This window comes from Canis aureus, chromosome 30, assembly GCF_053574225.1.
Source record: "Canis aureus isolate CA01 chromosome 30, VMU_Caureus_v.1.0, whole genome shotgun sequence".
Classification (NCBI taxonomy): Eukaryota; Metazoa; Chordata; class Mammalia; order Carnivora; family Canidae; genus Canis; species Canis aureus.
In genome coordinates, this window is record NC_135640.1 from 35,429,543 (window position 1) to 35,572,156 (window position 142,614).

The 142,614-nt window shown below is 42.1% G+C and overlaps 2 protein-coding genes and 2 long non-coding RNA genes across 10 annotated transcripts; 3 read left to right on the top strand and 1 right to left on the bottom strand.

The window, feature by feature from the left end:
* Positions 1-10,627: 10,627 nt before the first annotated feature.
* On the top strand, positions 10,628-51,015 carry MORC3 (MORC family CW-type zinc finger 3). 3 transcript variants are annotated; one of them, XM_077879150.1, is made up of 17 exons: positions 10,628-10,785; positions 18,990-19,062; positions 21,234-21,366; positions 22,274-22,487; positions 23,267-23,415; positions 25,092-25,239; positions 27,341-27,469; positions 27,685-27,804; positions 31,192-31,289; positions 35,536-35,640; positions 37,273-37,395; positions 37,502-37,576; positions 38,565-38,610; positions 40,176-40,342; positions 43,671-44,559; positions 45,861-46,018; positions 49,510-51,015. In XM_077879150.1, exons 1-17 carry the CDS (start codon positions 10,747-10,749, stop codon positions 49,661-49,663), a joined length of 2,820 nt encoding a protein of 939 aa, XP_077735276.1. In that variant the 5' UTR covers positions 10,628-10,746; the 3' UTR covers positions 49,664-51,015. The 3 variants fall into 3 exon arrangements, with proteins under 3 accessions (XP_077735276.1, XP_077735278.1, XP_077735277.1); XM_077879152.1 differs by lacking the exon at positions 10,628-10,785 and adding an exon at positions 11,395-11,636; XM_077879151.1 differs by lacking the exon at positions 10,628-10,785 and adding an exon at positions 11,395-11,605.
* A 12,228-nt stretch (positions 51,016-63,243) lies between these two features.
* CHAF1B (chromatin assembly factor 1 subunit B) lies at positions 63,244-83,881 on the top strand. Of its 2 annotated transcripts, none has more exons than XM_077879153.1 (14): positions 63,244-63,375; positions 63,893-64,028; positions 65,054-65,186; positions 67,262-67,379; positions 67,883-67,986; positions 70,014-70,110; positions 71,856-71,940; positions 73,523-73,616; positions 76,047-76,116; positions 76,216-76,307; positions 78,310-78,472; positions 79,630-80,013; positions 82,171-82,265; positions 83,138-83,881. In XM_077879153.1, the coding sequence occupies exons 2-14, from the start codon at positions 63,903-63,905 to the stop codon at positions 83,227-83,229; spliced, it is 1,653 nt and encodes a 550-aa protein (XP_077735279.1). In that variant the 5' UTR covers positions 63,244-63,375; positions 63,893-63,902; the 3' UTR covers positions 83,230-83,881. The 2 variants fall into 2 exon arrangements, with proteins under 2 accessions (XP_077735279.1, XP_077735280.1); XM_077879154.1 differs by having other exon boundaries at positions 63,269-63,375; positions 63,848-64,028.
* Positions 78,839-85,029, bottom strand: LOC144301916 (uncharacterized). The gene is made up of 4 exons (XR_013368819.1): positions 83,107-85,029; positions 79,605-79,717; positions 79,433-79,498; positions 78,839-78,962 (listed from the first exon to the last, which is right to left on the bottom strand). It is a non-coding gene; the product is annotated as an uncharacterized LOC144301916 (long non-coding RNA).
* A 459-nt stretch (positions 85,030-85,488) lies between these two features.
* LOC144301915 (uncharacterized) lies at positions 85,489-116,445 on the top strand. 4 transcript variants are annotated; one of them, XR_013368817.1, is made up of 5 exons: positions 85,489-86,085; positions 95,159-95,252; positions 109,729-110,311; positions 110,433-110,553; positions 111,356-116,445. It is a non-coding gene; the product is annotated as an uncharacterized LOC144301915 (long non-coding RNA). The 4 variants fall into 4 exon arrangements; XR_013368815.1 differs by lacking the exon at positions 95,159-95,252 and having other exon boundaries at positions 85,498-86,085; positions 111,356-116,444; XR_013368818.1 differs by lacking the exon at positions 95,159-95,252 and having other exon boundaries at positions 85,516-86,085; positions 109,729-109,897; positions 111,356-114,282.
* Positions 116,446-142,614: the final 26,169 nt, after the last annotated feature.

Here is a 142,614-nt window from a genome sequence, read left to right on the forward strand (position 1 = left end):
CTCAGTCAGTGGAGCATGTGACTTTTGATCCTTGTGGTCATGAATTCGAGCCCCACATCGAGTGTAGGATTAGAAATAAATGCTTTTTAAAAAATAGTGTTAAAATCACAGTGTATCCAGCTTGAGAAGAAATACACAGTTTTCAAAACTCTGACAGCTGTAACCTTAGTTATGTACCACGACGTGCTTTGCCAGCACTTTCCATTTAATATAAATCAATCGATGTTGTCATGGAGCCTTTAATGCCTGAAGTGACTGTCAGGGAAACTGACTCTTTGGACTCTTCCCTCGTACTCTGTCCTTCCTGGGATCTCTTTACCACGTCGGGGACATCATTGTTCATTAAAATAATCCCTTTCTAAGCACGGCCTCCTCTCTTCTGGCAGCAGGTCTCCCCGCTCTCCCGGAGCCTCTCTATTTTATGCCAGCTACCCTATTTAGAGTCTTGGCTTGGCGCCCCTGCTCTGCTGTGGTAGCCTGAACGCTGCCAGAGAGCGTGGCTTGCCTTCCAGACTTGCCTACCTCATGTCCCCTTTTCAGCCTCCGGAGCGTTGCATGGAATCACTCCCCAGGCCAGATGATGTGTACGAGGCCTCACGCACGCTCTCCTGTCCATCTTTTCTGTAAACCAGGGTGTTCTGGAATTCGGCCAGCATTATTGGTGAAGTTTCTCCTAACATCCTACTGCTTACTGGTTTGTGTGCAGTGCGGAAGCACTTTGCGTCATTGGCCCCAAAATAGGATTTGGGGAGCACACAACCACCCGATTCCCTAAGTAAGAGCTAAAAAGAAGAAAAAAGCACTGCTAGAAATATAGGATTCGTACAAATATGTGTTAAAGTGACATGAAAATTGGGGCACCTGGGTGGGTGGCTCACTCGGCTAAGTGTCTTTCCTTGGGCTCAGGTCATGATCCTGGGGTCCTGCCTGGGATCAAGTCTTGCATCAGGCTCCCTGCTCAACGGGGAGTCTGCTGCTCTCTCTCTACCCCTCCCCATCACTCATTTTCTCCCCCCTCTCTCTCTCAAATAAAATCTTTGAAGAAAAATTTTTAAAAATAAGTGGAAATTATGATTTTTTGCACATAAGGGGATATCTTTAAAAACATTTTAAGTTTGGTCACTGAAAAAAAATTTTTTTTAAGACTTCAAGGGATCCCCGGGTGGCTCAGTGGTTGAGCATCTGCCTTCAGCTCAGGCCATGATACTGGGGTCCTGGGATCGAGTCCCACATCAGGCTCCCTGCATGGAGCCTGCTTCCTGCCTGTGTCTCTCCCTCTCTCTCTTTCTGTCTCTCATGAATAAATAAATAAAAATGAATAAATGAAGACTTTATTAATTTATTCATGAGAGACAGAGGCAGAGACACAGGCAGAGGGAGAAGCAGGCTCCCTGCGAGGACCCAGATGTGAGACTCCATCCCAGGACCCTGGGATCATGACCTGAGCTGAAGGCAGATGCTCAACCACTGAGCCACTCAGGTACCTCTGGTCACTGATATTTTAAATATTGAAGTGTAGAATTATAAATCCTGGGTATTTATACTGTGAGTTAGCTTTAATTCAGATTGTGAGGAGATAACCATCGGCTGATTAATGGTTACGATCAGGGTATGTGCATATGTTCATATATCAAAATTTACAACAAAACTAATAACGTCATCAGCTGTCATGCCATGAAAGGCAGCTCTTGTATCACTACTTAGGTTTACAATTTTTCATTGTGCTTTTCCTCCCCAATATCTAAAATAGCTAAATGGCCTCTGAAAATACCATATGTCATTTAATCCTTACTTATTAAATGGAAATCTTAAAAGACCAGGATTCAACAACACATCCCTAGGTTTCTCCTAGAACACTAAAGATGTTTTACAAACATGACATACATCTAAATCTTTAGTTTGCATCTACCACAGCAGTTGAGGATATGAGCTCTGAAGACGACTTGCCCTGGGTGTGACATTTCCTTCCCCACATGATAACTTGGGCAAAACTTTGTGTCTCAGTCTTCTCATCTATAAAATGGGAATATCAAAATGTAACTATATCTTAGGGTTGTAGAAACTAATCCTGTCTGTGCCACCTTTGTGATCCAGAAACAGTTTTGATCACAGATCAGTAAGAAAGCCTGTGTACCCTCACCACCACCCCCAATGTCTGAAAGCATGAGGAAAAACCAAGATTAATAGTTCTGATATTTTCTTCTTCCAAACAGAGGGCCTTCTGCTTCCCACTTTAGAGCCAACCGCTCTGACTCCGTTCCTCCCCAAGGGAGTTGGTGCTCTGTGTCTAGCCTTTATGCACTGAGCCTAGGGCAAGGAGTGTGCAGGGGGAGGTGGAGCTTGCCAAGAGTGGCCACAGCACACGAGAACAGACTGATGCTCCAACAGCAGAGTTTTGAACACCTAGAGCTGCAGGCAGTGTTGGTGGAAGAGTAGTGCCTATGCTTGGGGATGAAATGATCCTTACTACTGGGGTGCTCTCCAGGGGCCGGCAAGTGCCCAGTGCATCACCTGCCTCTTTTTCTTTCTTCCAACCTCTTAAGGAAGTAGGGGCTCACCCCATTCTACAAGTTCAGCAGAGCCAGGAAACAAAACCTAAGTCTGTCTCCCTCTAGAACCCTATGTTCTCAAGAGAAACCGAGAGGAAATCCCTGAGGTGGCTACTGCTCTTTGGTAACGTGTGGAAGGCAGTCTCTGAAACTACCTCGCCCATTTATGACTTCCTGCAAAACCAGCTTGCAGAAGGGGCACGGCCCAGCTCCTTGCTCTGAAGGTGTGGTGAGATGAGTTTTAGAGAACAAGCCTCACTTCCCATTAGTCTACATTATGCCCAGTTGAATTAGGAGAAGTGGCTAGATTCGTGGGAGTAATTGATGACGGCTGTACTTAAACGTTTTGAACAACTCCCTGGGAGACCAGACAAAATTCTGTGTCATTGGAATAAAATGCTTTGGGGTAAGACAGGGCCTGCTAGGAGGGATTACTTGCAGTTCAGTGAGGCATACAAACCAATGAACATGCAAATCCCAACACCTTCAAAGAAGAGAATATGATTAGGAGCATGATGTGGGCCAACTAAGGAGTCTCCCCATTCTACATGAAGGAACAGCTGGGCTTGTGAGCGTGATGTTAGCGTCCTATGTATGTGATCATGTTTCCATATTGTGTTAAGTCATGTAGCGATCATTCCAGACCGTTCAATCCTCTTCAACCAGACTTGGTGCTGTCTCTTAAGCTCAGAGTGAAGGGGATCCCTTCAAGCATTTTTGAGGATGCATAGGAGTGTCCTGAGGTTAGAAATCTGTCAGAATCCAGCAAAGCAACTATGCTCAGCAAGGGTCTCTCCCACTCTTATGGGCATGAGACCCACCTGAAGAGCTTGCTAACTTGCAGAATGCCAGGCATCCTCCCTGGAGTGTCTAAATCAGTAGATGGGATGACATTCAGGAATGTGCATGTGTCCCCGATGTTTCTAGCAGCAATGTCCACAATAGCCAAACTGTGGAAGGAGCCTCGGTGTCCATCGAAAGATGAATGGATAAAGAAGATGTGGTCTATGTATACAATGGAATATTCCTCAGCCATTAGAAACAACAAACACCCACCATTTGCTTCGACGTGGAGGACCTGGAGGGAGGTCTCCAGGGAGCCCAATGTGGGACTTGGAGGGTATTATGCTGAGTGAAATAAGTCAATCGGAAAAGGACAAACATTATATGGTCTCATTCATTTGGGGAATATAAAAATTAGTGAAAGGGAATAAAGCGAAAGAGAAAATTAGTGAAAATATCAGTGAAGGTGACAAAACATGAGAGACACCTAACTCTGGGAAATGAACAAGGGGTAGTGGAAGGGGAGGTAGGCAGGGGGGTTGGGGTGACTGGGTGATGGGCACTGAGGGGGGCACTTGGCGGGATGAGCACTGGGTGTTCTGCTATATGTTGGCAAATTGAACTCCAATTTAAAAAAAAAGGAATGTGCATGTGTAATCAAGATGTTTCAGTCCCAGGTGCTTCCTGGACCATTCTCGGAGAGTTTTCAGAGCAATTTATTCATAAATGTGATGACTTTTATGGAAACCAGCAAGGCTGAGCCTGTTTGACTACTTCTCATACCATATAGGTAGCTCTTTTTATTTTTTTAAGATTTTATTTATTTATTCATGAGAGACACCGAGACAGGCAGAGACATAGGGAGAGGGAGAAGCAGGCTTCTCACAGCGAGCCCAGTGTGGGACTTGATCCCTGGACCCTGGATCCCTCGATCCCTGGATCATGCCCTGAGCCGAAGGTATCACTCAACCACTGAGCGGTTGTCCCTCCCATATAGGTAGCCCTTTCCAAGTGGTTCTTCATCTAAATCAAAGAAGTCTACCTTTAAGCCAAGGGGGAAAGGAAATAAACTTCAAAATTCTGTAGGTCTAGAAAGAGAGTAAGGTAGTTCCCCAAAGAGTTAAAAATAGAATTATCATATGATCCAGCAATTCTGCTAAGAAGAACTGAAAGCAGGGTCTCAGATGCTTGTACACCCACGTTCATGGCAGCATTGCCACAATAGCCAAGAGGTGGAAATGACCCAAGATCCACTGACAGATGAATGCATAACACAATGTGGTCTATACACACAAGGGAATATTATTCAGCCTTAAAAAAGGTAGGAAATTCTCACACCTGCTACAACATGGACAAACCTTGAGGAGGTCATGGTAAGTATACCAGTCACAGAAGGACAAATGTGTAATTCCACTTGCACAAGGGACCTGAAATAGCTGAGGTCGTAGACAAAAAGTAGAATGGTGGGTATGGGGGTTTGGGGCGGTGGGTGGGGAGTTAGTGTTTAATGGGTATTGCATTTCAGTTTGGAATGATGAAAAAGCTCTGGAGCTGGATAGTGGTGATGGGGACACAACAATGTGAGTAAAATTAATGTCACCTGATTGGACATCTGAAAAAGGGTTAAAATGGCAAATTTTATGTTCTGTATATGTTACCCCAATAACATTTTTAACACAAAAACAAAAATCCTGGGAGTTTAAAGTGAGGGCATGGGAGACAGCTGGGGTTCCCCCTTATATGAGAAGCAAACATCTGTCTCATCCTGGGTTCCCCTGCCCAAAGTCAACCAGAGGCAGATGGGAGGTGGAAAATGAAGGAGAAACTTGCCTGTCCATGTTTTGGCTCTGAAAGAAGTCACTTAACATGTTACACCAAGTTGAAATTGAAATAATGACTCTTGGGACCTGGAGGTCTCTCAGCTGTCTCTTCTGTCTCCTCCAACCACTCAGTGTTACTTATCTCATGCATCTCTTCCATATGTCATTCCAACAGCTTGGTACTATTTTCTCCTCTTTTCACCTGGCAAGTACTGCTCGAGTCATTTATTTAACAAATATACGGGAGCCTGTTTTTGAGATCCAAACTCCTCAGTCTTGCTTCTTTCTACAGTTCCCCAGACCCCATGAGGCACTTGGTCACAGGGTGGCCCTATTAAAGCGCATACTAAGGGCATAGCCCATCACTGGCTGCAAGGCAAGTGCCCCTCTTGTGGAAGAGACGGAGCCATCTCTTCCGTTCCTTTGGGATCTGGCATATATAGGCAGCCCAAGATAACTAAATGAAAAAACATAAAGGTTGATTTTTCTGATAAAGATGGTGCCGGAGGAGGAAGCAAGGGGAATAAACCAAGTTTGGATGAAGTGATTTGTAGGACTAGATAGCTGGGGCTCAGGGAACACTGGGTCTTTGGCTCCAAACTTTGACCCTCCATCACTCTACTAACCACCTCCCTGTTGCCTCACTGACCACCCAGTATTGGTTGCATGAGGATGCTTGGCTTGGCTTGCTTTCCTCCACGCTTCCCTGCTGGTCCCTGAACTGCTCAATTCCACAGAGTCAGCCCAACCCACCTGAAAAATATGTGAGGACTGCTCTTTCTGTCTTCACTGAGCTTGTCTCAATTCTTACTGGACCCTTTGACAACAAAGCATGGCTGTGCTCTACGGAGGCTGAACACTTGACCCTGGGCTCTACTGTACTGTGTGGAGCTCTTTGTGTTAAGGTGAAGATACTATCTTAACTAATAAGCACTTGATTGTATCTCCTTTCATGTTTCTGTCCTAATTGTTTTATGTTTGTTTCTGAATCTAAGCCAGGTTAATCTAATTGTTAAGGAATCTAAATCCTTCAGGAAACAGGCAAATTGTTTAACACGATTGAGAGAGGTAGAGCTTGTGGCTAATTGAAATGCATGATTAGCCTAAAGGCAATCAAACTCAATAAAAAGTTAATATATATACGTCAAGGAGTGCCTGGCTGGCTGTCAATAGAGCATGTGACCCACGATTTTGAGGTTGTGGGTTCGAGCCCTTGTTCCTGCTCACTCTCTCTAAAATAAATGAATCTTTCTTTAAAAATCACATCAACTTTGACTTCTTTGTAATAAAGATTTCCATGCAAGCTTGGGTTTGTCTAATACCAGCACCAGAGGGGTGTGGTGGGGCATTTACTTTCTTGTAAAATGTCCTTTATATCAACCTGGTGTAAGCTTAGCCTGTACATGTTTGCCTCACATTTTTTTCGACATGAGTAAGCCTTGAGAATGTAGAATTCCACAGTATGCTCAAGTGTGTGAAAAAAAAGGGAGACAGGGACAAGAATTTGTATGTATAGAAAGGTAAGCACTTGCTTATACGTGAATTTATGGTCTATGTCTTTTGTTGCCCTAACAAATTACCACAAACTTAGTGGCTTAGATGACATATATTTCTTCTCTTCTAGTTCTGGAGGCCAGATGTCTGAAATAAGTTTCACTGGGTTGAAACCAAGGTGTCTGCTGGGCCACGTTCCCTCCTTCTGTTAACTCTGGGGACTCTATAATGGAATCGCCTGGACTTTCCCAGCTTCTAGAACTGCATTCCTTGCACTCTCTGGCTCAAGGCCCCTTCCAAATTTTCAAAACCAGCAAGCAGCATAGCATTTTCAAGTCTCTCTCTGCTGCAGAGGTCAAATAACCTTTCTATGACCCCGTCTCCTTCTGCCTCTTTTATAAAGACATTTGGGATTGTATCTAGGGCCCATCCACATAATCCAGGCTAATCTCATCTCAAAATCAAAGTTTACTAAGCAAGCAGCACATAGCTAATAAGTGAGGAAGTTGGATGTAGGCCTAGATTGACATCGCTCTATACTACCAAATTAAAATTCTATTTTGCTTTTCACAAAGTTCTAGTAGAGACTCATCAAGTTGATTTCAGAACTCACAAATGGGCCACAATTTAACAAACACAGCCTTGAGATCATAAATTCTCTATATCGGTGACCCCTCCATCCTTAGGGCCCTGACGTTGACAAACATGAAGAAAGCTCTCAAAAAGACTTGATGAGGGTGCCTGGGTGGCTCAGTGGGTTAAGCATCTGCCTTTAGCTCAGGTCATTATCCCAGGGTCCTGGGATCAAGTCCTGGCTGGGCTTCTTGCTCAGCAGGAAGCCTGCTTCTCCCTCTCCCTCTGCTCTTCCCCCTGCTCCAGGGTACTCTCTATCTTGCCCTCTCTCTCACAAAGATAAATAAATAAAAATGTTTTTTAAAATAGAAAAATAATTTAAGAAAAATAATTAATGAAAAAGCCTCTTACATAACAATCTTAATGTGGGAGGAAACAGAAATTTTCCAGTGCAGGGCATTACAAGTGCTAGGTGATTCACATCATGTCATCTACCCAATGGTGAGTGGTAAGGGTGACAACAAAAGATTTTTTTTTTTAAGATTTTGTTTATTTACTTGAAAGAGAGCACAGAAGGAGAGGGAGAAGCAGGTCCCCCGCTGAGCAGGGAGCTCGATGCAAGGTTCAATTCCAGGACCCTGAGATCATGACCTGAGCTGAAGGCAGGTGCTTAACCAACTGAGCCATCCAGGTGCCCCTAATCATTTTCTCATTTGTGCAGATTGTCCTCAACTTACGATAAAGTTACCTTCCAATAAACCCATCATAAGCTGAAAATATTGTTAAGTTGAAAATGCATTTAATACCCCCAAACATACTGAATGTCGTAGCTTAGCCTAGTATCACCTTAAATGTGCTCAGAACACTTATGTTAGCCCACAGTTGGACAAAATCATCTAATGCAGAGCCTATTTTATAAGAAGTATTGGATATTTCATGTAATTTATTAAATACCATATTGAAAATGAAAAACGGGTTGTTTGGGTGCAATGGTTGTAAGTGTATAGAGGCTGTTTATTCACCCTGATAGTATGGTTGATAGGGAACTACAGCTCGCTGCTATTCAGCATCAGGAGAGAGGATCATACCAGATATCACTAGCCCAGTGTTAATCTTAAAAATAAAATAAAAACTGCCAGTTATTTTACTAGTAAAAAAGGGCTTACTCAAGAATAAAAGAGAATTGTAACCCAGGACAAACAAGTTGCAGTAAGACCCATAGTCAGTCCAGAGAATAAAGGGGAAGTATCCCTTTTTAAGGAGAAAAGGGGTAAATTGAGAAGGCTTGCTGTAGGGCAGCCCAGGTGGCTCAGTGGTTTAGCGCCGCCTTCAGCCCAGGGCCTGATCCTGGAGGCTTCAGGGATTGAGTCCCGTGTCCGGCTCCCTGCATGGAGCCTGCTTCTCCCTCTGCCTGTGTCTCTCATAAATAAAATTAAAAAAAAAATACAGAAGGCTTGTTATAAACTCAAAAGTCCACTGGAGTAAACTGGGAGTTCAAAATATAGTGGCTTCTTGGCTGAGCTGTTTCAGAGGTGTGGGAGATAAGGGTTTCTTCTTTCCCCCAGAGGATAGTAAAGTAGCACCAAGGAGCAAAGTCAAGTCCGGGTAATGTTAAATTGATCTCTTCCTGTTAGGTCTGTGATTGATAAGGATTGATAAGGATTGGTAGCATAGGAGAGAGGTTCCCCTGTGGAAGCTGGAACCCCACTTTAGTGAAGTTTCCGGTTATTAATTTTCACACAAGCCAAAGAGCAAAATTCAAAATTCCAATTACAGTTTCTTTCTTTTCTTTCTTCTTCTTTCTTTCTTTCTTTTTCTTTCTTTCTTTCTTTCTTTCTTTCTTTCTTTCTTTCTTTTTTTCTTTCTTTCTTTTTCTTTCTTTCTTTCCTTCCTTCCTTTCTTTCTTTCTTCTTTCCTTTTCTTTTCTTTTTAATATTGCATTTATTTATTTGAGAGAGAGTACAGAGAGAGAGAAAAAACACACAAGCAGGGGGAGGGGCAGAGGGAGAGGAAGAAACAGACTCCATGCTGAGCAGGGAGCAGAATGCAGGGCTCAATCCCAGGACTCAGATCAATCCCAGGACTCAGAGATCATGACCTGAGCCAAAAGCAGGCCCTTAACCAAGTGAGCCACCCAAGCACCCCCCAAGTACATTTTCTACAGAATGCATATCATTTCTACACCATGGTAAAAATGACAAATCCTAAGCAGAATTATGGCAAGTGGGGAGACCATCTGAATTGGAAATAATAATTTAGCATATAGGCTAGATTAATGTATAACAAATTGTTTATATGTTCTCGTGAAGAGATTGGGGGTAAATTTCATGTTTTATATTTCCATATTATTTGAATTCTTACCGCTGGCTGGCTCAGGTCATGATCCCAGGGCCCTGGGATCCAGTCCCACCTAAGGCTCCCTGCTCAGCGGGGAGCCTATTTCTCCCTCTTCCTCTCCCACTCCCAGTGCTTGTGCTCTTTCAGTCTCTCAGTCAAATAAATAAATAAAGTCATCAAAAAAGTTTTATCACAGTAAAAAATGCAATAGGTGGAGAGTGGGTGGGAGAAATCTGTTAAGTGGTTTGGCTTTTTTAGTAATAAATAAATAAATAAATAAATAAATAAATAAATAAATAAATAAATGAAACAAAAACCAGTGTTGGAGGCCTAACATGTGCTTAAACTTCCCCCCAAAAAATCAGGACAAATAAAGAGATAAAAGGAAAAAACAAAAAGCAAAAAGCCCAAAATGGGCATTTAAAAAAAACAAACAAAAAGCCTTTCCATCATCCTGTCTTCCCTGCAGTGGGAAACAGCCCTAGACTGGGTTCTGCATCCTACTCGCTTAGCCCAATACCCGGCTGCACGTCGACCCTAAGTGTGCATGAGCGGAAGGCCTCTTCCCCAGGACCGAGGATGGGGACTTCCAGCGCGAACCCAAAATGCACAAAATCTACACTTTTCGTTAACAGGGTTTCTTCTTCTTCTTTTTTTTTTTTTTAAGTTTATTATTATTTTTTAATTTATTTTTTATTGGTGTTCAATTTACTAACATACAGAATAACCCCCAGTGCTATTATTTTTTAAAAATTTCTTGGTTAACAAGGTTTCAAATCACATTGACACAGGTGGGCAAGGGATGGCTCCCCCCCCCTCCCCCACTGAGGACACCTTTCGGGGCTCGGAACTCCGGACCCTCCAGGTGTCAAGTCCAGGTCACGCCGTGACCCCCTCGCGCCCGCCGGCCTCACGCATGCGCCCTTGCCCCGCAGGGCCCAACGCTGCTCCCCAGTTCCTCCCGCAGCCGCGCCGCTCGCTCCCCGCTCCCCCCCCGCCCCCCTGCACCGCCGCCGCCGCCGCCGCCGCCGCCCTGCTAATACAACTGTGCCTGAGGCGGAAGTGGGGGGGCGGGGCCGCCGCGCGCCCCGCCCCGGAAGTGGGCGGGCCCAGCGGGCCCCACAGTCGTCCCGGCCGCCTCCCAGTCGGGTTGCGGCCGAGGCCGGTCCTGGCTTTGTAGCTCGCTCAAGATGGCGGCGCAGCCACCCAGCGGGATCCGCCTCAGCGCGGTGAGCAGCCGCGAGGGGTGGAGCGGGCCGTGTCCCAGGAGGGCGGGCAGGCGGGCAAGCGAGGGGGGGCCGAGTGGGCGGCGGCGGCTCGTCGGCGCGGCGGCTGGGGCCGCGGCGGGGCCGGGGGAAGGGGCGGCCATCGCGCTGCCGTCGGCGGAGCGGCTCGGCGGCGGGCAGGGCCGGGCTGCGCCCCGCGCCCTCCGCGCTCGGTTTCTGTTTTGCCCCCGCGGCTTCGGGGCGGGCCGGGGCCGCGGCCCCTCCTCCCGGCTCCTTCCTGGCTGCCGCGCAGCTGTCGTGGGAGGGCGAGGGCGAGGCCTCGGCGGCCGCGCCGCCCGCCGCCCGCCGCCCGGCCCGCGGGGGCCCCGACCCACCCGGCCTGCGGGCCCGCGGGGCTGCCCGGAGCGGGGAGCGCGAGCGGCGGGGCGCGGCCGGAGGCGCCGGGCGGCCTTGACCTCCGGGCGGCGCGGCGCGGCGCGGCGGCTCTTCCCCGCGCGTCCCCAGCGCCGCGCGCTGCCCTCCGGCGAGGCCCGGGCTCCCCCGTCGGGTCTGCCCCGGGGCGCCCTTGGAGGCCCCCCCGTCCCCCGCCCGCCTTCCTAGTGTGCACGAGTCTTAACGTCGCACTTCGAGGAGTTACAACCCCACCTCGGAAAACGTGGGCGTGGCCTTCGCACCTGATTATCCTTTAAGCAAGTTGCTGGCGGTTCATGCAGAAGTGCTGACCTCGTCTTCCTCCGGGGGTTCGGGGTTAACCCCGGAGCCCCCGCCGGAGAATCGTTAAAAATGGAACCATCCGGTGGGGATACCGTCGCTTTAAAAAATGGTGCATTGCCCTGTGACTTCTTCCACACCTGGTAGTGTTGTTGCACTTTTAGCCGTTTTCCTGTAGGATGAATGTGAAATGTGTCAGGGCGTATTTTTTGCATTTCCTTGGAAGTTATTCACATTTAACTCTTTTTTTTTTTTTTTAATCTATTCGTGTCCTTTGCCCACTTTTTTCTATTTTCTCTTAGATCTTTATTGACCGATAAACCTTCTCTAAGCTGTACTGAATAAAGGTCCTTTGTTACATAACTGGCTTATTGAGTGAGTATTTAGTAGTTTGAATATAGAGGACAACTTTATTCTTTTCTTAACCGTTGGCTTTAAATACTGATGGTTCTCTTCCACGCTTGGGGGAGTCTGGGCAGATGTAATGCTTTCCAGGTAGCCTCAGGTATTGTAAAGTCTGACCTCATCTAAGGCAAAAATCTCTTTTATTCGGTTTAATGCCCAGGCGCCCCCCCCCCCCCCCCCCCCCCCCCCCCCCGTCCGATTGGGCCACACTCTGGACACCAGAGTCCTGGAGTAGGGAAAAGGAGTGAACAAACTGGTTTGGTCCTGTTTCTGCACTTGGATTCTCTGCTCCTTCACCTGGCCCCTCCAATGCTGCTGTCGGGTTCTTCAAGATATAGGTGATAAAGGGAGCAAAGATAAGGGTCCGAGCTGTGTTAAAAGATGGGCATTGTTGTTAGCTTGCTGTCTGGGTGAAGCAGCTGTCTATGTGCTAAATATTTCTTTCCTGGGTAACATGGGCTGTTGGAACCTCATTGATGGAAATCTCCCATCTGCAGCTTCTGTACTGTATCTCCCACCCATCCCTTTGCTTTAAGACAGGACTTGGCAAACCACAGCTCGTGGGCCAAATCTAGCCTGCCACCTGTTTTTGTATGGCCCATAAACTTAAGAATGATTTTTAAAAGGTTGGGGGAAAAAAAAATCAAAAGAACATTTTGTAACATATGAAAATTACACGACATAGACATTCAGTTTCCATAATTTGCAGTTGAATATAGCCATGCTCACTGTTTGGGTGTAGCTCTCACATGTTTTCATTAGGAAAGTCTAGGAATTAATAAGTTTTCTGTATTTGTCAAAAGTCATAGAAGGCAGTAAGACACAAGGAATGAACCATTATAATGTATGCCATTTTTTTTTTTTTTTTTTTTAATTTAGGAGGGCAAGGGTTCCAAGAACAATGTAGAGTGACAAAAACATTTCAATTTTTGCTTTCGTATTTCGAAGTAAAATGCTGGGACCGTTTTGTTGTTTTCCAGTAGTCCTGTTGTGGGTTTAACTGACACATGCCCACTCTTCACCTTCTCCCATCTTTCCAATGCATTTTTATCTCTTCTTCATTGAATTACTGTATGATTTATCATTCTTACCATTATCCACAAATGAGCCAACCAGAACTTGATTGCATTTTCTTTGCTGCATAGCTTTTTGTTTTTCTGAAGTTAATTGCTTAAATTTGCTCTTCTGTCCAAACTTTCACAGAACTGGAAAATCTTTTCCAGATGTTCTCAAGCACACCCAATATTTTGTCAGTTTTGTTGGCTCACTTGTGTTTTGGGGACTTCCTTTATCATCATTCTGGAAATATCCTTCCCCTTTTCGTTGTGTCTCCATCCCACATATTCCTCTTACAGAGTTGACTCCCTTGGCCAGCACAGTAGGTTAGTGCCGGAGAGCTTGGGCTCTGTCACCTGCCTGAGTTCAAATCCTCATTGACAAGGGGATATGTGACCTTGGCAAATTCCTTCCTCTCTGTGCCCGAGTTTCCAGTCTGAAGGATGGGTATGGAGCCTACTTAAAAAATAAAATAAAATACTATATATATAAATAAATAGTAAATATCTCTCACTCTCTCCCCCTCCCCCCCCTTTCCAATATTTGTTATTACTGGGTATGTTGATCAAAGTATTTCTGAAATTTTCTTTTGCTCAGTGTATTGCCTCTACATTCTTTGTTCCTTTTTCTCTGTTTTTGACTCCTAATTTTACATGGGCTCTAATGTGTGGAGATGGTTAACTTGCTTACGTTTCCAAGTGAGACACACAGCTGACTGGAAGGTGTTCATACATAAGTAGAACTCCTTTGGTGGGCTTCAGTGTTGAGTGATAAGATAGGAAGGAATCAGTTATATTTTGTTGGGGGCACCCTATGTCTGTATTTGTAAGAGCTTAAAGAATCGAATTGTTAGAAAATAAAATAGGTTTAAAAATGTAAAAATTTATGATGAACACCACGTGTTGTATGGAAGTGTTGTATCACTATATTGTACAACTGAAACTAATATTACACAGTGTGCTAATTGGAATTTAAAACCTTTAAAAAAAACTTTAAAACATTTAAGTAATTTTTAAAAAGTGAGAACAACAAAAATAAGATGCTGTCCTGAAAGACCTGGCACAAATGTAAAAGAATCAAATGGAACTTTTAGAAATCTTTCAGTTTTCCAGAGAGGAATTCTGCATCTAGTCTCTTGCCCATGGCATGTATAATTCAAACTGCTTGCTCTTCTGAAAGCTCAGTTGGAGACGGATGCCTGGGTGGCTCAGTGATTGAGCGTCTGGCTCAGGTCTTTGGCTCAGGTCATGATCCTGGGAGGGATCCTGGGAATCGAGTCCCGCATAGGGCTCCCCAACAGGGAGCCTGCTTCTCCCTCTGCCTATATTTTTTGCTTCTCTGTATCATGAATAAATAAATAAAATCTTAAAAAAAAAAAAAACTCAGATGGAAGTATTACATTCAATTTGCTGACTTGGTATTTATCTCTTTATTATTGTGGTAAAGTAAAATACACTTAACATAAAATCTACCATCTTGACCATTTTTAAGTATATAAGTCAGTAGTGTTAAATACATTCACATTGTTGTACAGTCTCCAAAACTCCATCTTGGCCAGAATAAAACTGTATACCTATTAAAAAAAAAAAAAAACAGTTCTCCATTCTCCCTTCTGACAGCCCTTAGCAACCACCATTATACTGTGAATTTAGCTACTGTAGATGTATCTTACATAAGTGTAATGATGAATTGTCTTCTTGTGACGGGCTTATTTCACTTAGCATAATGTCCTCAGGATGGTTCATCCAGTTATAGAATACGTCAAGAGATCTTTTCTTTTTGAGGCCGAATACTATTCCCTTGTATGGATATACCACATTTTGTTTATTTGTTCATTGATGGATATTTATGTGGCTTCCACCTTTTGGCTGTTGTGAAACACGGTGTATGAACACAACTGTACAGAAAATCTCTTCAAGATCCTCCTTTCATTTCTTAGTAGAACTGCTGGATCGAATGGCAATTCTGTTTAATTTTATAGTTATCATCCTAGTAAGTATGAGGTGGTATCTCATTGTGTTTTTGATTTGTATTTCCCTAATGATTAGTGATGTTGAGGATCTTTTCTTTTATTAGTGGCCATTTGTATATAATCCTTGGAGAAATATCCGTGTCCTTTGCCTACCAATTAATTAGGTTTTTAGTCTTTGTTGTGATTTGTGTAGGAGTTCTTTATATGTTCTGGATATTAACTTCTCATCAGATACTTGATTTGCAGATGTTTTTTCCCATTTCATAGATTGCTTTTTCATTCGGTTGGTTGTAGCCTTTGTCTTTTTTCTAAAGATTGATTGATTAATTTGAAAGTGAGCACAAGTGGGGGTGGGGATGGGGGAGGAGCAAAGAGAGGGAGAAGCAGAGGCCGACTCCCCACTGAGCAGGGGGGCCTGACTCCTGGCTCCATCCTCTCGGACCCTGGGATCATGACCTGAGCCAAAGGCAGACGGTCAACTGACTGAGCCAGTCAGGCACCCCCAGTTGTATCCTTTAATGTGTTGTAGAAGTTTTAAATTTTGATGCAGTACAATTTATTTTTGTTTGTTTCCTGTGATTTTGGTGTCATATCCAAGAAATCATTGCGGAATCCAGTGTCCTGAAACTTTTCACCTGTACTTAAGAGTTTTATAGTTTTCTTTATGTTAGCTCTTTGATCCATTTTAAGGTGTTCTTTTTTTCTCTATATGGTGTGAGGTAAGGGTACAACTTGAGTCTTTTGCATAAGGTTATCTAGCTTTCCCAGCACTACTTATCGAAAAGACTATCTTTTTCCTATTGAACAGTCTTTACACCCTTGTGGAAAATGATTTGGCCATTTATGTGAGGGTTTCTTTCCTGGCTATTTGCTGACTCGGTTTCAAACCCACCTGTTTTCTTTGTCTCTGAGCCTGCTATCATCACTTCCTCCAGAGAACAGATCTCCAGTTTTCTGTGGGGTTGCCTAGAGTAGTTGTAGGGTGAAAGAAGGAATTGGGGGGGAATCTTCTTTAAAGACTTGAAAGCTATCTTGTTTTCATACAATCTCTAGTACCTTGGACTTCAGAGGCACAGAAGTGTAATTCCTAAGGCTTTCTGGAGTTCTGCCGGGGTTCCTGGTCTGCTGCTTGTTTTGTTTCTCATCTTGTATAGGTTTCAGATTCAGTTCTTTACAGGCTATTAAATCAGTTGTCACTGTCTGTGCTTTCCAATTTCCAAACTACTGAGTGTTTTATCTACTATTATCCTCATTTCTCTGATTGTTTTTGTTCTTCTTGTTTTATTCTACTCGCCCCCTCCCCCTTTTTTGTTTTGTTTTTTTTTTTTTCCTTCATTACAGAGCAGTTTCAGGCAGAAACACTGGTAAACACTCTCTATATGTTTGGGCTTCCAAAAAGTTTTGTATTTAACTGTAAAATTTGTGACTGTTGATTCTAAAAGTTATATTAATTCTTTAAAAAATCTGTGTAATCTTCGGAGCATTTCATTGTGTGTGTTTCCTAATGTTTGGGGATGGGGAGTGATATCTAATACTACTACTGTATCTTGTCTTCTAACATTTTTTTCCTGGTGGATTGATCCCTTAAATGTTACTTTAGGTTTTGTACTCAAATATTCTCCCAAATAAGGACTTAGGGGAATCTTATGCCACCTGGCTGAGGCTGTGTCTTCATAGTGGTTCTGTAGGTGATACAAATTGAAACACTTAACCCAAGTAAAGGCATGTCCCTTTTTGTAGAACTTCCTATTAGACTTTTTTTTTTTTTTTTTAAAGCATCCAGACCAAAACGGACAAGCTTTTGTTAGACAGATTCCTGCTGCCCCCAACTTTTTATTGAGGAGGAAGGGGAGTGAGGAGGGGCAGTTACTTCCAAATCTTCTATTCTTGAATCACCGTTAAAACCAAAACCTTTGTTTTCCAGTTAAGCCCTCATTCATTACATCCTCATTTTCAAATCTTTTTTGTTTTTAATTCCTCCTTTATTCAAAGCCCTTAAAGATTTTCCTTATTTTTTATTTTTATATGAGCTCAGTTGTGCCTTTAAGGAATACTTAAAAAAAAAATACAATGCTTCTTATGTTCTGGTTGGTCTTCTAAGCATTTACAAATATTAACTCATTTAATATTCTTAATATCCTGATAAGCTAATAGGATTATCATCCTCATTTTAATAGATGACAGAACTTGAGGCACAGAGGTTAAGCTTCTTGCTCAGGGTCATACACTAGTTAAACATACTCTGCTTCGCATGCATGTGTTTGTGTGTATTACTTCTTCGTCTGTTCCAGGGTGTTTTTTTTTTTTCCCTCTCCAGCTAATGAATGACATGTTCTGGAGATGAGAAATCAGAAAAGTGAAAAAGCCATTGCTTACCATTCAGTTCTTTCTTACTGATGCTTTCTTTGCTTTGCTCTTCTGGGGCTCTTGCTCAAGGATAATGTGTACCATGTCAATTTGGGATTGATGTAAAGGATGAGGACATTAAGTGAAAATTGACATTCCCACTACCAAATTCTGCCATACATCCAAAATTCAAAATAACCCCTTTTCTAGTTCCAGATTTCACACCTAATGTAAGTGCATAAAATAGAGCAAAGACCGGTAACTCTAAGGGTATCTTCTTTGATAGCCAGAGGTTTCACACTCCAAAGCCATGCCCCACTGTAAAATTTGTAACATGTGAGGAGTATGTCGTTCTTCTATAAATGGTAGTGTGATAATTTTGCAAAGGGAGAGGCCTGGGACATATAGAGCCTCCTGATGGCTGGCTCCTGGCAGAGTCTCAGATTAATTTGAAAAAGGCCTCTTGTGCAAGATGAAGACCTGGAAATTGATTTTTATTAAAAACAAACACACAAATGTAATGTATGCTGTAGAAAGGCTGAACTACCTATACTCTGTATTGCACGAATATGTGCCGTACTCCAGTTTTAAGACTGTTCTTCCACAGAATTCCATTTTTCACACATGTACTTCAGTCTGCTGGTGAATGAATGCTTGGCAATTGTCTAAAATCAAGTGTGGACAGAGGAATAGTAGACCTCTTTCTGACACCTTGTGGCAGCAGCGTAGCACTACAAACACTTGGCTTGATTAATAATCTCCTCACATTTCCAGAGCTCTTCACATTAAATACTTAAAGCGCCTCTTCTGTTATTTTCCCTTAAGTGTAAGATAATCTGTTCAAAACAGACACAAAATCCCCATTAAATAGAAATCCTCTGCAATGGAAATTTTCAAGTGTCAGCCTTTGAAAGCCACTTCTACATTTTTATACATTTAATATCTGTATTACTTAGGAATTTAGAGAGTTTCCTATAGCATGAGGTTGGTTAGCATAGTCTTCCATAGTATATTACTGTGAATAAAATCAGCCTAAAATAATTGGATTTGAATTTTTATATGATATTATGTAAAGGTTTGATAGGTGTATATTACTCCACTGCCAAGGTTTAACTATAATGAGCTTGGAGTAATTTATATAAAAAGTATCAAATAATGATTTTCCAAGAGACCTCTAGAAAAGCCGTTGATTAATAAGCCAAGCTAAGTTTATTAAGCCTGATGCACCAGGAGAAAACACCCCCTTGGCAAAATCTTCGTTGTGTCTCACGGTAATTTTGAGGGTAGGCCTTGCAGGGTGGGTAACTTTCTGATTTAGGATATATCATGGCTTTAGATTGATGGATCCAGAGAGACAAGGGTTTTGAAGCGATCTTGGTTAAGTAAACTATTTCGTTGATGAGTACAGCCTTCCAAGAATTTTATCTTCTAGGTTATATCTTCTAGGTATATCCTGAAGCAGCTATTATCTTATGCTTGGTCTCAGTGTTGTTTGTTTTTATTATTTTTATTATCTTTTAAGATTTTATTTTTAAGTAATGTCCACACCCACCGTGGGGCTTGAGCTCACAACCCCGAGATCAAGAGTCACAGGCTCTACCGACCAAGCCAGCCAGGTGTCCCAGTGTTGTTTAATATAGGGACAGAAAATAATATTGGTTTCTCTTCTCAAAAGTAGGACCTGAATCAATTTACATGAATCATTGGTTTTTTTCAGCTTTGCCCGAAGTTCTTACATACAAATTCTACTAGTCACACTTGGCCGTTCAGTGCAGTTGCTGAATTAATAGGTATGTAAAACTGACATTTCATGTATAATCTATTGCTTGCAATTGAAGTTTTAAAAAACTTTTCATTGAAAAATAATATGCAAATATACTGTTTAAAACAGTTGTATCTTGAATGATACCACTGGTAAAGGTTATCTAGTGTATAACAGCTATTCAAATGGATGTCAAATTAATTGCTGCTCAGCCTTCTCTGTACTATTAAAGTATTTTTCAAAATTCATAAAACTTTTATTTTGATTATAAAAGAATTTGATCTATTGCAAAAATGGAAATTATGTTTTTTAAAATTGGAAAGTACAGGTACGTAACAATGGGTTTGTTTTTCTGATGTTAGCAAGTAGGGGAATTAATGTTAAATTAAATTTGAGATAATACATTTTTGTTTCCTCCAATAGAATTATTAGGTATAGAATTCTATTTTAATAGTGTTTTAGTGAACATGAGAAGAGGAAAGTTGTGATCACATTTGCATTATGGGTTATGATATTTTTCCCTCTGGAAAATTCAAGCATGTGAATTTTGTTTTTTTAATATTTATTTATTTGAAAGAGAGAAGGAGAGCAGGGAGAGGGACAGAGAGAGAGGAAGCAGACTCCCGCTGAACATGGAGCCAGAGTGGGGCTCAGTTCCAGGATTCTGAGATCTTGACCTGAACCAACAGTCAGCCATTTAACTGACTGAGGCTCCCTGGCACCTGAATTTTTTTTAAGCATGTGTTTGAGAAACAGGTAATAAAGGAAAGTATATTCTTCATAATTCTAGTATATGTGCTGCCGAAGCGAGCACTATTCTTCGTAATTCTTAGAAATACTTTAGATTCTTTGTCAAGAAACAGTTCTATCTTAGATGTACAGTAGAAGAAAAGGAACTCTTGAGCACCCTTTTCTTTGGCATAGTTAGATTTTCCAAAGTCTCCCAGCTAACATGTGCTGTTCAGCTAGTTTCTTAAAAACCTGTTAAATGGATAGAACAGTGCAGCCATTCAGAGCCATTGTTTGTTTATGACAGCCCAGAGGAGCCACTCGACCTGGGATTGTTCCTGCGTGTGTGGTGATTGTCCGGCTCTGGATTAGGGCAGCTGGAGACCAAGGTGCTCTTGTTGCTATCAGATTTAAGTGAAACACCATTTTTCCTGAAGCAGTTGATTAAAAAGATGCTTTTAGGGATCCCTGGGTGGCGCTTAGCGCCTGCCTTTGGCCCAGGGCGCGATCCTGGAGATCCGGGATTGAATCCCACGTCGAGCTCCCGGTGCATGGAGCCTGCTTCTTCCTCTGCCTGTGTCTCTGCCTCTCTCTCTCTCTCACTGTGTGCCTATCATAAATAAATTAAAAAATAAAAATAAAAATAAAAAGATGCTTTTAATTCTAGGCAACCTTATGAAAGGATAGTGTGAGAACCATTACTTATGTTTAGTCATAAAGACTTAAAAAAAGTGTTTTTAGTCAGTTAAGGATACTCAGGTGGAACTTAGGTAGTTCACAAGCTGATGTTATTACTGCTTCTGTTGACATTGTTTTCACTTTTCCTTGGTTTTTTGTTTTTATTGTTTTAATGTATTCCTTCCTATTTAACCTATTCTGAGACAAACAAGGAAGCTAACAAGAGTGTTAAATGGGGATCTGTACAGACCTCATAGAAGTGTAAAAGCCACCAGAAACTTTGCTTAGATTGGAAAGGGCCACAATTTGAACTGTGTAGAAGGTAAACCTTCTATGTATCCAGCCTTGCAGGAGACATTCTGCTTTCTCATTTATTCAGTATCCGCATTGTGTTCCCTCTGTGTGCCAGTTATAGTGGCACTTGGAGTGCCAGTTGAAACTCAGCTCTCAGGTTGTCTCTTGATAGCCAGGCTGGGTCTTTGGGCAGAAGAAGACCTACCTCCCTGTCTTGGTCATCTGTTTGGTACAGTGATTGTTCTTGTTTGTACTTTTTCAGTATAGTGGGAACCAGTGTGACAAATGGAGGGCTTTGGAAAGAGCTAATTTTGTAATGATCAGTGAATGATGTATATATCAAGGTACAGTTTAGTTCATGTTTTCAAATCGTAGAGTTCCTAAACATTTCAATTTTTATTTCAATTTTTAAAAAATACGTTGCTTGTTAAGGATTATACTGAACTAATTGCTCTTTAAAATGCGAAATCAAAATTTCTCAAAACTTTTGTTTTGTAGATAATGCTTATGATCCTGATGTGAATGCTAAACAGATATGGATTGACAAAACCGTGATAAATGACCATATATGCTTGACATTCACTGATAATGGGAATGGTATGACTTCAGATAAATTACATAAAATGCTAAGGTATGTAAAAATAAAAACATTGGTTTTACCCCATTTAGGGGTTTCACGTATCATACTTATTGCCTGTACTTTTTATTTTGTAAACATGATTTGCTGTACGCACAGTGTGCTCTCTTCTCTTCCCATCATTTCCTACTGCTGTTTGATTATTAGACAATCCCTGCCATTCTCACCCCACCATGACTGACTTACCTAAATTTCCGCCATTCCTTTAAGAGTTGTAGCACACTGATAACAGTTATTAATACTCTAGTGTTGCATAGTTTTAACCAGTATTTCCAATAAAACACTTTTGGTGGGGAGTAATTTTAAAGGGATTCAGAGGATAAGGAAAGTAGCAGGATAAAATAGGCATAAAGCCTTGGGCTCTACAGTCACAGAGTAGGATGTCAGCATGAAGCCAGATGTGCCTGGAAAGGAAAGTATGGTACCTGATACAGGTACAGGGTAGAGAAAATGTGGCAGCATAGCCCTTTCTACTGTCCCTTATACTTGTTATGCTTCCCAAAACTCCAGTTGATGCCATTAGTAATCTAATCATACCACAGTAGGCTCCTGATTTGAAGGGAGTTGTTCACATTTAGAAGAAATTTCACGAGGTGAAATCTCAGGGGTCCCAGGAGTCCAAATGAGATCTCAGTTGTTTAGGCAGGATGTACCAGGCAACGAGCTCCTGTTTTAGCAATTCTTAAACCTTACGATACAGATTTATTTTTCATTTCAGAGATGGGGAAACACATCAAAATAGATTAAAAGTGATTTGCCTATGATTACAAAACTAGAGAGGATGAGGTTAATATTTATACCCAGTCTTTCTACTTAATATTATAATTTGTGAATTTAAGAAATGAAGACTATGTGTATTTATTTTTTAAATCTTTTTTTTTATTTATTTTTTTATTTTTAGCTTTGGCTTCAGTGACAAAGTCACCATGAACGGTCATGTCCCAGTTGGATTGTATGGGAATGGCTTCAAGTCAGGTTCTATGCGTTTGGGTAAAGATGCAATCGTGTTTACCAAAAATGGAGAAAGCATGAGTGTGGGCTTCTTGTCTCAGACCTACTTGGAAGTCATAAAAGCAGAACATGTTGTTGTCCCAATAGTGGCGTTCAACAAACACCATATCCTTTTGATTTAAAAATAGAAACTGGAGAAACTCTGAAGATACTCTGAATCATTCCCTCCTTTAGCCTCCTCCAGATTCTGTTTTTTTATTTTTTATTTTTTATTTTTTTTATTTATTTTTTTTTTCAATTTTTATTTATTTATGATAGTCACAGAGAAAGAGAGAGAGAGAGAGGCAGAGACACAGGCCGAGGGAGAAGCAGGCTCCATGCACCGGGAGCCCGACGTGGGATTCGATCCCGGGTCTCCAGGATCGCGCCCTGGGCCAAAGGCAGGCGCCAAACCGCTGCGCCACCCAGGGATCCCAAGATTCTGTTTTTTTAATCATAGTTTCCGTGATAGTGCTTGTTCCTACCCATTGCCTCTTATATCTGAGGCTAAGCCTTTCTCCCTTTCTCCCTTCCCTTGGCATTTTGCCATTAAGATGGTTGCTTTCTATGTTAGCTTCCTGTAGCTCTCCCCTTAATTTCAGTTGTATTATGTCTAATGAGATATGTGGTCTGCCTTGAAATTTTCCCTAATGACTATGAGAAAGCAAAGTATCTTTAGAAAGATGTCTTCTATGTTTCTTATAAAAACTTTCAGATATTAGGAACCATTAAATTAATTAGGAATCATAATGAACTTGCTCATAATTCATCTTTCTTGGTGTTCATCTGAAATCAAATTGCAGTTTTAAAACTTAGGAAATAGTTATCTGTTATTTAAGTTTGAGTTTTCATATTGTAACTGTGAAAAATATGTTTTTGGTCTGAGTCTTTAACTTATGATATACGACAGATGATAAATTTAGCAGAATCAAAAGCAAGCCTTGCAGCGATTCTGGAACATTCTCTATTTTCTACGGAACAGAAATTACTGGCAGAACTTGATGCTATTATGGGTAAGAAGGGGACAAGGATCATCATTTGGAACCTTAGAAGGTAAATGTAGAGCTCAGCGAGTAGTTTTGCATTTGGGAAGGAAATTGCTTGTGCAGGAGTGGTTTTCTTACATTTATCCATTGTTACACAGAGTAGAAATATATTGGAAGGTACTCATTTTTTGGCATAGGTAATTTGTCTTTTCCAAGTGTGTTTTATTGAGCTGCTTTGGCTTCCATTAGAGATAATTTCATATTATTAAAACTAAATTTCCTAGCCCTGCCATTCAGTATTCATAGAGCTCAATTCTCTTTTTTTATTTTTATTTATTTATGATAGTCACACACACAGAGAGAGAGAGAGGCAGAGACATAGGCAGAGGGAGAAGCAGGCTCCATGCACCGGGAGCCCGACGTGGGATTCGATCCCGGGCCTCCAGGATCGCGTCCTGGGCCAAAGGCAGGCGCCAAACCGCTGCGCCACCCAGGGATCCCTCAATTCTCTTTTTTATTCTATTCTCAAAAAGAAGGGAGAAGAAAATATCTCAGCCAATAAACTCTAGCTTGTGTAAGTTAGGAAGAGAAATATTTGTCTATTACTTAAAGCTAAGCATAGTTTAATAGGTGGTGAGAAAAGTATTGTAAATGAGACCTCTGTATTGCTCAAGATTGTAGTCCTTTATCATTGTGAGGATAAAATCATTTGCAAATAAGATTTTTTTAAAAAAACTTGGGATGAATGCGTAATGTTGAGGTATCTAGATAAAAGAATGATAGGAATAAAGTATAAATTGAGTGGTGAGCCTAAAATACTTTAAATCTTTTCTGATCTGTATTCCCTTTTTTCTTTTGCTGTCATGCCCCTCCCATCCTCACTCCTCTTTTTTAATTTGCACTTTTTATTTTGAGATACCTATAGATTCATACACACAAATCTCATATACCCTTTATCCAGTTTCCTCCAATGGCAGCATCTTGCAAAACTATAGTATGTAAGTGTTGATAGCAACATTGATAGAGTCAAGAGACAGGACATTTTCATGGAGAGAGGACATCATGATCCCTTGTGTTGGCCTTTTATATCCACACCCACTCCCTTCTTAATCCCTGACAACCTCTACAACGTTCTCCATTTCTGTAACTTTGTCATTTCAAGAATGTTATATGAATAGAATCCTACAGTGTGAAAGTTTTTGGGATTGGCTTTTTTCATTCATCATATTTCCCTGGAGGTTGATCTAGGTTCTTTTGTGTGTCAGTAATTTGCTTCCTTGTCCTTGCAGAGTAGTAGTATATCGCATAGATGGGCCATCATTTGTTTAACCATTTACCAGTTAAAGCACATTTTACCATTTTGAGTTATTACAAATAGAGCTGTAAACATTTGTGTATAGGTTTTGGTGGGAATAGAATCTTCTTTTTTCTAAGATAAATGCCCAAGAGTGTAATTGCTGGGTCATGTGGTAGTTGCCAGTTTCATTTTTTAAGAAACTGCCAGAATGTTTTTCAGAGTGGCTTTACCAGCTGACATCCTGCCAGCAGTGTGTGAATGTATACAGTTTTCCCACATCTTCCTATATTTCTTTTCTTTTGTTTTTCCCTTGCTTTTGTCTCCCCTCTTCCCCCAACCAGGACCCCTACTATGGGTAGGTGTTTTGTTTTGTTAAATAAGTAAGTATATTTGCTTATATTTCTGTGAAGTTAAAATTTAGCTCCTTCAAAAAATTGTTTTTATAGCTACAAAAGTGCAACAGAGTTTGATTTTGATAAGGATAAATATGACATCAGAATTCCTGAAGATTTAGATGAGACAACAGGGAAGAAAGGGTACAAGAAGCAAGAGAGGATGGACCAAATTGCTCCTGAGAGTGACTATTCCCTGAGGGTATGTATTCAGCTCTCTTTCTGGATGTGAGAGAAATAATCAAATAATGGAAATTATTGCTATCCACTAGTGTTATAAATACTGTCAGTAATTGCTAAGTAAAAGTATCTCAGGAACCAATGAGCAGACTGGTTGCTTTATTTGTTCAGAAAACAGTTGTTTATTTATTTATTATTATTTTAGAAAACAGTTTTTTAATTGTAAAGTCACCAAATCTAACAGCACTTACAAGTCTTTCAGTGTGTGGTTAGAGTATTTGAATTCGGAATACCAGAATCAGTATGTCCTCTGTGGTAGCCGTATTGATTAATTCAGGCAAAAACCCCAAATTCAGAGTATTTCTTTTTTTAGTTTAAAATATTCTAGGACACACATCTTAGTTAATATTCTAAACCGATAAATTATGTACAGACTACAGATGATACACATTAATAGTTTTATAATAAATATCTCTGATATTTGACCTTAGGAATATTTTTGAGATGGAAGAAATTAATACTCAGTTTAAAATGTTGATATGATACTAAGAATATCATTTCTTAGTCACTATGATAAGGCATATAACACTAACTTCCCTTTATTTTTGTGCTAAGATGATTTAATAACCACAGGCTGAGGATACATGTGATGTTTATACGTTTACAACTTTTTGAGACCCTAGCAGTTACATACCCCAGTGTGTTATTAAGTATGTCCTAGTTGTTTAGAAAGTCTTGCTCAGTTATGAAACAGGTCCAGAGGCAGGCAGAGCAGGTAGTGTGGATTTAGTATACAAATTTTTAAAAATGTTTTAAAATATCATTAATAAAATAAATAAAATAAATAAAAGTATAAAATGTTTTAAAATATCATTAATAAATTTTATAAATGACAAAATATCACTAATTTTGAAATCAGGAGTTGGGGGAAAAAAGAGAAATGTTCAAATTTTAGTTCTGTATTGAAACTTTGATCTGGCTTTGTGTTATTCAGTTTATTTCCTTAGAGACAAAGCTTGGAGGCAGGCAAAGAATGATATATTTTAACATGTTTTAGGATGCAGATTTCAGTCAAGATTGTAAAGTGTCTAAACCTTCTTTCCTTTTTTTTTTTTTTTTAAAGACTTATTTATTTAAGAGAGAGTGCATATACACGTGGAGGGAGGGGTAGAGGGAAAGAGAGAATCCCAAGCAGACTCCTAAGCTTGCCTCACTCCCAGGACCCTGAGATGATGACTTGAGCCGAAATCAAGAGTTGGCTGCTTAAATGATTGAGCCACCCTGGCACTCCAGTATCTAAACTTTCATACTTTCAGAATTGAAAACACATTTAAGATTAGTACTGATTGTTACAGTTCAATTTTTAAGAAATACTGAACTCGTCTACTTGGCTTAAGTGTTGGTATATTGTTAATATTTACCTTGTCAGACATGTAATAGACCCTTTTGTCTGTATTGGATTTTGCTTGTTATTTTTGCCTAAATAAAATTTATCATTACTTTTAAACTGCAATAGCAATATATGTATTTGACAGAAGAGTCAGAAAATATAGTCCTTTTTTGTATATATGTATATTTTTAAAAAATTAAAATGAGATCATACCACATATGCTGTCTTGTAACTTTTAAAAAAGTTTTATTTATAATTTAACATAACATCTATATAGGTCAATGGGTTGTTTTCTGCAAACCATTTTACTGGCTATAGTATATCAAGTTTATTTTTAAAGAAAAGCAGTCAGGGAACCTGGGTGTGTTTCAGTTGGTTAAGCGTCTGCCTTTGGCTTGGGTCATGATCTCAGGCTGCTGGGATGGAGCCTCAGGTTGGGCTTTCTGCTCAATGGGGGATCTGCTTCCCTTTCAGCCTCTCCCTCTACTCATGCGCACTCACTTGTTCCTAGTATCTCTCTCTCTCGTTCAAATAAATAAAATTCTAAAAAATAAAAAGCAATCAAATATTAACTATTAACAGTTTTATATATAGTCTATATTGTTGAAGAGTTCATGGGTTCTTTATCAAAGCAAAGTAGTTAAGTTTCTTTTTAAATACACATATCAGTAATGCTGAACAAATTTGTAGGTAATTATTTGGGAAGGACAGATACTATTATGTGTCTTGGCAGGCTTACTGCAGTATATTATACCTAAAGCCGAGAATGCAGATCATCTTACGTGGACAGAAAGTGAAGACACAGCTGGTTTCAAAGAGTCTTGCCTACATCGAACGTGATGTTTATCGACCCAAATTTTTAGTATCCTTTATTTTCCTTTTTATGAATCTGTATAAAGATACATTAATAAAGCGATTCCTCTTCCCCTTTCTCCTTTTATCCTGATACGGAGTCTAAATCCTCTCCAACTTGGCCCTTTTTTATACACTTTTGGGTTCATTAAGAAACGACTTGGAAAGATTGGTTTGTGGGGAGTGGTTTGTGGGGAGTGTTCAGAATTTTCCTTAACATTTAAGACTAAAACTGTGAGAATTACTTTCGGATTCAACTGCAGAAATAAAGACCATTATGGGATAATGATGTATCACCGGAATAGACTCATCAAAGCTTATGAAAAAGTTGGATGTCAGTTAAGGGTAAGTTTTATATCTGAAAATGTTTGTATCTTATAAAAGTTAAAATACCATGTTATTGTGTCAAATGTGAAATAATATGCTTTGCTTAATAACTTTTATTTATTTATTTATTTATTTTTTTTTTTAAATTTTTATTTATTTATGATAGTCACACACAGAGAGAGAGAGAGGCAGAGACACAGGCAGAGGGAGAAGCAGGCTCCATGCACCGGAAGCCTGACGTGGGATTCGATCCCGGGTCTCCAGGATCACGCCCTGGGCCAAAGGCAGGCGCTAAACCGCTGCGCCACCCAGGGACCCGCTTAATAACTTTTAAATGTCAGTGTGGGGCACACCCCGGGTGGCTCGGCAGTTTAGCGCCGCCTTCAGCCCAGGGCCTGACCCGGGATCGAGTCCCACGTCAGGCTCCCTGGATGGAGCCTGCTTCTCCCTCTGCCTGTGTCTCTGCCTCTCTCTCTCTCTCTCTCTCTCTCTCTCTATCTCTCATGGATAAATAAATAAAACCTTTAAAAATAAATAAATAAATGTCAGTGTGTTTAATAATGTTGGTAATGGCACTTGAACTTAGAGTGCTTTTATATTTCCCATTTGATCCAAATAATCCTATGAGAGGGACAGAATATTTTGTTTTTGTTTTACAGAGGGTGAAATTGGGGCTAAGAAGTTAACTTGCCCTAGACCTACAATGAGTATGTATCTTAGATCCAGATGCAGATCTTTTGACTGCATTTTTGTTTTGTTTTAAATATTTTATTTATTCATGAGAGACACACAGAGGCAGAGACATAGGCAGAGGGAGAAGCAGGCTCCCTGCCGAGGACCCTATGCAGGACTTGATCTCAGGACCTCGGGATCACGATCTGAGCTGAAGGCAGACACTCAACCACTGAGCCACCCAGGCATTTCTTTTGATTGCATTTGAATATGGATCCCTGATTATTTCTGGGATGAAATTGGCTAGTTTTATTAGTCCTGACTCAGTAGCCAGAAAAACAGGATCATATAGGTAATTTACTTCTCTGGAATTAATTCCAAAATATATTATTAGAGCCTTCCTCCTAAACTACTTGCACTATTGTAGAATTCAAGTCAGCATGATGATCATTGTGCACTATACTAGTCTGTTCATCCTATACATGTTTTCGCAGAACGGCTTTTTAGGGGTGTATGTGTTAAGAATTCAGTGGTAAGTTCTGCAAATCAAGTTTGTTAAAAGTTTTATTGAAGTCTAGGCATATTTTGTTTTCCAGGTTTATGGTTTTCTTTTTTCTTTTCTATTTATCTTTTTTTCATTCTAAATTCGTTATAGAATGATATAAGCTCTACACAGTATAATAGTGTGTGTTTTTCTTGAATGTTACTCAATAGGAGTTGTAACTCTGTTATATATTTTACATGACACGAGCCCAGAATATAGCATTTTTGCAAGAATAAGCGAACTTTGTTGGGCTCCTCCTGGTAACCACTAATTTTAGTCAAAAGCTAAATATAGAATCTGGCAACTATGATATGAGGTGTCAATAACTTATTTAAAATGCTAATTTAATTTATAATTAGACTAGTAATGTGCATCAGAAATATTCTGTAATTAAAGTTATTCAATGTCGGGCAGCCTGGATGGCTCAGCGGTTTAGCACCGCCTTCAGCCCAGGGCGTGATCCTGGAGACCCGGGATCGAGTCCCATATCAGGCTCCCTGCATGGAGCCTGCTTCTCCCTCTGCCTGTGTCTCTGCCTGCCCCCCCCCTTCTCTCTCTCTCTCTCTGTCTCTCATGAATAAATAAATAAAATCTTTAAGTAAAAATAAAAAAGTTACTCAATGTCACTGATAAATGGAATTGCATTTTTGGTGATAAGCTTTGTTTCTCAAGTGCTTAGGGATTCAAAATAACAGTATATCTGCAACAGAATGTAAATTATTTTTTTCCTTTATCATTTATGAATCTGACTTAGGATACACAGCCCATTTTTCCAACCACTTAAATTTGTGGTGTATATAATTTCTGGTTAAGGTTAACTTTGTGAAAGATAGGCTTTTGGAGCCAACTCTTACTGTATTTCTTTACCACGTGATGGACTGGGCATAGTATTTGCATTCTGTGGCTTCAGTAAACAGTTACTAAATAATTAGTGTCAGGTAACTGGTATGATTTGCCATGCTTAATGCTCAGAATAAAAAGATGGTAAGATCCAGAACTCTGTCTGGAGAGGAGTTATATACTACAAGTTGGAAGCATCAGAAAAAACTTCTTGGAGAAAGTGGTGATTGAGACGAGTCCAGGTTGATGTTATTGTGTTGAAAAGTCTGGCAGGGGTTTTCCAGGCAGAGAAAAATCTCTGCAAAGGAAGGGAAAGACTTTGGAGACTGTGACCTAATTAAGGGAGTAGCATGCTCTCCTGGAGTAAATGCTAAGTCAGGAGAGTGATGGGAGACAGCAATATGAGGCCAGAAAGAAGGTGAACAGGAACTACAAATTGAAGGATGTTGTGGTTTATTAATGATAAGAGACAAGGAACCACTGGTAGTTTTTAATAGATCACGGTAATGATTAGATTTGCATTATTTTGTCTATGAAAATGTTCACTTTATTATTATTTTAACATTTTCCTTCTGTAGATTCAGCTACCATTGTGAACAAAATACACTTGTTAATCACATATAAATAATCAGAATATATGACTCATATACTTGGAGTTCAGTATTTTAGCTAGCACCCTTTTAAAAATAACTTGAATCCAACTGACCTAGGTTTTTATCTCATCACCATTAGCAACTGCATGTGTAACTTGATAAATGATTTTAATTTTTATCTAGCAAACTTTTGGAATTTTATTGCTGGAATCTTTGCTGGTCACTGTGGATATAGAAAGAAATTAGTTGGGGTTTCCACTGTTTAAGAAATGCATCCCAATAGAGGGTAGTCTTCGTTCTTTTGTAGAAAATTGGGGTGATAATTTTTTTTTAAAGATTTTATTTATTTATTCATGAGAGAGAGAGAGGCAGAGACACAGGCAGAGGGAGAAGCAAGCTCCATGCAGGGAGCCTGACGTGGGACTCGATCCCAGGTCTCCAAGATCACACCCTGGGCCGAAGGCAGTGCTAAACCGCTGAGCCATCTGGATTGCCCCTGGGGTGATAATATTTATCTAAATGGATATTTGGCAACAGTGGAAGTGGTTTTTAAGGAAGGCTCTAATATATTTAGGAATTAACTTCTAGAAAAGTAAAATTACCTACCAAACACTGTTTTTTAATCTGAATTTCATTAAGAATCATGACATAAAATGTAGGAAAATGTTTCATATAAGTTATAAATCTTTATGGAAGAGCAATTATTTTGAGCATCATGTCTTATGCTTAAAACACCAATACCATTTTCTTTTTTAGGCAAACAACATGGGTGTTGGAGTAGTGGGAATTATAGAGTGTAATTTCCTAAAGCCAACTCATAATAAACAAGATTTTGATTATACTAACGAGTACAGGTATGAGACCTATTTAAGTCACTGACTTTTTACAGTTTATTTTGGAAATAACTTTCATCTCTTTTCCTAAGCTGAAAATTTTTTTCTGTCTTGTGGATGCTTTTTTATTACAGAACTTTTAAGAAAAGTGGTAGGTGAGAGGCTTGCATAGAAAACACACTTAGCCATCTTCTCCCAACCTAGGAATCACCAATAGAAATACATTCTTCCCTATCTTTATTGATGAAGTATCTCTGAAATTTATAGGAAAAATAGGGGATGTTCCTGCTTTCTTGATGTCAGCATTTATTGTATAACAAATATCCTCAAACTTTGTGCTTATTAATGGGAACTTTAAAGTTATTTAGTCCTCTGTACCTTAGAAGTACTCTGATCTTTTAAGAGTGATTAGAAGTCATAGAATGAATATGACCATCAGTTTTACTTGTAAATTTAGGAAGCACACTTTCCCTAATGAGCACATAGGATGGAGTAGAATGCAAAAGACAAAGATAATGCCATAGGCCTTTTTTTTTTTTTTTTTCAAATAAAGAACTACTAAAACAAAGTAGAAGGAAGAAGATAATAAAAAAAGCAAAATCGTTGTATTAGGAAACACATGTAATACAGAAAATCGGTATGTCCTCATAGTTCACTCCTGAGGCAGAGGCTGCTCCTGTTAGTTGAACAGTGATAAATTAATGTAAAGGATTATTAACTGGGAGAGTAGAGAGTGATTACGAGGAGTAAAAGAGGACAGTAGGTGTCCAGAACTAATGATATAAAAGACCAACTTCCCTCAAGATGGAGAAAGAGGACTAGGAACTGGGAGAGGGCCCCCTGCCCCTAAAGTCAGAGATTCAGATCTTGTAGAGGTCATGACAAACATAGAAACAGGCTACCTGCAAGTTTCTTGCCAGAAAAAGAAGGCCTGGCCAGTGCTGATCTGTAGATGTGATCTGCTGTTGCCAGAGGCTGAGTGGACTGGAGCTATTCTGCAGAGGAGACCTGTCTTTGCCCAAGGATGTGGGCACACTGGAACTGATCTCTGCTGCTGGAGGTTGTGGGCTGCTGGAGGGCAGAGCATGGCTAGAGAGCACAGCTGGAGCTTCTCTAGGGGCCATTTGGCTCCAGTCCTATAATTATACATACCAGAACCTGAAGGACACGTGTCTCACTATCACCTAGCAGGTTCATTGCCCTGTTAATCCAGTTCAGCATTCCTCAGGCTGCCAAAGGATAAATGTTTACATAATCAAGCTTCAGAATCATAAAATTGAGCAAAGAAGACTGGATTTGGAGCTGAGGGACAATAAGTTCATAACTGAAAAAAATTAAAAAGCCCAAAGTTTGTTCTCTGATAAGATTAGTAAAGTATATAGGTATCTAGCAATAAAAGGGGAAAAAAGGAGAAAACAAATCATTAATATCAGAAATGAAAAGGAGACAGACACAAAAACATCAAAGGAATAGCATGAACAATTTTTTAACTGTCTTAGGTGATATGGACACGTTCCTTTAAAATTAAATCAATTTTTAGAAAACTTCCCACATACTAAGTGCAAACAATTAAGGAGAAAGTAGCACTGGTCTTACACAATCTTAAAGGTTTTATGAGGGCATGTAACTTTGGTAGTGAACTTTTGAATACATTACAAGAAAGGAAATTTATGTCCCGTTTCTCTCATGATCAAGTTATAAAAATTTTAATTAAAATAAGAGCAGGTACTGTCTAGTGATACATAATAAGGATAATTAGTACGTTAAGCTGATTGGATTATATTCCAAGATAACATGGTGGTTTTAATATTTAAAAATCAATGTAGTTCATCACACCAATGTTAGAAAAGAAAAATCTCATGGTTATTTTCATAGGTACAGAAAAAGCACTTGATAAATCACAGCACCCATTTGTAATTGTAATTCTTCTTTTAATTTGAGAGAAAGGGTATGCATGAGTGAGGGGGTGGCGTGCATAGGGTGGGGCAGATGGGAGAGGGAGAGGGAAAGAGACTCAGGCAGGCTCCACGCTCATTGCAGAGCCTAACAGGCTTGATCCCACAACCTTGAGATCATGACCTGAGCCAAAGACTAAGCCACCCAGGTACTCTGCCCATTTGTAATTTAGGGAAGGAAAGGAACACCTTAAAAAACCCACCATTAATAGAAGGGCATATTAGCAATACAGAGCATTTACAGAAGCACCAAGCGTCATTCCTCATGGTGAATTGTTAATAACTTTCCCCTTAAGGGTGAAAATGAGATAAGGATGTCTGCTCTCCACCATTGTTCTTGAGAAAATAGCCAGTATAATAAGGAAAGAAAAAGTAAAAGTTAAAAGAAATAAGACTTTTCTATATAAGATAGTATTAAGTATATAGAAAGTCCAAAATAATCTGCAAATTTAGAATTAATAAAGGAACAAGTAGTGTGTATTCTGGGGTTGCTGGATGAGAAGTATTCAGAAATCTGTTGTATTTCTGTTTACCAACAATAAAATCCAGAACATGAATTTAAAAAAAATTTTTTTTCAGAACATGAAATTTTTAACAAGTCATGGATAGTGTCCAAAAAATCAAGTGTCAATATATAGTGTCAGTAATATATGCAGCATACACACTGAAAACTATGAAATACTGTGGAGTGAAGTTTAAGTCCCAGATAAGTAGACATGTCAGGTTCAAGAATTGGAGGGCTGAATATTATAATATGTCAGTTTTTCTCTAAAATAATTGAATGCAATTTCAGGTTTTTTAAAAAAATCCCTGCCAGTGTGTGTAGGTGTTGATATTAATAGGCTTATTCTAAACTTTATGTGGAAAGTCAGAAGACCTAAGATCGGTCTTAGAAGTCATTAAAAGAACGACAAAGCAGGAAAACTTACCCTATTAAATACCAAAGCTTGTAAAGCTACAGTAACTAAGTGTGGTATAAATGAAAAGATAAGCAGTCTAGTGAAATAGAAAAGCCCTAAATAATCACCCACTTTTTATACATTGGTGACCTGATTTATGACAAAGATTACATCATAGTATAGTAGGAAAATGATCATCTTTCCAAAAATGCTGGGTCAATTGGCTATTTGTATGGATAATATGACTCCTACCTCAAATGAGGCAAAAAATTGATACCTAATTTAGTCCTAAATGAGAACGACAAAAACAAAATGGGAACAAGATTTTATACCTAAAATGAGAAAGACAAAAACAGAAAAATGGGAACAAGAAAATTTTCAAAACTGTTACTTTAGTTAAACAGATTTTTAAAACAAGATGCAAAAAAATATCATAATGTGCAAAATGGAAAAATTATTTAAAATGAGTAAGAGAACGTTGGCAGGATGTAGGGGATTTAGAGCTCCTGTACATTGCTGGTGGGTATGAAAATTGATCATTTTGAGAACTGAGTAGAACCAAACAGCAATGCCCACTTCTGTGACCCTGCCTTTGGACTCCTTGATATATTCTCAACAGAAATGGGTACATCTCTTGGACCGAGGAATAGCACTGATGAGAGAAAGGAATGAGGAATTGAAAACGTGAGGTACAGGGAAGATACGTCTGGGAGGGAAGATTCATTCTCATTTGGACTCTTAAATGTTCTGTGATTGTGGAGAAAAATTTAGTGGGAGATAATGGGTAGGGATAGGAATGTCTGGTTCGTCTGCCAGTGTAGAACTGAAAGTCTTGATATTTGAAAGCTTTATGTTAAATTCAGAATGTTACAGTGACTGTACCTTGGGTGTGCATAATTCTGGACAGTAGGTGCTTAACTCAAGTGCTTAAGTATGGCCTTGGATCCCACTGATATCCTTTTTATTAATATCTTACTGGGGAAGAAGCAACAGTCTTAATTGTGGGACAGAGGCTATTTTGAAGTATGCTTGCTGATAATGATTTCTGGACTTTATAAACTGAAAGTCTGAGTTCTAATTTGAAAATTGAAGCATACAAGTTTATCTATTGGGGTTGAAATTCAGAGAGCCTGTGGTTCCCCACTAATTGGTCTGCAACATACTTTCTCAACAGAGGTCATGAAATATTACTATTTGTATCTTCAAAGATGATTCTGACTCTGCTCTAAGAACTTATAGGTGTTCTTATAGAAAATTGCCATTAGAGCATTTTTTATTAACTATATCTTGAGTCTGTAGTGTCCACATGATCACTACTAAGTCGTTTGTGCTCCTCAGTGTTTGACGTAGATTTGAGCTTTATCTTTTTTTATTTTTCTTAAGTTGGTTGTGTGATTTTTTTTTTTTTTTTAGACTGACAATAGCAGCACTAGGAGAAAAGCTGAATGATTACTGGAATGAAATGAAAGTGAAGAAAAATTCAGAGTATCCTCTAAATTTGCCAGTTGAAGATATTCAGTAAGTACATTAAAGAAAAGCAACCCACTCTAATATCGAGAAGTGATATTGGAGGGTGTAGTGATGGTACGCAAACTTTGAACTAAGCCAGAGTAAGAAGTAAATTCTGCAAGTCCAGTCAGCACAACATGTGAAATAAGCCAGTGAATGTATACATTTATACATATACACAGAAGATTCTCAAAGCAGTACTTAAGCTATATGCTGCATGCTCATATTTACTTCATTTAAAAAACGTACATCTTAACCCATTAAATTGATTTCATGATCCACTAATGAGTTGTATCTCATAGTTTGAAAAACCCTGGTCTTGTGTAATAGTATCATGAGTCTAAAGTCAGATTCTAGTTCTGGCTTAAAGAATGATGTGACGTTGAACATGTTACTTGGCCTCTTAATAAGCTTCCATTTTTTGACTTGGAAATTGGGAACATTAGTAGCACTCACTTCCTGGAGTTTTAAGACAATAAAATATACCTGACAGGCATTCAGTAACACGGTAGTACACGGTACCAATTCTGTGAATGAATGAATAATAATTGTGTGTACTGATGAAAAGATGACGAAGATACATAATGAAGAACAAAAGAAGATGGAATTCAATGTATTAATTTCCCATTTTATTTTTTTAAAGTGTCCATATATACACATGCATCATTCTGTAAGCATAGAAAACTATGCCAGGGTTTAAAAAAATGAATAGCTCCTGAAATCAGGGGTTTGTATTTTCTTTATAAATTTCTGGGGCATCTGTGTGGCTCAGTCAGTTGACCATCCAACTCGATTTCGGCTCAGGTCACGATCTCAGGGTGGTAAGGTTGAGCTCTGTGTCAGGCTCTGCCCTGAGTGTGGAGCCTGCTTGAGATTCTGTCTTTGCTTCTCCTTCTGCCCCCCCCCCCCCCCGCCCAAAATAAATAAATAAATACATTTCTGGATCGTTTGAGATTTATGTAACTGTAAATGCATTTTTTAGAAATTAGATTTTAAAAAGTACTGGTATTAAGATGTAGTCTTCATTTATTCAGTGAATTGTTAATAAATGTTAAATGAAATGTTAAATGAATACCTAAATTCTTCATAGCATCATTGTAATTATCAAATGATAAAACTATAAAGCATTTTATAAACTAAAAGAATATACAGATTCTAGGTATTCAGAGATATAGTGGTGGCTAATAATATAAGAGTTATTAAAATTGCTTAAGTTATAGCAATAACAGCTTGTCCATTTTCTGTTACTTGAGTGTTTTTTGTGCTAATAAATATAGGAGATTAGACATTGTAAATGCTCTCTTGATGTGAATTTCAGAGCAAGGCTTTTGGAATCTTAAGTTGTTTGAGTTTTTATTTCCAGAGAACAATTTGAATAATATGCTATTAAGCAAGACATTTAAGTCTCTTTGTTTAAATTGGCCTGTTAGCTTTAACCTTTTGAAGGTAACCCAAAATTTTTTTTTCCAAAATTGTTTTTAAAAACGTAACTTGCTGTACAATAATTATGTCAGATGTTTCAGAAACAGAATTAAATAATAAAGGCATTTTGTAGTAGAAATGATGTAGAAGATCTAATGAAGTGTGCTTAGCATCTGTATTTTCATACTAATATGATTTCATACTAATATTTTGTTGTAGGAAACGTCCTGATCAGACATGGGTTCAATGTGATTCTTGTCTAAAGTGGCGGAAATTACCAGATGGAATAGATCAGCTTCCAGAAAAATGGTATTGCTCCAATAACCCTGACCCACAGTTCAGGTACCATATAGTTGGTAGTACCCTTTTTGGAAAGGCAGAAAGTACTATTCAAGATGTATGAATAGGCGCTGGTGACGTGTTATTCCCATGTGATTTTTCTGACTAGAAATTGTGATGTTCCAGAAGAACCTGAAGATGAGGATTTGGTGCATCCTACTTATGAAAAAACCTACAAAAAGAAGTGAGTGTTGTACTAATGTGTGATGGGGAAATAATGCCCAATTTATTAACAGCGGAGGCTGTGCAGCATTAGTTGATGCTTCTCCAAGATCAAGCTAGTACAACCCAGAAAAGATTATGACCCCAAAAAATTATGATGTGGATGTATAATATTGTGTACTTTTTTGGGTTTTGGGGTTTTTTAAGTTTTATACCGTGGATATCTGCTCTTTTTTTTTTACCTACTATGTAATGCTGTCTTATCTGCAAGATAGCTTGCATACAGAATAGTTTGTCTTTTTTTGAGTCACACACAGATGAATTGTAAGTGAGCATTGCCCACCATGAGCTTTTAGTCTTAACAGAGAAAGTGAGATATGTGCATTACTAATGAGAAGCTGACGAGTACTAGAAGGCATAAACCAGTCCTGTTGGGAAGCCTATAAGGAGAGATGACTTCTGGTTGGGGATGGGAAGGGAAATACGGATCAGTAATAGGTCTTGAAGGATGGGTTAGATACGAATGTATAGGAAATGGTGATTGGTTCATCTTTAGAGCAAATATATGAGTGGGCATGATGGAAAATGAAGGAAGAGAGAAGCTGGGCATTGAATGATAGCCCTGGTGAACTGTAGGCTAGTGTGCACACAGAGGCTGAGTTCATGCAGAACTTCTAGGCAGTTTCGATTTAGAGCATGGTTTTTGAAGATCCATTAGCAGGACTGTGAATAAAAAGGCTAATTAGAAACCTGGGTCTGAGAATAATGCTGGTCAGGGTGGAAAGCTTAAGGCACACATTGGGCATTACTGAGATAAGAGGTGGAAAGCATTTCCCTGCCTAAGGGCTTGCCACTGATGATAATGAAATGAAATTGAAGCAAAGTTTAGTATACATATCTAAGTGACTCAGTAGTAAAATGGCAAGTATGTCATTGTGAAACCAAATTGAAAAATAATTAAATTTAAATATATTAACTTTTCTCATCTTTTGTGTTTTTTCTTTCTTCAGAGACAAGGAAAAATTCAGGATCAGACAACCAGAAATGATCCCTCGGGTAATTAATGAAACCTTCCATTTTATATCTGTGTCTTATATTGGGTAGTGGCTAGTTTAACAAATAGTTTTAAAGCTTAGGAGTTATATAACAAATTGAAGTGATTTTGTTTATTCAGTTCACATACTCCTTTTCTTACATCCCTCCTTGTCCTCCTTCCTAGCCCAACAACTTCATTCAAAAACTGTTCAATCTTACCCTATATAGTGACATCTTCTGAGGATAGGCAGGCATTAAGAATCTTACTATTGGGTACCTGGGTGGCTCATTCAATTAGGCATCCGACTCTTTGATTTTTGGCTCAGGTGATCTCAGGGTTGTGAGATGGAACCCCAAGTCGAGCTCTGTGCTGGGCATGGAGCCTGCTTGGGATTCTCACTCCCCTTCTTTTTCCCTCTGCCCCTCCCCTAGAAAAAAAGGAAAAAAAAAAAAAAAGAATCTTACTGTCACATAGGCAGTTAAGGAAAAGATCACAGGAAGCCTTGGGGAGGAAGCCTTGGGGAGCCATGTTCTAGTACTAACCTGGACCAAAGCTACAGTGTTTTTCTCTTTGTTGACCAGTCTCTTCCTTACTGGTGCTTTCTGGTGTTAAAGAGCTTTTTCTGAGTATATGGGTAGGCAGTTGTACTTACGTAAGGAAGTTCTGGTTTACTGCAGATGTGTGTTTGCATTTAGTTATATTGAAATGTTTTCTTATGTAAAGGGTGAAGGTTTTGAGGTGAGAACAGAGTTGATTGAAAAGGGGGCACCTGGATGGCTCAGTCAGTTAAACATCTGCCTTCGGGTCAGGTCATGATCCTGGGGTCCTGGGATTGAGCCCCGGGTGGGGCTCCTTGCTTAGTGGAGAGCCTGCTTCTCCCTCTCCTCCCCACTTGTGCTCTTGTTATCTCTATCTCTCTCTCTCTCAAATAAATAAAATCTTAAGAATGGAGTGAAAAAGAATAATGGGCTTCTTATTCTAAAGGCATTATCTTTGACTTTATTTTCAATTTCTTTCTCTTAGAAAAATGAAATTTTTTTTTGAAAAATGAATTTTTTAAAAGATTTATTTAAATCTTTTTTTTAACTAGGGGAGGGGCAAAGGTGGAAGGAGAAGTAGGCTCCCTGATATAGGGCTTGATCCCAGGACCCTGAGATGATGACCCAGGCCAAAGGCAGATGCTCAATTGACTGAGCCACCCAGGTGCCCCAGAAAAAAGAATTTTTAATTGTATTTTAGTAAGTCCTGTATATATAGTACAGGCAGTAAATCTTGCCGTAAAAGACCAGATAGTAAGTACTTGCTTTGTGAGCCATATACAGTCTCTTGTTGTATATTCTTTGTTTTGTTGTTTTGTTTACACCTTTTAAAAATGCAGAATCATTCTTCCACTCACTTGCAGGTTGGATTTGATTATTGGCCTATTTGTGGCTTCTTGGTGTAGCATAAAGAATTTACATCTTTAGGCTAGTTCTCAATGTTTTCTGGGATATGGGGAAAAGGGAAAATAATATCTCATGTTTAGGGGCATGGCATAGTAGAAAAAAAAAAAGACCTTTAGGATCAATTTTTTTTCTTCCAACAGATTAACGCTGAACTCTTATTTCGGACACCCCCCGTGTCAGGTCAAAGCTTTTCTCCTGTGAAGGAAAGTGTTCCAAGAGGACATCTTTCAGAAGTGGCAAATACTTATGCACCGAGACTTATAAATAATCATCGAGGTTCACCCCAGTCTGAACCTGAGAACAACAAGTCAGTGGCTAAAATATGTTTTTCCATTTAGGGAATAAATATTAAACAGAGCCTTTGGCAGTAATGCACTTCTGAGAAGTTGTAGTGTATATGCATGTAAAAAGTCTTAAGGATAAGTTAATTTGCTTTTATTATCTAAACCTGCTGCTGCCCCACTTACGTCACCTATTTAATCAATTTTTAAAATATCAATTGTATTCATTGTGGAATTTGATCAAATTTTCACCTCTATGAAATTCTGGATAGTATGAAAATTTCTGCTTTTAAAATTGCCAATATCGGGATCCCTGGGTGGCGCAGCGGTTTGGTGCCTGCCTTTGGCCCGGGGCGCGATCCTGGAGACCCGGGATCGAGTCCCACATCGGGCTCCCGGTGCATGGAGCCTGCTTCTCCCTCTGCCTGTGTCTCTGCCTCTCTGTCTCTCTCTGTGTGACTATCATGAATAAATAAATAAAATCTTTAAAAAAAAATAAATAAATAAAATAAAATTGCCAATATCTTATGTAAAGAAAAACAGGAAGCAATTAATGATACAATGCTATAATGTTACCTGTGACCTAGAAGTTCTTAGCTTGTGGCAAGCTCTATATTTTGAATGAGTAGATGGAGAAGGAAGAAAGAAATGTATGAGTGATATGAAAATTGAACAATTAGCTCTCTGGACTGGAATGGTCAGGGAAGGTTTTGTGATGAGATGGTACTTGGTTTGGTTCCCGAGATTGAAAGATTGAAATACTCTTTGCAGGGGGCCCATTCATAGGGAATAGAATGAATACAGGTGAAGGAGAAAACATGATGCCAGCAAACTGAGGAATCTGACTACACTAAGTCTTTTTGTTGAAAGATAAACATTGAAACTAGGTTCCCTGAGATAGTGGAATGGGATTTTCTGAGAGGTTTTGTAACCCTTTCATTAAATTCTCAAAGGGTTGAGGGGGGCGCTTGGGTGGCTCAGTTGGTCATGGGATCAACCTCTGAGTTAGGGCTCCCTGCTCAGTGGGGAGTCTGCTTCTCTCTCTGCTCCTCCCCCTACTTGTGCACTCCGTCTCAAAATCATTAAAAAAAAATCTCAAAGGGATTTTTGGTGTCCAGAAGGATTAGAAATAACTGCTTTTATGCATATATACATCAGAAGGGTATGTTCTAAAATAGTTCACTGTTTGTAACCTTCATATTTGGGGGCTGGATTGCGACTTCACTAAAAATTTGTGTGAGTTTTTTTTTTTTTTTAACTAATCTCCATAATATTCTTGTTTTTCTTCTTAAAGATGGTTCTAAACAATGTAAGAAAAAGTAAAATCTGTAAAGTTTACAGATAATGGAACTTATTCTTTTTTTCTTTAAGGAGGGAGAGGCAGAGTGAGAAGGAGAGCGAGAGAATCTCAAACAGGCTCTACGTCCAGCCTGAGCCCAATGCGGGGCTCGATCTCACAACGCTAAGATCATGACCTGAGCCCAAATCCAGAGTCCTACACTTAACAGACTGAGCCACCCAGCTGCCCCTAGAATTTATTCTTTAAAGTGACTTAGTCCATCCAAGTAGAAGAGAAGAGAGAAATTTTTTATTAATTTTTAAAGCCTGAAGAATTTAAAATTTGAATTTGAGAAAAATAAAAGCTTTTTTTTTTTTTAATTAGATCTTTCAAAATAAAGCCAAAGACTGTGGAAAGGTGGTACCTAAACTAAGTCTTGGAAAAGATAGATAGGAATTAGCTTGGTAAGAAAATAATAGAGTAGCTACCAGTTACATAATTAACTCCATGGAACCCCAGGCATGCTCCAAACTTCAAAGCATTGGGTACTTCTTAAGGTAGAAGATGGGTGAGAATAAAAGGTTCGTTAAGGAAGAATAGTTCTCTAGACCTCTTTACAGCCTGCCAAGTCTGGCCATGTGGCTTTTCCTCCTCTGTCAGAATGTGGAATGTTTTCCTTCTGGAGCACTTTGACTGCTGAAGATGTGGGTGTTTTAAGAGGAGGGCTAAGGGAAAGTGAGTACTAAAGGGTGAGAACTCTGGCCCCGATGGCCCTCATTGGGTCCTCAGGGGAAAAGCACTGGGTGGTGCTGAGTTTGAGCACCCTTTGCATTACGGGGCCAGCTCGCACTGCTTCTAGTTAGTCTCACTCTGAAACCTAAAGATAGGCAGAGATCACCAGATGTACAAACTGAAACAGGGAGCAGAGGAAACCCTGTGGAATTTACTGGGAGGTGGGGAGGGGTTGAACACACATTTCTTGGAAAAGATAAGCAGGTGGAGGGTAGAAAAAGGAAAAGACAAGGTACAAGAGGGTCAACATCTAAATTAGAAAATTTCAGAATGGGAAATTGGAGGAAGCAAAAGGGAAGAAATCATATGACTTCCACTAAATACACAGCAAAAATGTCTGGAAAAAGATCCATTCTAAGAAACATCATTATGAACTTTTAGAACACCAGGGAAAATAATTTTTTCAGGGAGGAAAACCCAGGTTACCTTTGAAAAGATCAGGAATCAGAATGGCAGGAACACCATATGGTACATGACAATGGAATGATGCTTTTAGAGTTTTGAAAAAGTAATTTCCAACCTGGAAGTCTATATAAAAACCAAGCCAGCAATAAAATTGAGAAGTGAATAAAGATACTATCATCATGTAAACTATCACATTTTTTATGTCCTGTGTACCCTTTCTCAAGATTTTATTGGAGATTGTGCCCCTTTGATTTATGAGAGTAAACCCAAGAAAGAGAAGAACCTTTCTTGAGGTGGAGGAACTAGGAGGGCTAAACACATAGGGCCCAGACAATAAACCAGTACAGATAACCCTCTGAGGGGGAGCAAAAAGTATCCACTGGTGTTTAATTCATAGAAAACTAAGCTAAGCCGATGAGGAAAATGAGGCAGTTTTTAATGCCAGGAAAGTAGAAAGGATAGGGCATGCTGGTTTAGTTTGTGGCCCACCTCTGATCACTGAGCGTTGGTAAAAATTAATGAGCAAACAGGAGTGGCATAGCCATTCATTGAGCACTGGAACGCAAAAAGCAGACCTGGGTGGGTAATGGCATTCCCATTTGGCTGTGTATACACTGACATGCCCAGAGGACAGGAAGGGAAGGGATGTTTGGCAGTTTGTAGAGCAGGTACTTTAAAGCAACCTAGTAGTCTTTCCTCAGCTGTACAGGAGAAAATCCTCTCTACTTCCTTAAATTCTTGAACAGTACTGTGTAACCATTGTTTTAAGTGAGCATGGACATTTCTCAGAATTTCAAGATAGATTACTGCAAGGTCATCTATTTTGTTTCTTTCTCTATTTTCTTGTCTTATATTTTATATATTAATTTTTTTTCCAGCCTAAAACGGAGACTTTCTACTCGTTCATCAATTTTGAATACAAAGACTCGGAGATTGAATAATCAAGCATTTGAAAATGCAACTTATAAAGATGATGATGATGAAGACGTCATCATATTAGAAGAAAACAGTACTCCCAAACCTGCAGTAGATCATGACATTGAAGTGAAGTCAGAACAGAGTCACATCGAGCAAAGTGGTCATCAGGTTGAGCCTGTGGCTGATAAAGAACCTTGTGCCCAGACTGGTTCATCAGGCACCTTATCCTCCAGGTGTGATCAGGGAACTACTGCGGCCACCCAGACTGAAGCTCCAAGTATAGTTGTTAAAAAGGAAGAAGCACTTGAAGACGAGATAGATGCACGAAATGATACAGCTGTGCCACCATCCTGTGTGGAAGCTGAAGGAAAGACCCAAGAAACCCAGGAAACCTTTGAAAAATCTGTGGGTGACGCTAGTTGCCAATTGAATGAACTGAGAAATGAGCTGCTTTTAGTTACCCAAGAAAAAGAAAATTATAAAAGACAGTGTAATGTGTTTACTGATCAAATCAAAGTGTTACAGCAGAGGATACTGGAAATGAATGACAAATACGTGAAGAAGGAAACTTGCCATCAATCTACTGAAACTGATGCTGTGTTTTTACTTGAAAGTATTAATGGCAAATCTGAAAGTCCAGACCATATAGCATCTCAGTATCAACAAGCTTTGGAAGAAATAGAAAGGCTGAAGAAACAGTGTGGTGCTTTGCAACATGTAAAGGCCGAATGCAGTCAGTGTGCCAGCAATGAAAGCAAAAGTGAAGTGGACGAAATGGTTGTGCAGCTTGATGATGTGTTTAGACAGCTAGACAAATGCACTGTTGAGAGGGACCAGTATAAAAGTGAGGTGAGTGTACTATTCAGCATAATGAGAGTCCTGGGAATTCCAAGGCGTCTGAATCACAAAGAACTGCCAGTTGCTAGATTGGGATAAATTACTTAAAAATATTTCCATGTATTGACTGTTCCCCCACTGCTTCTCAACTGGGGACTGGTCCTCCCGGGGTCACATGGAAATGTGTGTTGAGGAGATGGATGTTGGTAGAATTTAATGAGCAGTAATTGGGTATGATAATTTCCTGTAGTGTACTGGAAATTGCTGTGTAATGAAGGATTGTCCTCAAAATATGGTTCTCATTCTCATTGAGCCACTCAGTTGCTTAATATAGAAAACATCGCTCCATTATTAATAGGCCCTACAATAACCATATAGATGATGATGTCCTCATTTTATAAATGTACCTTGTATTAGTTGTGATTAGGTTTGTTGGCCGGTGATAGCGCCATAGAACGGCGATAGTTCTACAGGCATCAGGGACAGCAGGCTCCTACATGTTGTTGCTTTGCCCCTCCGTGTGCAGTTATGGTCAGAGGTGGCCTCCAGGTCCAGTTCTCATATATCGATGTTCCAAGCAGCAGGAGAGAGGAGGTGTGCACTTCCTAAAAGTTGCTGATACTCCACTTGTCAGAACTTAGTCATCTGGCTAATGGATGCCTTGGAGTGTAGTCTCTATTCAGGGTTCTTCCACTGAAGAAGGAGGAGAAAAGATGGTAGATGTCAGAAGACAAGTAGTAACCTCTGCATATACCCTCCATTCACATTTGGATAGCTCCTTTTAAAAACATGTATTTTATATGTTAATGCGGTATTTGAAAGAAGGATTTTCTGCTAAAGAATTTGGAAATAGGATGGTGATCTACTGCCCCTTCTTCCTGGAAATAATGCTGACATAACAGCTCATTCAAACATTCATCTTGATCTGTTGGCTCGGAGCTAGATGACAAAATATATAAAAATCAATATGAACTTTTGGTTATAACTTAGAGCTCTGAGTGTGCAAGAAATGAAAGCCACTTTGACATCAACATGATTTAGGCACTTATAATTTGGTTTTCCTGTTTTTAGATACCATATGTTTTCAGTCAAGCGGTAATTAACATTTTGTATTCTTTGAATGTGACAGGATGTCAAGGAGAAACCAAAACAAATGAAATTTTGTTGATAGAAAACCATCGTGGGTGTTCTATTTGCCCTTTTTTGATGGTAATTTTCATCAAGCAGAAGGAAGGGTCTTTACATTTCTTAGCTTAAGTTAGTACTTTGGCATTAGCATTTTTAAGTTTTACAGTTATGAAATTTTTTTTCAGGTTGAATTATTGGAAATGGAAAAATCACAAATCCGTTCACAATGTGAAGAACTGAAAACTGAAATTGAACAATTAAAATCCACAAATCAACAGTTAGGAGCAGATGTTTCAACTTCAAGTAACATAGAAGAATCTGTAAATTATACTGACGGGGAAAGGTAATATCACATGAGGCATGACGCTGGGGCTGCCTTCTGGTTAGCATAATACTTGCTAGCACATCTCAAACAAATAGTGCTCAATCAAAAGAACACTACCCTTCAAAGAATGAGCAGTTTAGGTTTATCTTTTTTTTTTTTATTTTTTTTATTTTTTTATGATAGGCACACAGTGAGAGAGAGAGAGGCAGAGACACAGGCAGAGGGAGAAGCAGGCTCCATGCACCGGGAGCCTGACGTGGGATTCGATCCCGGATCTCCAGGATCGCGCCCTGGGCCAAAGGCAGGCGCTAAACCACTGCGCCGCCACCCAGGGATCCCAGTTTAGGTTTATCTTAAGTGAAATAGGAATTTGGAAAGAATAAAGCACTTGATTGGTTAGAGTGGCTTGGAATGCTGTGTGGGGAAAAGTGGAAAGTGAGATATCAAAGAAGGTGGTAAATTTGGCCATGACTAGAAGACAGGAGACTATTCCATGAAACCTAATTTTCTACCTGGATTTCCTTTTGTACTTGCCATTTCTTTATGGTTTGCTGTCCTCATTTTACTATATGTCATCCCCAGTGTTAACTTTCAGATAATCACAGAATTATTAGAAATTGCCGCAGTACAGATGATTAATAGTTAGAAGTTCTGTGAAAACAGGAACATTGGAAGTGAATGATTACCCTAACTCAGTAAGATATAAAACAGGCTTGGGGTTTTGTTTTAGTTTTGAGTGTGGGGGAGGCAGATGCTCAGATAGGAGAGGATGATGGTGCTGGTGGTATGTCGGTGACCTACCATCAGAAAGTAGCCATTAAGAACTAAAAGGAGGCAGCTCTTCCTGCTCATAGAGTATGACTTCAGACCTAAAAGGCACCATCATTGAGAAATAATCTTCCACCATCCTGACATCAATTATATTACCTTGTTTTTTAAGTTTTGTTTTTTTTTTTTAAGATTTTATTTATTCATGAGAGGCAGAGACCCAGGCAGAGGGAAAAGCAGGCTTCCTGCGGGGATCCTGATGTGGGACTGTGTCCCCGGACACCAGGATCATGATCTGAGCCAAAGGTTCAACCACTGAGCCACCCAGGTGCCCGGTTAAGTTTTTAAAGGATTTCAGTAGGGCAGCCCTGGTGGCTCAGCGGTTTAGTGCTGCCTGCAGCCCAGGGTGTGATCCTGGAGACCCAGGATCGAGTCCCACGTTGGGCTCCCTGCATGGAGTCTGTTTCTCCCTCTGCCTGTGTCTCTGCCTCTCTTTCTCTGTGTGTCTCTCACGAATAAATAAATAAAATCTTAAAAAACAAATAAAAAATAAAGGATTTCAGTAAATCTGCTCATGGAAATGAAGTAGAGCAGTACACGAAAGCCTAGAGGGGTAAGGTCAGAAGAAAATACCAGGTGGTGTTTTTCAAAATGAGAACCACAAGCATCTCTGGTGCTTGTAGAGATGCAGATCCTTGGCCTGCAATGCAGTTTATTAAATTGGGAACTTTTTTTTTTAAAGGTTTTATTTATTTATTTGTGGGAGATAGAGAGGCAGAGACATAGGCAGATGGAGAAGCTCCTGCAGGGAGCCTGATGTGGGATCTAGGATCATGGGATCACAACTTGAGCCAAAGGCAGATGCTCAACCACTGAGCCACCCAGGTGCCCCAAATTGGGAACTTTTAAACAGTTTCAGGTACTTCTCTTGCACACTGACCTTTAAGTAACTGTTGATCATTCATTCATTTATTTTAACTGATCTTTTAAACCTGTGCTTTCCAAAATAGTATACGAATATGTGGCTACTGACACTTGAAATCTGGCTGGTCTGATTTGAGATGTGCTTTAAGTGTAAAATAAAAATATTGAAGCTTTAGTAAGAAAAAGAATGTAAAATACTTCATTAAATAATATATTTTGATTATGTGATGAAATAATATTTTAGTTACATTGGGTAAATGTAAAACTGCCATTAAATTTACAGTTGCATTTACTTTTTTTTTTTTTTTTTTTACCATAACTATGTGAACATTTTAAATTGGTTAGGGAGCTTGCAGTATTTCTCCTGGACAGTGCTGTTCGGTTCACTAGAAATAAGAATCTGTGGCATGTCCAGTAGATAGGAGAAATTAGCCAGGACAATCGAAAGACTTAAAAAAGATGTAAGAGGATCCTTGGGTCATATTAGTCTTTTATGTACTTTTCATAAAGATAAAAGATTGTGGTTACAACAAAGGGGACATTCTTGGTAAGGCTGTAGGATGGTTAATAACTTCTGGAAAGCAAAGCAGAAAAGTGTTTGAACCCTGGACCTCTGATCAAAGATGAGTGGGGAAGCTTGGACAGAACGTGGCTGGAGTGGGAATGATGTAAAATTTTATCCATGGGGCAAAGGAATCTTAGGATCCAAGCTCACAAAACATGTTTAAAATCATATATTACTGTGCATTGTCAACTTAGGGATGAGCATCTTGGCTCTTCAGACATTTCTGCCTTAGATCAGTATCGAAGCTAAATGTGGGCTGCTTATATTTGGGTGAGGAACAGAATAAGAGCAACCAGCATTCAGTTCCTAAGTTTCACTCAGTCTTTGAAGCAAAGGCTGCTGAATAGTCATAGGTCTTTAAAAAGTCTAGGGTGTTGGGGGCACCTGGGTGGCTCAGTTGGTTGTGCATTTTGATGTCAGCTCAAGTCTTGATCTCAGGGTCGTGAGTTTGGGTGCCATGATGGGCTCCATGATGGGCATGTCCATGCTGGGCATGAAGCCTGCTTAAAATAAAAAGTAAAGTCTAGGATGTTGATATTCAGATATATGTATATAAATATGGAAGGAAGGGTAATGATCATCTAATCCAGGGATTCCCAATGTTTTTAGCAAAACACTATTCCCTATAAATGCACAGTAAAATGGATTATCAGTGAACTATAGCATATTGAAAGGTTCAGAGAAATCTTGATTTACAAAACTTGTTTTACATTATTTAGCCAAGAGTTTTGTAAGCTTATCTGATCATAGAACCATTTCTCTTTCCTCTTACACAAGGGTAGATATCTCAAAGAACACATTTTAGAGAACAGTTCAGTTTTATTTTCCTCAGAGGCTGAAATTGAAGGAGAGGCATTCTTATTCTGAGACCAGTGTTCTCACTAGTTTATCACTGCTGTTTTTCAGGTAACAATATTTTATATTTTAAATCACACCTCGTAATTAATTATATGTATTTTACCAGTCCATGTTTTCTCCAATAGCAAGTTAAAGTCGTATTAGTTAGAACCAAACAGAGCCAGCAGTTGATGAAACAGTCTACTTACCAAGAGATAAATACTATTTATCTCTTGGTAAGTATAAATACTATTTATCTCTTGGTAAGTAATTTATCTCTTGGTAAGTAATTATTAAGTTAAATTATGGATTATTAAAGTAAGCGAATTCATGTTTCACTTAAATTTGAGGCCCCAGATGAATATTAAACTGTGTTACAACGCTCACCTAATCGATGTAATATTTGTATCTGCAGCCTCAAACTCCGATCTCTTCGAGTTAACGTAGGACAGCTGTTGGCCATGATTGTACCTGATCTCGATCTTCAGCAAGTGAATTACGACGTTGATGTGGTTGATGAAATTTTAGGACAAGTTGTCGAACAAATGAGTGAAATCAGTAGTACTTAAGGTCTATTTTATGTGAGATAATAAAAAGATTTGCTTGGTCCTGTGGTTGTATAGCTTTCAGAGTTGAAACCATTTTGTTTTATAGATATGACAGGTGACAGGCTGAAGAACCATGATCTTACTGTATTCTATGCATTCAAGTGTGGTCACAGATACTGTGGGCACACGGTCACACCTTTTGAAATGCCTGCAAATCGTTCTTAACTGAGCAGCTGAACAGCTAACTCATGATTCTGTTTTGAAGTGTAAATACTTGTAATTAAGTCTGCACATATTTTTTTATTACCCTAGAGGACTTAAGTGTTTTTCACCAAGAGCTTTTCAGGTTGCCCCTAACCTTTGTGCAATTTTTTCTGGTTCCCAAAGTGTATTTTTCTCTGAAGCGAGGGCTGTGCCATAATACAAATGGGAATGTTACCTTTGATTTTCTTACAGAGAAGTTTAAACAGGATTTTTTAAAAATGGAATTACGCTCCTGATAAGATAAGTTGTAAGTGAATTGAACATTAATGTTTCTTTTCTATAAATTCTTACCTGCTGAAATATTTTATTCATGGAAATAAGGTAAGCAGAAATTCTCAATCCATTTTGCCAGGATTTTCCTTGTGCTAAGATTGCCAATCATGGTTAAACGCAGTGTTTTTATAGAACAAAGAAATGATCTTTAGTATAAAAATATACTGGCATCAAAAATACTAAATGTCCCACCACATTTACTTTGAAGCCCATTTTTGGCTGTGTAGTCAGCATGGAGTGGGCACAATAATCGTTTAATATTTCTTTTTGTGAAATTTCCTGTACAACCTTTTGTAGGATTACTACAGGTTAATGAGAGTTGAGGAAGACAATCTTTCTCAAACAGTACAGCATACCTTTCATTAAATTACAGACCTAAGTGTTTTATGTCCTGGAGGTAAACAGCAAACTGCCCTAGGATTATAGTGTTACATGCCATAAAAATTATGCTTTATTGGTCCCATGTTTGTGCAATTTTAAAGAGATGGCTTTCTATTAATTATAACTATGTATATATAATTAAGAATCGTATTTTCCACAACTGAAATGTGCATTATTTTTTTCAAAGTTTTACCATTGCTATTTATTTTTACTTTTGTTTCTGAACATTCAATACATGTTTCTTTTATATGTATGCTTAATTACATGTCTTTCATATACAATATTAAATTTTTACTGTACATTAACTTCTAGAAAAAGCAAATAAATGAAGGTTGTTTTTATTTGCTTGATAAAGTAATTGAAAGTGTATTTTTGGTATGAAGCTGGTTTTCTGTCCTAATTGTATCTGCCCAAATTTTAAAATATCTTGTAATAAAATAAAAAAATATATATGATGGCTAACTCTTCAGATACTACTTTTAAAGAATTCTATATTCAAATTATATTTTGGAAACTAAAGCTGTCCATTGATCCTCAAGTTGAGCTCATTTTAAAATCTATTAATTACCACTTCTATTTAGGAGACTAAGACTGCTCCATTAAGACTCTAAAAACTGAGCTCATCTTGAGAGAGTGTGTGCGTGCGTGAGTGTGTACGTGTATTTTACACTCAAGAAGAGACTCTGTCAATCATTTAGCCTCAAGAAACCTTGCTTAAACGATAGCGGCAATATAGAGCATGTCTCAGTTTGTGAATATTTATGTAGCAGTTGTTTCTGGAATTTGCTATTTTTCCCTCCTTTGGGTCAGCTATATTCTTGCAAAAATATATATATTTTACATGGCTGTTATCTGGCTTAATGGAAAGTTAGTCACAGGATTAGTAAGTTTGCTTGCTCAGTTGATTCTTCGGAAGTACTTACATTTTTTTCACCCTTTAAGAAAATGATTGCCAAGATACGATTCTTTGAAAATGTAGCTAACAAGATTTAACAGAACAACAACATAGGCTTTCATGTATATATCATATTTAGGTAGAGATATCTTTTATTAAGTTAAATTTGTAAAAGGCTAGTGTGGGAGGACAGCATTTAAACTAATCATTACTTAAAAAAATAGTATGAGGAATTAAACCAGTGTAGTCCACAATCCCTGCGAACAGGACCCACTGAAACTAGCAAAGCATTCGTGCAGCAGGGGTGGTGTGTGGCATATCCATGTGTCTTTTATTTGGGCCTCAAATTCCTAATGTGGGCAGGTACTGCTGGGGACTCAGACTTAATTCTCGTGATCAACAGCCCATTCATTCATTATTTGTCATTGAAGAATGATTAAAGTGATACATCTGGTGGTTTTCACCTCTTGCTGCGTATTAGAATTACCTGGGTCTCTTAGGAATCCTATGCAAGGATGCACACCATACTAATTAAGTCAGAGTCTAGGTTTGGCGCAGGTATCAGATTTGTAAGGCCTCTCAGCGTGCCACTAGAGCTGAGAACCATTGATCTTTACCTTCCTGTGATGAGTGTTTACAAATGTTGAACTCAGTTGGTTCCTGAAACAAACTCAGGATTTACATGGCCTCTTTCTCACGGGGGCGAGCAAGGAGGGGGAAAGGGGAGCATAGTTGGTGCCCAAGTTAGAAATGTAAATGGAACAGAATGGTATAAAGTGAAAAAGACGTACCCACTGCTTGCTTAGCTATTGTTAACCACTGTTGCTTTTTCTGTGTCCTTCCAGAAAATATTAGCTGCATACATATACACATTCATATATATGCATTCAGTTTACATTGTTTTATATCTTTATATTTGGTTATATATTTGTATCTCAAGTTTTCACAAAGGTAGTACACTATATAATTGGTACTTCGACATTTCCATGTTACTTTTTCCAAACAGGTTTGGTAACCTTCTATGATCTGCATATGCTCCTAACACTCATTTATTACTCATGTTTTGTCATTATAAAATATGCTACCGTGAAAATTAATACACACCACACACTTTTACAAGTATACCCAGAGTGTAAATTTGCAGTGAATATTGATAGGTCAGAGTGTGTGTTATGTAACTTTTAATAAATGTTACCATGCAAAAATGAATTTAAACTCCTGTGAAAAAATAAATATGAGTTTTTTCCTCTGTCTCTCCATCAAATTTACTAATCTGATACGTGTAAAAATGACCGCTTGCATTCTTTGTCTCAGGTTGAACATCCTTTCTTTTTTTTTTTTTTGAACATCCTTTCATATGTCTTATTGACCATTGTAATTTCTGTGTACTACATCATCTTGTTTGGCTATTCTTTTCTTTTGGGTTCTTTGTCTTAACTACTTTATGAAGCTAAAAGCCTGTGCTAATGTAGCCATAAACACCACGCAGACAACTAGCTTTCAGAAAATCCACAGTAGGTTAAATTTTTTGTACAATGTTTCAAATACTCATTGGAACAGAGTCAGACCCACTGGATCCATGTTTTTCCATATATTTGTCTTTTTTACTTTGGCCACAACTCAGGAAAAAATGCCATTAATATCCATCTGGTGTGGAAGGACGTGTATAATGTTTAGAATTAAATTTCATGATCACAGGGCAGCCCGGGTGGCTCAGCGGGTTAGCGCCTGCCTTCAGCCCAGGGCGTGATCCTGGAGACTCAGAATCGTGTCCCGCGTCAGGCTCCCTGATGGAGCCTGCTTCTCCCTCTGCCTGTGTCTCTGCCTCTCTCTCACTCAGTCTCTCATGAATAAATAAATAAAAATCTTTAAAATAAATAATAAAAATCTTATAAATAATAAAATAAATTTCATGATCACAGAGTTAATTTCCTATATCCTGGCCTATAGGGAAAGACCAGAGGAGACAGAGTCTTGGTAAATCAATTCATTCAGACACAATTGAAGTTATTGAATACAGTCACAGAAGATAAATTAGCTCTTCTAAAACTGGAGTGTGAATCACAACTTCAGTAAGTTAGTTTCATACACATTCTAATGAATTGTGAGTAAATGCAACTTGCTATTTCACACAAGTACAAGTTAAACCCCAGGCTTCCTTGTTAATTTCTTGCAAAGCAGTCAGGACTCCATATCATGGTAACAATATATAGAACAAGTTTAAATTTGAAAATATTAACTTTTACCGCAACCTAATACTTAGGTTATATGAGTGTCTTCACTCTGCAACTATCTATAATTTGGCTATAAGCTTCATAGCAAAATGTTAACAGTGTTATATTCACAAAGTGAGTCAACAGACTGCCTAATCTCCCATGGGTTTCCTGATAAATGCTGTTGACAGTTGTGGCCAGTGGTTTTTGTTTTTGTTTTTGTTTTTTCAGGATCTTACTCCTTATTTGAGAGAGAGTGAGTGAGCAAAAGGGAGAGAGAGAGAGCGAGCACAAGTTGGAGAGGAAGAAGCAGACTCCCCACTGAGCGGGGAAGCCTGACATGGGACTTGATCCCAGGACCCTGGGATCTTGACCCGAGCCAAAGGCAGATACTTAACCGACTGAACCACTCAGGTGTCCATACGGCTAGTGTTTTGAAAGTCAGTACTGTGATCTCAACCAAGGCTGACTTAAAGTAGTTTATTTATAATGTGCTAATGGAGGGAGCTGAGCTGCTACTGTAGAGCATTGTTGCCAATTTGCTGTGTGACCTTTAGTAGGTCTGTTCTTGCTGTGCGATCCTGAGTTTCAGCGGTATGAGTTGTCTAACCAGCCAACAGCAAGAGAAGTGACACAGTCTGACATTACTATCAGTAGATAGTTACCACTTTTCCCAGTAGAGAAGTACAGGGGTCTAGCACCATAACTTATTATATATCATTAAGGAGTAATTATAATACTTATGTAATTGTGTTACATAAAATATGTAATACTAGTATTAGATATTATTCACTGTAATGACAACCAATAGTTTCTCACTTCCCACTAATTTACTGTGTTTTTAAATTGATTTTTTTCAGTATCAGATACTTTTTAAAATATTTATTTATTCATTCATTCATTCATTCATTCATTCAGAGAGAGAGGCAGAGACACCAGCAATGGGAGAAGCAGGCTCCATGCAGGAAGCCTGACGTGGGACTTGATCCCGGGTCTCCAGGATCACACCCCACGCTGCAGGTGGCACTAAACCGCTGCACCACCAGGGCTGCCCAGTATCAGATACTTTAAACTGTTACAGGAATTTTCAAATGTATACAAAAAAGAGAAACTATGCTAATGAGCCCCCCCGTACCATCACCCTGTTCCAACATTCTCAACTCATGGTTAATCTTGTTTTATCTATACCCCTTCCATGATATTTTTAATGTGTGTGTTACAAATATTAACTCATTAAGTTTTTTATTGAAGAAAAATATAAAATTTTGCTATTTAGCCATTTTTAAGTATATGAGTTGCAATAAGTATATTCACATTGTTGTGCAACTATCACCACTATCCATTTCCAGAACTTTTCATCCCAAACAAACTGTATCCACGAAACAGTAACTCCATTCTTCCCTGCCCTTGGTAACCTCTGTTTTCTGCCTATGAATTTGCTTATTCTACATATTTCATATCAGTGGAATCATAAAATACTTTTTGTGTCTGGCTTATGTCACTTTCCATAACATTTTTAAGGTTCATCCATACTGTTGCATGTATCAATTTCATTCCTTTTTAAGGGTGCATACTCCATTGTATGTGTGTACTACATTTTTATATTCATTTATCTGTCCAGGGACATTTGGGGTGGTTTCACTTTTTTACTATTAAGAATAATGCTGCCATGAATGTTATTGAATAAGTATCTATTTGAGTCTTTGCTTTTATTTTTTATTTTTTTAAATTTATTATTATTTTTTAAATTTTTATTTATTTATGATAGTCACACACAGAGAGAGAGAGAGAGAGAGGCAGAGACACAGGCAGAGGGAGAAGCAGGCTCCATGCACCGGGAGCCCGATGTGGGATTCGATCCCGGGTCTCCAGGATCGCGCCCTGGGCCAAAGGCAGGCACTAAACCGCTGCACCACCCAGGGATCCCAGAGTCTTTGCTTTTAATTCTTTGGGATAACATACCTGGGAGTGGAATCACTGAATTATGTGGTAATTCTGTATGTAAGCATTTGAGGAATTGCCAAACTGTTTTCCACAAAGATACATCACTTTACATACCACAAGCAATGCAGAAGTGTTCCAATTTTTTCACATCCTCTCCAATATGAGTTTTCAGGGTTTTTTTGTTTCTGTTTTTAATTAGCCATGCAATGAGTGTGAAGAGTTACCTTTATGGTTTTGATTTGTATTTCTCTAGTGGCTAGTGATGTTAAGCTTATTTTCCTGCGTTTACTGGCCATTTGTATGTTTGGAGAAATGTCCATTGGAGTCCTTTGCCCATTTTTAGCTTTCTTATTTTCTGCTGTTAATCTGCAGGATATGATTTTGTAAAAAAAAAAATATATATATATATATACATATATATATATATATATATATATATAAATCTTATGGATATATATATATATATCCTGGGTATTAGTCCCTTATCAATCAGGTATATGATTTGCAAATATTTTCTTCCATTCTGTGGCTTGTCTTTTCGCTCTTGAGTTTTTATGAATTTGAACTTACTTATTTTGTTGCCTGTGCTTTTGCTATCTGGAGAAATCATTGACTAATCCAACATGAAGATTTTTTTTCTGTTTTCTTCTGAGAGTGTTATAGTTCTAGTTTTTATAATATCTAGGTCTCTAATCCATTTTGAATGAATTTTTGCATATGGTATAAGATTTCAACTATGTTTTCATGCATGTGGATATCCAGCTTTCCCAGCAACATCTTTTGAAAGAGACTGTCTTTTCTCCATTGAAAAATTATCTCTCATCTTTTTAAAAAATCGATTGACCATATAAATGAGGGTTTATTTCTGGGCTCTCTTCCAGTGGTCTGTATGTCTGTCCTTATGCCAGTACCACACCATTTTGGTCACTGTAACTTTCTTGAAAGTTTCAGAATCAGGAAGTGTGAGTTCTCCAACTTTGTCCTTAACATTGTTTTGGACATTCATGGTCCCTTGAGATACCATGTGAATTTTAGGGCAGGTTTTTCTATTTCTATAAAACATGCCATGTAGATCTTTGGTAGAATTCACTGGTGAACCCATCTGTCCAGGGCTTTTCTTTGTTGGGGGTTTTGGATTATTGATTCAATTTTCTTACTAGTTTCAAGTATTCAGATTTTCTACTTCTTCATGATTAAGTTTTGGTAAACTGTGTTTCTAGGAATTTGACCAGTCATATAAGTTATCCAGTTTGCTGGAAGATACTTGTTCCTAGTATTCTCTTTTTATTCCACAAAATAATCCCTTTTATTTTCATAACATCAGTAATAATGTCCCTTTCTTTTCTGATTTTAGTCATTTGTGTATTCTTTATCTTCTTGTCAATCTACTTAAAGGTTTGTCACTTTTGTTGGATTTTTTAAAGATTCATTTGTTTATTTGAGAGGGAAAGTGCACGTGTTTGTGAGCATGGGGAGGGACAGAGGGAGAGAGAGATTCTTAAGCAGACTCCCCACTGAGCATGGAGCCCAACGCGGGTCTTCATCTCATGACCCTGAGATCATGAGCTGTGCCAAAATCAATAGTTGGATGCTTAACCCACTGAGCCACCCCTAGTGTCCCAGTTTTGTTGATCTTTTTTAAAGGACCAGCTTTTAGTTTTGATTTTCTCTATTGTTTTTCTGTTCTTTATCGCCCCTTCAAAATTTAAAGCAAACTCTAGACATATCATCTGTAAATAATTTAGTATTGGGATCCCTGGGTGGCGCAGCGGTTGGGCGCCTGCCTTTGGCCCAGGGCGCGATCCTGGAGACCCGGGATCGAATCCCACGTCGGGCTCCCGGTGCATGGAGCCTGCTTCTCCCTCTGCCTGTGTCTCTGCCTCTCTCTCTTTCTCTCTCTGTGACTATCATAAATAAATAAAAAAATTTAAAAAAAAAATAATAATTTAGTATTATCTCTAAAATATGAAATTAAAGTTTTTCATCTTAGATTTTAAATATAAGAATTTTAAACCTACAAAGTAATGCTATTATTATGCCTTAGATTTTGATACTTTAATACCAAATCTAATGAGCATTCAGATGTCTTTGATCGTTTCACAATTATTTTTCCAAGTTGGAATCCAAACAAAATCTACAAGTTGCATTTGGTTGGTGTCTCTGAGGTTTCTTTATAGATTCTTCTTCCTCTCTTTTCTTACTTTTTGGTTGTTGAAGAAACCAGAACAGTTTTCTAGAGTTTCCCTCATTTTTGGTGTCATTTAATTTTTAGGAAAATCTTTCTCTTGTATTCCTGTAAGGTGGTATATCTACAGAGTTAGTCAAATTCAAGTTCTCTGGCTTTATTTTGCTTTGTTTGGAAGAATCCTTCTTAAGTGGTACTATGTTCTTTGGGTTGCATCACAACAAGAGGTACTCAATACATATTCATCCCTTTTTGTTATATTAAGATTCATTATTTGCATTCAGGTGTTGTCATCTTAAACCATCCTTTATAAAGTCCCCTATTAGGCTTCACCTTATGATTTTAGCATACATTAATAATTGCACCTACATTCATTATTTTATTAGGAGTTGTGAAGTGGTGATACTTCTATTTTATCATTTCTACTGAATTGTGGGACATCTAAAAAAAAAAAAAACCTGTTTAGTTACCTGAGGCATATAGTTCATATAGAACAGGCAGGATAAATGTTTGGCTCATACCTTATTTCCTAATGTAACCAATGAGGTTTCTTGTTGTTAATATTATGTAAGTAAATTTTCAATCATTTTACATTTTACTTCATGTTTCAATATACTGTGGCAATTTTCCCATGTTAAATTGTCTCACTTTGACTAGAGGTCCTTACTAGGATTACATAATCCTAGTAGTCTTTGATGATTTTCTTGCCTTCTGGTGTAATAAAGCATTTCAGGCTTGTCTAATACATTTCCTCATCTAGACCTGGAAACAGCCATTCCTCCAGGGAGCTGTGGTTCTTTTCAAGGGAAATGTTATTTAGAGACCATAATTGAGGCACAGACATACTCATTGCTTCTGGTTTGGGTATTAATTCTAAGCCTTTTTAGTGGACTGACCTAGGAAATGCCTTTTTTTTTTTTTTTAAGATAAAATATATACCGTATATAAACCAATGCTGCCCAATTTGGAGAATTTATTTTAGATTTTATATACCTAGATTTCTCATCTTCTTTTGCTGGAAATCTTGGTTTCTAACCACATAATATAATTATTTGCTTTTCCCAATAAACATTTATATATGCATATATATGTGCATATATATATACACATATGTATCAATACCACCATCATTTCTAGCCATGGATAACTGGAGGAAAAGTTTAAACTTTCTTTGGGATATTTTCATATTTTTGTGTATCACTGGTAATAGTTCCTTCTTATGCTCATCATAATGCTTCTTCATCCTTGCTGTTGCAGTATTTCCTTTTGATCTCTTATATAGAATTCCGCTGTATGAATATGGCACAGTTTGGTTACGTTTTTTCAATTGATAGACATTTGGTCTTTCCACTTTGGGCTATTATGTACAAAGCTGCTATAAACATTCTTGTGTAAGTTTGCTTTCATTTTTTTCTTACATATACACCAAGAGTGGAAAATTCTTAATTATAGGGAACAGAGGGTTGCTGGAGGGGAGGAGGGTGAAGGGATGGGGTAGATGGGTGATGGGCATTGAGGAGGGCCCTTGTAATGAGCACTGGGTGTTATATGCAAGTGATAAATCATCCAACTCTACCCTTGAAACTAATACTATATTATATGTTAACTAACGAATTTAAAATCTTGAAAGAAAAAAGTGGAATTTCTGGGCCAGAGGGTAGACATATCTTTGACTTAAACTACTGAACAGTTTCCTAAAGTATTTGTATTCAGGCTGATATAACAAAGATACCATAGACTGGGTGGCTTAAATAACACACATTTATTTCTCACAATTCTGGAGGTGAGGAAGTCCAAAAATCAAGGCACCAGCAGATCTGGTGTTTCGTGGGGGCACTCTACTCAGTCTGAAGGTGGCTGTGTCCTCCCTCAGGTGGTGGAGACCTGGGAAAGGGTCGGGGATGGAGAGGAGAGGGAGAGAGAATTTTTTACTCTTCATCCCCTTGTAAGGGTACCAATCCCATGATGGGCTCCATCCCCATGAACTCATCCATACCTAATTACTTCCTTAAACCCCACCCATAGATACCGTCTGGTCAGGGATTAAGGCTGAATGCAATGTACGAATTTGGGGTGAGGGGGAGACACAAACATTTAGTCCACAACAATCTATCATTTTTCATTTGTGCCAGCAGTGTGCTCCACTAAGTCCTGTGCATTCAATTTCTAATTTTCCTTTTCTCCTATTTTTCCTCTTTTTATTCTGATAAAATTTGCTCAATATCTTTTCCTAACCCTGTATTGAACTTTCAATTCCTGTCGTTAAATCTTTAGGACACTCTTCCTTCCTATCCTTTTTTTTTTTTTAAATTTTTATTTATTTATGATAGTCACAGAGAGAGAAAGAGAGAGAGGCAGAGACACAGGCAGAGGGAGAGGCAGGCTCCATGCACCGGGAGCCCAATGTGGGATTCGATCCCGGGTCTCCAGGATCGCACCCTGGGCCAAAGGCAGGCGCCAAACCGCTGCGCCACCCAGGGATCCCACCTTCCTATCCTTTAATAATGTTTTATTAGAACATATTCTGACTTCAGATTATTCCAGAGTATTCACACTTAGAAAAGGAAACTAATAGTAAAGTGCATTCAGAGAAATCTTTGTTTTCGCAGTCAGATTAAGATTTAGCCCCTTTATATTAATTTTCACTATAAAAATGTTCTCAGGAAACCAAATACCCGTGGTCCCTTTAGAGTGATGCAGTTGTGCTAAAATCAGTGCTTGAGGCCCAAAGTAAAGTTCATTGATTGTTGAAACATCTAGCTGGAATCACTTGCAGTAGAACTTGGTGCAAATCTCTGAGGTCTCCTCCAGCAAACATTTTCCTTCCGTACTTCTTTTTTGAAAACTTGACAACTTTTTTTTTTTTTTAATTTTTGATCCTCACTTTGGGCCACCATGTGGCTCCCCAGGCAGGCACTGACGTCAAGCCCCCCAGATTTTCACCAAGAAAGCCAACTCCTTCATGTATATTTAGTATCTAAACCTGTGTCTTTTTTTTTTATTATTTTTTTTTAATCTATAGTTTAGAATCCTGGCACTCAAAGGAGATGGTCAGAGGAGTCATCTGAGAATCAACAGCGTTTGTCAGAAATGTGGAGACACCTGGTGGTTATCAGAGACATTGAACCCTTGGTTCCAGACCAGACTGATTATCACTCACCTGGGATCTTGAGAAAATGCAGCCTCCCTACCAGGAGCGCCTCCTGCTGGATACTCTGAATCAGTGGGCCTATGTAGGGCCAGGAATCTGTACTTTTAAAACAGCCAGATTATCTACATTAGTCATTCCCAGTCCAAAGTCTTAGCCATGATTTAAGAGAGAAGATCTAAAAGCTACGTATCTGGATCACATTATCTTAGCTTCCTTGTAGAAGTCAGGCTTAAGGAGACTCCAGTCATTCCCTTCAATATGAGACATCCATTTATAGACAACTTCTATACCTTTCATAAAATTGGCTAAGAGCATCAACCAGCATTTATATAAGAATCCATGTCATTCTTTTTCCTAAAAAAAAAAAAAAAAAAAAAAAAAAAAAGAAGAGCTGGTTCCTCAGATGAGCCTAAATGTTCCTTTTATCAAGTAAAAGCTATGCATCCCAAGGTATTTGTTTCCTGGCCTTCCGAGAAGCTCACAGATAAATTGTCCCATTTGGAAAATTATCCCACTTCTAAAATCCTGTTGCATCTAGTTCTGCCTTCTGATTTACAACCTTACTTGAAAATGTTAAATTGTGTTTCTAACAAGTGTTTATGACCCTATCTGCTCATTGCAGTATAATGTAAGCAATCCAGGTATAGAATGACCCCATAGCATGAACTTTCCAAAACGTTCTAAAAGCCAGTATATATAAGAAACAAAATTCTCAATTTTTGTTTGCAAAAGGAAGAATAAACCTGGTTAAATTCAAGGTCAGTGATGCCCAGGGAGGGGGGCGGAAGGGGAGGGAGGGAGGGAGAAGAGGGGAGAGGTGGGAAGTGGGAGAGCCACCAGGGAGGCTGGCAGGCTCTCTTCTTCAAGGTTGCACAGAGCAGCACTTGTTTTACAAAGTCCCTTGGTCTTGAAGCCCCAGAAACCTGCTGTTAGCACAAGAAGAGAGTCCATCTGTCATTTTGTCTTAACCAAGCTCTCAGATTAACATATACTGGATTCCAGTTAATTTAGAATGAGAAAATTGCCTTTGAGACACATATATCCATTGGACCTGCTCATTCACATCTGAATGCTTCTGGGCTTTTGCCCCCATCCACCCTTTCCCATCACGGATCCCACTGCTCCCCCTTTGTGCCTCTGTTGTCAATTGTGAGTTTCTTTAGCTTAAATTCCCATTTCCCAGAGCTGCTCATCCAAAACTCTATTACCCGAAGCCCCTTAAAAAAAAAAAAAAGATTTTATTTATTCATGAGAAACACAGAGAGGCAGAGACATAAGCAGAGGGAGAAGCAGGCTTCTTGTGGGAAATCTGATGCGGGACTTGATTCCAGGACCCTGGGATCACGACCTGAGCCGAAGGCAGACACTCAACCACTGAGCCACCCAGATACCCCCCAAGCCCATTTTAAATGCCCTCTTCTCTTCAAACTTGCCTTGAGCCTTCAAATCCAAAATAAGCGCGCCCTCGGAACTGTAGAGAGCACGTTGTTCCTTCCACACTCCCTTTTTCCCTCCACACTTTTTTTTTTAAAGTTACATTTAAAAAATGTACCTGACTACAGGAGGCCCGTAAACACTCTCTGTGTTTTACTGATGCTTGGAACTCCAGAGAGGGCGACGGGGCCTGATGCAGGTCACAGACACTCGCTGTGAAAGAGCACCTGTGACAGAAGGGATGGTCATGGGCGGGTCTCAGAGTTCCAGCCTCCCCACCTGGGTGATAGGACCACTCTTCCTTCTACTGGACTGTGAACTCCCGGAGGGTAAGTCTCACTGCATATCCAGCACCGGAGGGCAGCCCGGGTGGCTCAGCGGTTTAGCACCTGCCTTTGGCCCAGGGCGTGATCCTGGGGACCCAGGATCGAGTCCCACATCAGGCATCCTTGCAGGGAGACTGCTTCTCCTTCTCCCTCTGCCTGTGTCCTCTGTGTGTGTGTGTGTGTGTGTGTGTGTGTGTGTGTGTGTCTCATCCTGAATGAATAAAAAAAAAAAAATCTTTAAAAAAAAACCCTATTAAAAAAAAATAATAATAAATTAAAAAAAACCCTATTATCCAGCACCGGAATAGGGTCCAGCATCCTGCAGATGCCCAGTAAATGTCTGCTGAAAGAACTCATGGAGAAGGGAAGAAATGATTGAATGAATGGGTCGATGAACTCATCCACTCCTCCCCGCGAGGCCTCGGTCGTACACGTAATTATATCGGCGGGAGTCGGCGGGGATTCCGAGCACCCGCGGGCCGGGGCAGGGGGCGGAGCGCCGAGTGACCCCGCCCACAAGGGGGCGGGGCGGGAGGATAGCCCCTCCCACGAAGGGGCGGGCCCCGCGGAAGTCCCGCCCACGCGGAGGCGGGGCCTGTGGCGCGCGGGAAGAAGCGCAAGCGGCGGCGGGAGCTGGAGGCGCAGCCGAGCGACCGCGGCCCTGCAGGTACTGCTCCCGGGCGCTGGCTCCCGCGGCCCCCCGGCCTCCCGTTGGGGCCGCACGGGCGGCGAGAGGGTCTCGCTGAGGGCGGGCGGCCGGGGGCCGGGCGGAGCTGCGGGGCGGCGCGCGTTCGGGCGGCGCCGTGCGGCCTCCTCCCGGCCGGGCCCGGTCTCGGCTTCCCGAGCGCTCCGGGAGCCCCTCCCCGCGGCGGCCGCAGCCCCAGCCCCTGCCCGGGCGGCGCCTGGCTCCCCGGGAGCGCCCCGGGCCCACGGAGCGGGGCGGCCGCGCAGCAGGGCGGGGCCCGGGATTCCCTCGGCCCGGCTCCCCGGCTCCCCGGCTCAGGTGCCCTTGCGGAGGGGTTCGGGGAGAGGGCGACGCTGCCACCCGTCCCCGTCCCGGTCCCCGGCGCCCTGACTGCCGAGCGGGCCCCCCGCGCCTGCCCCCCGCTAACACTCCCTTCATCCCCGACGGCTTTCAGCGTTTCCTCCGCCTTCGGGGGCGGATTTGTTTCGGCCCCTTCCAGACCCGGCAGCATGAAAGTCATCACTTGCGAAATAGCCTGGCACAACAAGGAGCCGGTGTACAGCCTGGACTTCCAGCACGGCGCGGCGGGCAGGATCCACAGGCTGGCGTCGGCGGGCGTGGACACCGCCGTCAGGGTGAGCGGCCGGGGCGGGCCGGGCCGGGGCGGGGCGGGCCGGGGAGGCCCCGCTGAAGCGCCCTAGGGCCTCCCTTCCTGTGCTCAAAACCTGTGTCTGCAGACTCAGGCCGCCCTGCCCCCGAGCCCAGGCTGCAGACCGGTTCTCAGGCCCGCGACTGAACCGTGAGGGCACAAGAAAGCTTTATTCCTTGGCCAGTGCTTCCTAGATGGATACACTGCATGCTCCTTATTTGATTATTATTATTATTTTTTAAGATTTTATTTAATTATTCATGAGAGAGGGAGAGAGGGAGAGGGAGGCTCCATGCAAGGAGCCCGACGTGGGACTCGATCCTGGGACTCCAGGGTCAGGCCCTGGGCTCAAGGCAGCGCTAAACCGCTGAGCCACCCGGGCTGCCCTATTTTTATTTTTATTTTTATTTTTTAAAGATTTTATGTATTTATTCATGAGAGACGCAGAGAGAGAGGGAGAAGCAGGCTGGGATCACAACCTGAGCCAAAGGCAGGTGCTCAACCAACTGAGCCACCCAGGTGCCTCCGATGCAGATCGTTTTAGAATCCAGAGCCAGGGATCCCCCGGGTGGCGCAGCGGTTTAGCGCCTGCCTTTGGCCCAGGGCGCGATCCTGGAGACCCGGGATCGAATCCCACATCGGGCTCCCGGTGCATGGAGCCTGCTTCTCCCTCTGCCTATGTGTCTGCCTCTCTCTCTCTCTCTCTGTGACTATAATTAATTAATTAATTAATAAATAAATAAATAAATTTTATATATATATATATATAAAAAAATCCTGAGCCAGTTCCTAGTGGGAACACTTGGCCCCAGAAAGAGGTAGGAGGGAGGGTAGCAAGTCGTGGGACTGTCGACATATCAGATGGAAATTCCATTTTACGTGTATCCAAAGAAAAGCTATTTCCTTCCCAAAAACTAGCCTGGTATTGTTTTGGTAAGTGTTTATAGTGTTTAACAGTGCGGTAGGTATTCACTCTGTGTGTCTCGGAATGAACGTTTTGGTTATCGACAGATCTGGAAGGTGGAAAAAGGACCCGATGGAAAGGCCATTGTTGAATTTTTGTCCAACCTTGCTCGCCATACCAAAGCTGTCAATGTCGTGCGTTTTTCTCCAAATGGGGAAATTTTAGCATCAGGAGGAGATGGTGAGTATTAGTATTATCCTTCACAATTCCTTAGAAACCAGATACCGTTCTGTCTCGTGTTAAATAGTGAGATCTGAGCTAGGTACGCTTTTTGATTTTTGAGGTCACTTGACCTCTCGATCCGTCATTTATTTATTTATTTATTTATTTATTTTTAAATTTTTGAGAGAGAGAGAGGGAGTTGATGAGCAGGGGGGAGGGGTAGAAGAAGAAGCAAGCTTCCGGATGATGTCGGACTGGATCCCAGGACTCTGGGGTCATGACCTGAGCTGAAAGCAGACACTTAACAGACTAAGCTATCCAGGCACCCTCAATCCGTCATTTAGATAGTTCAGTAAAATAGCGTTCTGAGGAGCTTGAGGGGATGGAGGACCAAAAGCTTAACCTGAGCAGAGCTATTTATAAATGGCCGCTCCTCCACCCCACTCGTAGGGACCAGTAGGAAGGTGCTTACCACTTTGTCAAAGTCCCAATGCAGCCCTCCTGGCCTTGTTTGATTGCTGGCTTAGTATCCAAGTGATCATAGTCTTTCCCATGTCTTTGTGTGATTAATTTCTTTACAGATTTTACTTATTTATTCATGAGAGACACAGAGACAGAGAGAGAAAGAGAGAGGCAGGGACACAGGCAGAGGGAGAAGCAGGCTCCATGCAGGGAGCCTGATGTGGGACTCGATCCCGGGACCCCAGGATCACGGCCTGGCCTGAAGGCAGGGGCTAAACTGCTGAGCCACCCAGGGATCCCCTCTGTGTAATTAATTAATTCACCTGAGGGAGTATTATCTGAATGGCCCTCTAATTTATGTTTGCTTGGTGGAAGTAGAATGATTCATATTTTCTGCTTGTGTTTAAATGGCATTAAACTACTACAAAAAAAAGTAAATCTTTTTTACTGTGTTTTGACACCGAAACAGTCTAGAAGTTAGTACAAAATAAAACACATCACAGGTTTTTGTTTGCTGAAGGAAGAAAGAGATCTGGTTAAGTCCAGTGCCACAATGTCCAGAGTGTGTGGCACAGAGAGATGGAAGGTGGGGAGCGTCACTGGGGGAGGCTGGCAGGCTATCTTCTGCGAGGTTGCACAGGGGAGCTCTCGTTTTGCCAAGTCCTTTGGCCCTAGAGGGTCAGAAACCTGCTGTTAGCAGTGGAGAGTGTCCACCTGTCAATGTCGAGGCTGATCTCTTCACCCAGCTCCCAGGATTACAGCTTAGCGTGAGCACACTTGTGCCCATACAGCCAGCTCAGTCACTGTCCTGCTGGCACTCAGAGCGAAGCTGCACGGGGCTCCGACTTGTGTGGTGAGTTGGGGTCCCAGCACAGGGAGTTAGAGCCCCCAGACAATTGATGACAACAGGCTGAGGTATCTGATGTGTCCGTGGGCTCACTGTGTGCTAGGCATCATGTTGTGCTTCATACATATTAACTTATCGAATACTCTAGACAGAGTAGACAATACTCTAGACTAGATAGTCCGTGAGGTAGGTATGCATTTTACAGATGGGGTAGCTGAGGAGTCTAGATGCTAAGGCCTGCGGACATAGCTGGGAACGATTTGCCAATCCTTGCTTGGTGGCTCTTTGTTTCCGCCTATTCAGCTGCTCCTGGGTTATGCCTTAGGATGTGTTAACATAGTCAGCTGCTCTGCAGCGGTATTTTGCTGGCCTGGGGACCCTTCTGTTTAATAGGCCTTTGTATAGCTCTGATCGGGTATCAGTTTGATTTTGGAGTTTTAGATTAGAAGGCAGATTGTCCAGATTCTTACAAGTCACTCATTGTGACCACAGTATCTGTTGGACAATGTAACTAGGGTTTGGTTTTTTTTTTTAAGATTTTATTTATTCATTCATGAGAGAGAGAGAGAGGCAGAGACACAGGGAGAGGGAAAAGTAGGTTCCCTGCAAGGAACCCGACATGGGACTCGATCCCGGGTCTCCAGGATCACGCCCTGGACTGAAGGCGGTGCTAAACTGCTGAGCCACCCGGGCTGCCCGTAACTAGGGTTTTAACACCGTAGCAGCCCAGAAAGGAGGGAGCCTGCAAAAACCATGGCTCATCTGTAACCAAATTGCTCCGCAGATGCTGTCATTCTGCTGTGGAAGGTGAATGACAACAAGGAGCCAGAACAGGTTGCTTTCCAGGATGAGGATGAGGCTCAGCTGAATAAGGAGAATTGGACTGTTGTGAAAACCCTGAGGTAACTTGGGGAGGGGCTAGACGAGTGCTTTATCTGACATCTCTAAATGGATTCAACTACATGCATTGGGTCTTGAACTCACAAGAGTTCTTTTTTCTTTTCTTTACTTATCTTTCTTTTTTTAGAGAGGGAGTGGGTGGTAAAAGAGAAGGAGAATCTCAAGCAGGCTGCACACCCAGCTTGGAGCCCAGCGCAGGGCTCGATCTCACGACCCTGAGATCCTGACCTGAGCCCAAACCCCAGAGTCTGACACTTAACCCACTGAGCCACCCAAGTGCCCCAAAATGGGTTTTATTTCTGCTGTAAAATTTTCCTTAGATTGAATTCATTATAAAGATACGACTACCCCCTGAAGGTGTAGCAGATCGTAGCTGCGGGTAATGTAGTTCCAGTGGAAATTTCTGAAATCCTAATCCATGGTCTCTGAGGTTGCCTGTAGACTTTTTATGCCTTTTTCTCTCATTAAGACGAGATTTGCTTTTCCCCTCCTCTTCGGATTCCAGGGGCCACTTAGAAGATGTGTATGACATTTGCTGGGCAGCTGACGGGAATTTAATGGCTTCTGCCTCTGTGGATAACACGGCCATCATATGGGACGTCAGTAAAGGTAGCTGACACGTTTCTCTTATTGTCAGGGGGAAGGAATATTCCACGTGGCTAAAAAGTCTAACATGCTTTATCTTTAAAGACATAGGAAGAGTTTCCTAGTGAATTGGAATAAGGGGTCTGGCTCAGCACTTGAGGATGCCCATGTGTTGTGGATCCAACTCTATTTTAGGGTCCCAGTCAGAGTGGAAGCGGCTTAGCCCTGGTGCCCAAGCAAGGTCCATCCCGTCTGCGTGGGGGTGCAGACATGCTGGGGGCAGGGCTCATGCCTGCCTTCGTGGAACTCAGGATCTTGCACATTTAGCACGTTGTCGTAATCGATGGGCCCTTGAATGCTCCACATTGGGATAGGTAGGATCAGGTGCCTGTCTGAGATCAAGGATGGCCAAGGTGCCTCCCTCATTCACAGAACTTATTCTCTGATTAGGAAGATAGTAGACATGTGGAAAGTTCTAAAAATGGCAGCAAAAGGCCAAAAGCAAGTTAGTGGCTAATGCCAGCCTGTTTTTGCCCCTCTATAGACCATTACTCGACCTTGATGTTTCCTCCCAGGCAAGAGGCTTGCCCTGCTCCTGTGTGGTGTGCAGGCTGCTGATCCTCCCCAGCTCGAGAGCCCTGGGAGGGAGTCGGGGTGGAGTAGGCCTCCCCCTGTGCTGGCTGCACCTCTGGTTATCCACTCTGTGACCCAGACCAGTGTGGCGTCAGTAGGATAGCGCTGGGAGGCATCTCCAAGCTCAAGGAGCACGACTCAGGGAAGCAAGGCATGGGGGTTACTCTGGGGAAGAGGCTCAGGCCAGTGGGAGCAGCAGGTGCAAGGGCCCTGCACATAGCCGCTAGAGTCCCCGGGCAGGTCGATTACGAAGTCCTTCAGAGACCCCCACACACTCACGCACCGGCTGGGTGACTGCAGTTGTGGGTTAAAAGCCTCTCTGGTAAATCTCAGAGGATGTTTGGAGAGATGTCATCACCCACCTTAATATCCCAGACTCCCCAAAAAGACTTGCAGGAAGGCTGGGGGTGGGGGGAAGTTAGCCCAAAGCACACCTACTGCACATCATGGACATCGGGTGGGTCACAGGGTCAGGGGCAACTCTTGGAGGGGAGCAGAAGCCAGACTGCAGAGGGCTGAGAGGAGGAGGAGAAATAGGGGGAGGTGAGTGAGTGAGTGTAGATCCCTTTTCAGAGGAGAGGGTTTAGGGGGCTTTTTTTGTTTTTGTTTTTTTGAATGGCCAGGGCTTCATGCCTCCCTCCTCTTTTTATCCAGGTAATCTTTGTGCATTACTGGTTTATTTTATTTTACTTAAAGATTTTAATTATTTATTCACAAGAGACACAGAGAGAGGCAAAGACACAGGCAGAGGAAGAAGCAGGCACCCTGCAGGGAGCCTGATGTGGGACTCGATCCCAGGGACCCTGGGATCACGCCCTGAACCGAAGGCAGATGCACAACCACTGAGCCACCCAGGTGCCCTGAACCTCAGTTTCATCTTCATCATGCCAGTTCCTTTCCATCTGGGTGTCTGTCTCGGCCACACCATGAATTCCTAGAACCTTTTCCTTGTACACAAGGCTCGCGGTCATATACCTCCTGTCCTCCATGTCTTGCCATTTTGGCCTTGTTTGTAACCCTCTAGAAGTCTCCCTGACACATTGCTCCACGTGCCTAAGCTGCCGGTCCCCCAGATCTGCTTACAGTACCTGCTGCTTCATGATCCCCTGCATCCTGCCCGCCCGGATAGCTCAACTCGGCTGGTCCCCTTCTTGACCCTCACCACTGCCTCACCAGCCGCCCGTCTGTATACTGTGCTGCCTGCTGATGGGTGTGTGTCTCCCCCGAAGCTGCGGGCTCCTTGAGGGTAGGGACTGTGTGGGGTCCTCTCTCTCTTCCCAGAGCCTGACACAGACTGCAGAGCAGAGGCTCCGTCACCGGCTGCAACACAGTGCAGTGGTATAAAGGGCACAATGCTTCGTTTACTCCACTTGTGCTTGAGTAGGTTCTGGCAATGCTGTTGTGTGCTTTGTTCACAGGACAAAAGCTCTCCATCTTTAATGAACATAAAAGTTATGTCCAAGGAGTAACCTGGGACCCCTTGGGTCAGTATGTTGCTACCCTGAGCTGTGACAGGTGCGTCTGTCGTCTTCTCTGTTGGCTTGAAATTTTCTGCAAAGCTGTTTTCATCACCATTTAACTAATAATAAGGCAAAGTCTAGGTTTGATTCATCTATCCATCCATCTATCTGTGTTCTTGGTTTCATATAAAGCATTTGGTTTTTACTATTATTCTTAGGCCATAACAAGAAATTGGAAACTAACTAGGGTAGGCGCCTTATATTCAGTGCTTAGTAAATCTTTATTGAATGGGTGAATGAATGCATAGAGAGCTTTGAATTACATTTGAATTTCGTGGGCAGTTTTTAAAGAAAAGGTGTTTTGTAAATATGACTTATGCAAGAAGGGGTACTTAGCAGTAGGGTTCGATATTTTTTTCTTCTTTCTTTCTTTTTTTTTTTTTTCTTCTTTCTTTTTTAAGAATTATTATTATTATTTTTTTAAAGACTTCTTTTTTTTTTTTATTTTTATTTATTTATGATAGTCACACACAGAGAGAGAGAGAGAGAGAGAGAGGCAGAGACACAGGCAGAGGGAGAAGCAGGCTCCATGCACCGGGAGCCCGACATGGGATTCGATCCCGGGTCTCCAGGATCGCGCCCTGGGCCAAAGGCAGGCGCCAAACCGCTGCGCCACCCAGGGATCCCAAGAATTATTTTTAAGTAATGTCTACACCCTGCGCTAGGTTGAAACTCACAAACCCTGAGATCGAGTCGTATGCTCCACTGGATGAGCCAGCCAGCGAAACACTCCCGTTTCGTTTTCTGATTATAATTCACTACTGCAGTGATTTTAATGACTCTACTTATATTAATGTAGACATAGAATATTTTCTTTTAAAAAAAATACATATATATTTTTTAAAATTTCTTTACTTGAGAGAGAGAGAGCGAGAGCAGGAGCATGAGCAGAGGGAAGGGCAGAGGGAGAAGCAGACTCCCCACTGAACAGGGAGCCCGATGTGGGGCTCAATCCCAACCTTGAGATCATGACCTGAGCTGAAGAGACACCTAATGGACTAAACCACCCAGGCGCCCCTGTTTTGCCTTTTTTGAAAGGAGGTTTTACTGCTGTGTTTACTGGTGTCATGTATTTCATTGTGTTCTTGGAACAAAGAACTAAAAATCAGAGGTGCTAGATATTTTATTCATCAGTTGAAGCAGCCCTTTTGAGTATTTATCCGACTACTTTTAATCACCTCTGATTTCAGATGGCCCAGCAATGTGGAAGAGTTAGGAGATGCTATGGAAAATAAACACTGCTAAATTGTATGTGCACTTATTTTCTGATCTGTGTGTTTTATTCAGGCAATCAGGAGTTGAAACGATCTGATTAGCTAAGTGGGAATAATATGAATTAGCAACAACCAAATTTATCTGCTGCTGTTTACCTTACTCTTGCAAATCCCTGGAGGCGAGACCATTTGACACAAAATAAAAGTCACTGCGGTCCTACAAATTGTCCCTGGGCCCAGTGTCCGAGGCCTGAAAAGGCCAGGCCTAAAGTACATCTTCCTTGACAAATTGGAATATTCACTAAAAAAATGAAGTTATGACCTCTTTCCTCACTTTCACTAGTGACCTCCCTTGGGTGGTTTGCTTCTGTCATAATTAGTTAACGTGTGACAGTGTGACAGTCACTGTAAGTGGTCTTACAGGCTGACACTGTTTAGTGGGTCTTCGGTTTTGATGCTAGATTGCTTCTGTGTGGAACACTTCATTCACCAGAAGAGGTCACTCAGATTCTTCTTCTTCCTTTAGGATCCTGAGGGTATACAGCACCCAGAAGAAACGTGTGGCTTTTAACGTCTCAAAAATGCTGTCTGGAGTAGGGGCTGAAGGAGAGGTATCAAATATTTGAGCTACTTTAAGCTGTGCTTCAGTTGAGACTTAGAAAGTCACGAGCACCTCTGCATCTTACGGCTGAACCACTGGTCTCAGGCCCATGACCCTTGAGCTACCAAGTGCTTCCTCAGATCCAGTCGAGGCTCAGTTAGGCCGTTGGGCTGATCTGTGTGGAACTGGGGACATCTGGGGGCCAGGGGAGAGCCACTGATGGTGGATGGAGGTGTTTGTTCAACCCTGGCTCACTGTGGAGTCACCCGGAAGCATGAAGACACATAGGTCCCCGTCCCCCTAGATGTGATTCACTTGACTTGAAGTGGGCAGGGTGTCTGGGATTCTGAGGTGTAGTGAGGGTCGAGAACTTCTGACCTCGGGGGACCCCAGCACTGTGCCACAGGAAGGCAGGTGGGTCAAGCATCGGGTTGCCTGGTGGGAGGCAGTATGCCATCTTGGCCGGTATGGGGAGAATGTTGCTAGCAGACAGCAGAGACCCGGCCAGTGGTCGTAGAGGAATCAAGATGACAGACGCAGGCACTTAGGCAGAAGGGAACAAAGAAGGGATACGGTGCAAACCCAGTCCTCAGGCAGCCGGCCAAGGCCAGGTGGGCCGTGAGCTGGCCACACGGGAGAGCTCACCCACAGTAAGGAGGGTGATGCTGGGTCTTTGGGTCCTGGAGACCTAAATGCTTAACGTTTATCATGTCTAAGCGAGTGGGAGCAAGAACTGTCCCACACAGGTGTTCAAGACATGTTTGAGAAGAGGATTATCAGTTCAGTAGCGGACTGTTTTCTCTAGACGAAGTGTTCATTAGCTTGGAGGTTCTAAATGGACACAGATAGCAAAGGGCGCCCAGTCATCGTCTGGCTTTCCCCCCCAGTCTCATTCTCTAGACAAACCGCTGTTGACAGTGTGCTGTGTTGTCACAGAGGCTTTTTACAAAGATAACTGTAGAGCCCTCCACACACACGTAGACTCGTAAGCACACACAGCTTTCTTTAACACAATGGCAGTTGGTCTTTATGAGGGATTACTCTTGCAGGCCTTTTTTTTTTTTTTTAAAGATTTATTTATGGGATGCCTGGGTGGTTCAGTTGTTGAGCATCTGCCTTCGGCTCATGATCAGCTCATGATCCCAGGGTATGGGGATTGAGTCCCACATCGGGCTCCCTGCAGGGAGCCTGCTTCTCCCTCTGCCTATGTCTCTGCCTCTCTGTCTCTCATGAATAATTTTTTTTTAAGGATTTTTTTATTTTACAGAGTTGGGGAGGGTGGGGAGGGGCAGAGAGAGAGAGAATCTCCAGCAGACTCCCCACTGCACACAGAGCCAGATATGGGGCTCGATCTCCCCACCCTGAGATCATGACCGGAGCCAACATCAAGAGTCAAACCCTTATGAACCCTTATCTGACTGAGCCGCCCAGGCAGCCCTGCTCTTGTAGTCTTAAGTGGTTGTTCGATTTGTGATCTATTTAATCTATTATTATGTGAGTAGTAAATGATACTATGTAAGATAAAAAGGAATTGGTAAGCTTTTCTTGTGAGTGTAAAGATTTGGACTAATGTTTAAACTTGTGTGGTACAGGCAAGAAGTTACCGGATGTTTCATGACGACAGCATGAAGTCATTCTTTCGTAGACTTAGTTTCACCCCTGATGGATCTTTGCTTCTCACACCAGGTGGGTGCCTTTTTTTTTTTTTTTAAGATTTTTATTTTTAAAAATTATTTTAATTTTTTTATTATTTTTTTAAGAATTTGTTCATTTATTTGTGAGAGACACAGAGAGAGAGAGAGGCAGAGACACAGGCAGAGGGAGAAGCAGGCTCCATGCAGGGAGCCTGATGCGGGACTGGATCCCAAGTCTCCAGGATCATGCCCTGGGCCAACGGTGGCACTAAACTGCTGAGCCACCCCGCTGCCCTTTTTTTTTTTTTAAGATTTTATTTATCCGTTTAGAGATTCAGAGTGCTAGAGACAGCGTGAGCTGGGGGAGAGGCAGAAGGAGAGAATCTTCAGGCAGACTCCTCGCTGAGCACAGAGCCCCATGTGGGGCTCAATCTCACGACCCTGAGATCACGACCTGAGCCAACATCAAGAGTCGGACACTTAAGCGACTGAACCACCCAGGCACTCCAAGAATAGTTTTGAAAGTCTGAAAAATAATAATACTTGAGCAGCCATCTGCCTGACCAAATGTCAGCAGATCCTGTGGCGCTACTATTAGCAAATCAATATGGTTATTAGTACAGGAATAAACAAATGGGTGGGCCAGAACAGAAAATTCAGAATCAGTCCTGAGATCAAAGGGAATTTACTGTCTGACTTGGGTGGTATTTCGGTGGGAAGAATGAATTATTGAGTGAATGGTGCTGGAATGTCCGGCTACCTGGAAGAAAATGATATTGGATCCTTCACTTACATATAAAGATCAATTCCATGTTATTCAATACTTAAATATAAAAGGTGAAAACATAGGAGGACGTCCTAGGACAGGGAAGACCAGCTTAAGACTGGAAACCCGGAAGCTCTTAAATGATAGGCCTTTTTGAGTGCGTTTGACTAGGGAATCTTCGTATAGTGAAGACCCAGGAAGCACAACCTGCCGAAAAATAACTGGAAAATACTGTTTACTGTATAGGCAAGAGAGAGCTTATGTATATATACATACAGGGGCTCTTCCAAATTGATGAGAAAAAAAAAAAAGAAAAATCCAGAAGAAAAAATATGTATATACAAAAAGGCAGTTTGTGGAAGAGCAGATCTGCGTGTTCACACACAGGAAAAGGTTCGGAGACTCAATGATAGAGAAACAGAAAGTAAAGTGACCTACGATTAGGTACCTCTCTGTTCTTTTCAGACTAGAAAAATGAAAATATCTACTGCTGATGGGCAAGCAGAGTGTGGGTACTGCTGGTGGGAATGTGAATTGTTCACAGCCTTTTCAGGAAACAGTCTGGTCACCATTAAAGGCACATTCCCGTCAGCCCATCTGCCCCTCATCCTAGACTCGGTCTTTATGAAAATGTAATAGAAAAAGTACATTGTCAACCATGCTTACTGCAAGTGTTGTTTGTGGTTGTGGAAAGACAGTACTGATGGACAAGACGGGTGAATGGATTATGGTATTTTCATGTGACTGTCAGGCAGCCAGGAAGAGGATGCATCACCCAGGTTAGCTTTCGTGAGTAGGCACCTGGGCCGAGCAACATCAGGAGAGGCGTAAACAAGACCCCGTCTCAGGGAGACAGTCTGTCTACTCGGGGAGACTCTACTGTATGAATCGATGTGCAGTTGAGTTGTAACTGGTTGCAATGGTTGTGTGAGTGTGGAAGAATGGGGGAGAGGATCCCTGGTTTGTTCAAATGGGTCACGTGGGGATGGGAGGGTGGGCTGGGTGGGGAGAGAGTAGAAAGAGTGCTGATGGGGTCTCTGCCCCGTGCCCCCATCTGGTGGAGATGAGGAGGTCACTTGTGAGGCTACATGTGTGTGTGGATCAAGAAAGAGGTGTCCAAGGGCAGCTGTGGTTGACGGTCCTTCTCTGGCTGGGTCTGGCCTGGTTTTAAGGACGAACCCAGGGTGCGTGTAGAAGAGCTCGAATGTTGGTTCTCTCTAGAGGAAGGTGAGCCGCTGCAGGGGGCTGGGGCTGTGGCAGAGGCCTGGGTCCCCCCCTGCAGCCTCCTGGCTCCACCAGGCAGGTGGGAAAAACGAGTCACAGGCTCTGGCTGGCAGCCACACTCAAATCCAAGGGACAGAGCCTGGGGATCTAATGAGAGCGTTTCTCCAGCAGGAAGTGGCCGGCCTCCCGAGCAGAGGGCAGAGGTCTCCCATAGCAAGGCCCCCCTGCTCCCGTTCTTCCTCCCCAGGCCTGGAGCCATGCCGAGTGGTGGGGTCACCTGGGGGTGGGGCGGGGAGGTGACAGGTGGGTAGAGCTGGAGTAAGAGCTGAGCCCAGACTGGGACCATTTGTATTTGTCCTCAGTCACAAAAACATTGTCCAGGGCATACAGCGAGCGGGGAAAAGATTTTACAAGCCAGGGTTGCATGCTCGTGAGTTTATCTTCTTCAGTCTAATAAAATCTTGCCTTTTCTCCCTGTCCCTGCTTCCCCAGCTGGGTGTGTGGAATCTGGCGAAAACGTAACAAATACGACTTATGTTTTCTCCAGGAAAAATCTTAAAAGGTACGCAATTGAAGAAAGAGTTGAGATGTTTGCCCTTTCTTTTTTGCTTTGTGGTGAGTAACAGTGCCCTTTCTAAGAAGGTCATGACCAATCTTGCAGGCCTATTGCTCACCTTCCATGCCCTGGCAAGGCGACGCTCGCTGTTCGCTGCTGTCCCGTCTACTTTGAGTTGAGGCCAGTGGTGGAAACAGGTACGTCAGAACCACAGTAGTCGTGTTCTGTTTTCTCTGAGGTAGGTCACCGGGGTGTGGGGTCGTGATTGGGGTTTTATCTTGTGGGGAAAGGTATGTGGGTTTGGTTCAGTTTAGTTAACTTGGAAAAGCTGGAGCAAAGACAGTGTTATCAAAAACGTGTCCATTTTTTTTTGCCTTGTCCAGAATACCCTTTTTTCACTTAAACTTTAAAGGAATAAAAGTACTTTTATTCTTCTACCGAAGCAGGTCGAATGCCATTCATTTTTCCTATGCTGTAAAATTATATATGAATTGGATTTTCATTTTTTAGGGTTTCTTTTTCCCCCTCCATCTAAATAGATCTTGTCCATGGCTTTAAGCAGTCGGATTATGATGCGTCTTGGTGTGGTTTCCTCTGATTTCTTGTGCACGGAGTTTGTTGAACTCTTAGACCTATAGGTTTACAGTTATCACATTTGGGGAATTTTTACCATTATAGCTTCAAATATTTTTTTTCTTCACCAAGGATGCCACCTACACTTGCATTAGGCCATTTGACGTTACTCCCTGGCTTGCTGGTGATCTGTCTGCTTGCTTTTTCCCCTCTTGGTACCTCAGTTTTCTGCATTACATATTCCGCGTCTCTATTAAACATGCTCCATCTTTCCTCTTGTTTCTTGAGTAGATAGAATACAGTTTAAGATTTTATTTGAGAGAGACGGGGCACGAGCAGTGGGAGTGCAGAGGCAGAGGGAGAAGCAGAGTCCCCACTGAGCAGGGAACCGATGCAGGACTCGATCCCAGGGCCCCAGGATTATGACCTGAGCTGAAGGCAGTTGCTCAACCAACTGAGCCCCCCAGGCACCCTGGAATACAGTTTTTGTAATGACTCTTAATGTCTTTGTGTACAAAGGATTGGCTCTGATTTTTCTTCCCCTCTCGTATGGGTCACATTTTCTTCTTTGCTTGCCTGGTAATTTTCTGTTAGATGCCAGACATCGTGACGGTGCCTTTCGTGGATGCTGGATATATTTCTACAGATGTTCTTGAGCTTATTGTGAGATGCAGTGAAGTGCCTTGGAGGCACCATGCTGCTGCCTTTCATTCGGCCGGACCAGCAGCATTTGGTCTACAGCTCATTTCCCCACTACTGAAGCAAAGCAGCCTGAAGTACTCTAATCTGTGCCCCAGGAGAGCTAGGTTTCCTGCTCTCCTGGGGCACAGCTTCAGGCTGTGCGAGCTTCACACGCTGGAGCGAGCTTCAGGAATGGCTTTCCCTTTCCTGTAGTTCTTGCTCTGCCCTGGTGGTTTCCGCACATGCTCGCACCCATCAGTGCTCCGCTGGAGACCTGCCTGTGAACCCCAGCCACCTGGGCCCTCCGGCTCCCAGCTCCATCCTGTCAGCTCAGTCTGGCTGCTGCGGGCTGCCGGGCTTCCTCTACCTTTCCCAGGCCTAGAAGCTCAGGCAGTAAGCTGAGGCAGATGGAGGACTTCCTCTTTACTTCCCCTCCCTCGGGGATCACTGTCCTCAGAGCCTGATGGCTGAGGCCTTGAAAACCATCATTTGGCATATTCTGTTTGGTGTTTCCTTTGCTTCAGGTGGGAGGGTAAATCCAGTCCCTGTGACTCCATGGCTGGAAGCAGCAGTTTTTAACCTCTTCATCCTTTATGTGAATGTATATAGTTAAGTGAAGGACCATTAAAATGTCATTTGACATTTTTCTCGGTGACCCTTGTTTTTCCTTATCAGAAAGCAGCTCCTTAGCCTGACCTGTGTCACACGTCCTGTCTTGTGGGACCTTCTGGTTCCCACGATTCTCGGATCAAGACCCAATACCCTTGTTGATTCATGTGTGGTTCTCCTTAGAACTGGACTCTAGTGAAGCATGCACCAAAGTGGCCTTCAGTAACGTGATGTCATTTATGTCTCCCAAGAGAGGACTTTTGGGGGGAATTTGTTTCCATTGGGACCTTTGCATTTGCTTCTTGTTTTCTGACCTTTGTTTCCGCCTCCGGGCAGACAGACCGTCACAGGAGCCGGGTGTGGAGCTGGTGCACCTGCCCTACCGCTTAGTGTTTGCTGTGGCTTCCGAAGACTCGGTGCTCTTGTACGACACCCAGCAGCCGTTCCCTTTTGGCTACGTGTCTAACATACATTACCACACGCTGAGTGACGTTTCTTGGTGAGTGGCCGGTGTTGAGGGTGCAGGAGGCACAGTGTGTGGTGTCCTGGAGTAGACCCTTGAGTCAGGGAGCATTTCAGTGCTATGGATGGCTTTTGTGGCCCGTGTTTACCAATTTCTTTCTTTCTTTTCTTTTCTTTTTTTTTTTTTTTTTTTTTTAAGATTTATTTGAGGGGCACCTGGTTGGCTCAGTTGGTTCAGCATCTGCCTTCAGCTCAGGTCATGATCTCAGGGTCCTGGGATCAAGCCCTGTGTTGGGCTCCCTGCTCAGTGGGAAGAAGCAGGCTCCCCCTGCTCCCCCTGCCCCTCCCCCCCGGGCTTGTGTGCTCTATGTCAAATTAAAAAAATTTTTTTAAAAATATTTATTTGAGAGAATGTGTGCGAGCACAGGTGGGGGGAGTGGCAGAGAGAGAGGGAGAATCTCAAGCAGATTCCCTGCTGAGCACGGAGCCTGGTGCAGGCCTTGATCCGAGGACCCTAAGATTGTGACCTGCGCAGAAAGCAAGGGTCACTTAACCGACTGAGCTACCCCCCCAGGGCCCCTACCAATTTCTTCTGAAAGGAATTAATGTGAGAGGGAAAGGCATTTCTAGTTTGCTAGGATACCACTTCCTATTGTAACAGTAATAGCTAAAGGGTGCCATTCAGAGGCCCTCGGGTTTCCTCTGGTTCTCAAGCTGGGAGGTGCCCGCTGGGTTCCCTGGTTGCTGGGGGCTTGCCAGGCGCTCTGGCAGGAAGCCCCCATCCGCAAGCTCCTGCCGTCCAGACCCGTGCCCTTCTGCCGGCGGTCCTCTTTGCCCCTGGGTATTCCCTGGTCGCCACCTGCTCGCGCCCAGCTCTGGCCGGGGCCTGCCCACCCCCAGCCTGGGCCTGCCCACCCATCCCCTCTTTCTTGTTCTTTGTAACTTTTTATCTTCCTTTAACTTTCTTCTTATGTTAGTGGAAAAAGGGGCCTCGCACCTTCAATTTGGTGACTTTGAGGACAGTCCCGAGACGTGCCAGTGCCTGAGAAAGTCGAGCTGGGGGCTGGGAAGGAAAGGGTGGGAGTGAGCAGCACACAAAGCGTGAACTTCCACATTCCAACTAATAAAGAGCCAGAAGATGGGCCCCTGGACTTAGCACCGTTTCTAACCTTTCCTCCTGTTTGGGGAACAAAGGTCCAGCGACGGCGCCTTCCTGGCCATTTCTTCCACCGATGGCTACTGTTCTTTTGTGACATTTGAGAAGGATGAACTTGGAATACCTCTGAAAGAGAAGCCGGTTTTAAGCATGAGAACTCCCGACACGGCAAAGAAAACCAAGAGTCAGCCGCACCAGGGGTCCTCCCCAGGACCCAGGCTGGCAGAGGGGACCCCCACCAGCAAAGTCCAAGACCCCAGCAGTCCCTGCACACCCCCGCCTCAGGCAAGACCGCCTCCAGCCCCAGCGGCACCTTCCGAGGAGAAGGCGGCCCTGCAGCCCAGCACTCAGAACCCCAAAGCACCCCCATCCCGGAGGGTCACCCTGAACACACTGCAGGCCTGGAGCAAGACCACACCCCGGTAAGAACTTTGGGCGGAAGAAGAAATCGTCGTTGCAATTAAAAAACAAAATAGAAGTGGGAAGCCCCCAACCTGTAACGGGACAGGTACCCCGTCTTGCTGCCAGAGAGATTCGGAAACATGGGACCTGAGCGCCAGCTCCCTGCTTATAAGCCCTCTGGTGGGTCCCATTTCCACCTCTTGGGCAGGGTCCAGAGCCCTGTGCACCACACACTTGATTCTACCCCCCTCACCCCCCCACCCAGGGCCTTTCCCACAGGCCCTGCCTTGCCCTGGGAGCCCTGATCCCTAGCCCAGCCCTGGAGGTCAGGGCCCTTGGCACCCCTGTGCTGTTCCCTTCCGCTGTAAAGCCTTAGCCATCTGTGTTCTTGGTGACACTGGGGTCCTCCTTGGACGTCCCTTTAGCCCTTCTTCTGTCCTAAGATGTCACATTCAGTTGCAGGAGTTTGGTTTGGTTTTGTGTTAGATTTAGAGACCCCTTAAGGCAGGAAGCACATCCCCCACCCCCCCAACCCACATTCTCCTGCCCAGAATCGTCTCAAGCACTGAGCAATAAGTAAGAAACCAGAGTAGCCTCTTGGTTTTTATGACATCCATTGACTGGCTCATGGGAAGTCTGGCCTGATACTGGGCTCCAGGTGACATGGAGACCTCACCTCACGGTGGCCCCTGCTGCCAGCACAGCCCTTGTTGGCTGCTGCCACCAGCGCTCTTCCCTGAGCTGGGGGGTGTTGGGGGACCTCACCCCACAGACTCTGCTCAGCCCTGTCCCCAGGCCCCCTCCCTCCTAACCCCTGCCCAGCCCTGTCCCCAGGCCCCCTCCCTTCTAACCCCTGCCCAGCCCTGTCCCCAGGCCCCCTCCCTCCTAAGCCCTGCTCAGCCCTGTCCCCAGTCCTCCTTCCTCCTAACCCTTCTGCTGGACCACCCGAGGAGGTGGCCTGGGGAGGGAGCAGAAGCTGACAGTGCTGGTCATGGTAGGCTCTTCTGGAATCTGAGTGCTGCAGATTAGCAACCTTTTTCTTTTGTTGTTGTTTTGGTGGGTGAAGGGAGTGGGAAGGTGTTCTTTGAAATACTTACGGTATGAAGGTCTTTCCCTCTTAATTCTTTTTTTTTTTTTTAAGATTTTATTTATTTATTCATGAGAGAGAGAGAGACAGGCAGAGACACAGGCAGAGGGAGAAGCAGGCTCCATGCAGGGAGCCCGACATGGGACTCGATCCCAGGTCTCCAGGATCATGCCCTGGGCCGAAGGCAGGTGCTAAACCACTGGGCCACCTGGGCTGCCCCTCCTCTTAATTTCTTGCAGTCGTCTTGCATCTGTAACTTTAAAATCGAATCTTAATTTTTTAAAAAATTTTTTATTTATGATAGTCACAGAGAGAGAGAGAGGCAGAGACATAGGCAGAGAGAGAAGCAGGCTCCATGCACCGGGAGCCCGATGTGGGATTCGATCCCGGGTCTCCAGGATCGCGCCCTGGGCCAAAGGCAGGCGCCAAACCACTGCGCCACCCAGGAATCCCCGAATCTTAATTTTTTGTGTTTGTGCCCCACGAATCTTAATTTTCAATAACTATTTGTTTTGGAGCTTTCCATAGTAGGAACCACATCTGCTCGCTGTATAGATGGAGCATCCATGGCTTTTCAGCATACCACTGGAGATTAACACAGGTCTTGAAACTTTTATTTATTTATTTATTTATTTATTTATTTATTTATTTATTTATTTATAAAGATTTTATTTATTTATTCATGAGAGACACAGAAAGAGAGAGAGAGAGAGAGAGGCAGAGACACAGGCAGAGAGAGAAGCAGGCTCCATGCAGGGAGCCCGACGTGGGACTCGATCCCAGGTCTCCAGGATCATGCCCTGGACTGAAGGTGGTGCTAAACCGCTGCACCACCGGGGCTGCCCCGGTCTTGAATCTTTTGGATGGCTAGTTAAGGTTTGACTATTGTAAATGTGATGATTGAACCTAGTACGTGAACATCGTCTTGGGCTGCCAGGTAAGTGGGCACATCAGTACCTTGCGTGGTCTGATCAGCTGGAAATTTGAAATGTTTCCTTTGGGTAGTTGTGAAACTTAGTATCCTCATAAATGATTCCTGTGACACTAATGAGCCCTGTACCCCTTTACTTTTTTTTTTTTTTTAATCAAGGAGGATAAACTTAATACCCTTAAAGACAGATACTCCACCGAATTCTATACCAACCAGTGTAGTTTCCACCCCTTCGGCAGAAGAAACTCAGTCAGGTGAGTGATACTGTTACTAGTTTAATATACTGTTACTAGTTTAATATATTGTTACTAGTATCTTTTTTGTGTTTTTTGGAAATTAACTATCTACTTTTAAGTCTGTTCTGAGAAAGCAGGGATGCATATTACTAGACCCTCATTCAGCCCCTCTGGCTGCCTATGTGCACTCAGGAGGAGGCCACCTTCCCATGCACCTACGGTAAAGGGGTATGGGGGTTCAGGAGGTGCTGTAGGTCAGGGCTCAGCCCCCTGGGCACTGCTGACAACCTGGGCTGCAGAGTTCTTTGTTGTGGGGCTGTCCTGGGATTGTAGGATGGCGGCACCCACTGTCCCCCACCCACCAACTTGGGACATTCTCAAAGGTCACCAGACAGTTCCCACTGTTCCCTGTGAGAGGTGAGATCGCCAGGCTGTTCACTTCTTGTCCAGTTCATTCTGTCAACATCAGTTCTTTTTTAAAAAAAAAAAAATTATTTTTTGAGGGATGCCTGGGTATCTCAGTGGTTGATCGTCTGCCTCTGGCTCAGTGTGATCCTGGGGTCCTGGGATCGAGTCTCGCATCAGGGTCCCCGCAGGGAGCCTGCTTTTCCCTCTTCCTGTGTCTCTGCCTCTCTCATGAATAAATATATAAAATCTTTAAAAAATATTTATTTGAGTGTGTGTGCAGTTGGAGGGGCAGAGTGAGTCTTAAGCAGACTCCCTCGCTGAACACAGGGTTTGATCTCACAACCCTGAACTCACAGCCTGAGCCGAAACCAAAAGTCAGACGCTTACCCGGGTGCACCGTCCAGGCGCCCTGTAAACATCAGCTCTTAATTTTAAAGAAGTGTTCGCTTACTTGCCAGCCTGTGTGTGTGTTCACATTCCAGAGATGCCCAGAGACCCTCGCGGCAGCCCTCCGGAGCTCAAGCGGCCTCGACTCCACGAACACGAAGGCAGTGCCCAAGGGCTGGACCCCTGAGGAGACCCATCTAGGGGCCCCGTGTGCACAGAGAGGGGGGCTGGGCCGGACACACTGGAGACCAGGGGCGTTAGGTGGAGCCCGACAGACACTCGTGAATTGATCTCTGTAACTAAAGATACGCATGGACCAGGTTTTCTCCAGAACTGTGTTTGCTCTTGCATTCAACATACATTTTTACCTCGGAGATGTGAACATTTTCATGGACTAAATCCTCTTTTTTGATGAGTTTCTGAAACGAGCAGTTCAACCTTATTTTGCATGAAGCAGTGACTTCTCCCTTGAAAATACACGGAAGTACAGACAGGTTGCAAGTGGACGCTTCTAAGGCAGGAATAGAAAGAGGAGAACAGTGTCAGAGAAGGTCTATTTCCCCGTAGTCGATTTTTAGGAGTTCTTTTGCTTTCTGATTTTAAAGGTAATAATGCTTGTTCTGGAAAGTTTAGTGAGAATAAGGCAGGAAAACCGGGTCAGGGTGAGCCTCCGCCCTCCTGTTACCATCAGGAGGAGCCTGGTTGCTGTTGGGCATATTTATTTCCTTGACCTTTTTTTTTTTTTCCTCTTAGGGAGAGAGAGTTGAGATACAGTTTGGTATCCAAATAGATTTATTTTTCAGATTGATTTTTCAGAGTAAAAGAACTTTCCATAGCAATTTCTGTCTGTGCCTTTTCTGTCTCCCTTCCTGCGGGGAGTAAAGCAGCGTCATGGGCCGGGGCGCACACAGGGCAGCTGGCTGCAGGAGGCCCCCACGGGGTCGCGTGCAGCGCCGCGGCTGCTGCTCACGGAGAGGGGGTGCCACCGAGGAATGTCGTGATGCTCGATGCCAGTCACTTTGGGATAATGAACACCGTGAGTCCTGCAAGTGAGACCCTCCCAAGCCTAGATTTCTCTCCAGTCTCGGAGAGATCACAGCTTTCAGGAGCCCTGGTCAGATCCGACGGGAAGTGACTGAGGAGTGAATGAATGTGCCCCCTTTGAACTCTGGGCAGCAACAAAGGAAGAAATTGGAAAAAGGATCAATGTGTCACTCGGTCCATAACCTGGTTAACCAGGAAGAGAGTTTGCCTCCCTTTTAGATGCGAAGGTGTCACACGGGGGTTAATTTACAGTGTAGAGAACTAGAAGGTGAACGGATGCGCAGCCGTGAGGATACGGGGGTGGGTCACGTTCAGTGTGAAGATACTTGAAAATGTCAGACGGTATCTGTTTTGACCAGTGATTCTCAGCCTTCGCTGTCTGCTGAGTCTTGGTGCCTGGGTACCCTCCACCCCCGCCCCCGGAGGGACGGCCTAAAGGGACTGGGGCATGGTCTCCACGTAATTACAGCTCCACGTAATTCAGATGCCCAGCCAAGCCTGGGAAATCGTGCGAAGAGCTTTCCCTGCATATGATGTTTTCTGGTTAAATCACTTCCACGGAAAGCTTTTTCTTGCTTGTTCTCATCATCATCGTGGATTGGCAGCCTGATAAGGAAGCTCTGCTCTCGGGATCCCTGGGTGGCTCAACGGTTGAGCGTCTGCCTTTGGCCCAGGGTGTGATCCTGTGGGGAGCACCTTCAGCCTGGAGTATGCGGTATAGACATCACTAGTTGTCGGTCAGCTGTCACTGAATATAAATCACAGAATCATCCATAAAAGCCCATGTGATGGGGATGCCCAGGTGGCGCAGCCTGCCGGCAGCCCGGGGTATAATCCTGGAGTCCCGGGATCGAGTCCTGCATTGGGCTCCCTGCGGAGAGCCTGCTTCTCCCTCTGCCTGTGTCTCTGTCTCCTGAATAAATAAGTCGTTGGGGAAAAAAAAAAAAAACCCAGGTGATGTTACCTCCGGGTCCTGATCTTTTTAAAAAGGTCTGCTTCCATCCGGGTAGTTTAGTAGGGAAGCCTGTGCAAAAGGAGCCTGGCCTGAGGGCCAGGCGGTATCCCCTCATGACATGTCCCTGTCAAACCGGCCTCCTCGCCGGGGCCCTGCAGCTGCCTGTTCCTCAGTGCCACCGACTGTCTGGTGGCCCCCTGAGCCCACGCCGTTGTGGGGGAGCTGCCTCCCGCAGGGCGCCCACCAGGGCAAGGGCGCTGCAGCAGGGAGACGAAGCGTGTGCCCCCAGGGGCAGGTGCAGCTGTCACATCGGGTCCCCTCCCTCATTTTTGTCCTGCGGCCACATCTGTGGTCCTTGCCAGAAGCACTCACACCCGCACATTCACGGTTCCGTGGACGCTTCTTAGCAACACAGTTGTGTCTATTTTAACAAGTGGGTCCCGAGTCCTTGGTTCTGGAACCTTCCAAGTGGGGAGAGGGGAGGGCAGAGGATGACCAACCCGGCCCTCCCCCACCTGCAGTCTCAAGAGCCTGCAAGGTCCCTTTGTGACCTCACCAGAGTTCAGAGCACTGCCTCCCCCTGCTGCGCGGACACCTCTAAGGGGGGACGGACCTGGGACAAATGACCCCACCTAAGGCAGGGTCCTTACAGCTCCACAAACTTTCACTCTGCCCCCCTGGGGAGGGGAGAAGGTGAGGAGGGGAGGCAGGAGGGTACGCGGGGTCAGCCCCTCTCCCCCCCAGGTTGAAGTTAACAGGTACCTGGGCTCCCATTTGGGGCCCCTGGAGGCGCTGTCCCCGCCGATGTGCCCCGGCTCCCGGGCTCCACCTGCCTCGGGTGGGCCAGGTCCCGGCCGGGCTCGGCGCCGACTTGGCCGGAGCGCCCTGGACGCAGGCCTCAGCCCCTGACAGCTGGTCCTGGGGGGCACGGCTCAGCAGATCGGGGCGGGAGACGGTGAAGAAGGTGACACGTGGGGGTCCATCTGTCCGGCCATCCCTCATCCGTCCGTGCGTTCATTCAAGAAACGTCTCCCCAACACCCAGGTAGGTAGCAGAGCAAACGTGAGGGACAAAAGACACAAAGCCCCTCCTGGAGCTCGCCATCCGGTCGGGGCAGACCCACGTCAACCAGAAAGTCCATGTGAGAGGAGAGGACTATGGGAAAGAGCAGAGCTGGGTGGAGCGGCTGCGCATGAAACAGGACGGGGGTGGGGGGTGGGGGGGCGACAGGGTGGGGACCGCTCGGCAGGGGAAGGAGCGGGCGAGTCGGGCCTTCCAGCTCCTCCAGCAGCCGGGTCACCTCGGCGCCGGGACCCGTGTGCCGCGCGGACAAGCTGGGGGTCTCGGGCTCCTCCTGGAGCCCTGGGGATGGGGTTCGGGTGGCCCGGCCCAGAGGGGGACAGGACCCCGGCCCGCTTGTCACAGGGGAGGTGCCAGCTGTGTTCCAGGGGGTCTCTGACTCCAGCTCCAGGCCAGAGCCACATGTCACGCAGCCTCGTCTTCCACTTCCTGCTTTTCAGCCCATCCTGGGCCCTTGGGACAAAAAGTTGTCAGAGCTGGTGGCCCGGGAAGGTGCTTCCTTCGGCTCGGCCGCTGCCCCCCAAGTCCTGCCTTCCTCAGAGCAAACAAGGGCAGCTCGGGGAGCGGAATACTCTGCCCCTACCTGTGTCCTGGTTTATTCCCTTAGAGTTTTTTTTTTTTTTTTAAGATTTTATCTATTTATTCATGAGAGACACACACAGAGAGAGGCAGAGACATAGGCAGAGGGAGGAGCAGGCTCCATGCAGGGATCCCGACCTGGACTCGATCCCGGGTCCCCAGGATCCCACCCTGGGCCGAAGGTGGCGCTAAACCGCTGGGCCCCCGGGCTGCCCTCCCTTAGAGTAGCTCAGAGACCCTGGGAAGCCAGAGGTCTTGCCCCTTTGAAAACCGTGGTAGCAGGTGCTTAGTAGCGGTTGTGTGGGGGGCGAACCCCTGGCCTCGTGTCTTAATACCCCACAGGACCTGATGTCCCCTCCTGTCATTGCACGGGGGCTGGGAAGGGCATTTCTAGTGTCAGATCATGACTTTGAAGCACATCGGGTTGCCCTGCCCTGGGTCAGGTCCCTGGAGGAAGGCATGCTTGGCAGCATGTTGGTGTCGGCAGCAGCCCCCCCCAGACCTTCTTTCCCCTACAAGGTCCCTCTTCTGGCCCCATCCCCGCCAAGGTCAAGGACCCGCCACCACCAGTGCTTCCCGGCCCTGCACCGAGGCACCGGTGGGGCTTTACAAAACCAAACCAAACTGACTCAAACCGAGGCTTTGTCCAGACCCCAGAATTGGCTTCCACAGGTTGGGGAGACACCCAGCCAGGCACTTGCATTTTTAAAAACTGTCCGGGGAGATGCAACGGGCGGTGAGAGCTACGGCGGGGAGGCCTGTGACCTCTGAGACGCCCAGGGAAGGGCAGTGGAGACTCTTTGAACTCGAGAATTTTTATAAAGAAACTATGGGTTCAGCTATTCAACTGGAGGCCAAAGCTTAAAGAAGACTTTGCCACCCGACTCCAGCGTCACCTGCTTCTACCAGAGGTCACAGGAATGCGCTGATGCCATTGAAGCCACCTCCAAGCTAGCGGGCCACATGGCTGCCCGGCTCATTTTGAACAGGGGTCCATGAATTTGGGTTCCTAATGACTGAGTACTTGAACATGCCACGGGGGGGCGATATTGCTAGTGCTTCTCTCCACTGTCAAATTTAGACACTAATGCGTTTTTATTTTTAGATTTTTAAAAATTTATCTATTCATCAGAGACACAGAGGAAGGCAGAGACACAGGCAGAGGGAGAAGCAGGCTCCCTGCAGGGATCCCTGATGTGGGGACTCGATACCAGGACCCTGGGATCATGACCTGAGCCGAAGGCAGATGCTCAACCCCTGAGCCACCCAGGTGCCCCGGAACTAATGTATTTTTAATGAAAAGATTTTTAATCCCATTGTTATAGAATATTATCTATTGCAATTCATTTTTCATGCTTATTACTTTTATTTAATTACATGCTATTTTGTTATTGCAAAGAGTTCTATAAACCCACATCATATACTGAATCGGAGCGCCCCCACCCCACTGTGAGAACTTCATATACAAATAGCTAGATTTAAAAGGTGTTTATGTTAAATGCAGCCACAAGTATAATAAGCTTGAAGAAGCTAAGCTTAAAAGGTTCCTTTTTAAAAATTTTTAAGCCAAAAAAAAAAATACTGTCTTGGTGACATTTTTCTACATTAGCAACAAACCTAATATCCACTGTGCCTTACAACTATACAAAGATGCATGCACATGGAGTTTTTGCAGGATTTTGAGATGGAAAACAATACTGGAAATCATCTAAGCATCTACCAACAGGGGACCCATTAAACTGCAGCGCAACTGTACAGTGGCATGTTCGCTGGAGCTGTGTGTTCTAGTGTGGAAAAGGCTCAAGTACAAAACCCAGGAGAAGCGCAGCAGGGGAAGCCTGGTGTATATACCCTCCTCTTCCCTGTGAGCCTGCCTCAGGGATGTGCAGGGGCGTGCGGTGATAGGAGGGTGGTCTGGCTCCAGGATGTAATCTCAGGAGCAGAGTGGGGGGTACTTATAGTTAGGCCATTCAAGGCTCTTCCAGGTTTTGTGTTTTTTTAAAGATTTATCTATCATCTATCTATTTATCATCTATCTATCTATCTATCATCTATCATCATCTATCTATTAATGAGAGATGCACAGAGAGAGGCAGAGGCACAGGCAGAGGGAGAAGCAGGCTCCCTGCAGGGAGCCCAATGCAGGACTCGAACCCAGGACCCTGGGATCACACCTTGAGCCACCCAGGTGTCTCCAAGGCCCTTCCAGTTTTAGGTCACAGACCAGCACATAATATTAATGCTAGGCCTTATGTCACATGCTGGTGCTTGGAAAACCAGGGAGGATGTTGTCCTTGATGGTGGCAAGGGAACTTAGGCCAGGAAGCCAATGATCGTGTAGGGTTCTCTCTACAGATGTGTGGGATGGTGTGAAGCAGGGGTGTAGCAGCAGGAGAGTCGCCAAGGAGGTAGGAAGGACATGGACTTTGGAGCCAGAAAAAGTGGGGTTTCGATTCTGCTAAGCTGCTAAATTGCTGTATGACTCGGCACATTCTGCACCTCTTCCTGACCTCAGTCTCATCTGTAAAATAGGGGTCTGCCCCATTTAGTGGTTGAAAGGACTAAGTGGGGACACCTGGGTGGCTCAGTGGTTGAGCATCTGCCTTCGGCCCAGGGCGTGATCCTGGAGTCCTGGGATCGAGTTACATCAGCCTCCCTGCATGGAGCCTGCTTCTCCCTCTGCCTGTGTCTCTGCCTCTCTCATGAATAAATAAATAAAATCTAAAAAAAAAAAAGACAGGACTGAGTGAGTGAGATATAGAACTTCCTCTTTAGCTGAGAGCTCCACCTTCTCACAGGAAATTTTGGGGAGCCAAGAGTTTGGAGAGCCAGGAAAGCTGTTGCTACAGCTCCATTCCAAAGGCACTCAGGTGGAGATCCAGGGGAGCTGATGGTACTTTGCTGCAGAATTCCCGTGTGCTTGGGGAGACTGGTCTTTTTGTGCTGTTCAGGCCGTCAACTGATTGAACGAGGCCCACCCACCTTATGGAGGGCAATCTGTTCACTGAAAGTTTATTGATTTGTTCATCTCAACCAAAACCACCCTACAAATTGACACATAAAATTAACCATCACAACCACCACTCAAGCCAAATTTGGGAACTGGGAACACATGTGGCCTGGCCAACTGACCAACTACAGCAGTCTGAATGGCGGTGAGTCTGGATCCCTTATCAATGGCTAATTTGATCTCCTAGACATTTAGAGGGATGCTCCCCTCCATCAGAACATCATAATCCACAAATGAGAATACACGGTACTCTGAGGACCTCTAAAAGAGCGATTCAGGAATTGCTGAAGCAGCATTGAAGTGCTTTCCTGTGAGCAGGAACAACCACAGTCACTTGTGAGTTAACTTGTTGCAACTAAACCCAGCAGAATGTAGGTTCTCAGTAATTGTAGAGTTTTTTTTTTAATTCATGATAGACACAGAGAGAGAGGCAGAGATACAGGCAGAGGGAGAAGCAGGCTCCATGCAGGGAGCCTGACGCGGGACTCGATCCCAGGACTCCAGGATCGCGCCCTCGGTCAAAGGCAGGTGATAAACCCCTGAGCCACCTGGGGATCCCCAGTAATCGTACAGTTTGAAGGTCCCAGGCCCTGGGGTCAGGCAGCCTGGGCTTGAATCCTGGCTATGCCACTTGCTCTGTGGCCAAGGGTTGGTTGCTTGATCTCTCTCAGCCTTGTTTTTCTCACCTGTAAAATGAGATGCCAGCCCCCTGCCTGATGGACCTGCAGCACGAGTTAAATGAGAAGCCATGGGTGGAATGCATGCAGGGTAACCCTCCCCATGGTGAGCCTCAAAACACATCAGCCACTATCGCTTCTTTCCAAATCTCCATCCCTCTTGCCACTAAATAAGACCTCTTGTCTGTGGGTGAGTATGCTATGGGGGTTTGGGTCCAAAACCAAAGCTCTGAGGCCCCAACTTGCATTGCTCATCCTAGTTGACCTTTGATGCTGGAATCTATAAAATTAACATCTCGAATAGCTTTCTTGACAATTGGATACTTTGCCATAAGAAGCAGGTGTCATAGAACTCGCATTAAACTGGGGAGGGAGTTCCCTTTCTGGGGTGGAAGAATTCAAACTGAATTCCAAGAAAGGAGCACCTGCCATGTAGGATGGGCTGGAAATGAGCTGATCCTTGAGCTATAGTCCTTGCTCCCCAGGAGATGGGCTTAGGGATACCTCCTAGGGAAGGCCAGGCCAACGTGACGTGGCTGATGTCCAGAGGAGCCAACCTCGGATAGGGCATACGAGCTGTGAGTGAGCCTGTGACAGCTGCAGAAACTTCAAATGAGAAAGTCATTCACTTCTTCCAGACTGACAAGACTCCTACGTGTGACACTGCATCTAGAGCTATGACGAGATGCTGAGTGAGGTGTGCATGCATGCCCTGGTGCTTTCTCTCACACACACACGATTACCAACAAGCATTTAAGACAGCCAGTACTTTCTTGCTAGACACATCTCCAAAAGCAAGAGAAACAAAGGCAAAAATAAACTATTGGGGCTTCATCAAGATAAAAAGGAAGGAAACAGTTAATAAAACTAAAAGGCAACCTATGGAGTGGGAGAAGACATTTGCAAATGACATATCAAATAAAGGGCCAGTATCCAAAATCTAGAAATAACTTATCAAACTCAACACCCCAAACCCAAAAAAATCCAGTCAAAAAATGGGTAGAAGACGTGAACAGACATTTCTCCAAAGAAGATGTACCACAGACACATGAAAAAATGCTCATCACTTGGTATAAATACACATCAAAACCACAATGAGATACCACCTCACACCAGTCAGAACGGCTAAAACGAACAACTCAGGAAACCACAGATGTTGGTGAGGATTTGGAGAAAGGGGAAGCCTCTTACACTGTTGGTGGGAATGCAAACTGGGGCAATCCCTCTGGAAAACAGTATGGAGGAGGTTCCTCAAAAGTTAAAAATAGAGCTACCCTCCAACTCAGCAATTACACTATTGGGTATTTATCCAGAGGATATAAACATAGTGATTCAAAAGGACACCTGCACCCAAATGTTTATAGCAGCATTGCCCACAATAGCCAGACCGTGGAAAGGGCCCGGATGTCCATCGACTGATGAATGGATAAAGAAGGTGCGGTATATATATAATACAATGGAATATTACTCAGCCATCAAAACGAATGAAATCTTGCCATTTGCAATGACATGGCTGGAACTAGAGGGTATTATGCTAAACAAAATAGGTCAATCAGGGAAAGACAAATTACCATGTGATCTCACTTACATGTAGAATTTAAGAACCAAAACCGATGAACATAGGGGAAGGGAAGGAAGACTAAAATAAGATGAAAATAGAGAGGGGAGCAAACCATAAGCGATGCTAAACTCTAGGAAACAAACTGAGGGTTGCTGGAGGGGGGGGTGGGTGGAGGGGTTTGGGGTAATTGGGTGATATAAAGAGTCCTGAGTGTTATATACAACTGACGAACCACTAAATTCTACCCCTGGAACTAATAATACAGTATATGTTAACTAAATTACATTTAAATCAAGATTTTTAAAAGGTACAACACCTGAGTGGTGCAGTCAGTTGAGTGTCTGACTCTTGATTGCAGTTCAGGTCATGATCTCAGGGTCATGAGATTGAGCCCCGTATTGGGCCCCATGCTCAGCAGGGATTCTGCTTAAGATTCTCTCCCTTTGCCCCACCTGCTTGTGCTCTCTCTCTCTCAAATAAATAAATGAACCTAAAAAAAAAAGGACAGCCAGTACTTAGAAGTTAATGTTGACAGCAATAACAAAAGAGTAATATTCTTTTTTAAAAAAAGATTTTATTCATTTATTCACAAGAGACACAGAGATATAGACAGAGGGAGAAGCAGGCACCCCACAGGATGCCTGATCCCAGGACTCCGGGATCACAACCTGAACCAAAGGCAGACACTCAACTGCTGAGCCATCCAGGGGTCCCAGAAGAGTAATATTCTATCCACAAAGCTGAGGCATGAAACAAAATACTGGAAGCTCGGTTGTATTGGTCCACTAGGGCTGACATCACAAATTCTAAAGGTGGCTTAAGACAACTGAAATGTATACTATCGCAGTTGTGAAGGCCAGAAATCCAGAATCAAGAAGTTGGTTCCCTCAAAGGCTCTGGAACAGGATCCTTCCTGTGTCGTCCAGCTTCTCATGGCTTCAGGCATTTCTTGGCTTGGGACCACACCAGTCCAGCCCCTGCCTCCATCTTCACGTGGTCCCTGTGAAGGTCACGCCTTCATCCAGAATGGTCCCACCTGGAGATTTCCAAATAAAGTCACATTCTGAGGTCCCAGCTGGGCACGGAATGTGGAGGGACATAGTTCAACTCACTGTACTACTCCATGAGATGGCGCTGGGAGGAAGCTTGGCTGGGAAATGGAAACCAGTTTCACAGTGGACGGTGATTAAACCCAAACCAGGAAGAAGCTACCTTAAATTGTTGGAATATGTCAAGTCCTGTGAGCTGTCCACAGCTGCCTAGTGGGGCCCCCTCCCAGATTTCCTCATGTTTTGGGACGTGTGAACTTGTGGAGTGCTGGCCATGTGGCGATGGCCTGTGGGCACCCGAAGGGACTGGGTGGTAGGTCACTGGACCCTCACACTAGGTCTAGGAGGTATGAGGAAACAGGCACAGAGAGCAGGAAACATTTGCTCAGGGCTTGAAGGTACATCTAGGAACTGGCGAGGAGCCATCTGGCTCTGAAGTCTGTGCTCAAACTCCCTGACTACAGTGTCAGGATCCTATCTTTACCTAGAGAATGTGACCACACAACTATCACCACAACCTGGGTTATCTGGGCAAAGAAGAAACTCCAGGAGGTCAAGTGGAGTTCATCTATCATCAACACTGGCTTCCCTTTCACTAGTAAAGAAAAGGAAGACTCTCCACCTGGCAACCCAGTCAGCATGGCAGGCTTGGATCATAGCTTTGCTTTTCTGAGCCTCACCTGTGTAAGGAGAGTTGGTCAGGGTCATGTCTAACCCACAGGGATGATGGAGACAGCCCATGAGAGGGGTCTAAAGTAGACAGGAGGGTGAGGGGATGTGTGGCCAAGGTCTAAAGTGAAAGAAAGATTTCTTGGCTTGATCTTGGTTCCTGCCCCATGGAGGTGGTCTAAGGAGCAGCAGTGGAGAAAAACAGGGTCAGAGTAAAGGGAAGGAAGACATATTTTTCAAAGCATGTTCACACTGACTGACATGAGGGATGATATTGAAGCCAAGAGTTGAAATATGAGGAGCAGTGGGATGCACATTTCAGGTGAAGGAAACTGCTGGAGAAGCCCTGAGGTGGGAAGGCCCAGGCAGATTGAGGAGTGGGCGGACAGATAGACACTCCTGTGGCTAGAGCTTTGTGGACCCACAGTGAGGAGATGGTATGTGATGGGGAGCGTGGAAAGGAGTCTGAATGCATTCATAATGCAAAGGGGGTGCTTTACAGTGACCTGATTCCCTGCATTCTAGGAAGAGCCCTCTATGTGCCATGTGGAGGATGGATTGTGGAGGGAACTGCCATCAGGATACTACTGCAATAGTCCAGGCAGGGGTGGGGGCCCTGGACCAGAACACTGACACAGGGGAAGCAGAGGGGCAGGCCCACTTGAACGTGTTGGAGATAAAGCAAGTAGGTTGAAAGGAAAATACTCCTACTTGTTAAATAAGCCCTGGGGATGCACTAATGTACAGCATGGTGACTACAGTTAACAACACTGTATTGTTTATTTCAAAGTTGCTAAGAGAACAGATCTTAAAAGTTATCATAAGAAAAAAATTCCAACTATGTGTGATGATAGATGCTAACAAAACTCACTGAGGTAATAAATTCCATGATACATTCATCTACCAGATCCTTATGTTGTGCACCTAAAAGTAATACAATGTCATAGGTCAGTTATATCTCAATAAAATGGAGGGGGGACTGTAGTGACTCTGTCTCTAGTAACTATAGTTACTGATGATGGAAATTCTAGAACTCCATTGTTGGTGGAGCCTCAGGGATTTGAGTTTCAGAGCTGGAGGCACACAGACTGGTAGGATTGGTCCTCTCTCTCCGATTTCCCTTTACCTTTCCTACAGAAGGAAGAGGGTCTGAAGCCTGAGAAGGGTAGATATCTATACAGATGGTAGATACCAAATCTACTTCCAGGGAAACAGAGCCCCAGGTGCAAGCTCTTTTACCACCACCCCCAGTTCTGCTTATCTAAGCCACTCTCTTCCTAATGCAGGGATACCACCCATTGCTGCTTCACCTCACCCAGTCTCAGCTTGAACTCTTCCAGCAATGGAGAGCTCATCTATGTGGGGGAGCCAGATCGCTCATCTATGGCCTCAACCCCAGCTCTGGTTATGTTCTATGAGCCACAGAGTAGCCCATTCCCTCTTCCCAGAATTTCAGAATTTCCACCTCCCCATTTGGGGTCTTCTTTTCTAGGCTAAACATACTTCATGAACAGTGGGACCTCCCAAGCTATAAGTTGCCAAACCACCCTGCTGTCCTGGTGGTAGAAGTTGCTTCAACAGAGAAGGTAAAGACAGCTTCAGCTTCATAGAAAAGCCTGGCTCGAGTGACAAAACCGGGTCTGTCTGGTATCAGCTCCAACTGTGAGTCACTGGCCTTATTTCAAGGCCAGCACTCTCACCTACTCAGGAGCTCCTGTTTCCTCAATGATGAAGCAGATGGAAGAAACATGAGCTGCCGTCCAGAGGCCTGTGCAAAATGCAAGACCAAGCTGAGTGTCAGAGAGGAAGCTGGCTGAGAGCTTCACAGGGCGGGCCTGGAAGCCACTTCTGTGTGCTCATGTACCAGGCTCATGCCTGGTCAACACATGGCATTTGCCTTTGTCCTTCTGGTTGCTTTCTTGTGCTTATCTGATCAGTAGGGTGGGGAACCGTGCAACCAGTTTTATTTTCTGATGTGGTGTGGGGTTGTCATATTGTACTTAACTAAATGGGATCATTGAAAACAGAGCCTTGGTTGAGACACTCCTAAACAGAGCCTTGGTCGAGACACTCCTAAACACTCCTAAACAAATGTCTCTGGGCATTCCGTCTTCAGGGTTCAGCTCCGTGATGCTAGAGGAATTAGGATTGGCCTTCAGAACTTAGAGCTGGTGGACTGTTCATTGAAGGGCCTGGGGTAGCTCCGTGGAGCCGAGAATGTCCCATGGAGGGCCTTGAACATTGTGGATGTCAAGGGGGAGATTGAGCTCACCATCGCGCTGCCTGGTTTGGCCAAAGACCTCCACCCTCGCTGCTGTGATGGATCTTCTGGGTTTCCATTGTTGAAAAGAGGGCACCCATGGGCCAGAGAGCTGGACTGGAGTCCTGGCCCTGCCACTGAACAACTGTGGACTTGGACAAATGATGTGGCCTCTCTGTGCCTTAGTTTCTCTCTTGGGAAAGGTGAGAGGACTGATAACTCTTATCTCCTCAGCCCTGTGAGGATGAAATGAGAATTGCAGAGCTTTCTATATAGTAGCCACTCAGTGGATCTCAGTGTTTTGTTTTTAAATTTGGAAACCACTGATAGGAAATCTAAGATTAGGAAATCTAAGATTTGGGGAGTGTCCAAGATGGTGACAGAGGAAGACCCTGAACTCAGCTCATCCTATGGACACACTGAATCTACAACTACATTTAGAGCAATTCCTCCTGAAGGAAACCTGAGAGCTGATTCTACAGCTTCTCTGCACAACAGAGGATAGAAGGACCTCACAGAAAGGCAGGAGAGGCAGGAAACACTAACAATAACACCAGCCCTGTCGCTGAAAACTACAGTGGGGAGGGAGAGACCTGAGGGACCTGCATGCAGATTTTCCTGCCCTGGGACAGGGGTAAAAAGTAGCTTAAAGGGAAATGAGACTAGAAATGAAGGAAAAGAATTCACTAACTCTAGGGTATCCACCAAGTGGGAGACCTGTTGGAACTCTCTCTGGGTCAGAGGTACTTGCAAGTCCAAATGTTTACATTCTACCTCTACGTCCACAGGATGTGGGCACTTTAGCCAGTCTGTTGCTTCAGTGAAGCCCAGGCCCCTAGCCCACACCAGCTCCAGTTGGCCCCCAAGGGTCCTCTCCATCTGTGTCTGTGCAATCTCCAGCGATCCCACCAATGTGGCCCCAGCATGGAATACTCTAGGACACCTTCCACTAGTGCCTGCTTCCGCTCCAGCCATCCTGCCAGGGTGCCTGCTATACAGAGCATCTGGGGACTTGGCCTGCACCTGCTTCAGCTTCAGCCATATCACCACAGTGGCCCCAGGGCAGAGTGCCTCAGGACTCCCAGCCCATGTCTGCTACAGCTCCAGCCAGCCAGGCAGAGTCAGCTGACACATGCAATCTACACAGGTGATGTTCCTACATAAGGCCAACTCCTTCAAGAGAAAGAGGTAGTTCTTTTACCTCATTCATAGAAACACAAAGTCAAACAAAATGAGGACACAGAATAATATGCTCCAAAATAAGACCAAACTCCAGAAAATGAATTCAATGAAATAGAGGTAAGTAGGGATGCCTGAGTGACTCAGTCAGGTAAGCATCTGTCTTCAGCTCAGGTCATGATCTTGGTGTCCTGGGATCGAGCCCCCATTTGGGCTCCCTGCTCAGTGGGGAGTCTGCTTCTCCCTCTCATTCTACCCCTGTTTATGCACTCTCTCTCCTTCAAATAAATAAGTAAAATCTTTTCTAAAAAATAGAGGTAAGCAATGTACCTTATAAAGAGTTCAAAATCATGGTTATAAAGATGCTCACCAGACTGGAGAGAAGAGTGGAAGAACTCAATGAGAACTTCAAAAAAGAGATGGAAATATGAAAGAGAACCACCAGAGTTGAAGAACGCAATAACTGAAATGAAAAAATATGCATAAGGAATCAGCAGTAGATTAGAGGATGCAGAAGTTAGTTAAGGAATCCACAAAATAAGTAAAATAGGATGTTGTATACATAAAACATGGAAGGGGAAGAAGGAAGAAAAATATAGTGCTTTTAGAATGTATTTGAACTTCAGTGACCGCTGACTTAATAACTGTTATACACCTAGGACTTTATATATGAACCTCATGGTAACAACAAACTAAAATCTATAACACATACACACAAAAAAAGAAGAATCTAAGCATTATGGTAAAGTCTTCAATCACAAGGAAAGAGAGCAAGAGAAGAAAGAGAAAAAACATACAAAGACAACCAGAAAACAACAAAATGACAGTAAGTACATACTTCCAATAATTACTTTAAATGTAAGTGATCTAAATGCTCCAATTCAAAGACATAAGGTGACAGAATGGATTAAAAAAACAAGACCCACCTGTGGAGTTCTGGTCCAAGATGGTGATGTAGGAAGATCTTGAACTCACTCTTCCATGGGCACACCAAAATTATACTGATTTATATGGCAATTCCTCTGAAAAAGAACTGAGGGCTGACTGAATAGTTTCTGCACAACAAAAGATAGAAAGACCATAGAGAACAGCAAAAAAGACAGAGACACAGCAATGGAGGGCAAGCCCACCCCAACCTGTGAATTGCAGAGGGTAGGGATTGCGAATCCGAGAAACCACCGAGAAGCCGATAGTAGAGTGACCTTGAGCAGTGACCTTCATCTGCACTCAGGCTCAGAAAAAAAAAAGTCATGGCTTAAAAGGTCAGCTAGAATAAAGAGGAACCAGCTCTAGAACTCTGCCAAACAGCAGGGGAGCTGCTGGAACTCTCTCTGGATCAGAGGGACTGGCGAGCATAATGGTTTGTTTCCCCTTCAACTTAATAGCATGGATGGGAGCAGAGTCTGGGTGCACTAGCCTGCCTACCACTTCAGTGAGCCCTGAGGCCCCAGCCCACATCAGCCCTAGCCATCCCACCAATGTGGTCCCAGTGTGGGACACCCAAGGTCAGCACTCACTACAGCTCTAGCCATTGTGCCAAAATGACATAGGTGCCAAGTGCCCCAGAACACTCTAGGCGCACACAGCTTTGACTCCAGACAGTTTACTAGGGCACTCCCGGCACAGAGTGCCAATACCTCCTAACTCATGCCTTCTTTGGATCCAGCTACCACAGCAGGATGTGCCCTGCACTGAGAGTCCTAGGACCCACTGACCTATGCCTCACCATAGCTTTGGCTACCGCACCAGTGCACCTTCTATGAAGAGAGCCCTGCAACCCCTTGGCTTGCACTTTAGCTGCTCTTCGAGGGTGCTCTCTGCACAGAGAGCCCCAGGGCCACCGTGCCCCAAGCCCACTTCAGCTGGGCCATCCCACCAGGGAAGCCCCAGCATGGAATGCCCCAGGTCCAAGCCCATACAAGCCACAGCTCTAACCAGGCAGCCAAAGTCACCAGGCACATGTAGTCTACACAGGGAAGGACCACACAGAAGACCATTCCTTAAGTTAGGATAAGTAGCTGTTCTACCCAATTCACAGGCGTGAATACAGTCAAACGAAATGAGAGGAATATACTAAAAATAAAAGAACAAGACAAAAACTTCAAAAAAAAACCTAAATTAAATGGAGAAAAACAATATTCTTGATAATGAGTTCAAAGTAATGATAATAAAGATGCTCACCAATGATAATAAAGACAAAGACTGGAGAGAAGAGTGGAAGAACTCAGGATTTCAACAAAGAGATAATAAATAAGAAAAATAACCAGCGTTGATGAATATGATAATTAAAACAAAAAATTCCTTGTAGCATATTAACAGTAAATTAGGGGATATGGAAGAATGAATCAACATCTGGAAGAACTCACCCAAGCTGAACAGAAATAATAAAACCACATTAAAAATTGAGCATAGTAATTAAGATGTCACAATGCACAACAAAATTTGAAGATAGAGAATTTTAAAAGCAGCAAGAGAAAAAAAAAATAAAAGCAGCAAGAGAGAAGCAAAAAGTTATGTATAAGTGAAAACCTAGAAGGCTATCAACTGATTTTTCCGCAGAAACTTTGGATAGATCATTGCACTTCCTTCTGACCTGAAAGTACTAAAAGGCAAAAAACCCAACAGCTAAGAATACTCTACTTAGCAAGGCTACAATTCAGGATTAAAGGAGAGATAAGATTTCTCAATCAACCAAGAAATCAAAGAAATGAAAAGGTACATGGGGAAAAAATGAAAATGAAGACACACGGTCCAAAATCTTTGGGATGTAGCAAAAGTGGTTCTAAGAGAGAAGTTTATGGCAACACAGGCCTACCTCAAAAAGCAAGAAAAAAATCTCAAACCACCTATCTTACACTTAAAGGAGGTAGAAAAAGAACAAACAAAACCCAAACCTCACAAAAGGAAGTATATAATAAAGATTAGAGCACAAATAAATGATACAGAAACAGAAACACAATAGAACAGATTAATGAAACCAGGAGATAGTTCTTTGAAAAGATTAACAATATTGAGCCAGACTCATCAAAGGAGGGAAAGGGGAAGAGAAGGAGGAGGAGGGGGAAGAGAAGAAGGAAGAAGATCCAATGGGATCTCTGGGTGGCGCAGCGGTTTGGCGCCTGCCTTTGGCCCAGGGCATGATCCTGGAGACCCGGGATCGAATCCCACGTCGGGCTCCCTGCATGGAGCCTGCTTCTCCCTCTGTCTGTGTCTCTGCCTCTCCGTCTCTCTCTGTGTGACTATCATGAATAAATAAATAAAGTCTTAAAAAAAAAAAGTTTTAAGATCCAAGTAAAATCACTAATGAAAGAGGAGAAATAACCACCAACACCACAGAAATACAAACAATTGTAAAAGAATATTATGAAAACCTAAATGCCAATAAATTCAACAACTTAGAAGAAATAGATAAATTCCTAGAAGCATATAACCTTCTAGAACGAAAGCAGGAGAAAATAGAAAATTTGAACAGGCCAATTACCAGCAATAAAATTGAGTCAGTCATCAAAAATTTACCAACAAACAGGGGCACCTGACTGGCTCAGTTGGTAGAGCATGCAACCCTTGATCTCAGGGCCATGAGTTTGAGCCCCACATTGGGTGTAGAGACTGCTTAAAAAAAAAAAAAAAAAACTCCCAACAAACAAAAGCTCAGGAGCAGATAGCTTCTCAGGGGATGTCTACCAAACATTTAAAGAAGAGTTAATACTCACTCTTCTTGAACTATTCCAAAAAATGGAAGAGGAAGGAAATTTTCCAAATTCATTCTATGAGGCCAGTATCATCCTGATACCAAAAACTAAGTCACCACAAAGAGAGAGGGAGAGAGAGAGAGAGAGGGAGACAGAGAACTACAGGCCAATATCCCTGATGAACATAGATGCAAAATCCTCAGCAAAACATTAGCAAACCAAATCCAATGATACATTTAAAAAATCATGCACCATAAACAAGTGGGATTTTTTCCCCAGGATGTAAGCATGGTTCAATATTCACAAAACAATCAACATGATATGCCACATCAATAAGAGAAAGGATAAAATCTGTATGATCATTTCAAAAGGTGCAGGAAAAGCATTTGACAAAATACAACATCCATTCATGATAAAACCCTCTACAAAGTAGGTTTAAAGGGAACATACCTCAACATGATAAAGGCCTTATGTGAAAAACCCACAGGCAACATCATACTCCATGGTGAAAAATTGAGAACTTTTCCCCTAAGGCCTGAAACAGAGAGATGTTCACTTTCACCGCTGTTATTCCACATGATACTGGATGCTCTAGCCATAGCAATTAGACAACAAAAAGAAATTAAAGGCATCCATATTGGAAAGGAAGAAGAAAAATTCTGACTATTTGTGGATGACATACTATATATAGAAAACCCAAAGACTCTACCAAAAAACTACTAGAAAACCCAAAGACTCTACCAAAAAACTACTAGAACTGATAAATGAACTCAGTAAGATTGCTGGATACAAAATCAATGTATAGAAATCTTGCATTCCTATACACTAATAATGAAGCAGCAGAAAGTGAATTTTTTTATATTTTAAAGATTTTATTTATTCATGAGAGACACACAGAGAGAGGCAGAGACGCAGGCAGAAGGAGAAGCAGGCTCCCTGTGGGGAGCCCAGTGTAGGACTCGGTCCCAGGACCCCAGGATCACAACCTGAGCCAAAGGTAGGCACTCAACCACTGAGCCACCCAGGCATACCAGCAGAAAGTGAAACGAAGAAAAAATCTCATTTACAATTGCACTAAAACAATAGCATATCTAGAAATAAACTTAACCAAAGAAGTGAAAGACCTTTACTCCAAAAACTGTAAGACACTGATGAAAGAAATTCAAGATAACTTGAAGAAATGGAAAGACAGTCCATGCTTATAGGTTAGCAGAACAAATATTGTTAAAATATCTATACTACCCTAAGCAATCTACAAATTTAATGTAATCCCTATCAAATACCAATAGCATTTTTCACAAAATTAGAACAAATAGTACTTAAATTTGTATGGAACCACAGAAGACCCTGGTCAGCCAAAGTGATCCTGAGAAAGAACAAACCTAAGATGTCATAATCTCAGATTTCACTACAAAGCTGTAGTAACCAAAACAGTATGGTACAGGCACAAGAATAGAGATCAGTAAAACAGAATGGAGAGCCAAGAAATAAACCCACACCTATATAATCAATTAATCTATAACAAAGGAGACATGAATATTCAATGGGGAGATACAATCTCTTCAATAAATGGTTCTGGGGAAACTGGACAATTACAAGTAAAAGAATGAAATTGCACCACTTCTATACAAAAACTCAGAATGGATTAAAGACCTAAATGTGAGATGTGAAACCATAAAAATCCTTGAAGAAAGAAACAGGTAGTTTCCCTGACATCAGCCATAACATCTTTCTAGGTATGTCTCTTAAGACAAGGGAAACAAAGGCAAAAATAAACTGTTGAGACTACATCAGAATAAAAAGCTTCTGCACAGCAAAGGAAACAACCAAACTAAAAGACAACCTACTGAATGGGAGATGTTTGCAAATGACACACCCAAAAAAGGGTTAGTATCAAAAGTATTTGAAGAACTTATACAACTCAATACCCAAACAACAAATAATCAATTACAAAATAGGCAGAAGACATGAACAGATATTTTTCTCCAGAGAAGACATCCATGATCAACAGACACATGAAAAGATGCTCAGCACCATTCATCATCAGGGAAATGCAAATCAAAACCACAATGAGATTATCTCACACAAGAATGGCTAAAATAAAAATTTTAATATAGTATATAGTATATAGTAGATAGTATAGTATAGAGTGTAGTATTTGGTATAGTAGTATAGGTATTTTAACAAACAACAATTGTTGGTGAGGATGTGGAGAAAAAGGAACCCTCAATGCACAGTTGGTGGGAATGCAAACTGGTACAGCCCCTGTGGAAGACAGTATGGAGATTCCTCAAAAAATTAAAAATAGATCTACCATATGATCCAGTAATTGCACTACTGGGTGTTCCCCCTGCCAGATATAAAAACACTAATTTAAATGGATATATGCACTCCTATGTTTATTGCAGCATTGTTTACAATAGTCAAACTATAGAAGCAGCCCAAGTGTCCATTGATAGATGAATGGATAAAGAAGAGATAGTATATATTATACTACTCAGCCATAAAAAGAATAGGATCTTGCTATTTGCAACAACATGGAAAGACCTAGAAGGTATTATGTTAAGTGAAATAAGTCAGAGAAAGAAATACCATATCATTTCACTCATAATGTGGAATTTATGAAACAAATGAGCAAAGGAAAAGTGAGGTGCCAAGAAACAGACTCTTAACTATAGAGACAAACTGATGGTTACCAGAGGGGAGGTGGGTGGGAGAAGGTTTAAATAGGTGAAAAAAATAATTGATTCAATGACTCCTGAAGCTATTGCATCTTTGGAGTTTAATAAAAACAAACAAAACAAAAAGAACTGCATTTGAGTTCAGCAACCTTAATGACCCTTAAAGAACTACCCAAGAGAATCATCTAAAACAAAAAGAACTTCCCAAACAAAAATTTAAAAAGTGGATCACCACTAAACCAGCATTACAAGAAATGTTAAAGGGACTTCCTTAAGTGGTAAAAAGGGCCATAATTAGAAGAAAATTATGGATAAAATATATAAAATATGACAGCATACATACATATATATGGAAGGGGGAGTAAAAAAATAGTTTTAGAATATGTTTGAACTTACGTGACTGTCAACTTAATGTAACCTGCTATGTAATAAGGATGTTACATATGCACCTCGTGGTCACCAGAAACCAAAACCTATAGCAGATAACAAAGAGAAGAAAGCCAAGCATAATACTATAGAAAGTCTTCAATCACAAGAAAAGAGAACAAGAGAAGAAAGGAACAAGAAGAACTACAAAACCACCAGACAAAAATGAACAAAATGGCAATAAGTACATAAATATCAATAATTATATGTAACTGGTCTAAACGCTCCAAAAAATATATAGATTGGAAAAATTGGTTTAAAAAAATAAACTTTCGGGCAGCCTGGGTGGCTCAGCGGTTTAGCACCTGCCTTTGGCCCAGGGCGTGATCCTGGAGACCGGGGATCGAGTCCCATGTCGGGCTCCCTGCATGGAGCCTGCTTCTCCCTCTGCCTGTGTCTCTGCCACTCTTTCTCTCAGCTCTCTGTGTTTCTCATGAATAAAGAAATGAAATCTTAAAAAAAAAAAAAAAAGCTTTCTATATGTTGCCTACAAGATGCCCTTAGGATCTACAGACACATACAGACTGAAAGTGAATGGATAGAAAAAGACATTGCATGCAAGTGGAAGTGGAAAAAACACCTGGGGTAGCAATATTTATATTAGACAAATTAGACTTTAAAGCAAAAATTGTAATAAGAGACAAAGAACATTATGTAATGATAAAGGAATTAATCCAACAAGAGGATACATTAATTGTAAATATGCATCCAATACTGGAGCACCTAAAGCAAACATCAACAGATAAAGAAGGAGAAATTGATGGTGATGCATTAATAGTAGGGAATTTTAACACCCCACTTACACCGATAGGTAGATCATCTTCTTCAGATAAACAAGTAGTGTCCTTGAATAAAACATCAGACCAGAATGACTTAATAGATAGACATAGAACACTCCATCCCAAACCAACAGAATACACATTATTTTCAGGTGGATATGGAATAGTCTCCAGGATACATCACATTAGGTCACAAGACAAATCTCAATAAACTGAAGAAGATTGAGGGGCACCTGAGTAGCTCAGTTATGCGTCTGCCTTGGGCTCAGGTCATGGTTCCAGGGTCCTGGGACTGGACACCTGCATCGGGCTCTCTGCTTGGCAGGGAGCCTGCTTCTCCATCTCCCTCTGCCTGCTACTCCCCTGCTTACGCACTCTATCAAATATATAAACAAAATCTTTAAGAAATACATTTAAAAAATAAAGGAAGCAAGAAAAGCTTCCACACATATTCTACAAGGACAGAATTACCCAGTATCAAAACCAGACAAAGACACTACCAACAAAACAAAACAAAACAAAACAAAACAAAATTCCCCTTCCCATGCTGCAAAATCACAGACAATATCCCTGATGAAGACAGATGCAAAAATCCTCAAGAAAATATTAGCAAAATGCATTCAACAATACATTAAAAGGATTATTCACATCATGATCAAGTGGAATCTATTTCCAGCACACAAGCATGGTTCAGTATTCACCAATCATGAGTGTCCTACACTACATTAATAAAACAAAGGACGAAATCATATGATCATCTCCATAGATGCAGAAAAAGCATTTGATAAAATTGAGTATCTGTTCATGATAAAAAAACTTTAAACAAAGTGGGATTAGAGGGAACATACCTTAACATAATAAAGACCATATACAACAAACTCACAGCTAACATTATACTCAATGGTTAAAAAAAACCTGAGAGCTTTTCCTTTAAGATCGGGAATTAGACAAAGATGTTGATTGTCATCATATTTATTCAACATAGTATCGGAAGTCCTAGCCACAGCAATTAGATAAGAAAAAAAAAAAAAAGAAAAAAAAAAGCAAGAAAAAAAGCCAATCAAATTGTTAAGGAAGAAGTCACTCACTTTTTAAAAAGATTTTATTTATTTATGCATGAGAGACACACACAGAGAGAGGTGGAGTCATAGGCAAAGGGAGAAACAAGCTCCCTACAGGAAGCCTGATGTGGAACTCGATCCCAGGACCCCAGGATCACAACCTGAGCCAAAGGCAGACTCTCAACCCCTGAGCCATCCAGGCATCCCCCTTTTTTTTCTTTAAAGACTTTATTTATTTATTCATGAGAGACACACAGAGGCAGAGACACAGGCAGAGGAAGAAGCAGACCCTCTGTGGGGAACGCAATGCAGGACTCAATCCCAGGACCCCAGGATCATGCCCTGAATCAAAGGCAGAAGCTCAACCACTGAACCACCCAGGTGTCCCTGGAGATGCTTTTTTTGCACGTGACCTGATATTATATATTTAAAAAACTCTAAGAACTCCACCAAAAAATGATTAGAATAAAAGAATTCAGTTAAGTTGGATACAAAATTATTACCCAGAAATTAGTAGCATTTCTATACACTAGTAACAAAGTAGCTGAAAGAGAAACTAAGGAAATAATTTCACTTACAAACGCACCAAAAAGAATAAAGTATCTAGGAATAAACTTAACCAAGGAGGTGAAAGGCTTGTACTTTGACCACCAGAAACGTTGCTAAAAGAAAATGAAGGTGACATAAACAAATTGAAAGTTATTCCATGATCATGGGATAGAAGAAATCTTATTGTTACAATGTCTTACTCAAAGCAATCTACAGGTACAATGCAATCCCTATCAAAACATCAACAGCATTTTTTCACAGAACTAGGATGAATACTGCTAATTTATATGGAATCACCAAAGATGCCGAGTTGTCAAAGCAATCTTGAGAAAACTGAACGAATCTGGAGGTAACACAATCCCAGATCTCAAATGCACCATAAAGCTGTAGTAATCAAAGCAGTATAGTACTGGCACAAAAATAGACACATAGATCAATAGAACAGAACCCCAATCTTAAATGGACAATCTATGACAAAGGAGACATGAATATAATGGAGGAAAGACAGTCTCTTTGATAAACAGTACTGGGCATACTGGACAGATACAAGAATGAAATTAGATCATTTTCTAACATATACACAAACATGGGATGGATTAAAAACCTAAATGTGAGTCCGGAAACCATAAAAATCCTAAAAGAAGACACAAGTAGTAATTTCTTTAATGTCAACAATTTTCTAGTTAGGTCCCCCAAGGCAAGGGAAACAAAGGCAAAAATAATAGACTATGCAAAAATGAGAACTTTTGCACAGCAAAGGCAATAGCTACACAAAGAGGCAACCTATTGAATGGGAGAAGATATATTTTTTAAAAGATTTATTTATTTATTTATTTATTTATTTATTTATTTATTTATTTATTTATGAGAGACAGAGAGAGAGGTGGGGGCAGAGACACAGGCAGAGGGAGAAACAGGCTCCATGCAGGGAGCCCGACATGGGACTCGATCCCAGGTCTCCAGGATCAGGCCCTGGGCTGAAGGTGGCGCCAAGCTGCTGAGCCACCGGGCTGCCCCAGGAGAAGATATTTGTAAATAATATCTCTGATAGTAGGTTAACATCCAAAATATATAAGGAATTTATACAACTCAATACCAAAGAACAAATTATTCAATTAAAAAATGGGCAGAGAACCTGTAGAAACATTTTCCCAAGAAGACATACTGATAACCAACAGACACAAGATGCTCAGCATCATTAATCATCAAGGAAATGCAAATTAAAACCAAATGAGATATCACCTTATACCAGTTAGAATGGCTAAAATCAAAATAAGAAATAAAAAGTATTGGAGAAGATGTGGAGAAAAAGGAACAGTGCATTGTTGGTGGAAATGTAAAATGGCGCAGCCAACTATGGAAAACAGTATGGAGGTTTCTTTAAAAATTAAAAATTGAAAAAAAATAAAAAATTGAAATACACTATCATCTAATAATTCCACTGCTGGGTTGTGACCCAAAGAAAACAAAACCACTAACTTTTTTAAAAAATGTTTTTAAATTTATTTATTTATGATAATCACACACAGAGAGAGAGAGAGAGGCAGAGACACAGGCAGAGGGAGAAGCAGGCTCCATGCACCGGGAGCCCGACGTGGGATTCGATCCCGGGTCTCCAGGATCGCGTCCTGGGCCAAAGGCAGGCGCCAAACCACTGCGCCACCCAGGGATCCCCAAAACCACTAACTTGAAAAGATTTATTGTATTGTTATTTGTAACAGCCAGTATATGGAAACAACCTGTGTCCATCAATAGACAAATGGATAAGGAAGATGTGGTATAATATATATGATGGAATATTACACAGCCATAAAAGGATGAGATCATGCCATTTGAGACAACATGGGTGGATCTCGTGGGTATTATGCTAAGTGAAATAAGTCAGACAGAGAAAGACAAATACCATATGATTCCATTCATAAGTCAAATTTTTAAAAAAGAATAAAACAAAAAGCAGAATCAGACCTATGACAGAGAACAAGCTAAACTGATGGTTGCCAGAGGGGAAGGGAATGGGGTGTTAGGCAAAATGTGTGAAGGAGAGAGGGAGATAGAACCTTCCAGTTATGGAATGAATCAGTCTCAAGAATAAAAGGCACAGCATAAGGAATACAATCAATCTTATTGTAATAGTGATGTGACAGGATAGATGGTAGCTACGCTTGTGAACATAGCACACTGTATAGAGTTATCTAATCACTATGTTGTATATCTGAAGCTAATGCAATGCTGTGTATCAGCTGAACTAAAAAAAAAAGAAAGAGAGGAAAATGAGAAAAATAAGTTGCAGGGGTGAGAGGTTCAGTAGAAAGAATACAGTCAATAATATTGTTTTTTTTCTTTTTTCTTTTTTTTCTTTTATTTTTTTTATAGTCAATAATATTGTAATAACTATGGTGACAGGTGGTATCCTCACTTGCTGTGGTAAGCGTTGTGTAATGTACAGAGTTGCCAAGTCACTAGGTTATACACCTGAAACTAGTATAATATTATACGTCAACTATACTTTGATTAAAGGAAAAAAAAGAATCATCTTGCTTTCTCTAAGAGCTGGGTCTTTCCCCCCTGCCAGGCCTGGGACTCCCACCCATCACCACCAGCAGTCTCCAGGCTTAATTGAGAGCCTGCTTCTTCCATCCCTCTTCTGGGGTGGAGGCTGCCACCAGGCTCACTACCAAGGGGCATTTCTACCAAGCTCTGCTCTAAATTTGCCTATTCCGGGTATTTCATATAACTGGAACCCTACAATAACTATCTTTTTGTGGCTGGCTTGTTTCACTGACCATAATGGTTTTGAAGTTTTTCCACATTGGAGTGGATTATTGCTCCATTCTAATAATGACCCATGTCTGGATATACCACATTTATCTATTCATTTATTTATTTTTATTTCTTTAATTTGTAGAGATGATCATTTATGTTTGGTCCTATTGCTGTAAGATCCAGAAGAGAATCCATGATCCCTCTAGCCTCATTCCAAAAGTATCTATTCATTTATTGATAACAATAGGGTTGCTTCCACTTTTTGTATATTGTGATTAATGCTACTATGAATGTTGGTGTACAGCATCTCTTTGAGTCCTTGTTTTCAATTCTTTGAGGATAGATCCCTGGAAGTGCAATTGCTGGGTCTTGTGGTAAAATGGGTTGAATTGTGCCCCCTGGAAAAGATAATGTTCAAGACTTAACCCCTAGTATCTCAAAATGGAATCTTACTTGGAAATAGGGTTTTTTACAGAAATAAGTTTAAATGAGATCATTAGGATGGGTCTTAATCTAACATGACTATGTCCTTATTAAAAAAAAAAAAATTAGGGCAGCCCATGTGGCTCAGCGGTTTAACACCGCCTTCAGCCCGGGGCATGATCCTGGAGACTTGGGATCGAGTAAAAAATAAAAAAAAAAATTAAAACAGGGTAATTTGGTCATGCACAGAAAGAAGATATGAGGATGCAAGGACAATGCCATCCATAAGCCAAGGAATGCCAGAGGTCTCCAGAAGCCAGAAGGCATGGAACAGATTCTTCCTCACAGCTCTCAGGAAAACCAACCCTGCCGACACCTCGGTCTTGGACTTTCAGCCTCTAGAACCAAGAGACAATAAGTATTTGTTGTCTAAGCCCCACCATTCTGCGGTACTTTGTATGGCAGACCTAAGAAATGAATACAGATAGTGATTCTGTGTTTAGCTTTTGAGAAGCTTACCAAGCTCTTTTTCTTCAGAGCCTGTACTATCTTACCTTCTTACCCACAACGTGTGTGTGGTTCCAATTTCTCCATGTCTTTACCAACACTTGTTTCCCTTTTTAAACATATTTTAGCCATCCCACTAGGTGTGGGGTGTTATCTCACTGTGATCTTGATTTGCATTTCCCAATGATTAATGGTGCTGAGCATCTTTTCATGCGCTTATGGGCCATCTGTATACCTTGCATTTTTAAATCCTCTGACTGGCTCTCTGAAGCTACAGCCTGAAGGCAGCAGTCTTTCCTCCTCAGGTGGTCTCCACCAACCTCAGGTAGTCTCCGCCAACCTCTTTCTCTGTCATTCTCCCTCACTACTCCATGTTTATTTTCTTCATAGCATTGATCAGTTTATGATTATAAATTCATTCGTATGCTTTTGTCTGCTTTCCCTAGACTGTAAGCATTTCCCTTTTATTTGGAGGAAGAAGAAAAAAAGGACCAACATGTTGCACGATGCCTGGCAAAAGCTAGATACCAAGCATGCAACTGTTGAATGAGTGAATTATCCATTAAGGTAAGACAGGCGCTGTTGTGTGACTGTACAAATGGCAGCCGGGAAAGGGTAAAACTTGGCTGAAGATCCACATTCTGTGAAGAGTGAGCTCTGCAAGCTGGAAAACATCAAACCCACAAGGAGCACTTGCCTCTCACTCTATTTTAGAGCCAGAGAGTTTGTTGGAATCATTGTAAATCATTGTTAAACACTGGTCATTTCTCCCTAAAAGCAATTGTTGAAAATAGCTTCTTTATAGTAGCCTCTCACTCATCCACCCGCCACCATCAACCTACCCACATCCCATCCCACATCCATCCATCTGTGCACCATCTACCTGCCCTATAACCACCGTGCATTCACCTATTCATCTACCTCTCCTCTTCCACTCACCACCAACCCATCTGCCCACCCTTCAGCCACCATGCACCCCTCCATCCCCCTTACACACCCATCCCTGGTGCTTGGGCATGGTCTTATGGCCCCTACTGGTTCCCACTATCACCCGTGCAGTTTGCTTAGTGTGGTTCCCATTTGAAGAATTCTTTTTTTTTTCCACTTGAAGAATTCTAAGGTGAAGATTATGTGTATCTCAAACAGGTTTCTGAGGCTTCCTTCCAGATCTCACTGATTCGGGGATGCTGGAAGGCCCAGGTCTCGGTGCAGATTTGGTTATTCCAAAGATCTGCCTGAGGCTCTGTCTGGATCCAGTGATTCTGTGCTTGAAAATCTTTCATCCATGGAGAGAGATGCAGGGTATCTTAAAGGGCCCCTGGAGCTGCTTCCTGCACCACATCCCCTTCTGCTTTTTTTCTCTTTGCAGCCCCCCTGGCCCCCACCCCTTGCACCGGGATGGAAGGTTGAGACCCGGCTGGGACTTCAGAGCTGCTGTCGTCGGACTCTCATTATGGAGGAGGAAACTGAAGCCCTAGCATCTTAATGTTCATCTGATCCAGGGGCTACTGTTCCCAGAGTCCAGCCTGAGACTCGGAACCCTGCCAGGCAGACAGGACATGACTCTGCTGCCTGTGGGCTTTCCGCTTCTCTTCTACCACACTCAAACTAGAGAGAGTACCATGCATCCATGTCCTGCAGTTGGGAGCAAACAGGGCTATTGTCTTTGTGTCTTAAACAAGGACAGAGACATCTGTTGAACAAATCACACCAATGTCATCTACGGTTTTAACTTGAGCTGGCTTATGCTATCCATGGGTAGCCCCTTTTGGAAGTGTCCACATCAAGTGGAAACCAAAGCTCTGGTTCAGGGGAGAAAGATTTCTAAGAATTAGCCAGGTGGTTTAAGGGCCTGACAAGTCCCAGTAAGAGAGAGTGAAATATAACCGTGGGCTCTCCCCGCCTGCAGCTCTCAGCGTATCACTAACACCTTCTAGGCTGTCCTGCTGAGACTGTGTCTGCATCAAAGCATCCTGCACAATGTTATTCCTCTTGCCAGACAAACTTGAGCTGTTTTCCAAACTCAAAATCACACCTCAGAAGAGATTGCTTTATCAATTCCCTGGCAAGTACATTTCCCGCTCTGCCGCCAACATGTCCCCTATATCCTGCTATGGATTTAGCCCTTTGCAGACTTTTTTAGTCTATTTAGAAAAAAAAATATACCTTGGAGATAAAAAGTAGGTTAAAGAGAGGAAATGACCATGGAAATGCAAAAAACCAAAAGGCAGTGACCGGCATGTTAAAAGTCAATAAAATGCCATTTGAAAGGTTCTTTTTCATACTCACTTGTAACAAGTCCAAGGGATTAACTGAGACCCCCACCTCCCCCGGCAGTGTTAATGCTCAGTGGAAAGAGTGTTTTTACAAGTGGGCTCCATTTGTAATGACATTCTGAAACATGAAACCCTGCAGCTAATTTCACTGTTACCTGGACGTGCATATTTATGAGCTCCAGAACCAGGTTTCTCCCGCATGTGTCTGTTATTGCCTCCCCATTTTCCAGCTTGGGGATCAGAGGTGGTGTCAACTGTTGGACAGTCGGGACAGCTCTTAGATTTATGAATTTTCTTTTTTCCTTAAAAAAAAAATCACTGCAGCAGACCAGCATTCAAGAAGGTGAAGGAAACAGGAGAGGATCCCATGGTTTGTGGAGCTTTGGGGACATCGATAAGTCTGTTTGCAGCTAATTTCCAACTTAGGAGGAGCCAGAAGCCAGACTTGGAATGCAGTAATATGATGACAGCTAATATCAGTCTTTTGGACAAACGATAATTGGTCAAGTGAACTTCAAAGTGTGGGTTTAAAAAAGACACCCCACTATATATAACAAAGTGAATAGCAGACAGTTGGAAGATTGAAACATAAAAATCAGCTACGTTATATATGCTGCCTCATGGTGACAAGGTGGCTGCACACCTTCAGCATCACATCTGTATTTCAGGCACTGATAAAAAGCTGCTAAAATGACTTCCTAGAAGCCTTCGAAACTGCTGCTTATATTTGATTGGTCCAAATCTGGGTGTGAGGGATGCTAGGAAATAGAAATGTCTTTATCTGAGTACTACTCCCAAACAAAACTGGAGTTCTCTGTTAGTAAGAACAAATGGTAGAAAGGATAACAGGTCCACAACTAGTAGCATCTTCCCAGTGTCTTACTAATTGTTTAAGAAGATAGAAACAAGAATGACATGTAAGTTCTAGGACTGAGAGACTAAGAGGATAAAGACATCATTCCCCCCACCCCAAGCCCAGCACTTCTGGGGGGTAAATCCCTTCTCTTTCTACCATGTTGTTTGAGACACCTAGGAGACTTCTGCATAGAGAAATTGAGGAGGCAGTGGATTGTGCATACCTGGAACTCCAGGGAGATTCAGATTTGAGAGAGGGCGGCATATGAACGAAATTTTGAAATCATGGACTGGATGAAATCACCTGGCAAGGAAGAGAAGAAAGTCAAGGAAAGATTTGGGTCTGGGAGGGAAGAAGAGCAAGGAGGCTGCACTAGGGCAAGCTGTGCGTGGGGAGGGACAAGGTGACCTGGTGTCTGCAGGCCTAGGAAAGAGGGCTCCGGGAGGGAGTGATCCACCATGGGACACGACTGCTGGGACAGTTAGAGGAAGACAGAAAACTGACCAATGGTTTTGGCAAAGTGGAAGCCATGTGGGACCCTGAGAAAAACTTTTAATGGCTGCCTGGTGGATTTAGCGTGCTTTACTTACCCATTCCCCTAACCACATATGCTTGGGTCATCCTTTTTCTTCCTTTTTCTGTTTTGCTGATGACAACAATGCTACAATGGGTATCTTGTGCTATGTTCTGCTCACATGTGATAGTATTTTTTTTTTTGATAAGGCCTAGAAATTACGGAGCCAAAAGGCACGCATGAGTTAAATTATAGTCCATATTGTCAAAGGTCTACTAAATGGTCCTGAGTCAAACTCCTGCCAACCATGTATGTGCCAGTTTAACACAAAGGTAAATCTTTCGTAAGCTGATGAAACATACTTGCTTTCATTTGAATTTCATAGATTACTTCTTTTATTGATCATGTGTATTCATATCTTCCCCCTCATTTTTCTTTTAACCTCTTTGTTCTTGTTGACTTATCAGAGCTCCTTTACATATGTAATTTTTTCCAGTTTATGGTTTTCCTTGATTTTTGAAGTGTTTTTTTTCCTTATCTAATAAATGCAGAATTCAAAGTTGACTACATTTTTTGCTTTTCTTCTTAGAAAGGCCTTGGTTGCCTCAAGATTATAAAAAGACTCCTTTCCCTCTAGGTTTTATAGTTGCCTTTTTTTTTTTTTTTAAGGAGGGAATCTTTCATCTATATAAGACTTATTTTGGTAATTAGAAGTGAGGGTGAAAGCCAAGCTTATTTTCCAAATGGTTGCCCAGCTGCTTTAGTATCATTGCTTAAGTAATTTATCTTTCCCCAATTAATGTGAAACCAGTTGTATTAACACATTTCCATATATTGTTCTTTTTCTATATTCTCTCTTGTTCCATGAACCATCTGTGAATTTGTCTACTGCTGGGCCAGTACCATACTGTTTTAATTGATATGGCGTTCTACATTAAGATGTGTTTCTGTGGCCAGTGATGGAAAAATCCATCTTAAACTGGTTTGCATGACTGGGAAATATGTCGATTCAAGGAACTGAAAAAGACAAAGGAGTGCTAGCAGTCTCCAAGATGCTTTTTTCCCCCCTCATCAGTGGACTTTGTTCTCAGTTTGGCCAGTCACACCAGGCTCATGTCTTCTCACGTCCAAGTTCACCACACCCCTCTCTGGCTGCAGCATAAGCCCCCTTGCCTCCTGTTGGCATTGACTTGGTCATGTTCCTATCTCTGAGAAAGTATGAGTCCATGCAAGGGTGGAATCAACTTCACTCAAAAGACTTGGGCTGAGATAAGGGAACCTGGTTGCATAAAAATAAAGTGGTCAGTGTCACCAGAAGAGAAGGATAAGAGTGAGTGGATGCTGGATGGCAAGAACAAGAGATGTCTCCTATAGGTTAAAATAGTTTTAATTCCTTGTACATTATGAACTTCCTTGTTTCTCTTCAGAAATTATGTGGCTGTTCTCATGTATTAATTCTTACAGGTGAATTTAAAAACATGTTTTTTCGAGTTCTAAAAAAAATAAAGCTTTTATTAGATTGAATTAAATTTATAGATGATCTCAGGAAAAAAGACATCCTTACCATATTGAGTCATTCCACCCCAAAACATGAGGTAATTCTCTATTTACTCAGATTTTCATTAATTTTTCTCAGGAGAGTTAAACAATTTTTTCGTATGGATTCTGTAGATTTCTCAAGTTTACTCCCTGAGATTTTGTGTTTTTTTAATTAATAATCTTTATTTTTTCCCCAAAAATTTTAGATTAGCAGAAAAATTGTGCAGAAAGTACAGAGTTCTGGTATACACCCTCAGCCCCCGCTCTCCTCTGCCCTCTGTCTAGATTCCCCTACTATTAACATCTTCCCTTGTGAGCTCCATTTGTTACAACTGATGAACAATATTGATACATCATTAACTAAAGTCTATAGTTTACATTAGGATTCACTCTGTGTGGTACATCCTCTGTATCCACCACTACAGAGTGGTGTCACTGCTCTTAAAAGTCCCCTGTGCTCCATCAATTCATCCCTCCTCCCCTCCACACCAGTCCCTGGCAACCACTGATGGCTTTCCAGTTTCTATGGTTTTGCCTTTTCCAGAATGCCATATGCTTAGAATCATACAGTATGTAGACTTTTCAGACTGGCTTCTTTGACTTAGCGGTATGCATTTAAGATTTCTCCATGTCTTTTTATGGCTTGATAGCTCATTTCTTTTTATGATTGAATAATATCCCATTGTATGCATGAACCACAGTTTATCCATTCCTTGGGATTTTAAAAAAATGTATTTTTATGATGGTTTCAGAAGTGTAAATTTTCAGTAATCACTTCTAAGTTTCTGTGCCAGTTACTCAGCGTTGTCTCTTTGCTCCAAAAGTTGCATCTAGAGCTTTGTGGTGATGGGGCTGGGATTCTGGAAACATTTTTTGGATATGTTTATATATTATGGTTGCCATTGGAGTGATAATTAGCACCTCTATCACATTACATAAGTATTCTTTCTTTTTAGTTAAGTAATTACATTCTAGTCCCTTAGGAACTTGGATAATTGCACTACAATACTGTTGTCTATATTCACTGTACTGTGCATTATATCTCTAGGGCTTATTTACTACTTGTAACGTTGTACCTTTAAATGATATCTGTCCCGTCCCTCCCTATGTCCACCACTGGTAACCACCATTCTATCCTGTTTTTATAAGTGTGGTTTTTAGAAATTCCACATATAAGTGATATCACACAGTATTTATCTTTTTATGTCTGCTTTAGTTCACTTAGCATAATGTGTTCAAGGTCCATCCATGTCGTTGCAAATGGTAGGATGTCCTCTTCTCTCATGGTTGAATAATATTCCATTGTGTACATGTACCACATTACAGACCAATATCCCTGATGAACATGGATGCAAAAATTCTCAACAAGATACTGGCCAATAGGATCCAACAGTACATTAAGAAAATTATTCACCATGACCAAGTAGGATTTATCCCTGGGACACAAGGCTGGTTCAACACTCATAAAACAATGTGATTCATCATATCAGCAAGAGAAAAACCAAGAACCATATGATCCTCTCATTAGATGCAGAGAAAGCATTTGACAAAATACAGCATCCATTCCTGATCAAAACTCTTCAGAGTATAGGGATAGAGGGAACATTCCTCGACATCTTAAAAGCCATCTATGAAAAGCCCACAGCAAATATCATTCTCAATGGGGAAGCACTGGGAGCCTTTCCCCTAAGATCAGGAACAAGACAGGGATGTCCACTCTCACCACTGCTATTCAACATAGTACTGGAAGTCCTAGCCTCAGCAATCAGACAACAAAAAGACATTAAAGGCATTCAAATTGGCAAAGAAGAAGTCAAACTCTCCCTCTTCGCCGATGACATGATACTCTACATAGAAAACCCAAAAGTCTCCACCCCAAGATTGCTAGAACTCATACAGCAATTCGGTAGCGTGGCAGGATACAAAATCAATGCCCAGAAGTCAGTGGCATTTCTATACACTAACAATGAGACTGAAGAAAGAGAAATTAAGGAGTCCATCCCATTTACAATGGCACCCAAAAGCATAAGATACCTAGGAATAAACCTAACCAAAGATGTAAAGGATCTATACCCTCAAAACTATAGAACACTTCTGAAAGAAATTGAGGAAGACACAAAGAGATGGAAAAATATTCCATGCTCATGGATTGGCAGAATTAATATTGTGAAAATGTCAATGTTACCCAGGGCAATATACACGTTTAATGCAATCCCTATCAAAATACCATGGACTTTCTTCAGAGAGTTAGAACAAATTATTTTAAGATTTGTGTGGAATCAGAAAAGACCCCGAATAGCCAGGGGAATTTTAAAAAAGAAAACCATATCTGGGGGCATCACAATGCCAGATTTCAGGGTGTACTACAAAGCTGTGGTCATCAAGACAGTGTGGTACTGGCACAAAAACAGACACATAGATCAGTGGAACAGAATAGAGAATCCAGAAGTGGACCCTGAACTTTATGGTCAAGTAATATTTGATAAAGGAGGAAAGACTATCCATTGGAAGAAAGACAGTCTCTTCAATAAATGGTGCTGGGAAAATTGGGCATCCACATGCAGAAGAATGAAACTAGACCACTCTCTTTCACCATACACAAAGATAAACTCAAAATGGATGAAAGATCTAAATGTGAGACAAGATTCCATCAAAATCCTAGAGAAGAACACAGGCAACACCCTTTTTGAACTCGGCCATAGTAACTTCTTGCAAGATACATCCATGAAGGCAAAAGAAACAAAAGCAAAAATGAACTATTGGGACTTCATCAAGATAAGAAGCTTTTGCACAGCAAAGGATACAGTCAACAAAACTAAAAGACAACCTACAGAATGGGAGAAGATATTTGCAAATGACATATCAGATAAAGGGCTAGTTTCCAAGATCTATAAAGAACTTATTAAACTCAACACCAAAGAAACAAACAATCCAATCATGAAATGGGCAAAAGACATGAAGAGAAATCTCACAGAGGAAGACATAGACGTGGCCAACATGCATATGAGAAAATGCTCTGCATCACTTGCCATCAGGGAAATACAAATAAAAACCACAATGAGATACCACCTCACACCAGCGAGAATGGGGCAAATTAACAAGGCAGGAAACAACAAATGTTGGAGAGGATGCGGAGAAAAGGGAACCCTCTTACACTGTTGGTGGGAATGTGAACTGGTGCGGCCACTCTGGAAAACTGTGTGGAGGTTCCTCAAACAGTTAAAAATAGACCTGCCCTACGACCCAGCAATTGCACTGTTGGGGATTTACCCCAAAGATACAAATGCAATGAAACTCCGGGACACCTGCACCCCGATGTTTATAGCAGCAATGTCCACAATAGCCAAACTGTGGAAGGAGCCTCGGTGTCCAACGAAAGATGAATGGATAAAGAAGATGTGGTCTATGTATACAATGGACTATTACTCAGCTATTAGAAATGACAAATACCCACCATTTGCTTCAACGTGGATGGAACTGGAGTGTATTATGCTGAGTGAAGTAAGTCAGTCGGAGAAGGACAAACATTATATGTTCTCATTCCTTTGGGGAATATAAATAATAGTGAAAGGGAATATAAGGGAAGGGAGAAGAAATGTGTGGGAAATATCAGAAAGGGAGACAGAACGTAAAGACTGCTAACTCTGGGAAACGAACTAGGGGTGGTAGAAGGGGAGAAGGGCGGGGGGTGGGAGTGAATGGGTGACGGGCACTGGGGGTTATTCTGTATGTTAGTAAATTGAACACCAATAAAAAAATAAATTAAAAAAATAAAAAATAAAAAAAAACCATTTGTCCATTGATAATCACATAGATTGTTTCCATACCTTGGCTCTTGTAAATGATGCTGCAATAAACATGCTGGTGCATAGGTTCATTTTCTTTGAACACCCATAAGTAGAACTACTGGATCATGTTATAGTTCTATGTTTAATTTTTTGAGGACTTTCCGTATTGTTTTCCACAGTGGTTGCACTAATTTACATTTCTAGCAATAGAGCACAAGTGTTCTCTTTTCTTTACATCCTTACCTGCACTTGCTATTTCTTGTCTTTTTGATGGGAGGTAATATCTCACGATGGTTTTGATTTGTGTTTCCATAATTAATGATGCAGAGCATCTTCTCATGTACCTGTTGCCTATTTGGGTGTCTTTTTGGAAAGAAAATGGCTATTTAATTCTTTTACCTACTTTTTTTTTTAAAAAAAGATTTATTTATTTATTAATGACAAAGAGAGAGAGAGAGAGAGAGAGGCAGAGACACAGGCAGAGGGAGAAGCAGGCTCCATGCAGGGAGCCTGATGTGGGACTCGATCCCCGGTTTCCAGGATCATACCCCAGGTCAAAGGCGGCGCCAAACCGCTGGAGCTGCCTTTGCCCACTTTTATTTTTTATTTTTTTTTAATTTTTAATTTTTTTATTTATTTATGATAGTCACAGAGAGAGAGAGAGAGAGAGAGAGGCAGAGACACAGGCAGAGGGAGAAGCAGGCTCCATGCACCGGGAGCCCGATGTGGGATTCGATCCTGGGTATCCCGGATCGCGCCCTGGGCCAAAGGCAGGCGCCAAACCGCTGCGCCACCCAGGGATCCCCCTTTGCCCACTTTTAAAGTGGATTGTTATTGAGTTGTATGCGTTCTTCCTAGATTTTGGATATCAACCAAATCTATGGTTTGTAAAAATTCTCCCATTCTGTAGGTTGCCTTTTAATTTTGTTGTTTCTTCTGCTGTGCAGAAGTGTTTAAGTTTGATGTGTCCCATTTGTTGATTTTTGCTTTTCTTTATGCTAAATATCTGGCAAAAAAAAAATTATTGCCAAGACCAATGCCAAGGAGCTCCTCCCCTCCATTTTCTTTTAGGGGTTTTATAGTACCAAGTCCTATGTTTAAGTCTTTGATGCACTTCAAGTTAATTTTTGTGAGTGGTGCAAGATAATAGGTTCAATTTTATCACTCTCTGTGTGTTCATCCACTTTTCCCAACACCAGTTATTGAAGAGACTATCCTCTCACCACTGGGTGCTCTTGGCTTCTTTGTCAAATATTAACTGACTGTATAAGTAGGGGTTTAATGGGCTTTCTGGAGTCTATTCTATTATATTGATTTATGTGTCTATTTTTGTGCCAGCACCACAATTTCTTTACTGTAGCTTTGTAGTATAGTTTGAAATCAGAAAGTAGGAAACCTCTGGCTTCATTGTTTTTCCTAAAGATGGCTTTGTGATTCCATACAAATTTTAGGATTGTTTTTCCTATTTGTGAAGTATCGGTATTTGGTATTTTGGTATTTTTTATGGGAATTCTATTGAATCTATACAGGGCTATGGGTAATATAAACATTTTAACAATATGAATTCTTAAGATCTGTGAGGAGAGGTCCTTCCATTTGCTTGTGTTTATTTCTTTTGGCAAAGTCCTGTAGTTTTTGTTGTATGGATTTTTCACTTCTTGTTTAAATTTATTATTTTGTTTTTGATTCTATTGTGATTTGGATAGTTTTTATTTTTTTTTAGGCTATTCACCCTAAGTGTATAGAAATGTAATTGATTTCTGTATGTTCGTTTTGTATCCTGCAAATTTACTGAAATCACCGATCAGTTCCAACAATTTTTTGGTTGAGTCTTTGAGATTTTCTATATACAGAATCATATAATCTGCAAATATAGTGAGTTTTACTCTTTTCTTCTCAATGTGGATGCCTTTTATTTCTTTGCCTCACCAAATCATTCTAGTTAGGACTTCTAGTGCTATATTGAATAGCAGTGGTAAGAGACCAAATCAGTAATCAAAAGTCTCAACGCAGAAAACTCCAGGAACCCCAGGACTCAGTGGCTTCACTGGCAAATTTTACCAAACATTCAAAGAAGAATTAAGGCCAATCCTTCTCAAACTCCTCCAAAAAAATTAAGGAAGAAATACTTCCAAACTCATTCTAAGAAGCTAGCATTATCAAAGCCAGATAAGAAAACTCTAGACCAATATTCCTAATGAATATAGGTGTAAAAATGCTCAAAAAAACACTAGCAAACTGAATTCAAGAACACATAAGAAGGATTATACACATTGACCAAATAGGATTCATCTCTAGGCCATAAGGATGGTTCAACAAATGGAAATCAATAAATGTAACACATCACATTAATAAAATGCAAGATAAAAATCACATGATCATCTGAATAGATGCAGGAAAAGCATTTGACAAAATACAACATTTTATGATAAAAACCCTCAGTAGATTGGCTAAAAGGAGCATAACTTAACATCATAAAGACTGTATATGACAAACCCACAATTAATACATTCAATGGAAAAAGGTGGAAATCTTTTCCCCAAGATCAGAAGACAAGGATGCTCACTATTACATTAATGCTTTGAAAACTTAGTTTCTGCTAGCAGTGGCACAGAGGAAGACTGTGAGCCTGAAAGAGGGCAGACTTGTACCTTCCTTGGCTTGCTCTCCTGGTGGCATTGGCTTACAGGCCCTCACCCTTGCAGGTGCATTGCCTGAGTCAGCCCCACAGGCTTCTGGAGGTGCTAGAGTACTGGCTCCCACTGCAGAGGTCTGAGCCCAGCTCGGCAGATCTGTTCTCTAAGCTTCCAGACCTAACAGGGAACAGCGGTTTCATGCAATTACTTTCTCCCCGTTAACCTAGTGTCCCTGTATCAACATCCTGTGGCTGCTGTAACAAATTATCACAAACATAGTGGCTTAAAACAACACAAGGATGTTATCTTACAGTTCTGGAGGTTAGAAGTTCAATATCGGTTTCCCTGGGCTAAAATTAAGGTGTTGGTAGAGTGGGTTCCTTCTGGAGGCTCTGGGGGAGAATCCATGTTCTTACCCATTCCAGCTTCAAGGGACCACCTGCATTCCTCAGCTCATGCCCCTTGCTCCTCTTCAAAGCAGCAGCAACACCGAGCCAAGCCCCTCTCAAGCTGTTCTCTGGTTCTCCCCTCCTGCCTCCTCCTCCACTTATAAAGATGCTTGTGATTACATTGAGCCCACCGGGGTACTCCAAGATCCTATCCCTATCTTATGGTCCCCTAAATCCGCAACTTCCATTCCCCCATGCCAGGGACCCCGATGTGTGTACAAGTTCTGGGTAATTATGGGCGCCTTCCTTTACCTACCACCATCCACTTTTCTAGTGTCCTGTTGTCCAATATCCGTTTAGCCCCTTATATTAACACTCTCTCCTATAATAATGGTGTAGTTTCTGTGTTGCTAACTGGATCCTGACTGATCTTAATACTTAATGGTTATTACTTGTTGCATGAAAGCTTTTTATCCATCCATCCGTTTATCATCTACCTCTCTCTCTACCTACCTAGGTATCTATTACTTACCTAATCTTTAAATTGTCATCTTTTAAAAAAAGATTTTATTTATTTGAGAGAGAGGGAGAAGCAGACTCCCTGCTCAACAGGGAGCCCAACACAGGGCTCAATCCCAGGACCCTGAGATCATGACCTGAGCTGAAGGTAGATGCTTAACTCACTGAGCCACCCGGGGACCCCAGCCATTTTTTTTTTTTTAATTTAAGGACAGTTGACTCACAATGTTAGCTTAGCTTCAGGTGTATGTACACTATGGGGACTCAACACCTGACCATGCTGTGCTCACAAGTGTAGCCACCATCTGTTCCCATACACTATTATAATACCATTGACCACCTTCCCTATGCCGTGCAGCAGCAATAAAAAATATTTAAAAAGTTTTAATGCTATTTTTCAAAAATTTAAAACATTTTAAAAACATTTAAAATACTATTTTTTCAGATTTTTAAAACTTAAAAAGTACTATTATTCAAATTTTTAAAATACTTGATTTTTCAACGAATTTATTACACTTTGAAATATTTAATGCATTTCCACTGTTCAAAATTCAAAGGGCACAAAAGGCTATAGTAAGAAAGTATAATAAGTCATCTTCCCACCCTTGTCTCCTTCCACAGAAGCAGTTAAAGTTCTCAATTCCTTGAGTGTCTTTCCAGAGATATTTCACGCAAATATAAACAAAAGAACTTTTTTTCTGACTTTGTTTCCTTCTGCTTCTCAAATGTTAAGGGCTCTTTTTGTGATGGTCATATTTTCTTTCTTGACATACTGAGACCTCTGAGATCTATTTTGAATGAACTCAATGTATTTTTTTCTTCTTTGATCTATTCTGAATGAACTCATGTCATTCATAATGGATATTAATGTGATCTATTTGCTAGTATTTTATTATTCATTTATATCAATATTAATAACAGATACTGAGATAGGTCTACTGTTTGGTATGTGTGTGTGTGATATTTTTAAATGGCTTTGTTATCAGGGTTTGTATTAGTCAGGTCCAGCCAGCAAAAGAGAAGCCATGCTGTGTGTGTTGGAGGGATTTAGTGCAGGGCACGACTTGGTTGCCACCAACCCCGCTGAACAGGTGCGGTGAGGCTACCACAGGGTGTACCAAGAGAACCCGGATGTCAGAACCAGCTACAGCTACTGAGACTCATCTGTCTCAGCACCTCTGGTCGGAATCTGAATGGCCAACAGGTCCTAGTCCTGGTGCCCAGAGGACCCCAGAAGGGTAGTTTAGACCAGAAAGACTGTAGGTAAATAATAGGCACCTGAACGAATCAGGAGGCTTTCCTTCCTTCTCCATGCCCTTGAATAGTTTAAATAGGCTTGGAAGCATGTATGCTTTCAAAGTTTGAAAAAAATTGCCATCAAATCATCTGAGTATGAGTCCTTCATGGGGGAATAATTCACTGACAATTTTTTATAATTTTTACCCGAATTGCTGAGTTAACTTTTTCACCTGTTCCTCAGTTCAGTATTATTGAGATATATTTCCCCAGAAGACAATTAACTGGCATAGAGTTAGCTAACATATTGCTTGTAATTACTTCCCTATTTAATTTTGATTTTATGTACGTCTGCTCTCCCATCCCTGTGATGTGTTTAAGGATATGATTATTACTTTGCCTTCAGCTTTGACCTTTTCCTTTGGGGTTTGATACATAATATCCTCATTATTGTAATTTCCTAGATATGCTGCAGTTCTAGTTTGATTTCCTCTTTGAAACAAGGAAAAACAGACTTTAAAAAAAACATTTCTGATAGGCTGGATATTAATATTTTTTTATTCAACGTTATTATTTTTAGCTTTATTGGCTTGAGAATGTGGTTTCCGTTTCACTTCTTGGAATTTGTTGAGGTTTCTTTGTAATTTAATATATTGTAAAATTGTGTAAGTCTCTTGTTGTTTTTTTGTTAAAGATTTTATTTATTTGAGAGAGAGAGAGTGTGTGTGCAAGTGGGAGGAGGGAGAGGGACAAGCATATTCCATACTCAGTGAGTAGTCTGTCTGACCCAGGAATTGATCTCATGACCCTGAGATCATGACCTGAGCCAAAATGAAGAATCAGGCACTCAACCAACTGAGCTGCCCAGGTGCCCCTCCCTGTCTTCTGTTTTTTTTGTTTTTTGTTTGTTTGTTTTTAAAGACTGCTTTGTATTTTCGTTTTTTTTTTTTTTTCAGGACAAAGAAGTAGGTATGTATGGACAAGATCAACCTTGTTCATCCTATTATTCAGGAAATCTATATCTGTTTGTTTGTTTGTTTTACTTGATAGGGACTGAAGGAAGTGAATTAAAATATCTTGCTACTCATGTATTTCTGTCATTTTTTCCCCACTTCATGAGCAATATCTTTTCATTGTGGATTATAAAATCCATCATGATGAAGTGACCTTTATGGATTACTTAAGCAGTTTTCCTTGAATTCAAATTTCTCTGATATTAATGTATATATACATACATATATAATGGAATATTTAAGTATACACACATATATATGTACACATACATATAGATCCCCCACACCTTCTTTATCCATTCATCTGTTGATGGACATCTGTGCTCTTTCCATATATTGGCAATTGTGGACATTGCTGCTATAAATACTGGAGTGCATGTACTCCTTCAAATCATTATCTTTTTATCCTAGTAGTGTGATTGCTGTGTACTCACCCTTCCTCATCTGATGATACAAAATGATAAAATGCCTCCTTGTTGAGACAAAATGAAATGCGTGACATAGGCATGTGACCTAGCCTGTTAATCTGATGATATGTCAGAAGGAGGATCATCTGCTTCTAGACCCTGGTTGACTGCAGGTAACTGAAATCAGGGGGAGTGAAATCCTAGATAAAGAGGACCTAGTGTATTCTTGGATTCTCTCACCCAATTTTATTTGCTTGTTTTGGAATTTTTGTACTTTATATCATTATCAATTAAAAATAATTAGTCTCTGCATTTCCAGGAATTACAACAATTATATTCTTGTTTTTAGAATTTCTGCATCATTTGGATATACTTTATACTTATTAGATTCAATGATTAATGCTTTTTTTATCCTATGACTTCCCTACTTCTGAGTTATTTATTTTTCTTTCTAAAATAGATTATATCTTTAAGTATTTTTAAAATTTTGCTGAGATATTATTGGAGTACACTAAATTGACAAATATAAAGTATAAAATGTTATCACTTTATGCACACACATATCTGTGAAACCATCACTGCAACCAAAATAAACATTTGTAAAAAAGAAAAACCCCACATATGGAAAAGAAGATAACACATATTTCTATTTGAGGAAAAACAATGCCAATGTGGAGGACAGACAACCCAAATATCCAATATATAGTTAATTTTGTAGACCTAAAAAATAGAACTAATTGAACAGGAAAACAATTAGAAGATATAATAAAAACCAGAATTTTCTAAAATGAAGAAAGAAATAAATTTGTACATCAAGAGTCCTTTATTTTTTGGGACAAAAATAATAAAGAACTATAAACTCTGAATAAAATTGTTGAAATATAAGGTTGAAGTGATTGTGACAAAAATAAAGTTGTTTACTAAAGAAAAATTAGTCTAACTTCAAATTTCTCCTCAGCAGTTTAAAATGAAAGGATAAAATAGAACAATGTCCATTGAAGGTTTTGTTTGAGAAATTGTTTGACCCAATTTTCCATAACCAGCCTAATTATCATTTGTCTGACAAAGCAACCGAAAGATGTTATCAAATGGTCAGGATTATAGGAAATATATCATTTTCATGGACTTCTCTAAAATACACTTGGCTAAAACTAACATCAGACCAAATGGTGAAAGACTGAGTTGTTTCCCCCAAGACTGGGAATGAGGCAAGGATTTGTATTTTGAACACTTCTATTCAATATTGTTTTGAAGGTTACAGACATCGCAATAAGGCAAGATAAATAAATAAAAGGCATGAAGATAAGACATGACACAGTGTAATTATCCCTGTTTGCATTTTTAAGAATTTTATATAAATGGAACCTCATAGTAGTTACCTGGGTATGGGGATGCTAAGGGCATGGCTAAACTTTTGGAGATGATGGAAATGCTTGTTGTCTTGATTGCTCAAAAACGATATGGGTACGATTTTCCTTTCCTATGTTTCTTAGCACTATTTCAATCCTTCCCTTAGCGTTTATTCTGAAAGGTGGGGGGTTAATAATTTATGTTCTCTGTTTAGATCTTCACTTGCTTGAGAGTTTGGGAGGAGGACCAAGGTTGTGAGCAGATGCATTCTGGAAGCTCTTGCCCTGAATTTGTTGAATCCATGGGAAACTGGGTTGATGTTTTACCTTGTTCTGTGCATGTGGGATTGCCCTTGGATTTCAGTTTGTTCCTCTGCACTGGTGTGAGAAGTTGAGTAGGAGTGATGCCTCCTTGCAGCCTGGCTTGTGCGCTTTATGTAGTAGCACTTATTTTTATCCAACAGTTGCCACTTGTCTGCAGTTTCTAGATCTTCCCATTAGGAAAGGAAGACCTCTCTGAGGAGCTGACATTTGAAAGGAAGCAGAATTAAAGGGAGAAATAAGCCATTTGAAGATTTAGGAGGTGGGCATTCCAGGAAAAAGGAACAGTACATGAAGCTCAGAACTGGGAGAAAACATAATGCTCCTTAGTTGAGAGCCTTTTTGTTAAGTTTTACGTGCCTGCTGATCTCCAGTAGGAGCTGTTCCAATGGAGGGTTTTTCTTTCCTTCACTAGTCCACCCATGCTTTTAGCTCTTTCATGCTAAAATGTGAATTGGGATGTTTTGGGGAGGGGGAGATTCTTTCAGAAATGCCTTCGTTTCCTCTGAAAGCACTCACTGTGCTTGTAAGATGGGTATTCTTCGTTCCTATGTATCCTCTGTGTATGTCGTTTCTCATACACATCTGGCCAATGGTCTTTGATGATGAGAAGTGGTTGGGGTCCTTCATAATTTCAGCCTAAATGGAGTTTTCTTTCTCATGGAGCCCAGAGATCAATGGTCCTGTGTTCTTTTACTCCTGAATCCACATGTATCATGTGTGTTCCCTGCTGTACCAGCCAAGGCAAAAAATTTCTTCAATTTCCCTCCAAATATTCCCAGTTGCCCAAAAGCATTCATGATTTTGCAGATTTTACTGACGGCTTACTAGGGGAGACAGGGGAGGGAGTTATATCTTGTATTTCATTGCATACACTGAGAAATCATTGTTAGATGTTTTGTTCTTTAGGTCTCTCTTGAGTGAGTGCCAACACATGGAGGTTTGTATCTATGGGTGGTCAGAGTAGAGCAGCAGGGCTGTGGCTGTCCCTTCCACCCTACTGGGCTGCAGCCTCAGGCTGTGAGATCCCCCTTTCCTTCCTGGTAACAGCCATGGAGAACCATGTACTATAACATTTTTGTAACAATTGAGGTGAAATTTACATAACATAAAGTTAGCCATTTAAAAAAATCACAGTAGGGGATCCCTGGGTGGCTCAGCAGTTTGGCGCCTGCTTTCGGCCCAGGGTATGATCCTGGCATCCCGGGATGGAGTCCCACGTCGGGCTCCCTGCATGGAGCCTGCTTCTCCCTCTGCCTGTGTCTCTGCCTCTCTCTCTCTCTCTCTCTCTCTCTCTCTCTCTCTGCCTCTCATGAATAAATAAATAAAATCTTTAAAAATAAATAAAATAAAAATCACAGTAAAATAAAATTAACCATTTAAAAAATATTTTATTTATTTATTCATGAAGACACAGAGAGAGAGACAGAGACATAGGCAGGGGGAGAAGCAGGCTCCCCATGGGAAGCCTAATGCGTAACTCAATCCCAGGACTTCAGGATCATACTCTGAGCTAAAGGCAGGTGCTCAACCACTGAGTCACCCAGGTGTCCCCAAATTAACCATTTTAAAATATATAATTCACCGTCATTTAATACATTCACAGTGCTGTGCAACTACTGCATCTATGTCATCCCAAAACATTTTAATCACCCCCAAAGAAAATCTCATACCCAATAAGCAATCACTCCCTGCTCTTCTCTCTCACTCTAGTCCCTGGGAACCACTAATCTGACTGGGCTGGTCCAGCAGGGAACACACACAGTACTTGCTGTCTATCCATACAAGGGAATACAATTCAGCCACAGAGGAATGAAGTTCTGGACATGCCACAACAAGGATAGATCCTGAAGATGTTATATAATTTTATATAAATGCAGTCCTACAATATGTGATCTTTTGCATCTGTTTTCTTCACTTAGCATGCTTTCTTTGATGTTCATTCATGTTAAAGCATGTATTCAGTACCTTATTCCTCTTCATGGCTGAGTGATAGTCCATTGTATGGATAGACCACATTTGATTTATCCATTCATCTGTTGATGGACTTTTGGACTGTTTCCACCTTTTGACTATTGTGAATTATGCTGCTATAAACATTCATGTACAAGCATTCATCTACGTATCTGTTTTCAATCACTTTGGATATGTACTTAGAAGCAGAGTTCCTGGGCCACCACCACATTTTAATTGGGATTCTCTTCAAGATGTGCTGGTGAAGTCATTTCCTGGGACTTTCTCTAGGACCCCCATCTATCCTTTCACACTCTCTCAATTCTTCAGCCTCACCTCTTGGAAATGCTCCCACAGAACTAGTCATGGATTCTGAGGTGCGTGTTATTAGGGTTTCTTAATTCTGTAAGACCGGGGCTCTCACACACAGCTCTCGATTTGTAGTTTGGTATTTCAGGAGTGGAAAGAGGAGGTGCTGAAATGGAATACGTGCATAAACGAGGAGGGTTGCTCTGCCAGCGTGGCCTGGCCAACGTGGAAGGGCAAGAGCAACTGAAGGAAGCTGTATATATTTTTCCATCTCTTTGTGTCTTCCCCTGGAGTCTCAGCTGCCACAGAGTGAGAGTTACTTCTGGGAGATCAGTGACCCAGAACAGCACCTGAGGAAGGGAGGATCAGTAGTAACACCTCTGGCCCCGGAGCTCAAGCAGAGGGGTCTCCCCAGCGTGTCCACTCCTCACAGAGGGTCTCCCTGCCTGAGCAGCAGGATGAAGTCTAGATGCACAGGACAGGATAGGACACTGCTGCTCCCAGGGCTCCCAGAGTTTCCTCCTCATATTGCTGCCCTCACCTCTGGGGTCCAACCTCCCCTACTCCAGACTCTGCTCCAGCAAACCAGGCTAACTAAGGAGTGAATTTAACCCAAACTGCAAAGACAGCTTCTGAGCTGAGGCTTCTCCAAAGAATGTTCTGTAGTAGTGTAGGCTGCCAGGTGGCACGGGACCCAAGTCAATCTTGGTGCTCCGGTCTTCCTTTTTTTGTGTATTTTCCCCTCCATCCTTGGGCACTTGGACTTGCTGAGGTGTCCGTCACACTGTTGTGTAAATCAAAGCGCTTTGCTAGCATTCCAAGGAGGAACTCGCGCTTCTTGCCTTCCCTGCTTCAAAGGGAACTCCAATTAAATCACATACATATTTTTAACCCAGGGCTATGCCAGGTCTTTCACATATGACAGTGAATGATATGGACCAAATCTCTGCACTGAAGGACCTGGAGTCTAATGGAGGAGTCAGAAAAGAAATATAGGTACCACACGATAATCACTCATTCTGAGAAGGGTTGGAAGGAGTGGACAGTGTGCGGAGATAGGGTCTAACAGGGATGTGGGAGCTGCTGTGGATGAGAAGGAACCAGCTATTCTTTCTATATGATCTGGGTTTTTTTTTTTGTTTTTTTTTTTTTGTTTTGTTTTGTTTTTTTTTGTTTTTGCTCTCTGGGAGTTTTTTAAACATCTTTTTTTTTTTTGGATGTTCTGAAATTTCATGAGGCTGTATCTTATTTATTTGTGTGAATCTCTAGTATTGCATTTAATATCTTTTAAGTCCCTTCAATTTGGAAATTCATGTCTTCCTTCAGGTCTGGGATTTTTTTTCTCATTTTTAAACATAATTTCTACTTGTCTATATTATTATTATTATTAGTAGTAGTAGTAGTAGTATTTAGGAACTCCTGTTTGTCAGATGTTTGACCTCCTGCAGGGATGCTCTGTGTCTTTCATCTTCTGGTCTGTGGTTCCCTATTATTTGTATGTTTTTTTTTAAGTAATCTCTGTATCCAACGTGAGGCTCAAACCCACAACCTCAAGATCAAGAGTCACACGCTCCACCAACTGAGCCAGCCATGTGCCCTTATTATTTGTATTTTAATCTTTGTTATGCTTTGGAATATTTTTTCTACTTTATGTTTCAACTCAGGTATTTAATTTTTAAGTGTATTTGTTTGTTTTATATAAAACTTTTAAATATTCTATTAAAAATTTTAACTTAAAAATCTTTTCCATTTTCTGATTTTTTCATAGCATTCTCTTCTTATGGAAGAAATAAGACCTTGAATTTCTGTAAGAGTACAGAATAGAGATTTCAAAACATTCTCTTCTCTTCCCTGAACTACTCTAGTGTCAGTCTCTCTCTCTCTCTTTCTCTCTCTCTTTCATGCTGCAGGCTTTCTTCAAGTGTCTTACTTCTTGGAAGCAGGAGGCAATGCAGAAGCTGGCCGAGAGTGTGATTTATGCAAGAAAGACTTGTCAAAAGGAAGGCTTCCCTTGGGCCAGAGGGAGCAGGAAGCTGGACTTCTTGAGGACTTCTGAAATGCCAGAAGTAGAGGGGTTCACAGTAACGTGCAGACACCTGTGCTACTTGCCCCATAACTCCCTAGAACCTAGAATGTTTATCCTAGATCCTCTGTGTGTGCCTGTGGGGATGGGGAGAAGCAGTAAATGGAGTAACTCTGCCATTTGCATTTTCCATCCTTTCCTTCTCAGCTCTGAGTCAGCTTTCTTGTTGGACTCCTCCAGGGTTTCCCCTCACTCAGCTCCACTTGCCCTCCTTGTTGTGCCTCCCACCACTCTGATTTGAAAATTATATTTTCACATCAGCTTTTTGTTTCCAATAATTAAAAAAAAAACCCAAACCCCAAACCCTAACAGTCCTTTTTCCGTTCTCTTTGTTGTGCATTTCATTCTTTTATTATTTACTATTATTTTGTATTATTTTGACGGGATCCAAAGAAGGGATAGGCATTTAAACATAAACTTAGCCTACTGTCTTGAATTGGAAGTTCCCAATTTAAAAGGATGGCTTTGGCTGTCTGTCACTTTATGAAAAGGAAGGATATGCATGAATAGGATTCCAGAACTGTCCAGAATTGTTGTGACCCCTTCATCGTTACACAGTGAACTTCTATAACCCTCTTAATATTCTTTGCTCTGGAATCTACTTTGTCTGATAATATTACAGCCACTCCATCTTTTTTCTTTAAATTAGTATTCACATTGTATATTTTTCCATCCTTTTAACTTATTTTGTCCTTATTTTTAAAGGCCATTTCTATGCAGGCATCAGAGAGGTGGGTCTTACTTTTTTATCCAGTTTGACAATCTCTATTTTTAAAATTGAGGCAGTTAGTTCATGTACATTTCATGTGACTCTTGATATAGTTAGGTTTACGTCAAAAGGACGTAATTCTAATTTATGCACCTAATAATGGAGCTTCAAAGTACATGAAGTAAAAACTTATAGAACTGCAAGGAGAAATAGGCAGCCCCTCCATGTATAATCAGAGATTGCAACACTCTTCTCTCAACAATTGGTAGACAAGTGGAAAAATCAGGAAAGATGTCAAAGAATTAGACAAACAGAACAGAGAGAAATAGTCAAGGAGACAGTCTAGAGGGCCTGCGACCCCAATTTGTGTGAAGAAGGCTCTTGAGAGGAAGGAGGGCAGAGAGCAAGCAGAACAGGACCGACAAGTAAGTTGGATGAATTGTATATAAGATGGGGGAAACTTAAAGCCTTTTATTTAAATATTAATGGAAAGACTTTGGTTTCATTAAAAGAATTCCATTCGCAGAAGACAAGATGTACAGATGTTTTAGAGCACCAGACTGGCACTTCAGAGCTTCTCCCCAAAGACCCTGATTTAACCATGGCCCTGACCACATTTGGGCCGAGTAGGGGATTGCCTCTCTCTATGCCATGTGTTGTTGACTCTCCTGGTGAAACAAAGTTCAACCTCCACTTGGAAAAAGGCCTGGGCTCAGGAGCACAGTACAAAATACATCCCTATATTTTTATTCTCCTTTTCAGCTTTGGTCAAGCGGACTTTCTAAGAGTGGAGTGGCCCATGATGTGAGGAAGGCCCTGTTTTCCACACAATGCAGTCCTGAGACGTTTTGTGCAAAGAGATTTCTAAAATAAACTGAATCATATGTAAAATATGTAGAAGAGTTGCATATCTAAAGGGATTCGATAGCTTTTTGTGAAGTACAAAGCCATGTATTCAACAGCAAGTCACTTGTTGAAGAGCTACCATGTACAAGGCCATGGGAACATAACTTCCTAGATCAGGAAGGCTCAGAATCTCATGGGAGAAGGAGGCAAACACAGGGTGAGTTGTAAAGAAAACAAAATAAAATAAACATTTCCCAGTTATGAGTGTCTACCTAGATAAATGACCATAGGATGAATATAGCTGTATAAGTACCACCCAGATCTAGAGAGGGAACATTACCAGCACCCAGAAGCCTCCCGACTACCCCCTGCCCATAACCATCTGTAATGGTACGGATGTGCCCCTTCCCTCCTGGAAACAGAAGTTGTCATTGCTTCATCTCCTAGTCAACACTTGATATTGTCAATCCTTTACAATTTAGCCAGCCTAGCGTGCATGTAGTGGTACTTATCTTATTGTGGTTTTAATCAGAACTAGATTTTATGTTGGAAAAACAAAGTCATGTGATGGTCTGATGTCTGGGTATCACAGAGCAATTCATAGTCATTACGAAGAGGGGTGGTAAATTTCATAACAGAAATATTTATAGAGCTGTGAATGGAAAAACAGGCTACCTCTCCAGCTGAGACGGTTGTCTGGGGAGAGGCTGGGGATCAGGTTCTGTCTAGGCTCAGGGACTCCTGAGTATAGCACTGGGTCTCCTTATTCACACAAGAGCTTCACTGTCCTGGTCCCCCATTGCCTCCAACTCGTGTTGAGCAAAGTCATCATGAGCTCCTACTCAAGGCAGGCACCAGCTTCCCCAGACACCTGTTGAAGCCACTAGACCAAAACTCTCCTATGTTTTTCTGACTGTTAAATCCTGCCTTCTTGCTATTTATTATGCTGGATGGGAAATCTATGCAAATGCTTTATTTTGGAAAAATGCCTGGGATAACTGAAAAAAATCCCAGACCTCCCCAGAGCTCTAGGCAGCTGATGCTCCCAGCAGGAGCTGGTAGGCTGCCCTGGTGGGATGGAAAGCTTGGGCCAGTCAATCATTTACCCAGCAGGGATGGCAGGGTGGCGAGCTTTTAAATAGAGAGCCCCATAGGAGAAAGGAATTGCAGTATATTCCGTGCTGAGCTTTTCGGAGGTGAAGCTCTAGAGCAGGAGGTGTGAGGAGGATGCAGGTGAATCACCCCCAGGGCCTGGGGACCTCCAAGATTTATGGGGTCGACCTCCGCTGGCCTTTCCCAGGCAGGAAATGGACTATTGGCTCATGCCTTTCCCCTGCCACACACACCTGCAAGAGCCAGTTGGTAGTATTTTAAAATAATTTACTAGAATGAAATTTCTGTGTTTTCATTTGGATAGTTGCCCAGTAATTGGCTTTGTGCTTTTTGATTCAAGAAATAGCTTCAAATATCCAGGACCTCAGATTTCAATCTCTCCTTTTGTCTCTGTCTCTCTGTCTCTCTCTTTCTCTCTCTCACACACACACCACACCCCTGTGTCTCTTCCTGGTTGAGAAAGGTGTGAGGATACTATAGGAGATGTGTGGAGGCTCTACTCCTCCAAGTTGTAGTTAAACCTGGTTTACTCACCTGTTGTTCCCCTGGGGCGTGTCTTCTGCTTCCTCCCCTCTCTCTGGAGCTTGGTGACTGTTAAGCTACTGAGTATGGTTAATTCTAATATCATTTGTCTAAAACTGACTTTTCTGGCAGAAGAAATGTGCACTGGATTTGCCTTTGCTCTTGGCCTGACTTGGTTTATTTTTTATTTGTTTTATTTTTAATTTTTTTGGCCTGACTTGGTTTAGCAAGGCTGTTCCCAGGGGCTCTTCTCTCTCTCTCTCTCTCTCTCTCTCTCTCTCTCTCTCTCTCATCTGTGGACCTTGCAAATGGCAGCCAGCGGTACCAAGAAACCCCATGACTGGGTACCTATGCCTGGTGCTTCTCTGGCCACCGTGAGGAGCTCCTGCTCTGTCTGTAGATGGGAATACTGCCTGGGGTCATTGTGATTTACTTTGGGGCATTGAGATGGCTCTTACTGAGCAGTTAAAACAAACAAACAAACAAATAAATAAATAAATAAATAAATAAATAAATAAATAAATACTTGAAATATTAAAAAAATAATGTCCATATATAATGCTATGTGAAAAGAATAGCCTACAAAACTTTGTAAAGTAGAAGTTTTGTTACAAATTATAAATTAAATTAGATGTAAAATAAAGGACTACAAGAAAAAATATATATAAAAAAAAAGTGGAGCCAGATTTCCACTGTCTTCAGGAATGGCGGAGGCAGGTCTAGGCTGCTGTTCTGGGGTCCCCTAGCCCCCCAGACACATGCATAAGACTTCTGGGGTTCCCAGGGGGCTCTTAAGGTTTATTTTATTTTAATTTAAACATTTTTTTCTTTGGACCCCTGGGTGGTTCAGTGGTTGAGCGTCTGCCTTCAGCTCAGGTCGTGATCCTGGGGTCCTGGGATCGAGTCCTGCATCGGGCTCCTCATGGGTAGCCTGCTTCTTCTCCCTCTGCCTATGTGTCTGCTTCTCTCTCTCATGAATAAATAAAATCTTTTAAAAATTTGTTCTTAAACTTATTATTATTTTTAGTAATCTCTACTCCCAACATGGGGCTTGAACTCACAATCTAGAGATCAAGAGTCTCATTCTTTTCTGATCCAGCCACCAGGCACCTAGTAGACTATTACTTATGTGCAGTAGGAAGTTTGAATTTCAGGCTGCAGAACTCTTCATGCAAAGGGGCTTTAAGCGTATCTTTAAGTCATCTGAGGAATTTTCTTTCTTTCTTTCTTCTTTCTTTCTTTTTTCTTCTCTTTCTTTTCTTTCTTTCTTTCTTTCTTTCTTTCTTTCTTTCTTTCTTTCTTTCTTCTTCCTCTTTCTTTCTTTCTTTTTTGAATTGTAGCCCTTGAGACTTTATGACTACTGGAAGTCGCAAATATTTTCATATCAAATTGTTGCAAATTTCTGAAAATACTATTTACGCTCATTATTGCTTTTGGCCTTGCAGTATTTTTTGCAGGGTATTGTCATTTAGCGCATTCCTGAAGGAGTGCAAATATTACCAGTGATGTCACACTTTGTAAATATTTTGACAACCCCTTTCAATTTCATTGGTTTCTTTTTGAAATCTTACATAGTTCTCTTTTGTCTTTCTATTCAAAAATATTAATGTGGTGTGGAGTCCACGGGAACCTAGGACAGAACCTGGAGAGAAGACTCCTAATGTGTTATCTCGGGAAGAATCCTAGTAGGTCTGCCTTAAAGCTTATGAGGGAGCTTCGAGCTGCGTATTTTTCCTTGAGGGCTCTTGCAACCTTAGGGCTTGGATACAAGAGTGTTGTAACCTTAGTGCATCCGCTCTCCACGCAGGCAGCTTGTTGCTTCCACCTGGCCACCGCCCTCAGCTTCCCTTTTGCTTTTCTTTTTTTTTTTTTTTTAATTTATTTTTTATTGGTGTTCAATTTACTAACATACAGAATAACCCCCAGTGCCCGTCACCCATTCACTTTTGCTTTTCTAAGCCCAGTGCCTGCCCTGCAAATGAAGCCAACCACAACACCTCCATCCCACATGACCATGAAGATCAAGGAGTTAATGTAACGCTGCTGATCACTCCCTTCAAGAACATCCTCTCCTTAGTTCTCCTTGCTCACTGGGCATTCCCCCTCCAGCTGCTGGCTAGATCAATCCACCTCATCCTCCCACCCTCCAAACATGAACCTCTTTGGCCTCTGATTCCTCATCTGGTTCACTTCCAACGTGATCCTTTCTAGCTGCCAGCTTAAGTGATATTCCTGGGCTGATGGCTCCCAAAGTGACCTCTCTCTGAGCTCCAGCTTTGTATATCCAAGAATCCACCCCACATCTCCCCTGGAGGCAGCTCAGACCAAACACCTGGTAAATTGATTTAATCTACCTTAGTAGATTTTTCTACTAGAATCTTCTAGATTCTACTAGAATTTTTCTTTCTAGAATCTTCTTCATTTCAGAAAGTTGTAACCCCATGCTTCCAGTTGATCCAGCCCCAAATCTTGGCATCATCCTTTAAGACTTTTCTTTCTTTCTTTTTTTTTTTTTTAAGACTTTTCTTTTCAAGCCCAGAATCAAGCCCCCAGGAAATCCTATTGGCTCTGTCTGCAGGCCAATCTCTTCTTCCCCATCCATCCTGCCACCTGGTTCACAGCCACATCTCCTGCCAAGATTCTCATCATCCATGCCATTCCCTCTGCCTGGCAGGGAAAAAGCAAGGAGGGATCGAGGCAGGGAGAAGTACAGTGGCGCTGTAGCCAAGCATGGGATGTTGGGGCCAGGCACTGAGTGTGGAAATCCTGACCCTGCCTTCAGTTTATCACCACAACGTAATAGACGGTTGCTATACAGATTGTGAGTGAGCGATCATTCTCAAATTGTTTCCACCTAGGGCTGAGAGTGGCTGACACAAAAGTAGAGTTGTCTGGGAGATTTCAGAGGCCTTTGATTTCTAAAGGCTAAACCTATGAGAGCAATCAGAGTGTGCTATTCAAGAGGCAACATTCAGGTGCTTTGGGTAGGAGAGGGGCATGTCTCCATCTCAGAAAGTGGCTTCCAGAGACTCAGCCAAGGACAAAGAGTTCATGAGTGGAAGTTTCCAGTGTCTGCTCACACAGGGCTGGTGAGGGCTTGGGACATGACATGAATGACTGTGGTGATGGATGGGTTGTGGCCTGGGAGGAGCATCAGGAGGCCGTGGGCTGTGAAAGCACCAATGCCAACAGTCAATGGGTAACAACAAGGCATCCTCAAGGACTCAAGACTGGCCTTCACATTCAAATTGGCAAAGAAGAAGTCAAACTCTCCCTCTTCGCCGATGACATGATACTCTACATAGAAAACCCAAAAGTCTCCACCCCAAGATTGCTAGAACTCATACAGCAATTCGGTAGCGTGGCAGGATACAAAATCAATGCCCAGAAGTCAGTGGCATTTCTATACACTAACAATGAGACTGAAGAAAGAGAAATTAAGGAGTCAATCCCATTTACAATTGCACCCAAAAGCATAAGATACCTAGGAATAAACCTAACCAAAGATGTAAAGGATCTATACCCTCAAAACTATAGAACACTTCTGAAAGAAATTGAGGAAGACACAAAGAGATGGAAAAATATTCCATGCTCATGGATTGGCAGAATTAATATTGTGAAAATGTCAATGTTACCCAGGGCAATATACACGTTTAATGCAATCCCTATCAAAATACCATGGACTTTCTTCAGAGAGTTAGAACAAATTATTTTAAGATTTGTGTGGAATCAGAAAAGACCCCGAATAGCCAGGGGAATTTTAAAAAAGAAAACCATATCTGGGGGCATCACAATGCCAGATTTCAGGTTGTACTACAAAGCTGTGGTCATCAAGACAGTGTGGTACTGGCACAAAAACAGACACATAGATCAGTGGAACAGAATAGAGAATCCAGAAGTGGACCCTGAACTTTATGGGCAACTAATATTCGATAAAGGAGGAAAGACTATCCATTGGAAGAAAGACAGTCTCTTCAATAAATGGTGCTGGGAAAATTGGACATCCACATGCAGAAGAATGAAACTAGACCACTCTCTTTCACCATACACCAAGATAAACTCAAAATGGATGAAAGATCTAAATGTGAGACAAGATTCCATCAAAATCCTAGAGAAGAACACAGGCAACACCCTTTTTGAACTCGGCCATAGTAACTTCTTGCAAGATACATCCACAAAGGCAAAAGAAACAAAAGCAAAAATGAACTATTGGGACTTCATCAAGATAAGAAGCTTTTGCACAGCAAAGGATACAGTCAACAAAACTCAAAGACAACCTACAGAATGGGAGAAGATATTTGCAAATGACATATCAGATAAAGGGCTAGTTTCCAAGATCTATAAAGAACTTATCAAACTCAACACCAAAGAAACAAACAATCCAATCATGAAATGGGCAAAAGACATGAACAGAAATCTCACAGAGGAAGACATAGACATGGCCAACATGCATATGAGAAAATGTTCTGCATCACTTGCCATCAGGGAAATACAAATCAAAACTACAATGAGATACCACCTCACACCAGTGAGAATGGGGCAAATTAACAAGGCAGGAAACAACAAATGTTGGAGAGGATGCGGAGAAAAGGGAACCCTCATACACTGTTGGTGGGAATGTGAACTGGTCAGCCACTCTGGAAAACTGTGTGGAGGTTCCTCAAACAGTTAAAAATATACCTGCCCTACGACCCAGCAATTGCACTGTTGGGGATTTACCCCAAAGATACAAATGCAATGAAACGCCGGGACACCTGCACCCCGATGTTTATAGCAGCAATGGCCACGATAGCCAAACTGTGGAAGGAGCCTCGGTGTCCAACGAAAGATGAATGGATAAAGAAGATGTGGTTTATATATACAATGGAATATTACTCAGCTATTAGAAATGACAAATACCCACCATTTGCTTCAACGTGGATGGAACTGGAGGGTATTATGCTGAGTGAAGTAAGTCAGTCGGAGAAGGACAAACATTATATGTTCTCATTCATTTGGGGAATATAAATAATAGTGAAAGGGAATATAAGGGAAGGGAGAAGAAATGTGTGGGAAATATCAGAAAGGGAGACAGAACGTAAAGACTGCTAACTCTGGGAAACGAACTAGGGGTGGTAGAAGGGGAGGAGGGCAGGGGGTGGGAGTGAATGGGTGACGGGCACTGGGTGTTATTCTGTATGTTAGTAAATTGAACACCAATAAAAAATAAATTAAAAAAAAAAAAAAAGACTGGCCTTCACTCCTACAAATCCAGGGCCTCCCTTAGCTCTGTGGCCCTGAGACATCCTAAATGCAGGGGAGAGAACCAGAAAACATGGATCAGAGCCAAACTTGATTTGATTTAGAGAAGCAAGGAATTGTAGCATTTCTTATCCCATGAGGGTCATGTTGTAATTTATATTCATGACAATGGTCTGACTCACATTTCCTTTTTATTCTGAAACTTGGGACTGTGTGTTGGACCTCCAAAAGAAGACCATACTGTTGTTAAAGCAGCCTTGCTTAAGACCGACCAGTTCCAAAGGTTTGGGCAAAACCAGGAACAGGCACCTACTTGAAGGCCCTGGTGGTAACATGGCAAGAGAGGGGCTTGCGTGGCCTGAGATACTTGCTCTGGGAGTGACGGAGGAAACAGGGAACTGCATCCTTATACCCTGTTTCTTGAGGGAGAGAATCAAGGTCTTATTCACATCTACTTCCTGTTCGGACTGGCTAGCTATAGGACGGAGTCATCCATGTGTCACTTCTTATATGTTGCTTCCTGCTTTCTATGGGAATTCAAGTTTGGACCTTTGGGTCTGGCATCACATTCCATCAATACAGCCAGAGCCCAGGCAACAGAAGCTCTAGGGGGTGAAGATTGTGGCAAGAACCATATATGGTCATGAAATAATCTCTTAATTATTTGGAAATAGTCTAGACACAAAAGCAATTAGACTATGGGTCATGCCGCTACTTGAGTGAACATATCTGTCACCTGCTTACCTGTCTGGCTTTGAATCCTGGGTCTTTTACTCATTGGCTCTGTGATCCTGGGCAAGTAGCTAATCTCTTCTAAATGCTTTAATTTTCTCCTTTGTAAAATGGGGTTAAGAGTTGTGTTTATCTCATTGGGTTCTCATGGGTCTCATTGGACCAAATTAGTCAACAAAAAGTATGCTTGGCACATAGTAAGTGCCCAGTAAACTGTAATCACTATTACTATTGACTTCTCACCTGAGTAAGAGATAGGGACATGTTTTATTTTAGTAATGAGATAATTCAAGGAAGAATTTGAAAAAATGCTATTTTTTCTTTAATTTATAATAGGTCTATTACCTAGAGTAACTTCACCAGACACATTGTAGACCATGACCATCAAGGGAGGGCTAACAGAATATCATTCTGGTTTTAGAAGATTCTATTTCCCTTCTTTATTGGTTCAGATTGATTTATTTTTTTATAGTTTAAAGAGTAGGTTAAGATTATTTGTTTCATCCTACATGAATGATGACCTTTCTGGTCTAATTCCCTGGCCTTGTTGGGATGGCAGCCCTCCTAGATTCTCTGTGCTCAGATAAAGGCTAAAATGTACTGCACCCCTCCTTCCAAACCCAGGTGGTACCTGTTGCCTGGGTTGTAAGGTCAACAAAAAGTAGTACAGAGCTTCTCCTTTAACTCCCACTTCCCCATGTCGGGAAGGTTTTCCTCCTGCCAGACCTCAGCAACAGTGTAGTTCAGTAGCTGTAACTGGTAAGGCCAAAAGGAGCCAGAGGGTCTCTCAGTGTACACACATCCCTGCTGAGAGCCTCTGCCTGCACGTGAAGCACATGGTGGCTGAGGTTCTTGTCACCATCTCAGTGGCCTGATCAGAGGGCCTGGAGGACCCTGTCAGATGGAAGCATGAAGTCAGCGGAGGATGAACCCACCTCTGGCCTTGTTGGATCCAGGGGCACCATGCTACAGCCTGCCTGGCCCTTTGACCATGGTCCAGGAGCCTCCTCTTCCACCCTTCTGATCCTGGCCACTGCAGCAGCGAGGTTGGCCAGCTGGCTCCATGTCTGTGCTGACATGCTGTGGCTCTCTCCTCTGCAGGCAATGACTGCTGGAACCCTGGCCACTCTTCTCCAAGACCCCTTGAGCATGGAGGCACAGCTCTCAGGCACAGCCCTTCTGCAGAACAGGGTATTCTCTTGACATGTTCAGAACTTGAAGTTTGGGACAAAGGCATGAGCCGGGCACCATCAGGGGGAATCATGGGAAGGCTGTGAAATGGATGGAGATAGAACAGGACTAAGGTCCCCAGGCTAATGGGAGAGCTGTGTGTGTGTGTGTGTGTGTGTGTGTGTGTGTGTGTGACCCTGTTCAGCTCTCTGACCATGTGATTTAGATCACAACCAGAAAGCATCATCGATGTTCTTAAAGAAGTCCGAGCTCATCTGGTCCTCTCAGCAGTGCTTTGGAGCTAAAAGAGAAGTAAACACACTCTTGTACCTGTTCTGATGGCAGCTGCAATCCTGCTTCTTTTTTTTTTTTTTTTAAGATTTTATTTATTTACTCATGAGAGACACAGAGAGAGAGGCAGAGACACGGGCAGAGGGAGAAGCAGGCTCCATGCAGGGAGCCCGACGTGGGACTCGATCCCAGGTCACCAGGATCACGCCCCGAGCCAAGAGCAGATGCTCAACCACTGAGCCATCTAGGTGCCCTGCCATCCTGCTTCTGTCCCCAGAAAAGGAGCTGGTGGTGTCCTGCAGGGCCCTTGGGCGTGAGCAGTGCTCCTAACTGGGCTTCTTGCCAATGCCTAGATAGCTAAGTAAGCAGCCACCCCTGATTTGTCTTTTTTAAATGATTTTATTTATTTATTCATGAGAGACACAAAGAGGCAGAGACACAAGCAGAGGGAGAAGGAGGCTCCCTGCGAGGAGCCTGATGCAGGACTCGATCCCAGGACCCCGGGATCACACCCTGAGCCGAAGGCAGGGCAACTGCTGGGCCACTCAGGCATCCCTGCTTTGTCTTTTTATTTATTTATTTATTTATTTATTTATTTATTTATTTATTTTAATTTTTTAATTAGAGTTCAATTTGCCAACATATAGCATAACACCCAGTGCTCATCCCGCCAGGTGCCCCCCTCAGTGCCCATCACCCAGTCACCCCCACTCCCCACCCACCTCCCTTTCCACCACCCCTTGTTCGTTTCCCAGAGTTAGGTGTCTCTCATGTTTTGTCTCCCTCACTGATATTTTCACTCATTTTCTCTCCTTT

Excerpts from the sequence above, each read along its gene's own strand:
- MORC3 (XM_077879150.1), top strand. The coding sequence starts at position 10,747 with ATGGCGGCGCAGCCACCCAGCGGGATCCGCCTCAGCGCG. Across the intron at positions 38,611-40,175 it reads AACCAGAAATGATCCCTCGG|ATTAACGCTGAACTCTTATT; the intron begins GTAATTAATGAA and ends TTCTTCCAACAG. Across the intron at positions 40,343-43,670 it reads TCTGAACCTGAGAACAACAA|CCTAAAACGGAGACTTTCTA; the intron begins GTCAGTGGCTAA and ends TTTTTTTTCCAG.
- CHAF1B (XM_077879153.1), top strand. The coding sequence starts at position 63,903 with ATGAAAGTCATCACTTGCGAAATAGCCTGGCACAACAAGGAGCCGGTG. Across the intron at positions 65,187-67,261 it reads TTTAGCATCAGGAGGAGATG|ATGCTGTCATTCTGCTGTGG; the intron begins GTGAGTATTAGT and ends ATTGCTCCGCAG. Across the intron at positions 71,941-73,522 it reads GAGTAGGGGCTGAAGGAGAG|GCAAGAAGTTACCGGATGTT; the intron begins GTATCAAATATT and ends TGTGTGGTACAG.